This window comes from Candoia aspera, chromosome 2 (genome assembly GCF_035149785.1).
Source record: "Candoia aspera isolate rCanAsp1 chromosome 2, rCanAsp1.hap2, whole genome shotgun sequence".
Lineage (NCBI taxonomy): Eukaryota > Metazoa > Chordata > Lepidosauria > Squamata > Boidae > Candoia > Candoia aspera.
The window spans coordinates 252,861,179-252,982,553 of record NC_086154.1 but is presented as its reverse complement, the minus strand read 5'-3'; the positions used below and the strand labels follow the sequence as shown (position 1 = coordinate 252,982,553).

Here is a 121,375-nt window from a genome sequence, read left to right as displayed (position 1 = left end):
TTTTGTTGCAAAATATATCATTTTCTACAGGTAGGCTTCAACTTACGACCATTTGTTTAGTGACCGTTTGAAATTACAACAGCACTGAAAAAAGGGACTTATGACCAGTCCTCACACTTACCACCATCGCAGTGTCCCCCCAGTGACATGACCAAAATTCAAGCACCTGGCAACAGGCATGTATTTACAGCAGTTGTAGCATTCTGGGGTCACGTGATTGCCATTTGTGACCTTCCCAGCCAGCTTCCGACAAGCAAAGTCAATGGGGAAAGCCAGATTCGCTTAAAGACCACATGATTCGCTTAACAACTGCTGCAAAAAGTCATGAAATCAGGCATGACTCACTTAATGACCGCCTCACTAACGTTGGAAGTTCCAGTCCCAACTGTGGTCGTAAGTCAGGGACTACCTGTATATGATGGCTATCCATTTTCTCTACATGTTTGCTATTAGCCATTATTAATAAGTAATATAATGTTTTTCAATAATTTTCATTTTAATGTTTTTAAAACTCATTTTTCTCTTTTTAAAGGATACCTGATCATGCAAGTAGGCAAGGATCTTTAAAAAGTAGTGATGCACTTGCCAACAGAACCAGCTAAGTCAGGTAAGGAAGCCATAAAATTAGGCCCAGGTAAGTAACCTGATGCATGGAACAACTCCTACCATTGCAGGCATGCTTTCCTCAGCATGCAGGGTGCTTTGCTGCTTGATCGATTTTATCTGTGAGCATGTCTCTTCTAGTTCAGATATATTTTATTTTAAATTTTAATCTGGGTGGAGGAGGGAGAGAGATGAAGTAGGAGGATCAGAAATCCTTCAGAATGAAATACTGACTTTCCAGCCACCTACCATTTTAATTCCCTGAATGGCTCCAAGAACAGGGGCTTAGGACAAAAGTTGTTGCCTGAATTAAAATGCTAAAAGTAAAATTGAAATGATTGTCCTACAGTTGTTGCCCAAAATGGGGGGAAGTTTAGAAAGATGGGACGGTGGCATGAGAGAGAATTAGGGTGCACCGAGGGAAGGGGAAAAGAAATAGAGAAATCAGTGCAGACCAGGAGTCAGTAAGATGGGAGAAGGAAGAACTGACACCAACTTGGTCAAGCAACAGGAAACAGTAGCAGAAGGTGGGTAGATTGTAAGAAGGTGGGAGCAAGGGATTGGGAAAGTGAGTGTATGTAAACAGGGCCGCAACTGGGGGCGGCAAGCGGGGCATGTGCCCCGGGTGCCACGCTGGGGAGGTGCCAAAATGAGCCCTGGGGGGGCACCAAAATGGGCGTGGAATCCATGTTTGCCCAGGGTGACACAGACCCGAGCTGCAGGGCTGCTTGTGATTTATTAATGAGTTAGGGGAGGACTATCCTAAACAAGGTGGAGAACTGAGTAATCCTATCTTAATTGGAACAAAAATAGAACTGATGTGCCTGGTAGGCACTGAGACCGAGAGCTTACCCACACTGGCCAGTTTCCCCCTTTGCCAGAACAGTTCAGTTACCATTTTTGGTAGCAGGGACAGGCAACACTGCCCTGTATTCATCGCCCTTCCACTGTAAATGAGCCCTCCAGGTCCATTTTTTTGGCTGTGGTTTTGAAGTATTCTACCCCTCTTCTGTCGCCTCAAAGCTCCTGTATGGTTCAACTGGTCTGCTTTACTTTGTTACAGGTTAACCCAAGTACTTCATCAGGAGCTTAACAGAGGAAGAAATGCTCCCTCTGCTGAGTCAATACTGTATTTACCATGGTTTCTAATATCTTCCAGAACTACCTTTACAAGTCATGCTATAAAAACACAATGGTAGTAACACATGTGTAATAAATAAGAAGTTGCTGGTTCAAAACACAGTAGAAACTTAAAAAAAAAAAAATTCCCCCTCCAAATTAGGTGTTTTTCCCTGGGCTTTTTTTTTTTTTCAATAAGTCCAGCACTGCACTGTTTTACCATGTTTCCAGTCACTTAAGGAAAAGAATTTCACTGTCAGCTCCCAAATAGTTCCTGGGTAATTTGAGAAAGAGATTCATATTGCCCTAAATAGGAAAGAGAGCTTGTTGGGGGGCTGAGAATCAACCTCTGCCTCTCACTCAGTATTCAGTGTTTCAGGTAAGATTATAGTTTAGGCATGGTTTTAATCCCAGCAGCAACTCCATCCCCCTGTCCCTGAACCTATAAACATACTGTTGATCAGGGTTTTAAAACATCTTAAAGTACATGATTAAGAATTCTTGAAAACCCACAGCTTTTTCAAGCAACTTGGAATTGTTGAAAATTAACATATATGCTAATTTGTTGCATCCAATTTGGGCTATGATTTACAGTATAAATTAGGATCTGCCTGTCAAGAGACTTTAAGGTCTCCCAGGAGATAAAAAAGCTTGGGGAGATCACAACTTTCCTATCTGTGACAACACTGCTTTGGGACAGGACCAGCCTTATCATTAACTAATGCAGCAACTTTAGGGAACATTCCAGGAATAATGCCAGCCCAAATCCACTGTCCTTCTTGCCCACTAACCAGATTAAACACTTTAATGCAACTACTGGAAAGCAACTGGAATGCTTCTACTGCTTAGCTTCAGTGTCTTGCTTTGGGGAAAGTCCTAAAGCCAGCATGCACTCTGCAAACTCTCCTTGTTGACCTCTTCTTGAGTCATGCATGGCCAAGGACGGTGGAAGTTGTAGCATAACCAATCTAAAGAATATCAAGAGAGAGAACATCCTCTCTATTCTACACTGGTCAGAATACACCTAAAATATTGTGTCCTGCTCTGGACACCACATTTTAGGAAGGGGGTTGAGAAACTGGAGTAGGTCCAGAGAAAAACAACAAAGAGGATCAGTGGCCTAGAAGGAAAAACTTATGAAAAATGCTTGGAGATGTTGGGTATCTTTAATTTGGAGGAGAGAAGACTATGGGGAGACATGAAAGTGTCTTCAAATATCTGAAAGGCTGTTGTGCAGAATACAGGCTAGAATTGTTCAAAGTTGCTCCAGAGGCAAGAAACAATGAGTTTATATCATGAGGAAGTAGATTTCACTTGGACATCAGAAAATATCTCCTAATGATAAGAGCTGTTTAACAATGGAACAGATGTGTGGTGGATTTCAGCGCTGCCGCAGATTCTCAGGAAGGAGGGAGCGCATTCCAAGGAGATAAGAGGACTCACAGTCCAGACAGCATTGGTTGGAAAGTGAAGAAGTTCAGGGTGGCCCTGCCCTAGAGTCTGTCCAGTTATTTCCCCTGAGGTTAGTTAGGGTAGCTTTAATCTGGCAAGATTCTGTCTGTATGGTGAGAGCAATAAAGAGCTGGAGTTAGAATGCACTGACTCACCGTTGTTCTTGGGCTGGGCCTGACAAGATGATCTCAGAAGGTGGACTCTCCTTCACCTGAAGAGTTTAAAAAGAGGTGGGATGGCTATCTGTTGGAGATGCTATGGTAGCATATTCCTACAGTGGGGCAGGGGTTAGATTGGATTATCTCCAAGATCCCTTCCATTCTGTAATTTAATTAACACTGAATTGTGGAAAGCTGATCAAAGGCTCTATAACTAAATGGAAGATTTTCTGTCTTTGACTACCTCCAGACCAAATTAGGTAAGCCTTCCCCTGTGGTCTTTTTTGTAACTTTCTTGAGCATTTCACTGTACAGCAATAATCCCTTGATATAATAAATTCAATCTACTGTGCCTTCCTGTAAGTAATTTCCAGGGCCCCAGAGGATAACAAGATTAAAACAAATGATCTCCTCTTTTGAATTCTGCATTCTGGAATGACTCATATCATCTTTCCATCAAGCTGTTCCACTTAGTACAATTAAGAAGAAATACATCACAGGGCAACAAATGATCTAACTGCCTTTATGTTCACCTCTCTTTGAGAAACTTACCCTCTTTTCATTATTCACTTTGACATTTTGGAATCAATGCTTCTGAATTAATTCAGTCTTCCTACACCAAGCCTGTTTCTCAATAGTAGGCTGTTTCCTTTTATGATTCTTATGGCTGCATTATCCCCACCATCACCCTTTTCCTTCTCATGATTTAACTTATAATTTTTGTAATTTCTCACAGATGTAGGAAAAATGCATACATTATTCACTGATTACTCTAGTCTCTCCAATGAATTCAGTAAATGGACTTGGAACTTCATCTCTGACCTCAACAAAGTTTAGCAGAAAAAAGGAAGTCTGTTAAGGAAGTTAAAACAGAATATCTGCAAGCTATGCTCTTTATATTATAACCAAAAGCCAACCCAGCGCTACCAACCGTTATAGCTTAGCTTGCCTGAGCAATTACAGTAATTGGTGAGTTATCCTGTCCAAGAAAGATGCTCCAGTAAATCTCAGATTAGCACTTGATTTTTAAGCTCTTTGGTAGACCATCTCAGACTGAAATACATTTTCAAACGAAATGGGTGAAAATGACAACAATGCTGACACGGGGTATGGAAGCACCTTCAAGACTAACCAACACTATAGAGTCATAAACTTGTGTGACATTTCAACCAAGATTCTCACAGGGAATGTTAGGTTGTTTTATTACCTTGTGGTGTATTATGTTGTTATATTATCTATTGTTATCTATTGTCATATATAAACATATATATACATCTGCACAGTGTATGGGCTAGACCCTCCCAAGTCCAGATGGGAGATTCCACAGAGGGTTGTGGAGAGTGACAGGGCTAAGATCCTGTGGGACTTCCAGATCCAGACAGACAGGCAGGTACTGGCCAATCAACCAGACATCATGATAGTAGACAAGGACCAGAAGACCATGGTGGTGATAGATGTAGCGGTGCCAAGTGATGTAGCGGTGCCAACATCAGGAAGAAGGAGTATAAGAAGCTGGAGAAGTACCAGGGCCTGAAAGAGGAACTCGAGAGGATGTGGAAAGTGAAGGCCAAAGGGGTCCCAGTGTTGGTAGGGGCCCTGGGGCTGTGACTCCTAAGCTGGGAGAGTGGCTCCAGCAGATCCCAGGAACATCATCAGAGCTCTCTGTCCAAAAGAATGCAGTGCTAGGAACAGCTAAGATCCTGCACAGAACCCTCAAACTCCCAGGCCTCTGGTAGAGGACCCCAGGTTGAGGAAGACACATACCACCCATAGCAGCGAGAAAGGAATATGAAGTTGTTATTTGAAGTCATTATTTGAAGTCCACACAGCTTGAAGTTGCCAAGGTTGAGAAACAGTGGTCTAGATGGTGACCACTATGGTGTAATTATACATTAGGTGGAGTTTCAATAGCACTGTTGTGACCGCCATATTGACTTTTTTTACCATACACTGTTGACACCCCTGGACCAAAGTCAAGAACCTTTATTTTCAAACCCTGCTTACTATTTCAGACACTCCTTCCTTCCTTCCTTCCTTCCTTCCTTCCTTCCTTCCTTCCTTCCTTCCTTCCTTCCTCCCTGAATAGAAACTTTATTTCCCAAATCATATTGTTGCCTTATGCCTAAACAAAAATAATAATAATAAAAAAAAGAAACAGAAAATTTCTCATTTCCTGTATAGGTAAGGGAGTTATAAAGCTATCCAGAAACATGTCTGCCTTTTGTGAAATACGTGTCTGTGATGTCTCAATAACCCACACTGGGGGATTCATAATCTAAAGGGGCATTTGGTTATTGTCAAGCAGAGGACGAATGTAGGAAGTTAAAATACTTTGAAATCCTCCTGAGGGCAAGTAAACTCCTGGTGGAAGTCGGGCTACTCAATGAAATGCAGAGCAGCTAAAACAGAATTATTATTTTTTTTACTACAGCATAATTTGGGGTGAATGACATTTTGGTAGGCAAGTATTCAGTTCATCCTCAGTTAATATTTCTTGGTTTGGTTTAAGAGAAAGGCTGTGCCTACAGTGGCAACAGTTTCATCCCCAGGATTTCTTATTCTGTAAGATCTATCCCTTTAGGACCAGAGAAAGTCAATGTGTGTGTGGAAGTGCTTGAAGGTGACAAATATTAATACATTTATTTAAATTTTGTGTGATGTGTTATGAGCAGGGCATCGGATACACCTCTTCCCTATCTCTTATCCTCTCTATACGGGCCAGAATGGTGATGGTGAAAAGGTTTAATGTAGTATATTGCGAGATCTTCCTAGGCAGGGCTTCTAAAAAGGTTTTATATTTAGCAAAGGCACTGTTTCCTTACCCCTAAAGCATTGTGTTGTGAAAGATTTAAGCCTCATGTTTGCTGTGATGTTAAGCAAGAAAGAGATCAGACAAGGGAGGGAACAGGAAAGAGAAATGAATGAGGCAGTTCCTCCTTTTCTTTGAGAGATGTAAACATCCCTATCTATGCTCTACCTTTCAACCTGAAAATTGTAGGAAGAAATTGATTCATTTTAGCTTGTTACATATTGTACCTGCACAGCTCCTGCACCAGTTTTAGCATGAGAATTGTCTGCAATGGCTCCGTTTCCTAATCCAGCTCGTACAAATTTCCTTTTAGCTATGCAACAGCTGAGATTGCACTTTTAGGATCCTACCTGCGATATAGTTAATCAGAAATTACTTTTAAAATGCATGAGAAATCTGCACATTTGGAAGGACGGACATCCTATGAATCTACTCAACAGAGATGTAGGATCAGGTGCAAGTCACCAATGTGTATCCACTCCCTGGAAGCTTAGTTTCCTGTTTTCCTTGACATGGGATTTTTTTTTGGCTGAGATGTAATGAAAAACTGTGTGTATCCCATTATACACTGCTGCTTGATACAAGGTGATCCCATAATACACTGCTGCATGATTCATTCATTCATTCATTCATTCATTCATTCATTCATTCATTCATTCATGCAATCTCAATAAGTTATTCATTATTTGTATTTGTTCATTAAATTTCTACCCCAACCTTCCTCCAGGTGATGTACATAGGACTCCTTCCTCCAATTTTTCTCCGCAACAACCATCCTTTGTGGGGGGGTGAAAGATAATGATTGGCTCCAATTCACTCACTGAACTTCCACGGTTGAGGTCCCTAATTCAAGTCCTATCCTTTAACCTCTACACCACTCTGTTGACTCTGTTGCTCTCAGGGTAAAGATTAACAAGGGGAAGTCCATAGTGACCTGTGGATCTCTGTATGCACCATATGATCAGAAGAGGCAAAATATAGAGAGTTGTCTAAAGAAATTCATGTTAGCAGATTGCTCTAATGCAGCAGAAGTAAATAAGAATGAGAGACCAAGCATTTCTTTATAAAAGATTGTATTAAATAAAAACCATTACTTAGAAGTAAAACAATAAACAGATTAACCAGCGAGCTGACTAACAACCAAGACTTAGGGAGGCTGGCCAGGGACTACATCATTAATATATTCTGTCCTATGTACATCAACCAATCTTAACCTTATAAGGATATACCTTTAGTTCCTGAGAGTAAGACCCAGACAGCCAGGCACCAAAGGTCCACTCAGAAAAGCAGCCCTCACTTTTTTCCTGTGAGGTATCTTCTAAAAACTCAAGCCTCTGTAATTCTTCTATGATTAAAAAATATTCAGCAATTCACACTTTGAGGACCTCCAGATTAGAATACTGTACAGTGCTTTCCATGGGTCTGTCTTTGAAGAATCATAGAATCATAGGGTTGAAAACAACCTTGGAGGTCATCTAGTCCAACCCCCTGCCTGGTACAGGAATCCTCATACCATTTTGGACAAATGGCTGTTCTGTCTTTTTTTGAAAGCCAGCGATGGAGCACCCATAGCTTCAGAAAGCATGCTGTTCCATTGCTTAATAGCTTTCACAGTCAGGAAATCTTCCTTATTTTGAGTTTGAATCTCACTGTAAAGAATCCTCCCATTGGTTCTGGACATACCCTCAGGTGGTAAAGCAGCCTTTCTCAACCTTTTGACCCTGGAGGAACCCCTGAAATATTTTTCAGGCCTCAGGGAACCCCTGTGCATTCAGGCTCAAATACAGGCCGGAAGTTACAAAATTATGATATTCGTTTCATGGGTAGGCTTGCATATATGCATTAACAGCATTCTTAAACTCAAAGTAGAAAATGAAACTAACCTTTTTAATGTGAAGTTGCCCAAATTTGAAGTAATTTTTTAAATAAATCAAGATCTCCCGGGGAACTCCTAGTGACCTCTCATGGAACCCTGGTTGAGAAACCCTGTGCTAGAGAGATGTCTAAAGGTAGATTCCTAAATGAATTAGTAGAGCTTACATCAGTTACCAAATTGTTTATGGACCTATTTTCAGATATTATATTTAATACCCTATATTCAAATATCTTCTCCTATATATATTTTTCACTAGAGCTTATTATCTGCTAACAAAACTCAATTCCATCAATCTCTTCCTCTTGATCACTCTCTTTAGGAAGTTACTGTTGCCAGCTATTAGAAAGAAGGGCCTTCTTCCATAATGGTTCCAGGCCAGATCCATGACACAATTTCTCCAAAGAACTTCATGCATCTACTACTCCTTTCCCTTGAATGGATTGATTATGTGCCATCACCACACAGACAGATTTTCTCCAAGATGGTCTGTCCCTAACCTGTTTCAGGTCTTCCAATGGTGCACTCATTGCCACTGTAACTGAGTACACCCACCTTACTGTCCACCTTGCACTGTAACTGAATCTATCCACCATCTTCTTTTTCTTCTTTCCTTCTTCCTTTCCCAGCATCAGAGCCTTCTCCAGAGAGCTGGGTCTTCACATAATGTGTCTTAAGTTTGATAATTTGAGCCTAGTCATTTGTGCCTCAAGTGAGAACTCTGGGTTGAATTGTTGAACGATCCATTTATTTGTTTTCTTGGCTGTCCATAGCATTCTTATGGCTACCTTCATCCCATCACCTTTAGGAAATTAACACTGTTTATTGTAACTGAAGTTTTGCTCTGTTTCCTTCATTTTTTTTTCTTTTTGATATGGATTCATATTAATAGTCATAATTCTAAATTATGGTAAAATTGTCATGAGAACACTTTGTTGTTATTAAAAGTTGGCCTATAAATACTTTATGAAAAATAAAGCAATGGTGCCAAACCAGCTGCAATTTGCAAATGCATAGAATGTAGATCAAATTGATAATATCAGTTGTAGAAACTGGCTTTTTTTGCCAATGAATTTGGATTTCTTTGGGGCAGTATTGCAAAGCTGACTGTCCTGATCATCGTGAATGAGTGACTGGGACTTGACGAAAGAATGGTAATGGTTCTTAATGAATCTGGATGTCTCCTGATTGGATAATTTTCCTGCCAGAGATCAGTGTTTGGCAGAAGAGTTAATGGGAAACAGCAGTTTTGCATCTGAAACCGGCAGAAGAGAGGAAGACTTTTTATTGGAAAGTAGGTGAAACAGAGAATGCTTCATTTGCTCATTAGTAAATCTGCAAGCTGTTGCAGGAATGCCAATTTTGCTTGTATTTATGCTCTGATAATCAGAATTTAACTGTGTTTAGCAAAAATTTAAATGTTTCCATAGGTTTTCAGTGCTTTGTCTTCAAAGTGAAAATAATTCTGGAATACTTGCTTTGGGAGCTGACTACGGGAACATATCTCTGTTTTATCCTGGGCAAAATTATGGAAATAGTTTTCTACAATCTTCTTCTGGGGTGTTTTTTCAACTCCTAGTTTAGGGTACAGCCCTGGAATTTCCCATCCAAGCACTAACCAGATCAGATTCTACTTAGTATAAAACAAAATCAACTAAGGTCCAGTACCTGCTGTCACCTGAACCGGACTGGTTTTACAAATGGCTTTGATAAAGATTCTTGAACAAACTTAGTAGTTGAGGGACAGGAGAAGAGGACCTCCAGTGGACTGGAAGGTGGTTATAAGTGGTTCCAACCTTCTGTCGGAAAGATTAAAAAGGACGAAAAATAATTAGCAGGGAGATTTGACTGCTTAGGACTGTTCCTTTTATTATCAGCTGCTGCACTTAATTTTCCATCCCAGGCATTTCAGCTGCACTCAGAAAAAGAAAGGAAGTCTCTTCATAAAGAAAGGGCTAGTTGGCTGAATGGTGATATTTCTGGGAAAAGACTGGGATCCAGAATTCCTTTGCTAAACATTTTCAGTGATCAAACCAATAATCTAGAGGGGCAAGGACTTAATTGGGAGGGAAGGCAGGATCACAATCACAGGAAGAAGATGGGCAAGGGAATCTCCATTAAATCTCCACATGCCCCAAATCAGCCAAGTTCTTTAACTTACTAAGTTTGGTGCATTAAAAGGCCCTGCAATTTATGATCTGGAAGCTTGCAACTTGTGGTACCTAGTGCATTATAAATACCCACACTTAGAAAAATAGATTTGCCTGGATAGGTAGCATCGTAATTATAAAATATTGAAAACGTTACATAAATAACTGGAGAATTAGCCTGCAATGCTACACTCAGCATAGTCTATTTGAGAGCTTAAATCCCTTGGGACTCACACAGCATGCTAAGTGGCTAGGCTGTAGTATATATGATTGCCCTAGAACTGAACATTAAATTAAATTTCTTCTGACACTATTCCAGAGCAGGGTTTATGTTCCAAGTTCAGGCAACCTTGTCTTGCCAATCTGCCAATTCCAACTTTTGCAAAATGTCTGGAAAAGAGATAACAGCTTGGTCTTCTAGAGCAGGGGTTTTCAAACTTTTTCAGATTGCAGAAAGAAATTCAGTTTTCTTTCAGGCCCTCCCCCAGGCTAGACCCCACAAGTATATTAAATATAAACTTTTTTAAAAATTTAAAAATTAACACTAAATAGCAACAAGCAATATAAGCAAATTGTTTACTCTTAATTGTTGTTCTTGTTGTTAGTTGCCGTCGAGTCGTTTAACTAGGGCAATAGAAAAAAATAGAAATAGAAAAAAATGCAAAATTTCAACACTTTTTCATGCATTTTTTTAAATAAAATTGCAAACGCAAATACAAAAATGTATTGAGAACTAAAGTCAAGTGTGGCAATGAAAGAGTTAAGGGCATGATAGCTGGGGGTGTTAATCCAAGACTGGATAGTCCTATAAGGAAGAACCAGGATCAGAAGTTATCAATTAACAAATTATCACTTGGTTATCAGACAAAACAGATACACAAGTCAACTTCTCAATCTTCCCCACTATGGGTCCACCTCTGGACTTTCTGTTGAAATTATAGTACTTATGTGGATCTGTTTATATAAATCAGCATAGAACATTTTCTGCAACCCATATCCTCTGATTCTCCATTGATTGGTTGTTCTTGGATTTTGGTGATGCAGAAGTGGCAGCAGTTTCCTGAGACGTTTGAGCAGATGTCTCCAACCTGGTGACCTCCAGACAGGCTGGATTACAGTTTCCCAAATTCCCAGCCTGTGGGCTTTAGAGTGCTGCTACCAGTCAACATGGCCATTGATGTTACCACATTTTGTAATTTATCTCCTGTTTGCTTTAAAAAAAATACAGAACCTGAAACTGAACAAGCCAACTGAATCAGATATTCATTATACAAACTGGGAGATGAGGGAGCGAGAAGTAACCATTGTTTTGAAAGGTTGCATATCATTTGATTTCTGAAGGCCGAAAAGATATGGACCAGCCTACTGCCTGAAGACTTAGAAAAATGGAGACTGCCAGAAGGAAGCCTCACATATTTCCTGAAAAAAAAAATCAGGTTGCATATAATCCAATAAATTTATGGAAAGCAAGATGAAAAACAAAGACATGCAGATTTGTCTATATTGACTTGCCTGATTTATTCTGAGTGAAATCTCTTGTGCACATCATCTTCACTTCAATGGTTTTTTCTCTATCTAAATGCAGTGTTTTACCAAACCCCATGGTATACATATTCACTTTGCCAGTTTATAAAGAAATAAAGATTGTTCAAAGCAGCCATGTTAGACAAATAGGCATGCAATTACCATAACTCTATATTCATTTGCATAATGTGACTTTATTAACAGATTCAGGTGCAGTATGATTTTTTTCTTCATCTTCTTTCTTGGTGCAGACCTCGGTATTTTCCTCCAAAAAAAGATTACCACCTTCCTAGTCAACAGTATGCAGGAGACAGTATGCAAAGCCAGCCGTGTGTGAAGGCAGAAAAAGCTAATAAAAAGGATTTCTGGTTTCCACAATGTTAAGCTTTTTAAATTCACACTAAGCCCACAAGAACTCAAAACTCACTCCCCAAACTTCTTCAGGATAGCAAGTTGAGAATTCTGGAGGCTCCCTCAGATGAATCAATAGAAACAAAAGGTAGAGCCAGTTGTTGAAATCACAGGTTGGACCATTGCAACATGCTCTGCATGGGGCTGCCCTTGAAGAGCATTCGGAAGCTTCAGCTGGTACAGAATGCAGCTGCCCAGGTTGTAAACAGTGTCGGCTACTCGGCACATGTAACACCACTACTTCAGGAGCTGCATGGGTTGCCGGTGTGGTTTCAGGTGCAATTCAAGGTGCTGGTTGTCACCTTTAAAGCCCTCCATGGCTTGGGACCAGGCTACCTAAGGAACTGTCTTTTCCCAGCTGTTTCTACCCATCCAATCTGGTCCGGCAGGATAGGCATACTCCAGGTCCCATCTGCCAAGCAATGTCAGCTGTCAGGGACCAGGAGACATGCCTTTTCTGCCATGGTGCCTGTCCTCGGGATCACCCTCCCTCCTGAGATTAGAAGGCCCTGAGCCTTTTGGCTTTTCAGAAGGCCTTGAATACCTGGCTTTGTGCCCAGGCCTGGTTTCACGGTTGTGCTGACACCAATGGTTTTTAAGATCTCTTGGCTGTATTTATATTTAATTTTCTGTATTAATTGTTTGATTTTTATTACTGTTAGCCACCCAGAGTTACTGGTCTGAGATGGGCAGCTGTATGAATTGAATAAATAAATAGATATATAAATAAGCCAAATCTATGGATGATTTCATGTGGATATTTAAAAACATAACAGAAGAAGAGAGCCTTTTGATCATTTCCTGAAGCTGATCTTCCAGGAAGAACTAGAAATCATTTTAATACCTGCCTTCCAAGTCCAGTATAGACTCTACAGTTGATAGTGCCAAATATGTCTTTAACTAGTAATGATGCACTGAACTAGTCATCTACAGTAGTCAGAAACCATGAAGTCTAGATGACAATAGTTTTCCATTCACTGAACACTTGGTGGACCTTCTCTTCACAGTCAACCCTTTGTTGTTGTTTATTCGTTTAGTCGCTTCCGACTCTTCGTGACTTCATGGACCAGCCCACGCCAGAGCTTCCTGTCGGTCGTCAACACCCCCAGCTCCCCCAGGGACGAGTCCGTTACCTCTAGAATATCATCCATCCATCTTGCCCTTGGTCGACCCCTCTTCCTTTTGCCTTCCACTCTCCCTAGCATCAGCATCTTCTCCAGGGTGTCCTGTCTTCTCATTATGTGGCCAAAGTATTTCAGTTTTGCCTTTAATATCATTCCCTCAAGTGAGCAGTCTGGCTTTATTTCCTGGAGGATGGACTGGTTGGATCTTCTTGCAGTCCAAGGCACTCTCAGAATTTTCCTCCAACACCACAGTTCAAAAGCATCGATCTTCCTTCGCTCAGCCTTCCTTATGGTCCAGCTCTCGCAGCCATATGTTACTACAGGGAACACCATTGCTTTAACTATGCGGGCCTTTGTTGTCAGTGTGATGTCTCTGCTCTTAACTATTTTATCGAGATTTGTCATTGCTCTTCTCCCAAGGATTAAGCGTCTTCTGATTTCCTGACTGCAGTCAGCATCTGCAGTAATCTTTGCACCTAGGAATACAAAGTCTTTCACTGCTTCTACATTTTCTCCCTCTATGTGCCAGTTATCAATCAAGCTGGTTGCCATAATCTTGGTTTTTTTGAGGTTTAGCTGCAAACCAGCTTTTGCACTTTCTTCTTTCACCTTCATCATAAGGCTCCTCAGTTCCTCTTCACTTTCAGCCATCAAAGTGGTATCATCTGCATATCTGAGATTGCTAATGTTTCTTCCAGAGATTTTAACTCCAGCCTTGGATTCCTCAAGGCCAGCTTGTCGCATGATGTGTTCTGCATACAAGTTGAATAGGTAGGGTGAGAGTATACAGCCCTGCCGTACTCCTTTCCCAATCTTAAACCAGTCTGTTGTTCCATGGTCTGTTCTTACTGTTGCTACTTGGTCGTTATACAGATTCTTCAGGAGGCATACAAGATGACTTGGTATCCCCATACCACTAAGAACTTGCCACAATTTGTTATGGTCCACACAGTCAAAGGCTTTAGAATAGTCAATAAAACAGAAATAGATGTTTTTCTGAAACTCCCTGGCTTTTTCCATTATCCAGCGGATATTGGCAATTTGGTCTCTAGTTCCTCTGCCTTTTCTAAACCCAGCTTGTACATCTGGCAATTCTCGCTCCATGAACTGCTGAAGTCTACCTTGCAGGATCTTGAGCATTACCTTACTGGCATGTGAAATGAGTGCCACTGTTCGATAGTTTGAACATTCTTTAGTGTTCCCCTTTTTTGGTATGGGGATATAAGTTGATTTTTTCCAGTCTGATGGCCATTCTTGTGTTTTCCAAATTTGCTGGCATATAGCATGCATTACCTTGACAGCATCATCTTGCAAGATTTTGAACAGTTCAGCTGGGATGCCGTCGTCTCCTGTTGCCTTGTTATTAGCAATGCTTCTTAAGGCCCACTCAACCTCACTCTTCAGGATGTCTGGCTCTAGCTCACCGACCACACCGTCAAAGCTATCCCCGATATTGTTATCCTTCCTATACAGGTTTTCTGTATATTCTTGCCACCTTTTCTTGATCTCTTCTTCTTCTGTTAGGTCCTTGCCATCTTTGTTTTTGATCATACCCATTTTTGCCTGGAATTTACCTCCAATGTTTCTAATTTTCTGGAAGAGGTCTCTTGTCCTTCCTATTCTATTGTCTTCTTCCACTTCCGCGCATTGCTTGTTTAAAAATAATTCCTTATCTCTTCTGGCTAACCTCTGGAATTTTGCATTTAATTGGGCATATCTCCCCCTATCACTGTTGCCTTTTGCTTTCCTTCTTTCTTGGGCTACTTCTAGTGTCTCAGCAGACAGCCATTTTGCCTTCTTGGTTTTCTCTTTCTTTGGGATGTATTTTGTTGCCGCCTCCTGAACAATGCTGCCAACTTCTGTCCAGAGTTCTTCCGGGACCCTATCTACTAAGTCCAGTCCCTTAAATCGATTCTTCACCTCCACTGCATATTCCTTAGGAATATTAGTGAGCTCATATCTAGCTGATCTGTGGGTCTTCCCTAATCTCTTTAGTCTGATCCTAAATTGTGCAAGAAGAAGTTCGTGATCTGAACTACAGTCAGCTCCAGGCCTTGTTTTTACCGACTGTACAGATGTCCGCCACCTTTGGCTGCAAAGGATGTAATCAATCTGATTTCGGTGTTGTCCATCTGGTGAAGTCCATGTATAAAGCCGTCTCTTAGGTTGTTGGAAGAGAGTGTTTGTTATGCAGAGTGAATTGTCTTGGCAAAATTCTATCAGCCTGTGTCCTGCTTCGTTTTGTTCTCCCAGGCCATACTTACCTGTAGTTCGAGGTGTCATTTGACTGCCCACCTTAGCATTCCAGTCTCCTGTGATGAAGATAACATCTCTTTTAGGCGTGTTGTCCAGTAGGTGCTGCAGATCCTCATAGAACTGCTCTACTTCAGCTTCTTCAGCATTTGTGGTTGGGGCGTATATTTGGATCACTGTGATGTTAGATGGCTTGCCCTGAATTCGAATTGAGATCATTCTGTCGTTTTTTGGGTTGTATCCAAGCACTGCTTTAGCCACTTTACTATTAATTATGAAGGCTACTCCATTTCTTCTGTGGTCCTCTTGTCCGCAGTAGTAGATCTGGTGGTCATTTGATGTGAAGTGGCCCATTCCAGTCCATTTCAGTTCACTGACGCCCAGAATGTCTATCTTTAATCTTGACATCTCACCAATAACCACATCCAATTTGCCCTGGCTCATAGATCTTACATTCCAGGTTCCGATGGTGTGTTGATGCTTAGAACATCGGATTCGCCGTTCACCACCAGCACCGTCGGCCGCTAGCCGTCCTTTCGGCTTTGAGCTAGCTGCGTCATCACGTCTGGGGCTAGTTGAGCTCATCCTCTGTTCCTCCCCAGTAGCATTTTGACCATCTTCCGACCTGGGGGTCTCATCTTCCGATGGTATACCGACATATCTCTGGTTGTACTGATCCATTTAGTTTTCACGGCAAGAATACTGAGGTGGGTTGCCATTACCTTCCCCAGGGATCGCATTTAGTCTGACCTCTCTGTCATGACCTTCCCGTCTTGGGTGGCCCTTCACGGTTTAGCTCATGGCATCATTGAGGTGCTCAAGCTCCAGCACCACGACAAGGTAACGATCCTTTGCTGAAGGACCTTCTCTTCACAGTCAACCCTTTAGAAAGATATAATTGTGGTTGCCCTCTGTTGTCTTTGCAAGTGTATTATTATTGTAGCCCTAACTCTTGTTTTACTGGTAAAATATATATTCAAACATTTCTAAAAACTTTGGGGACAATCATCAGATTGGACATATGCTTTTCAAAGGGTACTAACTGTTGCTTACAGCCAATGTGGCTAACCGGTTAAGATATTGGACTGACAGAAGAGAATCAGATGTGTTTCCAGCTATAGGCCTCATAAAACCAATCTACTTTTGTTGTATTGTGTTGATAAAATGCTGGAGGGAATATCCTCACAGGTGCCACTTTTAGCTCCTTAAGGAAAGGTAGTATAGAAATGAAAAAAAAAAAAGAACAAAGATGAGCCTGTCCAGTGTGGTTTAACAAGTTCAAGATGTCTCAGAGTACTATATCTAGTACTCTGTACTCTAGTACTAGTAATACTCTAATACTCTAGTACTGGTACTGCTCTAGTACTCGAGATGTCTCAGAGTACTGTGTCTAGTACTCTGTACTCTAGTACTTGTGCTACTCTGGTACTCTAGTACCAGTACTACTCTAGTACTCTAGTACACATTATATTGAACAATGTTCACTGTTCAGAAATAAAGTAAAACAAAATGGATGGGTATAACTAAAGCTGATTTCTAGATCCCAGCCACTGATTCACCCTAAACTGAAATTTATGGCTCTCACATCTTAAGCTTCACGATTCTTTCAAGTTAAAGCATATCACAATGAAGTGCTGATTTATTTTTAGACCCACTGTAGAATGTGTGTGGTTCAGTCTCAAGCACGTTGATTTTTAAAAATTCCATGAATCTTTCTCCTTAACAAGAATGTTTATGGTATCATCTATGAATGTACCTTTATTTGACTGGAGGTGATTGTGATTGCTCATGTGCCATCAAGTCATTTTTGACTCCTAGAGACCACACAGATAGATATTCTCCATGATGATCTATCCCTAACCTGGTCTTTCAAGACTCCCAATGGTGCTCTCATCGCCACTGTAACTGAGTCCATCCACCTGGCTGCTGGTTGTCCTCTTCTCTTTCCTTCCATCTTCCTTCCACCCTATCTCCTTGATAGGAGTTAGGCTCCATTTAGTTCAAAGGGACTTCCTGTCAGGATCTCATGACCAGGACTTGGCAGTAAATCACAGACATCAACAGCTTAACTTAGTTCCTAAAATAGAACTTAGCAGAAGTGTCAGAAATACAGTTCAGCTAGATGAGAGTCTTTATTACAAACAAGAATGAAACCCAGTGACTGTTTACCACCAAAATGAGACTGCAATCTCCTCCTTCTATCCATGACAGTTTCAACCAGTTGCTTGGAGACTTTCAGCAGCGGGTGCAGGTGGCAGCCATAGATAGAGTAGATCTGTGACTGGAACTGAATTCCTTTGCCATGAGGAAAAAATCTGACCAATTGTCTTGCTGGTAGTTTACATAGCAGTGAAGTTTTTGCTGTAGTTTATTTTCTCCGTTTCTCCGAGCATGGATAAAGGGCGAAGGACTTGCCTCTCATACTTATTTCCTAGTAAACATGTGTGGGATCATGCCCATAGCAAAACCAGTTTTCTTCTTAAACCAAAATTCACCCACAGAGGAAAACTTCCTCTATGTGTGCTTCAACTTCTTATGCATTGCTAACAACTTTCTGGAAAAGCTCTTTCACTCTTAAAACTCATAATTTTGTAAATTTATAAGCTTCCTTCATTCTTTACCTAGGTGATAAAATAAGTCCTCTGTAGAAAATGACTTCACTTGAATAATTCTATAGTTAATAATAAGTATGCTTTCTACTATGAATCTGAAGTATACAATAAAAGGAGGGGGTGCTTCATGATCTGATTAATAAAAATGAGCTGAATTCAGTTGATTTGAAGCTAGGTCATATCCTGGCTAGCTAGATTCAAGAGGTATATATTCAATAGGCTAGAGTATCATCTTCATTCCTGACATTCTCAAAGGATTAACAATTATATATGAATTTGCATCATTATTGTAATGTCCTTATCAGTCCCTTGGTATGAAATTCAACAAGACAACTGCAGAAAAATCACTATTGATTTAGACAACTGAATATAAAATGGTGCCTTTTTAACTTGGGAGTGGTGATTTATTTTTTTATTTGTATTTAGACAAAATCACTAACTGAACCACTACAGTAATATTGCATGAATGGGGCAACTGTCAGCCTCTACGGTCATGCCCAACTCAAATTCCAAGGAATCTGACACCAAAGAGCCTGCTTCAGACGTGCCAGATGAATGATAGCTTCAGGAATTGGCAAGCAGTCAAGCACCTGAGGCTGACTTTGCTGACAGTGGTTTGGAGCAGCTGAGTAAGCAATCAGGTTGTGTAATAGTCTGTGAGAATCTCCTTGAGAGACAGGAAGAGGAGCAGAAGAGCAGGCAATGGTCGGATGAGAGGCAGCTGAGCTCGCAGAAGGAATGGGGGCATGGCAAATATCTCAGAAGGGACCCTCCCTGGTTTCTTGGATTGTAAAGGTGAAAAGGAAGAGATGCACTTTCAGACTTGCAAGATTCTCTTAATGCAACCTTACAAAAAGGTAGTATCAGTACTCATGGTTGGAACTTCTTGTCTGGACTAAGGCTGACATCAATCTTGCAAATCTGAAAGTATGGCTCTTGCCCCTTGCCTTTACAGTCCAAGAAACCAGGGAGGGTCCCTTCTGAGATGTTTGCCACGCCCCCATTCCTTCTGCAGGCTCAGCTGCCTCTCATCCGACCGTTGCCTGCTCTGCTGCTGCTCCTCCTGTCCCTCAAGGGCATTCTCACAGACCATTACAGATTGTGAGAATTCCAATCCTGGGTAACCACCTAGCCCCAGGATATGCTTCTCACTTTGGAGAGAACAGTGATGCTTGGCAAGAGCAGCGTAATTTCTCATTGATTCCTGCCCAAGAGTTGCCAGCTGGGCTGCCACATCTCCATTGGGAACAGACAATCCAACCCAAACTCTGTGTGCTTGTGCCTCAGGACTCTTGAATCCAGAATCTTTGCTCCTTGGACTGGCCAGCAGTCTTCCCGTGAACCCCTTGGACCATGACCTGATGATGCTACTGCTTACTTACTGGGATTTATTTGCTGGTGGATTTGCTAACTAGGTGCATGCAGTTGTAGACATGGCCTCGCTGACGGCTGCTGCCTGTAAATCTTTGCTCTCCCAGAGTAAATTGCTGCAACCTAATTTCTTTTGCATGCCTGGCCTGGAATAGGATATTTATGTGCCTTTGGACCCTTCCATAGTTATCCCATGTGCAAAAAACAAGAGACACAGATCACATAATTTGTATTATTTGGATGATGTCCTCATGATGCATATGAGGTCCCTTTCCCTCTCTTCCCAGGATGCCCATTAAGGTTCCTGATTTGCTTTAAAAGAAAAACCAGGTTATGATTTCTTTTTTAATGGGAAGTGGGTGGTTACAATCCTCCAATATTACATTTATTTTCTTAGTAGCCTCTGGGTCCCAGGGGAGTCCCAAGATATTTTTTTTCCATACTATCATCAGAGCCAGTCCAAGATGATATTCCTTTCCTGGTCCACATACCAGAACTGAACTGCAGAAATCAAGATGGCCAGTAGATGGCAGCAAAGAGACCAGAAAACTCAAACTTTTGCTACCATCTAGTAGCCCTACATATACCTAAACTGACTGGCCCCCAGTGGAACTTTCCTTTGACATTGGTAAACAGAACAACATCTTTCACTAGAACTGAATGAATAGATTATGTGGGTTATATAGCTCTATCCTGCAGTAGAGTACAATTAGAGACCTTCATCCGCTCCTACCACTGATTCTTTCTATTAGTCACCTAAAGCAGTTTGTTTACTGTGCCTAATGGGAGGACCACATCCGGTTATCAGTGAGACATGGAAAAAAACCTGAAGGAAATAGATGGTGATGGACTTCAGTATTTGGTCTGTGCAGGTCCTCATCAGTCTGTCTTGACAAGATCCCTTTCCCATGGAAAGCACTGTTCTACCACAAGGTGGTGAGGCAGCTGGTCCACATCACACTAAGGTACAGTCAATTTCCTGATTCACTTTGACGGAAGTAGGTTCTGTGCAACAGCCACAAGTGCACAGGAGCGACCTTCAACAAGCAAAGCACCACAGCCACTCTGCTTCATCTGCCAGAACTTGGGTGCTACAGCACTTCTCCAAAATAAACCCTTCCTCTGAAGAACTGCACAGCCCTTATAAATATATCTATTCACACATTTCATATGTAAATGTGTAAAAAGACATATTCTTACACTTACACCAGGAGCTTGCATGGATTCTCTTCTCATGAGGCCACAACATAATAAGGCTGTGCAAGGCATTTGAAAGGAGTGTTTCACAAAGTGCCTTGCACAGCTGTTTTTATGATTACTGTTATGCACCATTGTTATTGTCAGCACATGTTCAGCATATGTCTATTAACCTGGGACCTTAGCAGGGAGCTATTCAATCAAGTTGTGTAAAGCATATGAAAAGGGTTTGCTGTCAAGTGCAATGGTGTGAATGGAGCACCCCTCCTCAAAGCATTAAAGCAGCTGCATCCTCTGGAAGGCTCAGGGCAGCTGCTTCAAATACTTTCTCCACTTGTTGATCTGTGTGCATGCACAGCTTCTTCATTCTCCTGTCTGTCCTAGCTGAAAAGACGCCTGTGCACGCTCATACGAGTGTGTGTGTGTGTGTGTGTATTCATTTCTTCATCTATCCTTCCTTTGCTTTACAAAATAAAACATAATTGCTTTGTGAAACTGTCATGAGAATGAAAAGGGTTAGGGTAGACTGATGTCACAGTCATTGACCAAGAAGCCCCTACAGACATCTTTTCCCACCTCCTCTCTCTCTCCCTCCCTGTTTCAAATTAGAGTTTAGGGTCTAGAAACAGGAAGGAGTGTTTTATTCAGAGCTCAGACCTAATGCAGCTATTTGTAACGAATTAAGTGGTGATGTTTTCAGAAAAAGCCACCAACTTTTCTCAGAAGGTTATACCTGTCCTCACACTTAAGCTATGAATTTTTTTTACTCAGGCCAGATTTTGGAACATATTGACCCTAGAAAGCCATATAAGAAAGGTCATCCTTAAAAATAAAAGTTAACGACCTACTTTTTAGACCAAAGCAGTTATCCTGAGATTCAAATCTATCACTACAGTACAACTCAAGTGCAAATCTGTCCTGTCTCCCCCTGAAATCAATACTTTTCCTTTAAGTCTCACTCCAAAGGGGTGACTGCAGTTATTAAAAGGAATCCGTAAAAAATGAGATATTAGACTTTAACATTTGTCAGTGGGCTGACTGGCAAAGCAATTCATAAATACGTTTTTTTTTTCTTTTTTCTCTGACATCTCATACAAAGATATGGGGGAGACAATTGCTTCATTATCCTGATATTAAAGAAAAGGCATTTCTCATTTTCTCTTGATAAAAATATGGAAAGGCACAAAAACAAAATCCCCTGATGTGTTCTGAGGAAAAATAAGACATAACTTATGAAATGTTTTCCTTCTCTTCATTCCAAAGAACAGATTGGGAGTGGGGATTCTAGCAAGGTTTTATGAACATGTCACCAATTCTCTCATTCCACTCCCACACAAACAGGCTTCCGTTTGCATATTCTGACATGTACCTGCCATGTTACGGCGTATTTCTTTCATCCTAATGCCTATTTTATTTTTTCATGGCTATTTCATGAATACTATTTCTTTACATTTTGCCCAACTCTTCCTCCTGCAGTCACTGAGAAGCATAGCCTACAATCATAGTCTACAGCTTTGTGTGGTAGACCAAACAGAGAGATAATGGCTGAACTGTGATTGCCAAAAATGAATATTATGGTAAGCAAGAATGTGAATATTGATCTCTTTCATCGAAGACCCTTCACTCTAGGAAAGTATTCTACAACCTGGTCTCTTTTAGATATGCTGAGCTATCACTACCAGAATTTCTAGCTATTGTGGACATTGGCCATGCTAAGGAACAATATATCTAGATGGCAACTATAAATTCATTAAGTAGTCTTCCTTATTTCCTTTGATTGCAGGACTAAGTAAAGTATTGACCTAGGGCAAAGTTGGCCCATCAGTTTTACCATAACTTTGCCTCTGAGCCATGCCTGGTACCTACCATGAGCATGGCTGATGCCATCTTAACTTCCTCAAATGGGGATGTCAATTTTTTGGGGGGCAGGGTCTTTTTGTGCAGGAATGCTTTGGTCTTTCAGAAATTTAAGGCACCCATTTCTTAACCCTGCTTCCCCAGTAGCAGGGCAGGGGAAGAAATCAGGTGAATCTTTTAGAGTTTTGAGAAATTCTAACTTCTGCAAGGTTTAAGGCACACATTTTGTTGTTTAAAACACTGAGCACAAAAATGTGGCAAAATTATTGGCCCACTCCACCATGGAAACATTGAGGACCACCTATACCTCTGGACTATATATTGCCTACTCTTGATTTAGTGCCAGAAAAGGTGCAAATGATTAGGTAGCCATGGCAACTTGAGTGTGAAGAAAGACTGCACATTTAGGGATTTTATGTTTATAGTGGAAACAGGTAAGGACATAATACAGGTATATAAAAATATAATACAAGTATTTAAAAACAGGTATATAGGGTGGAAAATATGAAGATTTTTCCTCTCTCTGCCACAGTATTAGAATTTGAGGTTCTCCACTGAAAGTAAACATGGGGACATTCAGGAGAGTAACTTGGCAAACTTCTTAACGCATAGTTAAAACAATGGAATTCACTGCCATTGATCTGGTGATGGCCATCCATTGAGTCAGTTGTAAAGTCAAACTAGACAAACCCATGGAGGAGGAGTAAGCTTTCCAAAGGCTTGAATGCAGAATGCTATACTAAACATCTAGATGAATTCAACCTCAGAAAACTTCTGATGTTCTTACCTTATAGGTCAGTACCATTCATCCATTAACTCATCACATGTGAACCCACCTGAACAATGTGGTGCTGCAGAAACATTGAAGTGAATTGTATCCAGGTGTGCCAGTGGGGCCACATTCACCTTCCCTCTTGAGGTAGAACAGGTGAGCCATCTTAAATTAGTTATCCAAGTGTCCAAACCCTTTTTATTTACTCAGTGCTCCTAATTTAAAGCCAGCAACGCCATAAGAGGGATTGAATTCTTGGGCATAGTTTAAACTCAATAACCAATGGATGTGTATAGATTGGAAGAATAATAACTTCTGTGAAGAGAAGACATAAATGAGAAGAGCATCTGATTGGGCTGGGTTTCACCCATTATATGCCAGATCTGCTTTAGACCTTGACAAAAATCCTTGGAGACTGATATTCAGTTCATACATTGGGCTAACTTACCAGGAGATTTGTTTGGCTTTGGCTAAGCATGTATGAACATAGCAGACTGTGATTCATTCAACAAGTCATGATTAAGCAATCTGGCTTTGTGCGATATGCAAACCCAGCCAAAATCTACTTGGGCATCAAATGGAAAATGAAGTGGTCAACTTTTATCCTGAGAGATTGCGCCATGATTTTGCCAACCACCAAGGCAAATATACATTCATTTCTGAAGTGGTATCGACATATAATATAAAGTACAGGCAGAGCAATCAAGGTTCATCAATCATGTGTCATTTTTATTAGACCTTCGGAATATAAATAATCTGAATTTTATACTATCAGTCCATGGACTTGAATCATAATTATATATTCTAATTCCCATTTAGCCGTATTAATGAAAAAGTTAAGATAATTATTAAGATACATTTATCATTGCTGTCTTTGCTCTCTCATGGTTTGTATTTTTAACAAGATACATTAAGGAGGTCAAAAATCTCTAGCCGTGATCTTGGGGGAAATGGTTTTTTCCAAATCTGAAGGTGGGGGCCATGATCATGCTCAGTTTACCTGAACATGAAAGACACAGCTATTTATTTATTTATTAATCAATCAAATTTATCACCTCCCATCTCCCAAAAGGGACTGGGTGGTTTACAATAAAACATAAATAAGAAAATATAAAACTGTAAAATACTATAATACATGATAAAATAAATACGATAAAAACCCCAATGGCTGGAAGTTCTCTATAATTTGCAAGCAGAGCAGGGTCCTTCTAAGAAACTAACCATCCACTGGAATGACTATTCTCTCTCCTGCCCCAGGCATGATGACAGAGCCAGGTCTTTAGTTGTTTCCTAAAGTCCAGGAGGGAGGAAGCCAATCTCACCTCTGGGGGAAGGATATTCCAAAGGGCAGGAGCTGCTGCAGAGAAGGCCTGCCTCCTGGACCCCGCCAGATGGAGTTCTCTTACAGACGGGATCTGTAGCATGCCCTCTCTGCATGACTGGGAGGGAAAGGTTGATATGATGGGGAGGAGATGGTCCCTTAGGTAACCTGGACCCGTGCCATGTAGGGCTTTAAAGGTAGTAACCAACACCTTGAATTGAACCCGGAAGCATACTGGCAACCAATGTAGCTCACAGAGCAAAGGGGTGACATGTGCTGATCTTGGGAAACCCAAGATCACCCATGCAACTGCATTTTGGACCAGCTGAAGCTTCCGGATACTCTTCAAGGGTAGCCCCATGTACAGCGCATTGCAGTAGTCTATATGGGAGATAACCAGGGCATGAGTGACCAAAGGGCCTCTCGCTCCAGGAAGGGGCATAAATGGCACACAACACAAAGTTGTACAAAGGCCCTCCTAGCCATGGCTGCCACCTGCTCTTTGAACAGGAGCCATGAATCCAGGAGGACCCCCAAGTTATGCACCGGGTCTGTCTGGGGCAGTGCAACCCCATCCAGAACAAAAGTTGGCAAATTCCTAGGAGCCGAGGGGCTGTTAATCCACAGTCACTCCATCTTACCAGAGTTCAGCTGAAGCCTGTTCTTCCCCATCCAGACCCCAACAGCCCTCAGGCACCTGGAAAGGGCAGTCACAGGATCACTTACTTCCCCCGGGATGGAGATGTATAGATGAGTATCATCTGCATATTGATGATACCTCACCCCATAGTGACAGATGATCTCACCCAGTGGTTTCATGTAGATGTTAAAAAGGAGCGGAGAGAGTATTGAACCCTGCGGCACCCCACAAAGTAGGGGCTGTGGGCTGGATCTCTCACTGCCTATCAACACTGACTGGGAGCGACCCTGGAGGAAGGAGGTGAACCAGGGCAGAACCACGCCGCCCACCCCCAACTCCCTAAGTCGGTCCAGAAGGATACCATGGTCGATGGTATCAAAAGCCGCTGAAAGGTCAAGAAGAGCAAGGATGGATGCACTGCCTCCATCCCACTCCCACCAGAGGTCATCCATAAGTGCGACCAATGCTGTTTCCATCCCATAACCGGGTCTGAAACCTGACTGAAAGGGGTCTAGATAATCCATTTCATCCAGAATCCTCTGGAGCTGCAAAGCCATGACTGTCTCAACCATCTTCCCCAAAAAGGGGAGGTGGGAAACTGGGCGAAAATTGTCCAGGATAGTAGGGTCCAGTGATGGTTTCTTGAGGAGGGAGTGCACCAGCACTTCCTTAAAGGCTGATGGGAATACCCCCTCTCTCAAGGATGTATTTACCATCTCCTGGACCCAGCCACATGTCACCTCCCGAGCTGCTTTCACCAGCCAGGAGGGGCATGGTTCTAGTTGGCAAGTGGTAGCATTTACAGTCTGGAGGATTCTGTCCACTTCCTCAGGTTCAACAGGATCAAACTGGTCCCAGATAACCTGGTAAGTACGTTCCCCGGGTATCTCCTCCAACTCTGTCTCATGCTCGGAGTCCAACTCAGTCCGGATCCAAGTGATTTTATCCTGCAGGTGCCCCGAAAATTCCTCCGCACGGCCTTGTAGATGGATTTCTGACTCCCCTTTCCCCAAAAGGGATCGGGTAATCTTAAACAGGGCCACCGAGCAGCATTCTGCGGATGCAATAAGAGCGGAGAAGTACTGGCACTTCGCCGCTCTAATCGCCACAAGGTAGGCCTTAATCGCAGCTCTAGCTTGTGTTCAGTCGGGTTCGGTTTTTGTCTTCCTCCAGTGGCACTCTGTCTCTTAACCCTCTTCAAAACCCTCAGCTCCTCCATAAACCATGAGGAGTGCCGGGTTTGGGTGGGCAAGAGAGGCTGCACAGGCACAATCCTGTCCAAGGCTCCGGCCGCCTCCCTATTCCAGGCAGCAGCCAGGGCCTCCACTGGACCGTGCAGGAGAGATTCGGGTATAACCCCAGCTCCCTCTGAAACCCAGCCGGGTCCATCAGTCGTCGGGGTCGGACCAATCAAATGGGTCCAGCCTCCCTGCGGAGGGGGGCAGCACGAGAGAATCTCAAGGCCACCAGGGCATGATCTGACCATGACAAAGGGGAAAGATGTAATTCTCCCCTCAGATCACGTTGCCACTGCTCTGACAAGAAAACTAGGTCCGGGGTGAGGCCACTGTCTTGAGTCCAGTCCTGAATAATCTGGAACAGGCCCATGGCTGCCATGGTAGCCATGAACTCCTGGGCTGCTTCTGAGGCCCGCCCCAGGGATGGCAGATTGAAGTCCCCCAGGACCATAAGCCTGGGGAACTCCACTGCCAAACCTGAGACGGCCTCCAGCAGCTCAGGCAGGGAGGTTGCTACGCAGCAGGGAGGCTGGTACAGCAGCAACACTCCCAACTGTTCTCGGGAACCCAGCTTGAAGAATAGGGTCTCACACCTAGCCACTTGTGGAGCAGGACCCCTGATGGCCACTAGGGATTCTCAGATGACAACAGCCACCCCTCCTCCCATGCCCTGAGGTTTGGCTGATGCCAGACTCGAAACCCAGCTGGGCATATCTCCGAAAGAGCAACACCTCCTTCCACACCCAGCCAGGCTTCAGTAATACACGGCAGGTCTGCCCCCTCTTCTGTGATCAAGTCACATATGAGGGGGGCCTTGTTGTTTATTGACCTGGTGTTACAAAGCAGCAGCCAAAAGTCAGGACAACCACAAGTCTGCTGTCCAGGACCCGGGTTCGAGCACAGCAGGCCGGAACACGCCACAGGTAACAAACACTGGGGGCGTCTTCCTCTGTGATGACCCTCTCTCTGGCTCCCCTCATATTGTTCCCTACCCTTCACCACTTTTATTTATGGTGTATAGATTTCACAGAATGATTCCAAGTTCATAGGGCACAATAATTTTTTTAACAAAAAGACTTTCACTTAGATAGGGAACTACTTAGTTAGACACATTTCAGGAGGAAAATTAGCCTCGGTAAATCTAGTCACTTTTCTAATGCCCTACTTCTTGTAGGTCCCAGTTTTGCCTCTGGAGCCAATCTATTCAGGGAGATACGGTTGATTAAATTGCAGTCAATGCCTAAACATCATGCATTAACACACACATACACACAAACACACATTTTCCTGGGTGGCACAGTTGTTTGGACAGGATGATATCACTCTAAACCTGAATCTGGAAGTCCTTCTCTGACAGTTTCAGCCATGATAGCCCAGCAAGAAAGTTGCATACATACATCCTTCTGAGTGGTGCAGATGCAGTGGTGTTTGTGAAGCCTTCAGTATGGAGTGTCCGTGGCAAAGAGAAGGGGGATGGTCAAAAAAGTCAAGACGGCAATCGCTATCGTATAATCCAAGCCCCACTCCTTTTACATGTGATGCGTGTTAAAAAGGGGTGGGGCTTTGATCACACAGTCATAGCCATCAACTTGATTATTTTGAGTCCCACCCCCGAAACAGATGCCCCTGCCTGCAGCACAGAAATAAGTCTTTACATACTAAGGAAAGTATAAAGTAAGTGCAGCTGTAAGCAAAACATAAGGGCCAGTTTCGTCTAGTGGTTAAGGCTCCAGGCTAGAAACCAGGAGTCTGTGAGTTCTAGTCCCGCCTTAGGCCTGAAAGCCGGCTGGGTGATCTTGGGCCAGTCCCTCTCTCTCAGCCCAACCCACCTCACAGGGTTGTTGTTGTGGGGAAAATAGGAGGAGGAAGGAGCATTAGGTATGTTCGCCGCCTTGAGTTATCTATAAAAATAATAAAGGCGAGATAAAAATAAAAATAAATTAAACATAAATATAAACATAACATAAATACAGGAAGCCCAGGATGTTGGAAGACGGCATTGGACCAGTTACTTGAGAGAACACCTCTCCCCAGTTACATCTACGCATCCCATCATGTATGGCAAGAGGGGCATGTTGTGGGTCCCATCAGCCAAGGAGTGTTGTCCCCCTGGAGATCAGATTGGCTCCGACCCTGCTGACCTTTCACAAGGCCCTGAAGACATGGTTTTGCCAACAGGCATGGAGACCCAGGAGTGTGGTAGAGCTGGGGCAGTGGCCGCACTGATTATTTTGATGAATGGGATTACCTTGGCTGTGAGTTTTGTGGATTTGATGATTGTTTTATATGGCTTTATATTGTTTTTCCTTATTATTAAATTAATGTATTGTTCTTTGTGTTGTTGTTGTTTTATGTTTGTTTTAATTGTTTGTAAGCCACCCAGACTCCTATATATGAGATGGGTGGATACATAAATTTGAAAAATAAATAAATAAGCAAGCTCCACAAACAACACAAAATATTTGTTCTGGGGAGAAAGACAAAATGGTGAAGCTGAACACAGTCTTGAGGGAGTGGGAAGTACGGTGAGAAAAGCTTCATTATTTCAATCATTCCTAAGTATAGTGTTAATTGGCCTGTGTTGTCTCTGATATTTGTGCACTGTAATTCACTACTGTATATTTATGTTCATCAGTTGAGTAATATGAATTCTTCCCTCCTTCTTTTGTTAGACCTATGATCACAGCATGCCCAACCTGATCAACCATTAACCCAGCACCAAGTCACTGTCAGAGGATAGGAGAAAGGGCAGGAACAGACATACTTTTCTTCTCTAAATTATAGTGACAGTCAGTGTTACAACACTTTCCAAGTAAATAATTGATGCTGATTTCTAATATACACAGTGGCCTGAACTTAACAAATTATATGTACATGTCTGTGCAGAGCTTTTTACAATGTCTTACCCCTTTCTCCTTGGTTCACACGGGTGTCTGTTATCAATCCTCTGTTAGGCAGCATCATTACTTTCATTGCTTGCTTTCAACTAGTACAGTGTTTCTCAACCTTGGAAACTTTAAGATGTGTGCCAGACTCCTCAACCAAATGTCAATCTAACATCTGATCAAACTCGCTGCCATTTTGAAGATATCCAGAAACCCGTGTCAGCAGACTGCGAGTCGCCAGCAGGAAGGGGGACTGAGATTGGAGTGTGAAATATATTGTTTGGGTTAGATGCCCCTTGACCAAGGTCAACAGGCAGTAACCGTTCAAGCCATCTGCTGGTACCAGAGAGGGGTGCATACCTAGGCGGGGAGTGGGGAGGGGAAAATAGAGGCTTGTGATTTTAAAGTGCAGAGTGCGAGGGGAAAGGGGATTCACAACTTTTTCCTTGTATCAGAACACTTCGCTTCACTAAACAGTTAACTGAGCACAAGTCTCTAGACTGTCACTGAGTGAATGCTTGAGCAGGCTGATCATTACAATGTGTGGACTTCAGCTCCCAGAATTCGCCAGCCAGCCATGCTGGCTGGAGAATTCTGGGAGTCGGTCCACACATCTTAAAGTTCCCAAGGTTGAGAAACACTGGCCTAGAGAGAAGACAGAAGGATGGGGGGGAAATAACGCCTTCTGAGCTTCATGGAATTCCAGCAACTTTATCAAGCTATCATCTCTAACATCTCACTGGTCCTTTCCAAGCACAGCAGCCTTTGCCGCCAGCCAGTATCCTCTGGAGATCTCATTTTTGGATCCTGCTTCCAGCTCAGCAGCTGAGGCCTCCCTCAACTGTTCCTTGGTAACACAGTATTTCCAATCCATTCTGTACAAATATAACCCCAGCAACCTCCAACCACCAGCAACTACCACCTCCTGCCCTTTATATATTTTCTAGGTCTCCACATAATCCTTTACATGGTTTTGATAAACAAATACATTTTTTATATAAAAAAAGAACTTCAGAGACCATTTTACAACTCTGTCCCAATCAGGCCTTCTCATCCTGCCACAGTCATATTATCCGGCTCAAAAGTTGCCATTTGGGTTAGACAGGGTCCCTACCCACTTTCTCCATGAGAGAGCACTGGAAAGTCTTGAAATCATTAGTCACAAAATCACTGACCCTCCCACATTGCCTAGGCTGGCAGCAGTAGGCATGGCTCGCAGCTGATCAGTGGCCAGGAAATGCCTTCTATGCTTCTAAGCACTGAGTCCTATAGTAAAGAAGGTTTGATTGTTCAGCCAGTTTTTCTCTCCAGCTTTTTTCTTGGAAGATAGGCACACAAAATAGATCAGTTGGCTGGGTTTAGGGGTTCCCATGATAAAATGTCAGCCTTGTGAGGTAGTCCAGACAAGAAGCACACCCAGAAGTACTAGCTGTAACTTTACTGGAAGGTTATATTAACAGAATCTTGCAAGTCTGAAAGTCCATCTCTCCCACCTCACCTTTACAGTCCAAGAAACTAGGGAGGGTCCCTTCTGAGATGTTTGCCACACCCCCATTCCTTCAGTTTATTTATTTATTTATTCATTCATTATTTAAATTTATATCACCACCCATCTCCCCCAAACGGTTGCCTCTCATCTGACTGTTGTCTAGTCTGTGGCTATTCCTCTTGTCTCCCGAGATCATACCATTACTTACAACTGACTGGTGGAGTTTTATTTATTTATTTGTTTGTTTGTTTGTTCTTCAAATTTCTATCATCACCCATCTCTCCCAAAAAGGGGAGTTAATTGAACCCTGTGTCTGGCTGGGTTTGTTTGGTTTGACTGGGGTTAAATTTCACCCCCTGAGATTAGTTCACTTATGCAATATGAGCATTTAAGTATGCTTAATTGGCTAGCTAGCATCATCTTGTAATAATGTTTAGTGTATAATCCCTGTTTGGCTATGCCTAAGAAATACCACTGATGGGCTGGGATTGTATAGGGAGAAAATGAAATGGGACAATGGATATTACAGTTTCAGCCCAGTGGAGAATCAGCATTTATCAATAGTTTGAAGCATCCATAATAAGGATGCCATTAAAAATTCCTATTCCTCAAATAACTGCATTTGAAGAGAAAAAGTGCCTGATGACCATTCACTTTAGCAGTAATGTATGTTTTCCAGAAAATAGACAATCTTGGTACCAAATAAAATTGGAGTAAGGGGGAAGAAAATATGTGTGGTTATCTTTTGAGTTATGGAAGCCAAAAGGACTGATCACATGCAAGAATGTGTGATGTAAGCTGTCCAAGCAGAAAAAGATAGAAGAATCATGTTTAGACGCTCATCTCTAAAAACTGCTTAATCGGAAATCAGGGTAACTTTTGATTCCAAATGTTTGAAATTAATGGAAGATGTTTTCCTAAAGAGAAGATGTAAAATGATTTTATCACAAGGGAATTCTAAGGAAATGTGCTACATTTTATTAGGAAAAAAGAAGTAATTCATAATGGAAATGTTGAACAGATCTTGAATTTCAAATACTGTCTATCAATTAAGTTATAGTGACCTCTAGAGGCATCCCCAGGATTTCAGAGTTAAAGTATTATGATATCTAATTTACAAAATGTGTTCACCCCATCCTTTTTCAAATAAGCTTGATGATTCATGTGTCCCTCTACTGTCTCTCAAAATAAATAGTTCTTGCTGACTGGACTAATTTAATTGGCAAGTTGACTTTAAAGTGAGCCTAGATTGGGAGCAGATCCACCAGAGCCTGCTACATCATGCATTCTTGAAGAATCTGTCCCTGATGCCTAAGAGTTGGTTCAGGTTGAATCAACTTGGACAGACTGTTCAATCAGCAGCTAACAGATAATAGTAATGCATAGAAAGCAGCATGATAGCACATGTGTGAGCCTTACCACCAGTCTCTGCGTTGTTGCTCTCCGTCCTAACTCTGGTCCTTCTACACTGAGCAGGAAAAAAAAACCCGAATGCTGCTTCCATACACAAGTAAAATGTAACAGCTACAGATTTTCAGTATTTACGTGTGGGTATGCTGGATCTGTCCTTCAGATACAGCTTTTAGAGATCAGGTAACTGAAACTATAAAGAACTTCCATCTATTTGCATATAAGCTTATTTATCAGGAAGCAATCTCCCAGAAGTGGGAGGGTGGATAAAAAACTAACATTGGTTTTATTTAACATGCAAATGGCTAAGATTGGTCCCAAATTATTTAATCATTTCCCTTTTTGTTGTATGAAAAATGATGATTTGGTGTTATGAAAGGTAACCGGGAGTTTGGACTGCATGTGGTGTCTTGGAGTCAACTAACAATGTGACAGGGGACAATTGTCTAAATTGCCATAAAATCCAATTTACCTAGGAACACATTTGGGTAGGATGAATTGTTGCTTGACTCAGCAGGATTGGTATCAAGATGTGATGGATTTCGAAGCTGCCACTGGTTCTCAGGAAGGAAGGAACGCATTCCAAGGAGATAAGAGGACATGCAGTCTGGAAAGTCTTGGCAGGGGGTCAAAGAGAGTCCGGGTGGCCCCACCCTAGAGTCTCCTAGGTTATTTCCCCTTAGGTTAGTCGGGTAGCTTTAGTCTGGCAAGATTCTGTCTGTACAGTGAGAGCAATAAAGAGCTGGAGTTTTGAATGCACTGACTCTTCATCGTTGTTCTTGGGCTGGGCCTGACATCAAACAAGGTTTCTGTGAAAACTTTGTGAAGGGCAGCCATTAGTGGTCTACTCTCACTGAGTATATAGATGTTAAAAAATGCTAGCCGTATTTTCTATTTCATCATTTTAAAGGAACTTTTTAAAATCATTTATAATAGAATGATTCCCTGTAAAGTATTTGCATGGAGGACAGCAGACAATTTTGGCCTGGTCAATTATAAGACTTCCAATTCCGTATTTAAGGAGGATAAATAAATGGTCCATTTTTAAAAGAAAAAAGGAAGTTTTCCAGCAGCAGTAAATATCCAGTAGGCTACTCAACAAAGTCCAAGTATGGACCACTTCATATAGTCCTTCCCAATGGGCAATAGTTCTCTTTCTTTCCCATAGGCACACTGTTTCATGCCCACAACTGCATGCACCACTGCCTTCTGGACCAGTTGTAGCTTCCAGATGGTCTTCAAGGGCAGCTCCATGTACTGGAGACACACTGTAATAGTCCAATCAAAAGATGACCCAAGGCATGAATGACTGGGAGTAGGTCAGTCTCATCTGGGAGCAGGCACAATTGGCACCCAGATGAATTTGTTCAAAGGGCCTCCTGGCCACACTGCCACATATTTTTCCAGCAGGAGCTGAGAGTTCAACAGGACCCTCAAATTGTGCATCAGTTCTGTCTGGGGGAATACAACCCCATCCAGAACTAAAGATCAACGATATCTGGATACAATGTGCCCCCAAACCTACAGACACTTGGTCTTGCATCAAAGTATTTCCTCCCCATCCAGATACTCGGAAATAACCTTGGTGGCATTCCCAGACCATGTCTCAGTCAACTCCACAGGACCTGCATAGCCAATGACCAGCTCAGATCAGATCCAATCAACTTTATCTGACAGATGCCTTGAATATCTTCACAGTGGTCCTGCAGATGTTCCTCCAAGTACTCTCTACCTAGGAGGGACCAGGTCACCTAAACAGGGCTGCCAGTCGGCTGTCTGGGAATGTGGTAAGAGCAGAAAATAATTTTGTTTTGTCATTCATCATTATGAGGTGATCTTTAATCAAGGATTTTACCTATGCCCAATTGGATTCACTCTTTTGATAGTAATTCAGGGTACAGTTGATTTTCCTGACAAGAACATGGTGCTCACTTTTCTCTAGCATAGCGTGATGGAGAAATAAGGGGAGTGGATGACAATTGTGGACAGGGTTAGGTAGACAAATCAAAAGGAACAACAGCATTTCATTTAGGGCCCATTTTAGGTGGGTTTTCATTATGAATATGGGCCTTCCAAGAGCAAAATGTTCCCATGTCCATCCTCACATCTGCCCAAAACCTGGAGAGACAGACCAAACTCAAGATACCAAAAATCTGTCATTTTACAATGCAGTTTTGGAGAGCAGGTGAGGCTACCAATGGGCTGCTGGAGGCCGTGGGTTGCCCAACCTGGTTTACTGAATAAATCAGAATTGGCTGCATTCACACGACACACTGAACAACAAGTCATGGTTTACAAAGCAGAGTAGCTGGGTTTACAAAACATGCCAAGCTACAAACAAGCAAAATCGCCTTGGGAACTTGGCTATCAAGATTTTGGTAAAAAGCTGAATTCTACCACCAGCAGATGCTCTGTGTATTTTCTAAGAAAGGGGCCCAAATTGTTCCCTTCTTTGATTCTGTGGCATCACTGATTTGGATTCACATTTCCTGGGAGAATGTGAGACTCCCTTCCTTTGAGAATGGGAGATTATTAAAGGGTTTTTGTATTGAATTCAGAGTTGTCATTCACACTTAATATGTTTGAGCCAGAAAATACTTTTGCAAATACTTTTGTACTGCTAAGGCATAGTAAATACAACTGCCATTCAGAGTGCAGAATGTGTCACACTGACATAATTTCCACGTAACAATTCCACCCGGAGGTTTGTAACATTTGCAGTTGCCTACCCCATCATTTAGTCTCATCCCACAGAGAGACTCCTTGCCTGTTACAGCTTCTACTTAAACAAGCATAACTTACATTGCTTTTACAAAGAAGCTGCAGAAGAGATTTGCTTGTTGATGCTGGGATTTTCTACTGGAATGAAAATACTTGTCTGGGATTCAAGGTATCCATATATATTATTGGACAAATCTCATTGTACATAAACTCTCCCAGTATCAGCATGCATGATGACAGAACTGGATTGATCTCAACGAACATGTCAAGTCTTAGCTACCAGCAATGCGTAGAGACACCCCAATAGTGTGTTCAAAGCATGCCATACCCCCTTCCCATGTACACAATCATATTCACATTCCATTTGTCCTTACATGGAATGCAATTAGGCTATAAATTAATCTCCACTGATAACAAGCAGGTAATGTTAAAACCAGATTAGTTAGGAGTGTGATTTTTCAAGGGAGATTGCAACACTGAAGGGATGAAGATTAGCTCTTTCCAACCAAAATCACCACATGCCCGTCAGAAATATCCCTGCTGGACAATAAGCCTTAAAATGGTTTCCACTGAGAACAATGGAGGAGATTTTAAAGTCTTGCAAGTTGTGCAAAAAGCCTGAACCTTGAGCAGCTGCCAACTAGTGACATATCAAGCCATGGTTTAACTGTAGTTTGAATAGTAGTCAGGTAGTTCACAGGAAAAAAGTCATAAATTGTAAGTTATCATGGCCATGTTATCTCCATTGCCCATCCTTATCCTGCAATTGCTAGGATAAGCAACCCTAGACACTAGGCTTTGAGAACCTGCATGGATGGGGTGTGGGTGAAGATGTTGGACTAGGACCAGAGAGACCTGGCTTCAAGTCTCCTCTCAGCTAGGGAAGATCACTGGTTGACTTGGGGCACCAGTTTTTTCCCAGCCTACCCTATCTTACAAGGTTTTGTTGTGGGGGGAAATTACAGGACACAGTGATATATTTGATGCTTGAGCTCCTGGAAGAATGGCAGGAGGTGAGTCTAATCATCAATCATTAATAAAGTTACACATGTTGAGGCTGCCCTTGGATGATGTTGGAATGAGGATATAAGAGAGAGCCTTTATGGTGTAACGGTGAAGGTACTGGACTAGAAACTGCATGAATGCTAATCCTCCCTTAGGCATGGAAGCCATTAAGGTGACTTTGGACCAATCACTCTGTCTCTGCCCACTCTGGGGAAAACAGAAGGTGGAGCATCACATTCTTGCATTGTACAAAATAAAGGTGGGTCATACATCTAATAATAAAAGGAGGCAATATGACTTTATAACATTGGTATCGCTAAGGATGACTTAAGGCTCTGTGGGGCACAACTGACCCATGGAGAGGCACAAGTAGGAAAGATCATAGGCAGAACTTGATTAAGTGCTCAGTCTGGACAGGCAGGATAGAAGTTGAGTAAATAAATAGTAAGTAGTTCAATGCACATTATAAAGCCACTAAAATTCATTTACCGGAGTGTCTTACAGGCCGATTTTATGAAAAATAATCATGCCCTGAGTGTATCTTCTCTGTAACTAAGCTCTGAAAGGCTCATCAGGTTCCAAGTCTACTAGATGAATGGATTTTGCTGGACGCTGCTCCCAAATCAGCTTTTCCACCCAATTTAGCTACCAACAAGCCTGATAATTGGTAGAGATCCCCAAAGCAGGCATTATTTACTGAGGGAAAATGGTACAAAGCCAGCAACAGAAGACAGGCAGCACAGCAGGGAATTCAGCATCTCTACCCTTAAAGCAGGAGGGGGAAAGTGTTCTATCACTTTCACACACATTCAACTTAAAGCCATTCTGTCTCATTTCCCTAGTAATATGCAATTTTTAAAAAATAAAAAAAACATTTGCTTCTTTTTCTCCAAATCTGCATTTTCAAATTCATTTTTGTCCCCAAATATGCATCTTTAAATGAAGGTTGTAATTTTATTTAAAACCAAGAAATGGAAAACTTAATGCAAAATTGCACTTTGATCCAACAGGAAACCTAGGAACTTAGGGCCAATTCAGGTCCCCTTTGTGTTTGTAAAAGGTTAATTTCTCAAACGTTCTCCCTTCAAAGACTAGGCTAGCCTTCTCCAAGCCGAGGTCTCTATGAGCTGGAATTCTGCGGTTCTCAGAATTTCCAGCCAACATAGTCAACAATTTGCCTACTCTGTGATTAATTAGCTCTCCCCAAGGACTAAACTACGCAGTTGCCTGCAATAAGCTTTTACGGTGGTGAGAAATTCAGACCAAAACCAACATGGTCACAGCCCTTCTAAATTGGCCAGCCAACATGTGAAGATAAAGCCAAAGTGTTTTGCAGCTCCCAATCCAATTTCACATGCAAAAGACCAGCTAACTCTTCCACGTCTGAAACTGAGCATTGTCCTTGACCATGTCTGAAGAAACAGGCTAGTTTAGGAGGCCAAGGGCATGTTCAGCAGAGCATAGCTTTGTTCTCCACCAGGAGGCCCCTGACACCCAATGTTATTCATCAGAAGCAAATACCTTAGTCTTGCCTAATGATAGGGATGGTCCTGCAAAGTTCATCTTGCAATGAAACAGGCACACACATTTATTTCAGACATGCTCAACATGGGGCCCCCATAAGTGTTCTTAAAATTCCCAGAATTCCTAGTTCATGGCCAAGTTGGTTGAGAATTTAAGGGGTTATAGCTTAAACTGCTGGAGGACACCAAGTGGCGGATGGCTGACCTACTTAGTCTTATCTAGACACTTCACTCCTTTATCTAGATTTACCTTGTTGCACAATGGATATAATAAAGAGTATCTATCTATCTATCTATCTATCATCTAATCATCTATCATCCTTTAACTGAAAACTGAATACACTGTTTTTCCCCACAATGAACAAATACCCCAAGCTGCAGGACTATCCTACAAGTAATCTTACTATCATACAAGTAATAGTTATTGTTCATCTTTTGTGTATCCATTCCTATTTATTTGGGTAAACCATTTCATTGAAAAAGTACTTTCCAATCTTTATTAAGCTCATCCTCACAACAACCCTGTGAGGTAGGTCACAATTTCCCCATTTTACAAAAGGAGGACGGGGGCTCCAAATCAGATGTGGGAAAATTGCACACCCGTTGATGTGCTTCCATAATCATGTCAGAGTGCAAATAAGTTCCCAATAAACTTAACAGAGGCTGTAGCAGCCTGGCATTCTGGATTCACTACTCTCACTGAACAATATTATCTCTGCCTAATGCTCAATAATAGCGATAAGAGCCTTGCCTTAAATTATAGCACATTACTCTAAAAATTGTAATTACTCTGAATAAAAGTATTTATTTCTCTTTAGAGAATGATGATGGGTCAATTTACAGATTTTTCCATTCAGTTCCAGTATAAAAATCTTTTATATAATATATGTACAAGAAATCATGTCACAATTTCTTTTCTTTTAAAAAAAAAAAACTGGGAAACAATCTGTTTTCCTGATCTATTCTTGCAAAAACACACATATAAAAGGCGGACAGGTGGGAAATGCTAATTATTTAGTGCTTGCCAGGTTGTTGCCCCAGGATTGCAACTTGGCATTGAAAGCTCAGCTTCAGTCTTAAGGAATTGTTTGACATCACCAAACAAATAAAATAAAAATAAAGTAAAAATGAGACTTTTGAAGTCGTAAGACACAAAATAAAAGCTAGGGGTCTTTTCCTTTTTTTCCCCCCTTTTCCTCTTTTCTTTCTTTTTTTAACAAGATATGTACATCAAAAATAACAATAATAATAATTATAAGAGCCAAAAAAAAGGCATTGGTTTTTAATGCTATTAAAAAGCTATATAAATGTGCAGAGGTCCTCTTCTTCTATCACGAAAGACCAACGGAAAATATAAAAGCCCATCCCAACTTCCAGGAATTTTTCTCTGGGAATCTCTCTCTCTCTCTCTCTCTTTTTTAAGTACCTGTAAAAAAAAGCATGGAGGATAATTTTTAAAATGATACATAATTGTTCTTCTGAGGCAAAATCTACACCCCAGCCTACCCAAGAAAGCCTAACGCAAGTTTCCATATACTCCGAAGTCTTAAGATGGCTGTCGTAGTTTAACTGAATCTGCCAAGAGCCTTAATTTTCTGCAGAAATGCTCTCATCGTATTTTTCTCATGCAGCTAGAAATTAGTCCAACTGAACCCAATGGATGCATGCAGAAAGATTGAGCTGTCAGTGGCTTAAGTTCCTGTTATTTCTTACGGAAATTGGAAGGAGGAAGAAAAAATGGAAGGGGTCCCATCTGCTTTTTCTCTGGTGCAAGAAATGAGGCACTTCCTGCAGATAAATAAGAGGATGAGCAGATAGGCTGCGCTGGGAAAGAGCTCAAAGGAAATTCTTCAGAATTGGTAGCAATCATTAACAGCAACAGCATCTGCAAACACTGGAGGCTTCTGACTAAATAGGAGCTTAGTCAAGGAGTCCATCATATACCATAATGGGATTTTTCTCCATCCTCTCACGGCACGACGGTAAAGCATTCCCAGGGACCTATCTCATTTTTAAACCGATATACACAATACACTTTGAAAATAACTTTTGAAGAAGGGGAGAGAAGAACAGAGGCCTTTTTCTGTTCAGGGTTCAGTTTAAAATGCATTATAAAGAGGAACTTTTCTAGCCCAGTTTGCTGAGCTACAGAAATATGGTTTAACTCCCTGTCCTTCCCCACAGTGTGAAATTCAAGATTTGGGGGAAAGATTTGTTGTGCCCCGTGCAGCGCCACTTGTTCGTGAGATGGGTGGCCACAAAAATGCAATGCATAAATAAATAAATACAAGTAAAATCAGGGAGTATACCTGCAGCTACAACAAGTACTCTAACTAGACAATAGCACAGAGGAAAGCTACTTTGCCCTGCTTACTGGGAAGTTGTTCCTAGATCATACAGATGGTAGCTGCTGTTCAGAGGTACAATATTCCTGCAAAATTAGGTATATACTTGGCTAACGATGACATCCATTTGCTTTTTTTTTTTCAATTAAATAAGAAAAATAGCACAATCTGAAGATTTTTGGAGGCATAAGGACCAGGGACAGGTTGGCCACCCTTCCATTTCCTTCCCAACATTCAGAAGCATTGCCTTCAACTCCTTCTCTGCTGAGGAGATGGGCCAGATTCCCAAGGAATGCATCTCTGAAGGACACACAACATGAAGTGAGTATCTCAGATGTGGCACTGCTGTCCAAGGGACAGGACACAGGGAGGATCTGCATTTGATGTTCCTGTGCAGCATCAACTCATCTGGTGCTGCTTACAACAGATGAAGCTGGAAGAAGATGCTTCTACCACCGTTTCATGGTGGCAGGGCTGGGTTGTCCATTAAAAGCAGCCAGGGCCTAGGAAGAATAGATTTGGCTGACCTTGGAAACTAAACAGTGTCAGCCCTGGTTTGTACCTAGATACGGAACTGCCTGGGGATCCTAGGATGATAAACTAGAATAGGCATCCAGGAAGAAGGAATGGCAAACACCTTTTGTAATATTATCAAGAAAACTGCATGGGTACAGAAACACATATTATAGAGATTTAGGATTGTAATGTGGGACCTTCCCACCATGTACAATGCAATTATTCACATCAAGGTCTGTACTGGGAGACCATGATGAATAGCATACCGAAGTCCTGTGAAGGCATTAATCCAGATCTACTTGACTGAACTTATTTTTTATCCCCATGTCTCCCTCTGGAAGCCCTGATACAGGGGAAGGTCCTTCCTTCAACAGGGGCGGTTTACAAGTCATCACCCTGCCAAAATTCAACAGCAAACCTCCCCATGAAATAAGACAAAAATGGGGGGGGGGTGACTTTTATGCACCCCACTAATCCAAAAAATAACTCTTCCCAGCTTTCTGAAGGAAGACAACGCAGCCAAAAATCCCAGCCCTGCCCCCTCCAGCGACAGGATCCAGGACCGCATTGCATTCAGTGCCTCTTGGCACCCAAAAATGAAGAACGCAATTCCAGATTCCAAAAGTCCACCTGTTTGTGACTTAAACCAGCTGCTAGCATTTCCTGTGTAATAAAATCCTGAGAGCAAAGAAGGAGAGAGGGAAAAGATAAATAAATAAATAAAAGGAGGTGATCTTCCTACCACCCTTTTTTTCACAAGCTTGGACTGTACCTGACTATTTAATTCTTATGCCTCTTCTCCATTGTCCATTTCAACCTCGTCCAAGTCTGCTGCGTCCGTAGTCCGGGACAAGATGTCTGCCATCAGTGCCTCCTCCAGTTTTTTCCGTACCTGTTGCACTCGCTCCTCTTGCTTCCTGTTGAATGATCCAAGAATCCGTAAGAGAAACGTTTTTGGTTCAATCCGAACATGGAATGCAGAAACGGTCAGCCAGCCAGCCAAAGGGGGGCCTCAAAATGCTGCTGTGGAAGTGCTGCGTGCTAAAACACATATCCTTCTTACTTGGTAAATCACATTTAAAGCAACGCTTCATATCACTCCCTGCAGACACATTCAGGTAACAGCATCAGACATTCCCAACATCAAACAAAATGCCTCTGGTTGAAACACCAGTGGGAAAACCATCCCCATGAAGTTTTCCTTATTTGAAATTAAAATCCACTCTCCCTACCAAAGCAGTTAGAAAGGAAAAAAAAAAAAGCAAGGAAATTGAGTGTAATAGATGCACTAGCCTCATCTTTTCAAAGAACAATTTTTTCCCTCTTCCCCAGGAAAACACTATTGACATCATCCCATTTTTTTTTTAAGAAACTGAAAATCTCATTTGCGCTCAGCTCCCATTTTTAAGCCTGAGAATCCCCAATGCACCTGTTCTAATATCATCTGCAACCTTGGGAAGGTTTAGCACAGCTTCAAGCAAACCACTTTGAAGTGGTGCTACCGCTGATGAAGATGGATACCTACAGACAGGTAATAATTGAAGTGCAAAACCCAAAACCACTTTACGATTTCAGCATAGTCCTACCACATTTACTGCAATCACATGTGGTCCTCAGCCTTTGTTTGTTATTAACCCTACTTTGAGGAACAAACCAGAGTGAGTGGGTTCCTACAATGCTAAATTGTGGTTTATCAACACACTGGTTGAGATACATATAGTGCTAAGCCCAAATCACGCATACCCCATTAGTGCAAACACCCCACTATGTAGGAATTGGTGAAATTGACAAAACTTGCTGAGATGGATAAATTAACTTCTTTGATTAGAGAAAAGACATTATTTACATTTATTGGTGACTGGAAACCTCTTACGGACTTCTTGCATAAAAATTAAAAAATGAACTTGTGATTTATGGCTTTGATGATTAGACAGGATAGATTATAGAAAGGGTATTATGATGTAACTTTAGAGAGAAAGGTTAAAATATAGTTGTACTTATAACTGCTGTGAAGAATATCAGAAGCCACTTGTCTTTGATTTCTTTTTTTCTTTCTTACTTTATATTAGTTTGTATTAGTTTTTATTGTATCTTCTGTTTTAAAAGTTTCAATAAAGAACATATTTAAAAAAAGAGCTTAGTACAAACACCCAGTTAACCTCAACAGCACTTCTAAATAACCTTAAGTTTAGATTCTTATTATATAACTATATAACTATCCACAGTAAGTCTTGGTGGCTTAGATCCATAAACCTGAAAAAAAATTCCTCAAATCTTTAGCACCATCATCTGGCTCTACACTTTGGATGGATTGTACTCTTTATGTTTTTGAACATTTTGAACATTGATTCTGGGCCTTTATACATGACTTTATAGCTACTTCTCTGAAAGTACCTATCAATAGTCCTTATATTAAGCTAATTAAAAATAGAATGAAACAGCCATACTATTAAAAAATAAAGCCTCTTTGAATTATACACCTGGTGACTTCACTGACAGGCAGTGAAATGGATTGGATTTAGATTATCACAGATCCCTATGGAAACAAGAGGAAAGAAAACGGCAAACTATAACCAAGTTACATCTTTCCTGGTGTTTTATGTCACCAATCATAAAAAGTTTAACTGACCAGTCAAATGCTAGATAATGTAATCCTCCCTACCCCAATTGCATTACAGCTTAAAAGAACAGAATGCCTTTAAAACGCTAACACTTTCATCATGGATAGGAAGTTACTAAGGTTTTTTTTTTCTTGGTTTATTCAAAAACAACAACTTGGATTATGTTCATGCCAAGACTGTAAATGTACTCAGTAAAACAAATAAACAAAAAAAAAGTTAATAAATAATAGAAGTGCTATACATTGCTGTTTACAGAATTTTTATTTTTATCTTTCCATATGGTATGTTACACTGAGCCATACTTTAGTAGTGTTTGGGGAGAGGATGTCAGAGCGGATGAATGAGATTTATTTTTAAGCAACGTTCAGGTAATGCAAAGATATTTCTATAAACTATAAGGCTGAGGATCTGAACAAAAAGATATTTAGTGCATAATGTAAAAGTGGGCAGAACAAAGCAAAGGTGTCTAATTTTGGAGTAAGGGGTGTGTTAGAAGTCAGTAAGGAAAGCTAAAGAAAGAATATAAATAAGCACTACTAGATCACCCTCTGAGATGCATGGCCCAACTTCAAGTCAATGAATGCAAACCTGGCACAGCTGTTTATGGAACACATGAGCCCAAGGTGTGAGTTATGAATGAGCAACCCTGCAGAAGGAAAATCCAATGCAGCCTAAATAGAAACTGCCATTGTTAGGTCAGTTATCTTCTCCTTCAAACCCATCCTTCTTCTCTGCCAGAGTCCACCAACAGCTGTTGCTCATCCCCTGCTACCTGACTCTGATCTTAGGGACCAAACCCACCCTTTTCTGTAAGTATATACCTAGGATTCCTACCAAGTATGGTCCATTAGAATCCTTCTGCAGCTGAACATCTAGCAGGATCTTCAGACCAGGAGAACATTGTCTTTTTCCACAGCTTCTGGGTCAAGCTGGCTTGATTCCACTGCTTCTTCTCTCTCCCAGTTCTTCCCCATCAATTTCTTCCCTCCAGCCTTTTCCTTGCCCTAACATTTCTTGGGAAAACACACCCCTTTCTTCTGGACCTCTAAGCAGCTAGAACTTCCAGGTTCTCCTCAAGCTTCCACCTTCTCCTTTTCTAGTGTAGCCATTACCCCTTTTTCTGGAAAGGCAGGGAGCAGACAAATGGCTGCAAGTATCACTAGGCAAACACAGGATACACCCAGGAGGAGGAAGAGAGATATGCCCCTTTAACCTCCCACAGACAGAGCTCTGAAATATCAGTCTATCCAACTATTAGTAAAGGTAAAGGTTTCCCTTGACGTAAAGTCCAGTCGAATCCGACTCTAGGGGGCGGTGCTCATCTCCGTTTCTAAGCCTTGGAGCCGGCGTTGTCATAGACACTTCCGGGTCATGTGGTCGTCATGACGACTCGGAACACCGTTACCTTCCCGCCAAAGCGGTACCTATTGATCTACTCACATTTGCATGTTTTCGAACTGCTAGGTGAGCAGGAGCTGGGACTAGCAACGGGAGCTCACCCCGCCGCGCGGTTTCGAACCGCCGACCTTCCGATCGACAGCTCAGCGGTTTAACCCGCAGCGCCAGGTATATTTCCAGCTAACCAGATAAGCCCTCTTGGCAGTAGAGAATTATCCAGAGGTTTGGTCCTTTGCTGTCCAAAGTCTGTAATAAAGTCAGCTTTATTGAAGATATTGAGGGAATCCTTTTCCTTACTAAGTTTATCTCCATGTCTTCCCAGCTGGTTTTCTTTTCTGAGGGAATGACTCAGCTCTCAGTCAAGAGAATGGAGCTATCTCAAGGCCCAGCTGCTTGGGAGGGACAGAGATGTTATATAGGCCTGGATTGAGATTGCCTCCAGCAAAGTTTCTTCTAGGTTTGCTTTCAGCCATGGACAGTACCTGCTTTCTCTCTCTTGTTCATGACCCCTCCATTGGTTTTTTATGTTTTTAGGCACTGAGTATTACCTGTTGAGGAGACTCTCTTAAGGAACCTGGTCTTTTCCTTTTACCACATCTAGAACTGGGTCCCCTTCTCCTTCTCCTCCTCCTTCCAACCATCCTCCTTCTCCCTCTCCTTCTCCTTCTCCCAGAGGGTCTTCTGGTCTTGTTCCTTTCTAGATGGAAGCCATTCTTTTCAACACCCTCCAGAGACATCATTTCAAATAAAAGAGTTTTTCGTAAAGACAGTTTTAGCTTCAGATTTTAGGAGCTGTGGCAAAATGTGCTTTATAGAAGCATAATGCGCCATTTAGGCCATTAAATCCCCTGCTTTGTGCAAGAATCTATAAAGTAAAAAATCTCCAACAAATGCAGCTTTTGCCAGATCATACCAGAAAAGGAGATCCCATCACTTCTTTGGGTTTTAATGTCCGCCTGCTTTTACTATAAAAATTATTTGTTCTCAGTCAACCAACCAGAATTCTCCTTCCTGTAACATGAAACCATTATTATGTATCCTGCTTTTTAGGATTTTGATTGCCATCTCTGAGAGCAGTTATTTTAATTATTTTTAGATCTTATTGTACTTACTGTTTTATTTATACACACACACACACACACACACACACATATATCCATTCAATCGTGTCCGATTCTCAGAGACTGCCCGAACAAGTCCCTGCAGTTTTCTTGGCAAGGTTTTTCAGAAGTGGTTTGCCATTGCCTTCTTCCTAGGGCTGAGAGAAAGTGACTGGCCCAAGATCACCCAGCTGGCTTTTGCCTAAGGCGGGACTAGAATTCAGGCCTCCTGGTTTCTAGCCTGATGCCTTAACCACTACACCAAACTGGCTTGTCTGTCTGCTGTCTATCTAGCTATCTACGTAGGTATTTTCATTGTACCTGGCCTTAGGGCTGTAATAAACTTGATGATGACGACTGCCATCTCTGAGATACCCTTCCAGTCATCTCTTCTCAAGGCTAAGCATTCTCAACTCCTTCAATCTCTATTCACCCTGCTTGGTTTCCAGCATGCTGATCATCCTTGTTGCCCCTCTTTACATCCACTTCAGTTTGCCTGAATCCTTCTTAAAATGTGACATCCAGAACTAAAGATAGCACTTAAGACAGGGTCTGCAATGTATGGGATGGAGAAGAAAGGATCACAAATCCAAAGGTTTTGTAACACATTGGTTTCCTCTGAGTAAGAACAGAAATGCAGGTCCTTTGAGGAAGCATCAGATAAGGTTTCCCACAGCAGTGGCCAAGCTATTCTCGTCTCTTACGGATTTTACCAAAGCCAGGGATTCAACTTTAAAAAACCCAGACAGCAGCCATCTTCCACTCAACAAATTACTGCCATGTGAAAAAGCATCATTACAAGTTAAATAAGAGTTCTATGCCTGAAGCAAATGATTTCTCCATTAAAGTGTTCAGCTTGATTTCCAGTCCTAATTTGCAGAAGCAGAATGTGGGGGGAAAAATCTCCTCAACGCAATTGAATCAACAGTGGTTCATGCCAACATATTTCTTTTTTAAAAAGGTGAGTACAGTAGTGGGGGGGGGGGCTATGACATCTAAAGCAGGCAAGCCTTGGGAACCAGAACTAAAAAGGTGGATGAAACAATATTTCTAATATGGTTTAAGAGTGCCCTCTGCTGGTGGATTTGGGATATGTGACATGCTTTTTAAGAGCCTTTAGAGACTTGATTTTATGAGTTAACAGTCTTCCGCTGGAGGCAGAAATAATAATGGGGAAAAACCCATGCTGTGTTAACTATTACACTTATATTACATTGCTCAGGACATGGTGAAGCTCCAAAAATGCTTAGTCCACAGTAAGTGGGAAAAATTAAAAAAAAGTAGGAGGGAGGTAGAATATAGGAGATTGTGCAGCTGCGTCCTTTTCTTGAGTTCAAACATTTCCAAAAGCACTCAGTATTTAACCAGCTTTTTCGGCTATCTCACTGAGGTCCATTTAACTCATTGTTTTTCAAACTTGGCAACAAAAGGTGTGAAACATTATCATACTATCACTATGATTATTCCATAGAGCACTGAAAAACTGAAACCACCACCTCCAGTCCAGAAACATAATCTGATACTGTTTGTGGAAGCATCTATTTATCTCCCAAAACTTTATATCACATGTACAAAGATAAGAAGAGGTCCGAATCTAGAATGTCTCACCAGCTTCCAGAGACCGGAAAACAGTATCTCCCATAAAGAAACACTTAATGATATCACACCTTGGTGTGGATTTGAATTATCAGCTACCACGGGCATCAATCTTGGCTGAAAAGCAGAGGTTGCTGGAGGAGGAATACATTAAAAGCCAAATAATTGTGGAGCCAGAAAACCAATTAACAAACAAAGTGCTAACTGTCCCTGGCAGGTCAATTTTTTTTGGCACTGCATCTCTCCAACATAAGATTCTTGGTGCTTGGTCCCCTTCAAATGCTGATGATCCCCCACTTTAACAAGAGAAATGCAGTGTTGCAAGAAATAAATTATATGGCACCACTAGCAAGTTCATGCTCCTAGCACGCCGTCAGTTTTCTCAGAAGATTCTGTATTTGTGTGTTTGGCTAGGATTCTGTTTCCACAAGACTCCTGGTGGCCTCCAATCCACACTTTTGATTCTTGGATGAATGGGGCCATCTGCTTGCTTCCAAAATCATTTTTTTTCCTGAAGCTGTCCTCTTTCCATATCAGTTTGCAATTATTTTTGGTAGGAAATCTGAGTGAAAATTCCTATTCCTTTCCTTTTTTGACATGCAACGTTCCTCATTCAGCATTTGGGAGGTGGGGGCTTTATTGAACAGCTTTTGCCTAATATACATTGTGGTTGTTTACCCAAAGCCCAGCATCTCACAATTTGGAAACACCAAAGGCAGGTGTTTAGAATAATCTGATTTCAAATTAGTCAGACCCAGGATTAATAAATATCCAAAGCCTGGGAATCAATATTTTGAAAATAGATAAAATGGAGCTATAGAGCCTAACCAAATCATGAGCAAATTTCTTGCAGCAATTACCACCAGATCAGCAGGAAATCAATCACATATAGCGATAATAAAAGATGATCTGTGTCTTAAAGCTAGGGGTAAATGGAGCATTTAAAAAGAAAAATGCAAGCATAATCAAGCCGGACTTGGTGGTGCAAGATTGGGAATATGCCCTCTCATACCTCCTACAGCACGCTCAGTTGATTTACTTCTTTGTTTATGAGCCATCACGAGTGAATGTTATGTCAGCAGAAAGTGGTGCGGAAGGAAGGAAGGCAGGAAGGAAAGCAGGCAGGCAGGCAGGAATCCTTTCTTCTCTTTTAAAAGAGATACCCACAGAAAGCAGAGTGCACTTTGCTCAGACTTTACAAAGGCACCATCCGGACATGCTGTGATGCAACTCCCAGGATTTCTAGCCAAAGACATCTGGAGCGACACAGACTGGGGAGACTCCTACCCAAGACCCAGAAACAAAGGAACAGGTTGAGATGACATTTGGATTCCAGGTAGCAGTAAGTCAGATCCTGTCCCGGCAGCAAGTAGGGCTCCAAACACAGAGATGGAAGTACTAGCTGAATCAAGGTTGATCGTAACAAAAGTTGTCAGGGTGCCGAACTCAAAGATGGTCAAGCAAAATCCCTCTGGAATTCTCAGTGAAAAAACTTTCTGAACTAGACTGATCCAAGGATCCATTTATCCCAGTCATTTCCCCACTCCCAACACACACAAGGCCTGCTCATCCCCACCCAACCCCACCCCGAAGCAATGCATGAGATGAGAACTGACCAAGTGGCCGAAGCCAGGAATCTACTTTTTAAAGCAGGGATGGACAACTTAGCAGGGGCCACACTGATTTCCAGCTACCAAGGGGTCTAGAAGGATGTGTGCCAATGCAGATCCCTAAAACCTTGAGTATGACCTCCTTACCCAGTTGTAACACTTTGGGTAATAGAGGCAGAGATTGTTCAGCATGTGGCCAGAGAGCAATCAAAATATATTTAATTTCAATTGAATATATGTAAATTGAAATAAACATTTGCTCTCTTTCCTCACCCTCCAGTTTCTACGATGTGGCTCCCAGCCGAGCAGATTTTCAACCTAGAAAAGAAAGCCAACTCCAGATTCTCCCAAACGGTATTCCAAGGGTTTGTAACAATCACCCATAAGAGGACTAGAGTTGGTCCATGGTACAGGCATCAGATAAGAAAATTTATTTTTGAACAGCTGAAGTCTCGGGAATTTGCCAAATCTTTCAAAATCTCAGCATCCCTAATGAAAATCTTGCTGCAGACTTGCCCCTTTCAGGCAGGAAACATCCCAAACCTGCTAGATTTAACAGCCTTTCAATTATTTTAATGAGAACAGAAACAACAACAACAACAATAATAAGGAAAGAGTGGGTCACAGTGTCTGCAGCCAATTTATGGGGTGTTCTCAGTGATGATGCAGCCATCCACCTAATGGAAAAAATGGGAACCCTTTGTTTGGTGAACAGACTACAACTTGCTAGCGTTCCCACAAGCTCAGAACCTGGCAAGTCCCAAAGTAGCTCAGCATGATGCAGGAACCTGGTCTGTGAAGGACTTACCTAATGTCTTCATCTGTAACAATGAAGGCTTTGCAGAGAGGCTGCGATGTGTTCAACCACACGGCTGGGTTCTTCTCCACGGCAGCAGACAGCTGTCCTGTGATGGGAGCAGAACTCATGTGCAATGCACTGGCTACAGCCGACAAGAGAGTGTCATCATTGTTCCCCGGGCCCACTCCTAGAAGGTGAATGCAAAGTCGGCTTATTAAAACTCAGCATATTCAAAGGGGTGGATTTGATATGTAGAAGGTCAAGTTAAGACCTCTATCCCCAAGAAAAGACTTAGCATAAGCTAAGTTTCTCAGCAACCTGGCTGATGCAATACAGGTAGTCCTCGACTTACGACCATTCATTTAGCAGCTGTTCAAAGTTATGACATCGCTGAAGGAGGTAACTTGTGAGCGGTCCTCACACTTACAACCATCACAGCATCCCCACGGTCACACGATCAAAATTCAGGTGCTTGGTAAACAGCTCAGTTGGAGCGTTTTGGGTCATATGATTGCCATTTGCAACCTTCCCAGTCAGCTTCCGACAAGCAAAGTCAATGGGGGAAGCTGCATTTGCTTAACAACCATGGTGATTTGCTTAATGACTGTGGCAAAAAAGACCGTAAAATCAGGTGTGACTCACTTAAATGCCTCACTTAGCGACGGAACTTCCAGTCCCAATTGTGATCATAAGTCGAGGACTGCCTGGTATTCTATTAGAATAGTTTTTCATACTTGGCAGCTTTAAGACATGTGGACTTTAATTCCCAGAATTCCCCAGCCAGCATGCTGGCTGGGGAATTCTGGGATTGAAGTCCACACGTCTTAAAGTTGCCAAGTTTGAAAAACTCGGTATTAGCCGTATATGCAGATAAGATTCACTATGTGATTTCTTCTCTCTATTAAAACCAGCATTCTTTTCCTGGTTTTTGACCTTTGTTTTTTACATGCTTCTTTCCTCCATATAACTGCCTGCAAAAATTTGCAGCCAGCCCTACCCAGACCTGATTCCCTTTGGATGAGTTGGGATTGCAGTTTCCAGAATTCCCCTTCCAGAGCTCATGTTGGCTTGAAATTCTGGGAAATCCTGCAGTCTCAACAGAGCTGGGGAAGTTGGGGAAGGCCACTTTAGGACACAAGAAGAGCCAGGGTACCTTAATTAATACCATATGCTTAGCTTTGTTTTGTAACAAGTAAACATTGAACCAAATAGGCCTTTAACAGGGCAATTTTTCTTTTGCTATGGAGGTAGAAAAAAAAGTTTGGCTCCTAGGGACTTCATTTATCCAAGCAGGTTTTTGGCAACAGTATGGAAATGGTTTGCCATTGCCTTCTGGAATTTTTTTTATGTCCCAGTCTAGAATACTAAGATTTCCTTGTGGTCTACCATCCAATTTTTAAGTAAGCTGAATCCTAATTAGCTTTTCAAGATCAGCCAAGGATTGCCTAGCTATTGCTATCTAGCTGGGCAGATCCAAATAAACCACATCCCCAAATATTCAGCTCCCAACACAAATCAGAAGAAACTACCCCTAACTCTAAAGACCAGCTTCACTGTCTAATAAACAAACCAGATCACATAATAGACAGGATGACAAAACTCTCCAGACCTCTCCTAGTAGCTGATAATCATAAAAGAACATCCCTGTTCAGAAAAAAGACCACGCAAAGAGAGAGGTGACAGACACATGCTTTTCCGAAGATCTTGTTTACACAAAGGTCTTGCAAGCTTCTGAGCAGGCAAGCTGCAGGAGCAACATACTTGGGTGAACAGCCCCTCTTCATGAATTACCGATTTATCGGGATCCACCAAAAACCTCACTGAGTCAAAGAGTTACCTTGAAGGCCTTTAGGAAGCTCCATGGATTTTATGATCTGCTCACTGACATCTGATGCACTTAAGCCCTGAAGCCTCTTCTCCCAGAAAAGCTAAAAGATGGAAAAGCCTGATTAATGGATATAGTAATTATATATTACTACACACACACACAAACACACAAAATTCAGTGGTTGGGGAAAAAACGGTTTGATTTGGACTGATTTAGAAGCCACCTGATTAGATCTGGGTCCAAAGCCAAATCTTGCTTTGCAGATTTGTTCCTTCCAATGATTCCAGAAACCAGCCATGCTTAAAACTTTTATGGGGATTTGTTTTCTTAACAGCACTGGATGCCTGTTGCAGATGCAGATGCCTTTCTTGAGCTGCTAAAGCTCACCAAATTTCAGAACAGTAGCAGCACTGGGGTTACACAAGAATAAAGTTTTTAATTGGGAATTTCCACAGAGGAATTCATTTCATTCCTCTCACAGAGTTTCTTTTGGTTAAACTACATGAAAACATAGCAGAGACATCACACTGACAACAAAGGTCTGCATAGTTAAAGCAATGGTGTTCCCCGTAGTAACATATGGCTGCGAGAGCTGGACCATAAGGGAGGCTGAGAGAAGGAAGATCAATGCTGTGGAACTGTGGTGATGGAGGAAAATTCTGAGAGTGCCTTGGACTGCAAGAAGATCCAACCAGTCCATCCTCCAGGAAATAAAGCCAGACTGCTCACTTGAGGGAATGATATTAAAGGCAAAACTGAAATACTTTGGCCACATAATGAGAAGACAGGACACCCTGGAGAAGATGCTGATGCTAGGGAGAGTGGAAGGCAAAAGGAAGAGGGGCCGACCAAGGGCAAGATGGATAGATGATATTCTAGAGGTGACGGACTCATCCTTGGGGGAGCTGGGGGTGTTGACGACTGAAAGGAAGCTCTGGCGTGGGCTGGTCCATGAAGTCATGAAGAGTCGGAAGCGACTGAATGAATAAACAATAAAAACATGAAAACATACCAAGGAAGGGCTCCTAGGGAAGAAATCTGCAACATTTCAGAGTGAAAAAGTTAGGGTAACATCTGAGGCACCTTTACAGTTGATGGAAGTGGGGAGGAGAATGAAGAATCTCTTCCCTTCACCCTGTGGTCTAATGGGCAATTTAAATATTGCAACTCTACTTTTAATAAAGTTGTAGGGAAATTGCCAAGGAACATTTATAAGATAGGAACTTTCAAGAGAACATGGGGAGGGGGGAAGCCTTTCCAAGGTTTGAGGGCCATCCATATGGAAATGAATTACATCATGCAAATATACTAAGAAGGAAATCTGCCAAACTCCATTAAGCTTATTAGTAATGATGTTAAGTGGCTTCTTACGGTCTATTCAGTTGGTAGAGCACAAAAAATGCACTGCAAAGCTTTTAAAAGAAGAGCTTTTAATAGCAGGTGGGCAAAGGAAAATAGACTTCACACTCACAGTCTTTAAATATGTGAGTCCTCACATTGGTGGCTTGATTTTGGCTTAGAATATAGCTGATCATAGCCATCGTAGCTGACAAAAGATGCTTCAGTACTGGGTCACTCAGGATATTATGGCTTCAACAAACCTTGCTTAAAAGAGACCAAACCATGGTTCAGGGTTATGTATAACCCTAGTAATAGTCACCAAAACAGAGAAAAGTGGTAAATACAAATGCTCCCAGTTCATATATAGTGGCTTGCCCTGCCAGTGTTGGTGGGGGTGTGGCTCTCCCCTTGGTAGTTCCTTGATTAGGGTATTGTTTTCTGCTTGATTGTTTATCTCCCTGGTAGTTCCTTCACTAGGATATTTTGTCTGCTTGATTGTTTGTCTCCTTGGTAGTCCCTTGATTAGGGTAGGCGCTACCAAGGGGAGAGCCACACCCGCACCAACACTGGCAGGGCATGCTACTGTATGCAAACAGGGAGCAAACCCCACACTCACCAGCATTGATGATGTTACCTAGTCGGGTAATGAAACGCCTGCAAGCAAACAACCAAGCTCAGAGAGCACCAAGGACTCCACAGTATTAAAACTAATCAACATCATCTGCCAACCAAGAAAAGCTAAAAAAGTAAGAATATTACAAAAAAAATGCAAGGGTTTCAGGAAAGGGTTTACGAAAAAAAGCTCAGCTATAAAGCATCAAGGAATGATGGGAGATTTATTAGCATTTCCTTTACTGCCCCAGAGGGCGTGATTCCAGAACTTTGTAAAAATCATTTACCAGAAGCAAAACCAGCCAGTCACAAACTGCATTTCTTCCTTGCTGCCCTTTTAATTCAAACTTTCAATCATTCTAATTCAAATCAACCCAATTCTTTTCGACACCTTCCAATTCCTCCTGTTCTCTCTCTTCGGACTAACTTTGACTAGATGCAGTTGAAATCAGAGTTTATCTAATTTCTACATCTCGGGGTGGAATTTTTTTTTCCAGGTCAAGTCAGTATCTCAAAGTATTCCCAAGAACACTAAAGCAAACTTCAATTTTAAAGAAGTTAATTACTAAGGCAGATTCTTCCTGGGACTTTATTCACACAGTACGTGTCTGTTGTTTTTATAGTTATGTGTTTTATGATGTATTTTACTGCAGTCAGCTGCCCAGAGTCATGAATTTGAGATGGGCAGCCATAAAAGTTGAATAAAGACTAGACCAGAAAAATGAATGTTCACAGTTTCCTCCTATTTATCTGAATGGATTCATGTAGGATAGATTTTCATCTCATGGCTCTTCTGCAGCCATTAGAACAGCAGCTCCTTTTGTTTGTTTTATGCATATATAAAAATACCACAGGTTGCTGTCTCATGCACACGCTGAAGGGAGACCTCTACAAATACCACTAGAACTTCTAAAACGTTCCCATTTTTTGAACAAAGGCAGCACCTCTCCATTATTCATTAAAATAGCTTCCTCTTTCAGCTAACCACATAAGCCTGAAAAAAATCCGTGGTTGTATTAAGGAGCTGATTCCACAACTCTTGAAACAGCTACAGGTAGTCCTCTCTTAATAACCACTCATTTAGTGATGGTTTGGACTTACGACGGTGCTGAAAAAAACGACTTGTGATCGGTCTTCACGCTTACGAGCATTGCAGCATCCCTACAGTCATATGATCACAATTTGGGCACTTGGCAACCAGTTCATATTTATGGCCATCACAGCATCCCACACTCATGCGATCCCCATTTTCAACCTTCCCAGCCAACTTCTGGCAAACAAAATCAATGGGGAACTGCATAATTTGCTTAACAACCACATGGTTTGCTTAATGACTGCAGTGATTTGCTTAATGATTGCCACAAACAAGGGTGTAAAATCGGGTTGGATTCACTTAATGACCACTTCACTTAGCAATTGAAATCAGTTCCAATTGTGGTTGCTAAGTGAGGACTACCTCAGAAGCCAGCAAAAAGACAGGCAAACTTTAAGGAATAGCCAAAGCTCTACACTCCCGCAAAATCAGAAGCACTTCTTCCAAATTGTTTTGAACTATATACAAGCCTGGTAATTATGCAGCCTACATTAATTGCTCATTAGGAAAAGGACAATACATTTTTAATCCCATTGCACTTAGCTTAAACAGGAACACAAGTGATACTAGTATTTCCATTTGCATGATTACTAGAAGGACCTTATAAAATGCTCTCATTTGTTAGTTTTAAATCAATTTAGGATACAATTATGTCAAATGTTGTGTGATCCCCGAAGGGTATGCCTGGATTGATAATGTGATGGATGAGATTTGTATGTTAATGTAATTGCTTGGCTGCAGTGCTCCCTGTGCAAATCATTAATACTTCATTGTCCAATTAACATCAATTTTAAGTCAATCATGATAGAAACCGCTTGGGTCAAGCAGTTTCATTCACTATTTACACATTTAGGACAACTTAATTATTTCATGGCTGCTTTCCTTTGTCTTAAGGATCAATTGTTTGCCATTTAAGGAAAAAAAATAAAAATAGTACCAGATGGAAGTTGGAAAAACCGATCAATGTTTTGATGCAAAAGTTAACTTTGCAGCAGGATCTTTCGCTTGGTGGGAATGCCTGAAGTGGCCTTATTTCAGGTCCAATGATTTGTCCACCCAGGACAAATTATAGTAAAGGAGATTCTGGCTGAATGTTGAAGAAAATGTCCTTCCACTAGTCATTCAGAAATAAAAACAATAATTGAGGGTGCTGGGGCTCTCCTTCATTAGGAAAAGCTAGGTAGGCGTTTACAAAAGATGTTTTTATTTGGATTCCAGCCCTGGGAGCAAACGGGATGGGCCTGATGTCCTAAACTGACCTTCCCAACTCTGAGAGTTCATCTTGACTGCCACAAGTAGAGAGTCACCTGCTCCCTTGGCGTTCCCCAACCTGGCTCCTGCCAAGTCTGCTGGACGTCCATTCCTATCCCTAGCCAACATGGCTGTTGAATAAACATATGAGATTGGAAGTCCTGCACATCTGGAGGACACTAGGTTGAGCAAAAATGTCCCACATGATCTCTTCTGTTTTGCCTTTGGTGAAAATACTGTCTGCTGTGGAAAGGGACTCCTACACTTTCAGTAGGCAAAGCATGTGGTCTGCAAAGGAACCATTTAAACAAACTCTCACAGAAATGATGGGAGCTGGAAAACTCAATGATGCTGCAAGGAGGGAATGTTCGAAGCATATGCCCAGAATCAGGACTGAACAGAAGGCCAGTGAACATGTTTTTCATCCCAGAGGCAAAGAAACCCTGGCCACACATTTGCTCTTCAAAAGCAGAGAATACAGATAGTCCTCAACTTACGACCATTCATTTAGTGACCTTTGGAGTTACAGCGGTGCTGAAAAAAGTGACTTGTGACCTGTCCTCACACTTATGGCTGTCACAGCATCCCTGTGGTCACGTGATCAAAATTCAAATGCTTGGCAACCAGCATGGATTTACCGCAGTTGCGGCATCCCGGAGTAATGTGATCGCCATTTGCGACCTTCTCAGCTGGCTTCCAACAAGCAAAATCAATGGGGGAAGCCGGATTCACTTAACGACCATGTGATTCACTTAATGGCCACAGTGATTCATTCAACAACCACGGCAATAAAGGTCGTAAAATTGGGCGTGACTCACTTAACAACCACCTCGTTTAGAGACAGAAATTCCGGTCCCACTTGTGATCGTAAATCGAGGACTACCTGTATAGAGCCCTTGGGGAACTGGGGGACTTTAGCAAGCCCTATCCTTAGCTGCAGCGTTCCCTACCTTCACGTTCTTCTCCACCTCTGAACCACCACACTCATGTACATGGGGCCACAAACGTATCCTGCCATCTGGCCATCCTTAGAAACACCACCCCTCCCAGCTCTTAGATTATAGCCTCTCCGCTAATTGGCTTCTAGCAATTCCCTTTTTCCCCTGCAATTGCTCAGCAGAGAAACTTTAGTAAATCCAGGTCTGAAAAGAAATCACTGCCACATCGAGCCATAGAAGCATCTGTTCTTCCTTCACATCTGCTTAAGCTTGCAAGGAAGGTGGCGAGGTGGGGCGGGAAAAGGGGGCTCGTCTTTAAATCTGGGCCAGCCAGGCCCTCCTTGTGCCTCTTTTTCCTGGTTGGAACAGGAAGAGTAAGGTTGTGAAGCCCAACATAAGGAGGCAACTGAACTAGGCCTTCCTCCCTGCCCCGGCTGCGATCTTCCCTCCCTGGAATGGACTTGGCTCAGAAAAGGCCTTCTCTCCACCCGCCCTCCCATCTTTCTGCACAGACATGCAAAAGAAGCCAACAGCGAAAGTTTATTTCATTTTTCTGCCTTTAAAAGGCTAAATGCCAAGGGGAAGGTTAGTCAGCCCTATATTCACCCCCCACACTTAACAGGGTTGAATAAAAGCTCAAGAGATGCATTTGCAAAACACGCTGATCTTAATGCTGACTTTAGTTCAGATCTGCACAAAAATCCAGGCCATCTGATAAACTTACGCCGGAACCCAGCAACGGGTTAATTCAGTTAAGGGTGCTGAGTAACTACAGCCAGTGTCATCCAACTTTCTTCACCCCTGATTTCTTGTAAGGCAGCTTTTCCCAACCTGAGTACGCTCCAGATGTGTGGAATGCAACTCTCGAAATCCTCAACAACTGCTCTGCTAGATAAGAAATCCTGGAGCTGAAGTTCCGTGATGGGAAGATACCTCTGGCATGTTTCAAGGGGGGTTCTCTGCCATTCCTCCACTATCTCACCTCATCTTTTCCCCTGCTGAGGCAGGCCAGCCTCTTTTCCATTTGCAGCATCACACATCCCTCTCCTTAAAGGCTACCCTAAAAGGGGGGGGGGTTCTTTCCCACCACCCCATTTTCACCAGCTCTGCCCTATTACCTCAATATTGCAGTCTTGCCTTCAACAACATCAGAACATTTGGTCTCCTTTGCTAGCGATCCAATATCAAAAGAACACACTGTAAAACTATGATCTGCTTGATAACACCTCCGGCTGCTCCTCTGAAGAGGAGATGCTATAGTTAAAAATGAAGACCTGACATTCAGCTGCCTTCTCTTGATTACAGAATTCTTGTTTATGCCGCTATTTTCAAGCTGTATTTAAAAGTAATCATTTTCTCTCTGTAGTTTTAAATACAGGCTTCCCCAAGTGGGCTGAAGTGCTTGCAGCTTCAAGAAGATAAACAGACTAGTTCTAAAGATGTTTTGCATCCTCTCCTGCTGGCTACCCTCAAAAGGAGAAGGAAATAAGGATTTTTCAAATGCCCAGCATGTGTGAGTGCAGGGATATCCTTTCATCCTGGCAACAGATCACTGAGTAATATAATTCTGGATTACCAGGAATCAGCTGAAAATCAAATAACCTCATAGCTACTGTTGGTGGGAAAAATAACGTCCATGCCTCAAAGATGTCTAGAAATAGTATCATCTGATTTGGAAGCCCTTCTGCCTAACGCTGAGGTGCACTAGGTCCTCAACACTTTCAAAGTAGACTTCAAAGCACCCCCAGAAACTGCCACCAAATTGTAATTCTGAGTGTGTGAAGAAGAGGGGGAATGTTAAATTCACTGGCAAGTATTAGGCGAAGATAAAATCTCACTTGAGTCAGGCTCAAGGCCTACACCTGCACGGCAGGTCCATGCCACAATATGGAAGTGGTTGGCCATTGTTTTCTCCTGAAATGTTTCATTATTTTTTGACTGGGGTAAAAGTAGTCCTCGTTTAGTGACTGCAATTGGGACCAGCAACTCAGTCATTAAGCCAAGTGGTTGGTAAGTGAAACCCAACAGTGCTTATGATCTTACTTCAGCTTTCCTTAGCTTTACAAACCTGCAAAGGCTGTAAATGTGAGGATTGGTCATAAAGTTACTTTTTCATCACCTTCATAACTGCGAATGGACGCTAAACGCAGCAGTCGCTAAGTGAGGTCTACCTGTACTTCCTACTGATCTCCCATTCAAATACTAACCAGGTCCAACTTTGTGTAACTTTTCAAGTTCATGTAGGCTTAATTAACTCAATTTCAGCTGCTAATTAAATACAAACTAGCTTTTTTCTCCAAGCCCCATCATTTGTTTAAATATTCCAAGGCAGACTAGTGCAATCAAATACCAACTGCAGTTTCTGGCCCCAAGAAGGTTTACGGTCCCTGCCCAGTGGATGAATGTCCTGGTTAGAAAGACTGTTACTTCTTTTTTTTAAAAAAAAAGTCTTAAGCACGTCTGCTCACAAATCCCATTTCCTTTAATCCCAATAAGGAGATTACTGAATTGCATCCTAAATGGCTTGCAGCTACAGAAAACCCAGGGGTAAATTATATCACTCACTTCCTGCCTGTATTAGCCGTAGATCAGCACTTTTTATCTAAGACCTCTGTAACCATAAATGAAGGCTCAGGATTCTGTTAGCCCTGTGCCGGTGGGTGCTAAATCTAGAGGATGCGTTAATCTGAGTGGTATCTTCGTTTAGGAAAATAAATTAAATTTGATGACCCCTTTCAAGAAATGGTTTGGGGATTTGTAAATTAAAATGGAATTAAAAGATATGTGAAGCAGGATCCAGGATGGCCAGATGCAAAGAAAGGAAAAGGCTCCTGCTGGTTTCACTGCCATGGGCACATCCATCAAAAATGCGGTAGCTCCTGTCCTCTTTCTCACCCGCCAATCCCAGATGGGAATAAATGAAGAGGAACCAAACTGCATCTAAGTGTGTGTGGGATGTCAATTAACTGGAATCATTTGGATACAATCTGGATGGGAAATTAATTGCCTTACCCTTCTGTACAATGTACATTCCAATAAATATTTCTAAGTTTGCATTACCATATGCAAAAGTTATGCAGACCAAGAGGGAGGCATATGGTCTATGTCTTTTAAGTACTTAGCAAAGCCTCTCAGAAGACATTTTCATGCTGAGCAAAGCTGCCTATCTCCAAAAAAGTGTAATTTGTATAATATTGAATATCCAGCTCTCAAGGCTTAGTTCAGGCTTAGCTCTGCTGTGGAAGAACATCAGGGGAGAAATGGATATTTGAACCAGGCCCTTTCATCATTCAGAATGTTCTTATAATCCAAAGGACAGTTGCTTAACCTGAAACCTAAATGATGCTTCCATCTGAGCATTTTAGTCTGATCCGTGGCTCCCAGTTCAGTATTCTCTTCATAAACTGGCCTGAAAAGCTGGGACATGCTTCCCAAATGCATTGGCAGCTGTGGCTACAGTAATAATGCCTTTATAATTCTAGAACACATAAGAAATCCATCCTGAGGCCTTGTGCAGAGCAATACTTGTACGTAAGGAGAAGGGTGGATATTTCCTAGCATGGAATGACTTCCAGAGAGTCTACTTCATTTTTTGGCTGCTAAATTGATTTATCCTCTTTATAGAGTTGATAAAGAACAAGCACTGCTTGATTTGGAGGTTTATGCCAAATGATATTCTTTTGTGCACTGAATAGCCTTCAACGCATCTTTATGAATATATTGCGATATGCCTTGTATTTAAGGGCATCAGTAGGCCATCCCAACATTGTCTAGTTGGCTGCAGTGACTGTAAGAGCTCTTTTCCAGACCAATATGATTTTTTTTCAAATGGAAATCACAGATACTCAGTCTAACATCCAGCACTAGGGGATCCAAGGTTGAGAAGCACAGCTTGAATGCTTCTTCTCTTCTGGTTGGATTTCAACTCAATCCCACATCTGGTTGGCCTCATAACCCCAGCAACTTGAATCCCGTGGTCTCTATCAACCAACTGGATCATTCTCACAGGTCAAATTTGCACTTCATCGTATTAAATTGAAATGGGTTGGAAGAAACGGAATGCTTATTTCAGCAAAATCGCCAACAAGAAGGGAAAAAAAAGAATAGTTATTAAACAAGCCATAATTCAATTCTATAAGGATACACACACTACTCTGCCTAGTAAGATGAATCATTGAAGCCCCAGGCTGCATCCTTTATTGCAACCACAGTACATTCTTGACAAGAATATAAAAGATGAGCTGAATCCAAAAGAGAAGTAATTGCATAGGTATCTCCTTGGGATTACTCCCTATGTATTAGACCAGCATTTTCAATCTGGGAGCCTTCAGCAGAACTACCTCCTTCATTCTTTCCAGACAGCATGAGAAACACCCTCTTGGGAAAGACTATATGAGATTATATCTTCTGATGGGAAACAATTCTAAGAACTTCTGGAAGAAAATGCTGGAACAGCCAAAGGCAATTTCAAGGAAAAGTAAATGTATTTTATGATGGCCCAGTTATCCAAAAAATTCAAGCAACCACTTCAGATACTACTGGGTTGAGGGGAAGAAATAATCACCTAAGGAAAGTAATTGGTTGTTCTCCCCAATCCTAACAAATAAAAAAAACGGAATGTTATTAGTCTAAAAATGTGTTATTTTTACTTGATCTGCTCCTGAAGATAATTCTAATTTGGAAGCAATGCAGGCTGAGAAATCTGGAAGGTGCAGTCTCTCATTGAAACAATACCACCTTGGGGAAAGCAGGCTCAGTAGGTACATTTTAAACATTATTTTTCTAGACCATATCAACAAAGGGAACTCTATCACCACCCAACACACATTACCTGTCTGGGCTGTTCAATCACTCGCTGTGGATCAGACTTCACTTTGTTGTTAGGATGGTTGGTAACTTTGGTTACAGGCTGTTTAAAAATAGAAGCTGTTTGTCTGATTGGCAGCGTTGTATTTAAATCTGGTTTACCCTGTTTGGGGGGCGGGCGGAGAGAGACAGAAAAAAATAATATATTAGCTTAGGGTTGAGATACCAGCCAAGTAGATATGAAAAGTCAATACATGATAAAAATGGTAAGACATTTTTCCTCCTAATATTTTTTGCCCTGAACAAGAAATGTCTCTTAAGTTAGTTCAACAAAAGTTTGCATTTTATGGACTGGTTTATATTTGTATGTACAATATATAAGGTCTCAAAGCCTGTGGTCTCTGCTTATGACATCAAGTGATTAAAAACTTGTCCTGATCTTCAAAACAAATTATTATAAACTGCCAAGAGGTTTTGGGAACTGATGGTATGCCAAATAAAAAAAAAGAATAACAAAAGAGCTATTTTAAGCTATTTTAGTCTTTGTCAGGCTTCTAGTAATCTCCACAGCAGGGAAACTTTCTGTGCAAAGGAAAGTTGCATCATGGGGGAATTCTGACACAGGGATACTTTTGATCCAAAGCTGAACAAAAAGGAAGGATAGCTTCCTTGAATGCTTTGAGAAAAAATAATCCACCCTTCCTGTTCTGAGAGGTTATTTTCAAGGAATGTCTATAAAGAGGAGAAATGTGTTGATAAAACCAATGTCAAATGAGGTCAGTCAAGGATGGAGAAGACAAAAGACTCATGTGGTTAGTCACAAAGCTAAATTCACTGACCTCCGAGCAATTGACATCTGTAAGCAAGATTAGAGTAATGGACCGGAGCAACATCTGAACAGGAAGAGTAGAGTGGGGAAAATAATGGCTCTATGCCCTACTCCTTAGCAATTAGAATTTCAACCCGACATACGCATGTTATCATCAAAAAATTCTGTACAGCAGCATTTCTTAAACTATGTTTTACAGACCACCCCACTTTGAAGATGTTCCATAAGTTGTTGTGGATTTTGCATATGTTCATACCCCCTCAGTGAGTGAAGAGGAAACGCTGGCAGAACCTCACTAGAAAGCTTTTACATGAAATTCCAGAAAATAAGAGCTTTAAAGTGAAAAGGCGTCAAAGGTCACCCTTTCCTTTTGTGGAAGCAGATTTGCAGTGCTCGCTACAATGAAGACCAAATGTTTTTAAAGGCTCAGTTCTAACACTATTTAACAAATCCCACTCCAGATATTGAAGAAATATGCCATATGGAAGGTCACACATTATGATAATGAAAATATCAAATGTAAGATGAAATAAAAAGTAACATTTAAAGCATGGTACTTTTTATTTCAGTATTTCTTTATTTCCTTTTTTTTAAGGTAGCCATCATAGATGTTCCTCACCATCACCCCCACCAAAAAAAAAAAAGTTTCATGTTTTGGAAAGATTTGACAAACAGGGGCACAGGTTCACCAGAAATAAAAATCCCATCATGAGATGCTCTAAATTGACATGCAAGCTTCCTCAAATTTATTTTCTCCTAATTCTAGGGAGAAAATGAGAATTAGACTGAAGCTGCACCTCAATTATTGGATATCCTTTCAACCTCCATCAGGTGTATCTGCAGGGAGTGGGGCTCAAAAACAGTCAAGATGGCAGCTGAAACCCTGTGTTCAAAGCCCCATCCCTTTTGTGTGTCACGATGCATGAAAAAAGGGGTGGCTTCATTCATGCAGCCACCATGTTGACCTTTATGACCTCCCCTCCGTGGATGGCTGACTCCCACAGTACTATCTCCTGCCTTGTTTCCTTCTAGAGAAAGTTTTGCTCTGATCATTAGCACCAAACACCAGTTCCCGCACAATCCTTCTAATCGGTGTCATTACCTAATGCAGAATGGTCAGTTTTATAAAAAAAGAAGTTTGAAGACTATCCTGTCCTGTAAGAGACAGAAAGCAAACTCCATAGAAGAACCAAACTCCCCCACAAAGTACAGAAGGACACATGTGGCAGGAGAACAAAACCAGAAGTCATAGCTTGTTAGAGCAGTGGACACGAGGAAAAAGCAGGTCTCAAAAGGAAAAAAAAAGATCAGCTAGAAACTAGAAGATCTTCAAGGAAAGACTGGGCCCAAAGTGAAAGCAACCTTTCTTGTTTTCTTTCTTCTAGATGATATAACAAAGACAGAAACATAACACTGCCAAAAATTAGCTTGTCTGTCCCCCTTAGAAGACAACCACCTTCTGTTTTCCATCACAGAGAGGAATAGAAACCTAGGTAGCACCACAGATTCTCTCTTAAGTCCTACTTCCTTGGTGAAAGGTACTTAAGACACTGGGTGTCTTAAAATGGGCTACAAAGTGGGGTAGAACAAAAATATAAGTGATTGTGCTTTTTTTTTTTTTTAGTTTTAAGAGGTTTTAAAGGGAAATTAGGAATCTCAAATCACCTAACCCTTTCACCACTTAAACCTCTTCCTGGCATCTTGACCATGCCCATTTTTGGAGTGCAGACCAATGTGCTATGCCAAAAGCTGATAAAAGCTATCCTCTCCTGTCTGGTCTGGATCTGGTGAACTTTATTTGAGTTTGGTAGCTTTTCATGACCTCTGGAATCTTGGTGGTTGTCTCATGTAGCACCACCGAACTGTTCCTCACATCTGTTGAAGGAGCTATTACCAAGCTCCGCATTGATCGTTTTTACTCAGATATGTTCCTGGATCTTCATGGAGAGAAAAGTCAATGAGATTATTAATTCTTCCTATGAAGGCATACTTCACATTTCCTACATTCTCTACAATTCAGGTAGTTTTTGGCTTCTCTAGTTTACCCTTTGGTGAAAATCTTTCTGATACCCATTACTATCTTTGCCCTTAACGCTTGAATGGTAACAACCTTGACTCATCTTTTTTTCCAGATAGTTTCTTCTCAACCACTTCACTGCCTGCTTATCCCCAAAGTAGACTTCAAGTTCTCCACAAGCACCTGGACCTTCTGAACCGTATTCCATCGGCTGAAGTCTGACTTAAAACTTTTCTCCAGATCAGTGTCCAAATGGTGGGTCAAGTCATGAAAGTATTTTTAAAAAAAAAAAACTTCCCCAATCTGCTACTATCCAGATGTGCTGAGATTGTAACTCCCTGAGTTCTCAAGTAGCATGGCCAAATGCATCTGGAGAGGGCCAAATCTGGGAATGGTCCAATATATACGAAATGTTCTTCTGAAGATCAGCTGTACTAGCTGTCTGGTGAGAGACTGTCTCCCCCCAAGTTACTAATTGTCATAGGTACAAAAATGACAATGTTTTGAAAACACACAGGGTAACCTGCTGGTGTCATCTGTCACAGCAAAATGTTACCAAAAGCGTTTTGTCTGTTCCTTCTCGCTGCTCTTCAATAGACTTGCTTTATGGCACCTGTATTTTCAATTATGAACATCTACCAGTTTTCTAATTATTTCAGGCTTAACCCTACTTATTTTACCACTCTCAAATATTGCTTTAAAATCTGCACACTCCTACCATTGATCAAGGTATATGCAAAGTTATCAAGGGGGTTATTAGAAATGGTGAACAGATGTTTCCTTCCCTTTTTTGATTTCAGAGTTTTTGCAACTGACATATCTATAAAGCGTGTTTGCAAGCAAACCTTATTTTGACTGAGTGAATCATTCCTTAATCTCTGTTTGTTCTTCTGCAATTTACTTGGCATCATCTTCCCTGTCCTGAAGTCGAAACTGCTGAGGTCAACCGTGTTCCCCAAGTATCTGGCCAACTGGGGCTTGCTTCGGAACTTCTTCCCACTTGGACTGCAAATTTATAGAAGAAAACAAGAAAATGCTTTATTATGCATTCATCATTCAAGGCAATGAGTCCTTTTCAGACCACTAAATAAATGGGGGTAGGTAACAGTCCCAAAAAGTTACAAGCTGCTTTCTAGATTCTATTCAGGCATTGACACAGATAGCTTGGAGTTAGAATCTTATAACTCCCAATTACAACCAGATCATATACTGAATTTACTTGGGAATATCTGAAGAGGTACACCTTAATTTGGTTACAGGTTCTCACCTTTCCAATGACCATATCACCAGTAGGTAACTAGTATCTTCCAGATGTTTAACTGTTAATTCCACAATCCTTTACCATACAGGCTGAGGTATGATGGGAATGTACGTTCAAAATATCTGGATCTATTCATGGTCAGTAGGGACAACCAGTGGCCCATATCTTGCCTCCAATCAACTTCCATAGCAATACATACACACATGCATGCTTTGCTCATAGAAACTCAGGAGCAATGAGAACCACTCTAGAAGTTTTGGTCATTCTTCAATCTTCTCTTAGGCCTGCCAATAATTGAGTCCACATATCACACTATGCCATGAAGAGGTTTCATTGGGGTTGGCTTAGTGCACTGTGAGAAGCCACCCATTATGGCTTAGCATTAACTACAAACCAAACATTTACAATTTGTTCAATAAACTGTGTTCTTTAAACAATTATGTCTTAGCAGTGTGTGCCAAAGCAACCAATGAGGTGACATTGTAAACACACGGGCATACCCTCACACTCCAGATCTGTGAAGCCGTCAATGCTTGCCTGACTATGGCTCGACAAAAGGCAACTGGTATGCTCCAGATGTTCGGGACTGCAACTTCCACCCGCATTGCAAATAGTCAGATCATGAGAGTGATAGTCCAAAACTTCTGGAATGCACCAAGTCACTTATCCTGCTACAGTATAACCAGCCATAAAGAGGTTCTGTTTCACAGGTCTCTAGCTTACTCCCAAGACCAGTGTTTCTCAACCTTGGCAGCTTTAAGCTGTATGGACGTCACCTCCCAGAATTCCCCAGCCAGCGCAGACAACTTAAAGCTGCCAAGGTTGAGAAACACTGCCCAAGACCATGCCAAACCCTGCCTTGATGCATTGTCCTTTCCAAGGTATCTTTGGACTTGGGTTCCTTCTACTGTCTAGGTCCAAGCACAACAGGAAATGGGTAATCCATGCATCAGTAATCTTTTGCCATATATTCTTTCTGGAAGATAGAGTAGGACCTCCCAGTTGCTTGGAAATTGAGCCTTGATATATGGGGAAGTCTTATATGGATTGGCTTTCCTCCAGCAGACACCTGTATAGGACAGGTACAGAGTGCAACCTTAACAGAAAGCCTGTTTTCCAGCTATGTAAGTATCCCATGCTTTTGCCAAGTTGCTTGCCAGGACAGATGTCTTGTATATTCGACAAGGTCTCCTTTACTCATGCTTCTATATCACTCAGTTTCTTTCTTTTCACTCCGTTATGGTGCACTTAAAAGTGGAAACTTCAAGTAGGAACTGATACTTCAAGGAAATGAATTGGTGCGAAGACACCCAAGAATACCTCTGTGACATGACACCCATGACAATTTATTCTGACATCCCTCCTCAAACCTCTGCACCAAGTATAAAGCACTTACTTACTTATTTATTAAACAGATTGATATGGTCGCCCATCTACATTTGGTAAATAAACACACACACTTTATGACAGAGTCATGCATGCATGGAGCAGCCTGTGAAAACTTTCAAATGCTTTGGATACAAATAAATACATTAATTCAGAAGATTTTAAAGATTAATGTACGACTGAAACCAGAAAATTTTCTTTTGGGATTAATGGACAGACAGCTAGAAAAAATCCATAGAACTTTGTTTTTATATATGACAACTGCAACAAGATCACTATATGCTCAAAAGCGGAAAGGTTCGGCAATATCCACAATAGAGGAATGGTTGGTGAAGATGACAGAACTTGCAGAGATGGCTAAACCTTGATTAGAGAACCTTCCTTGATTAGAGAAAAGACAATCTCTACATTTATGGCTTATTGACTTTTTGCATGAAACAGAAAAAAAATGCAAAGATTGTCCAGAAAGCAGGCTGATGGTTTATTCTCTTTGCACTGTGGCCCCAAAGCTCTATAAAGTTATAGATCTAAGGCTGGGGGATGAAGCTCACGCATTGCTACATGTGGTGAATCCAAGGGTCACAAAATACAGTCAGAATGAAACTAGCTAGATCTCAGAATAGACATTTCAAAACTAAACTGCACCAGCAAGTTTCGAACCCACATCTATTTAAATCTAAAACTAACTGTACACTTTTCCAGCCTTCTGACTAAAGCATGATTGTTTTAACAGGTTTCCTGTGGGGTTGTTTTTTTTGTTTTTTGTTTTTCTTAAAGCACAGGAAAAAAAAGGAACACTTTCCTTGAGTCACACTTGACTACTGATGACTTCATGGGCAGAGCCTTGAAGTTTTCTTGGCAACCATACAGAAGAAGTTTTCCATCCACCTCTTCCGCAATTTTTTTTCAACTTCCTTTTCTTGTTTACAGTCCTTAGATTTCCTTAGTCTCCCATCTAAGCATTAATCAGGTACAACCCTGTTTAGCTTTTTTAGGATCAGCCAGAATTAGATAAGCGAATCCACCTGCTGAGCTGAAGCATAGAAAAAGGAATGCAGGGCTCTGTTATAGAGAATACCCAAAGTTTTGAACTCTCCACGCCATTCAACGCGGGGTGGTATTTTTTTTACTTTGAACTGCAGGATTTCCTGCCATGGAAAATTATAATTACATTCTCATTTCTTTCTTCAATTTCTTCTTACATCAGCTTCTCCCACCTGCTTCTTCCAGACTGAAATTCCCAGAATTCCCTGGCCTTCAGCCATGTTGACCAGGAATTCTGCAAATTGCAAAATTATTGTGATAAAAGTGGCAGAAAAAAAGTAACTAATTTGGACAGGCCCACCAAAAAAAGCTTCTTGGCTGAGCTGGGATTTCTTCCTGGATCTTGTAACTTTTTCAAGAGTCTAGCCATTACAACTCCCAGTAATTTTAGTTCCCAAAGAGCTTTTGCCATACATTTTAGGCTTGGAGAACATAAGGACAATTTGCTGTTTGAGGATGTAAAAGTCCCAGCAGGCATATGAACTAGACTCCATACTTTATTGTTAGCTAACAATATTTTTCAACCGGTCATATGTACGAACGATGTGAGCTAACTATCAGAGTCCTGAATATCTGAATAAAGCAAGGGTAGAAATTGCTTTATAACACAAAAGCCCCCTCAGTTTAAAAAGGAAAGACGTGTTTCTATGCTACAGATTTGCTATGGCACCGAATCCCAGATTTATAGGTGCCAAGGTGACCATGTCCCTCTAAAGCTGGGATCATGCTTCCTTGAAGCTCCAGGGCCTTGTCTTGTCACACCCATCTGAGGTTGCCTTAATATAGAGATCACTTTAACTCATGGGCTATCTGAAGTCTCCAAACCTCATTTTTGCAATTCCCAGAGCCCCCCAAGATAATCCTGATGAAATTTGGTGGCAATTTCCCAATGACTTTAAATGGAAATCAAATAAAATATGTTTAACCCAGTCTATTGTTTAAAAATACTCACTATATCATAAGAGAGGAAGAAAGTAAGGCTACCAGATTTGGGCTCCTATCATCTTCAGAACTAGCAATCCTAGGAAGGGCCGAAAATTTGGGCCCTAACCTCTCTGGTTATATCATTACATTGCTGCCACGCATCTACAGTCCTTGGACATCAAAAATGAAAATTATGTTCCCTGTCCATAAAAAGGATTCTAAGCTATGACTTAATGCTTGTCGTGGTATAACAAAATATAGACCTCTATTTTAAGATCTGGAAAAACATCAGATCCAGACACCATTCTCCCCTTGCAAGGCAATACATCTAAGAGCAGACTCATCCAGACGTTGGTTGCTCTTACCCCTTTGGGTGAAACTGCTGTAGCTTTAAGACTTTATAACTGTATAAGCATTATTTTCATTGTGATTGTAAACATGTTGTGATGTATATTGTTTTTATTACTGCTGTGTAATTTTGATTGCTGTTGAGTTCTTACTTGTTAAATGTGCATGTTTGCCTTCCAGAAGCTGGAGAAGACTCCAGGTAGTCCTTGCTTACAGACCATTCATTCAGCGACCATTTGAAGTTATGATGGTGCTGAACAAAACAACTTGACGGCCCATTCACAACCTTTGCAGCATCCCTCAGTCACGTGATTGCCATTACAGTCAGTATGCATTGCCCTGTGCCTGACTTGTGGTTTTTTCCTTCCTCCCCCTTGCAGAGCAGAGAGATTGGAGAGAAAGGGATTGCAAGGAAGTAAGCTGTTTACTCTTCTGTACATCGAAAGCAATACGATTGCATTGGCAACCCAGGCTTGGAGCCGCGAGCGCGCTACGCAAACAGCTTACAATACTCTCTTGAAATCTCTTCCTCTGCAATCTCTCTGCTTTGCAAGGGGAGTGGGGAGAAAAAAAGCAAGCAATTTCTCCTTTGCCTGACCCTTCCCACCCCCCTGCAGAGCAGAGAGATAGGAGAGGGATAACAAGAGCATAAGCTGTTAGCTCTTCTACACATTGAGAGCATTGCGATCACACTGGCAGTGGGAAAGGGTCAGGCAAAGGAGAGATTGCCTACAGAAATCGCTTGCTTTTTCTCTCCCCAATCCCTCCCCAAGAGGGATTTCAAGAGAGTAAGCTGTTTGAGTAGCATGCCCCTGGCTTCAGCCCAGGGCTGCAGCGTGATCACATTGCTATCGATGTGTACACGTCAGTAAACAGAAACTAGAGCCTACAAAAAGGCGGGGGAGCGGTTAGGAGGCAAACAAAAGCCAAAGGTGTGAAACTGACTAGTCTTGTCTCTTTCCAGCCAGAAAGCAGTCACGATGTCCCACTTAGAGACTGCTTCCAATTGCCAGTTCCAATTAGGGTGTTAAGCAAGGACTGTATAAGGCAGATCTTGTTGTGAATTCCAAGGCAAACACCTTGTAAATGTAATACTGTAAAAGAGTAAGCTTCTTGATAAGTTTAGGTAGTTACAGTATGTCTGATAAGTGTTAGTACATAAAGTCTACATTTTCTGTTTTAAACAGCGTCTGTTCATTTCCGACTCATCTCTGCTCGATAGATCTAATAACTGAACCGAACTGGGAACTGGGGTTGATTTAATCTTTTGCCCCAGCCTAGGAGTGGCCTTCACCCCGTGCCAGATTGCTGGGTGTAGATGCTTACTTAGTTTTTAAGGAAAGAAAGCGGAAAATCTGGAAATGGAGTCTATTCTTCTCTAGAAGGGCAGCCCTTAGGCCTGAATTCTCGTGCTTTTCAGACTAAGATTTAATCTGAAATTAACTGTTGTAAATTACATGTGTGATGGCAGTGTATCTGCCTTTGAAGTGTATAACACAGAGGTCTGGCAGGCACTTGCCCTGTTTGCACATTGGAGATGAAGACCACCACCACCACCACCACCTCCTTCACTGCCCAACTATCAGCCTTCCCAGGTAGACTAGACAGGATACACGACCAGATGAGCTAATTCTACTTTATTGTAAGGCTAGATTAACATAACCTAGCAAGTCTGAAAGTACAGATCTCCTGCCCTCTTTTACAGCCTGATGAGTTAGGGAAGTTCCTTTCTTCTCACTCCCTAGGCAGCATCTCTCCTCCCTGCCCTTTGTCTCCCAAGGTCCTTCCCACATACCATTACACCACCATAGCACCAGAAATCTCTTCTGTACTTCAAAAACTAAAACTCCTACAGCAGTGTTTCTCAACCCCAACAACTTGAAGATGGGTGGACTTCAGCTCCCAGAATTCCCCAGCCAGCATGCTTCCTGGGGAATTCTGGGAGTTGAAGTCCTCATGTCTTAAAGTTGCCAAGGTTGAGAAACACTGGTCGAATCTCACTCACATTAGGAAGAGACACTTTGCAAACTAATTATCATTTTATCTCCAGGCTTCAAGAAAGGTTAAGTATGTTGTTTCCAAGATGCATTGGCGAGGTCATCCAAGTCACACAGCTACCTTTTGTGACTTCACAACTCAAGCATGAACAAACTTGCCACGTTTATTCCAGTGTTTATAATGTAGATATTCTGAAACCCATCCAGCTTCCATAGAGCTCAGGGCAAGAATCTAAGCTTCTTCTCCTATTTTTTTTTAATCTGCCCTTAAAAGGGCCTTTAGATGGTGACCTCCAATGTACAGGAACTTTCTCAGATTTTGTCTCTTATTCCCTGAAATGCTATAATGAACAGCACTGTGTAATGCTATCTTTGTAAAGGGCTCAGAAGCATCAATCAGCTCAAAATGCACCTCCCGGAAGAAAAGGTACAAGGCAGATTACTCCAACATTGTTCCACATTCTCAGGTCACTCACATTTGTTTCTAGCCCAGTTTTAAGGTGCTGAGCAACTTGAGAGTAAGCAATCCAAGGGCCATCAAATGCTTTGGACTTCATCTCCCACTATCCCCACTGGTCACTGAGCGGCCAGTGACAAGGAACTGTGGGCATTGTAGCCCCACCCCCCAACATTAAATTAATTTATGAGTTAAAATAAATGTATGCTTTTTGGAACTGCTTTAACTATAAACCACTCTGAGGTTTGGTTTGGTTTTTTAATGGGAAGTGGCATAAAAAAAGCTACAACTAAATAAATATGCATGTATCAGTCAGCCTCTAGGCCAGTGTTTCTCAGCCTTGGCAGCTTGAAGATGTAGGGACTTTAACTCCCAGAATTCCCCAGCCACCATGGCTGGCTGGGGAATTCTGGGAGTTGAAGTCCCCACATCTTCAAGCTACCAAGGTTGAGAAACACTGCTTTAGACTCTTCCCTAGGGGCCAACTGTGCTGTTTGCCCCTCCTTAAATAAACGACCATTTTAATTAAGCAAAATAAAATAAACCACCATATTGCAGAGCAGGAGGCTAGTCTTAGCATCATATTTATTTGGAAGAATATGCTGGGGTCTAATAAAAGTCCCACTACAGCAGCCAAGAGGAGGTTCAGGTATTTTCTAGCAAATGGGAATTCTGCAACGGGCCAGGCCCACAATGGGGAACAGGCAGCACCCCCACAGCAGCCATGTAATAATAATAAGAAGAAGAATTTAATAAATGTATATGCTGCCCAACTTCCCGTGATTCTGGGCAGTTATGAGGGTGCTCCCCACAAGGTTTCAGAATATGCCCCAACCCCCAAATACTGCCTACCCCAGTCTTAAATTATGCCTTTGCAATCCCTTTCAATGAGTTTATGTAGTACATTGGAAAAGAGATGCCAAAAAAAAAAAGACAAACAAGAACGAGAATGGAACTCCCCCCCCCTTTTTTTCTATCCCGCTTTTATTATTTTTATAAATAACTCATGGCAGCAAACATACCTACTACTCCTTCCTCTTCCTCTTTTCCCCACAACAACAACCCTGTGAGGTGGGTTGGGCTGAGAGAGAGTGACTACCCCAAAGCCACCCAGCCGGCTTTCAGGCCTAAGGCAGGACTAGAACTTACAGTCTCCTGGCTTTTAGCCTGCTGCCTTAACCACTAGACCAATCTGGCTCTCCTCTAGCCTTTAACTCCTGAATTCCTTGGCAGCCTCTCATCCTGGTTTTAAGCAGACCAGCCTCTGTTTAGCTTCAGAGCCCTTCAATCCCACTGCTTTCAGATGGCACCTCTGTAACTTGAAAAGTGCAATTTGGTACCCCAGAACAAAGGATTTGTTCACTCAGAAGGAACCACGCTTGAAAGTATCAGCCTTCCCAGGTAGACCAGACAGGAAACATGACCAGATGAGCTAATTCTACTTTATTGTAAGGCTACATTAACAGAATCTTGCAAGTCTGAAAGTACACATCTCCCACCATCTCTTTTTACAGCCTGATTAGGGAGGTCCCTTTCTGAGTGCCTTTCTCTTCCTATTAGGCAGCTGTGGGCTATGTCCCCTCTTATCTGATTGTTCCTTAGTCAGCATCTCTTCCCCCCCACATCTCTCAAGGTCATTCCCACATACGTTACAGAAAGAGACAGTTTGTCAAGAAGAAGGGGGCTCCAACCTCCATTTTGTCACTGCCAAGCCCCGTTAGCAGACAATCAAAACACACACTCATTGTCATGTAAACCTCTCAGATTACTTTCCCATGCAAAGGAACACATATCACACTCAGCCAGAAACAACAGAGGGTTGGCTCAAAATGTTTTAAGAACGGCAAAGGCAATATTGTAAGCCTCTGCTGGGTCTCAGGAGCTATGAGTTCTGCCATGTGCCAAGCCAGAGCGGCACCAGTGGGTTTCTCAAAAAAAAAAAAAAAAAACACACACATACACACAGAGTGACCCATTCTGAAGAGGATGCGCACATCCCACAGAAAGTGGGAAATCCAAACAAACAGAGCAGTGTTTCTCAACCTCAGCAACTCTAAGATGCGTGGACTTCAACTCCCAGAATTCCCCAGCCAACCATGCTGGCTGGGGAATTCTGGGAGTTGAAGTCCACCCATCTTAAAGTTGCTGAGGTTGAGAAACACTGAAATAGAGCTTCTACGAAGGCTTGAGCATAACAAGTGCATCCATTGCAACAAGGCAACCTCCACCTGAAGGCTTTGCCCCAACTTGCCACCTCTGTTTGAGAGAAAAAAATTCTGCCTGTGCAGAGAACCTGCTTTTCTTGAGCAAAGGAGAGCAATGCAGCCCACCTTCCTTAGAAGATGGGGCTACTCCTCTCCATAAAGATATTTTGATGGAAACTTAATGAAAGCTAAGTGACCCTCTGAAGCCCTGCATTACAACCTAGTTCTAACATGGGTAAAAGTCCATGTCTGAACTCCATCTTTCATTTCATCTCACTTCTTGAGACATGAGAGATGGGGTCAGGGGTGGAAGAGACTGAAGAAAAAAAAGATACGATGGTCTCATCTAATGGCTTCACAATTTAGCACCAAATCAAGATCCACCATCAAGCAACCATAAAAGCCAGTGTGGTGTAGTGGTTTAGGTCCACGGGTGACTTTGAATCAGTCCCTCTCTCACATCCCAACCTACCTCACAGAGCTGTTGCTGAAGGAGAGAGCCTTATATATACCACCTTGAGCTCCTAAAGGAAATACCAGGTATAAATCTAACAAACTCATGGGTTGGGTTCACTCAACACACAGAACCCCAGTGTGATCTCTCTGGGTTTGGCTTAGCATGTCATTCAAAATCAATGTTACCTTATTCAACAAACCATGGCTTAATGCAACATATGAATCCAGCCACTAGGTGGTTTCTTGGCCTCACTACCATTGTAGGACATTGTTAAGGATTACAACTTGATAAGGCACATGAAACCTTTGGGATACTTCCAAGCATTCAACAAGTACTATGCTGACGATATTACACATGATTGAACAAGAAAAACCATGATAGAAGTCAACACTTATTCATTAAAAATTAAGTGAGATTCTTTGCAGATATAAATGACTGGCACCTATAAGAGGAATTAGAAAATAAAACAAAAGCAAAAAAGAAAATTTACACTTTTAATTGTTACAGTTTTCCTCAGCATTGCTCTTTCCAGATGGCTGAGATGCAACTCCCAAGAATTTCCGGCCAGAATTCTTCCTTGCTCTCCGTTATCGTTTTTGGGTAGGTTCAAACACCACCCAAACTCATAACTTGCTTTCTCTGGTTTTGGCTTAATGATTTCCATGAACCCATCATTCATGACTGTTCAATAAACCAGGATTAAGCAAACCAGGATTTAGCACAATGTGTGTGTTAATCCCAGTCTCTGTATATTTGATAGATGCCTAATTTTTAAGAGGACTTTTGACTGTAAAGAAAATCCATTAAAATAGGTTTCATATTGTGAATTAAAAATAGCTTCCAGGTCTGAAGTAGGATAGCTCTATTTCGTCTTTATGGGCCTCTATTTCAAGAGCTATTCACTCCAAGTGCAAGTTAAGGAAGAGGATAGAAATTGCCCACCAATACTTGGTATCATTTAGAACAAAGTTTGAAGAGTACCAGGACATTGTCTTCCCTTAATGAGACAAATCGTTATTTCTATTTAAGCTACAGTAATTCTAAGTTTGCATCTACATGCAAATGTCCCAGCATAGTGTATCTGTTCCTTGATGATGAGTTTCTGCTTTTCTCCAATGTACAAATATCTACCCCAACTTGAAAAAGAAGGAAAGGGGTTCACACATTGCGATAAACTTTGTTTATAAACTATAATCACAATGGGTTGGATTCACATAACAGGGTAAGCCATAAACTATGGTTTACAAGTTATAACAGCTGAGATCACCCTACAGAGCCTCTTGTATAAGTCAGTGTTTCCCAACCTCAGCCACTTTAAGAAGTGTGGATTTCAGTTCCCAGAACTTCCTAGCATGCTGGCTGGGGAATTCTGGGAATTGAAGTCCACACATCTTAAAGTTGCAGAGGCTGGAAAAAACTGGTATAACTAATGTACTCTCCAATGGGAATCCTGATGATATGCATTCCTTAGGTGGAGATCTCCTGGTTAAAACAGTTCTGTGCTTTTTTCCCTGTCTCTCCACCAGTTGGCCAACAAACAGCATTACAAGATATACAGAGATGTTTTGCAAGATCAAGAAATACTCACATCTGTAGAAAAACACATCAAACAAGCCTCAAACTGCCTAGCAGGCACTTCATGTCAAGTTTTTTGGCAGAAGACTAACATCATTGCTTAGGGCTCTGAACTGAACATACTCTGAAATTTTTTTCCCACAGGGAATTCCAGTATCAGAAGTCATCCTTGCTACACCTTAAAATACATATTAAGAACTGATTATATTAAAAAAAAGTTACCTTCAGTTCAAATGTTCTTTCTACCTAGTTTTTTTTCCTCCCAACCAACACCTTTTAGCTTTTTAAGGCATGAAACACTGAAATCCTAAAATCACTGACCTGATTTAACACCGTTTTCTTAACCCTGTTTTGCTGAATAAGCCCCAACTAGCTGAGTTAACTCTATCTTGAGTCATAAATCATTGGTTACGAAGTATAATGGCCAGTCCCTACAACCACACACCAAACCAACTTATAGCTTATATTTACAGCCTTAATATTCAAAAAACCAAAAACAGCCTTGCTGGATCATTTCCCAGTTGGGCAGCCAGGTGTCTCACTTCTTTTCACTGCTCTTCCCCTGCATTGGAAATCTGAAGCGCACCAAAGAGTGTGGAAATAAATACATTACACTTTTTTTGGCATGTTCAGGCTTTAGGAAGTGTGGGGAGCAAAACAGGTGTGTTAAGTCTTGCAAACGCCTAAGACACCCACCTCACCCCTTCACATTCCCAACTCACTCCCCAGGCAGACCCTGGCCCAGCTGATTTCTGGAAAGTGGCTCTCATCACACCACCCAAACCCAGGTGCACCCTTGAGAATTGTGCAATACCTCCCTAAGCAATCCTGCTTCAAACCACCATGGTTTGCAAGTTCACAGACCTTGCAATGTGTGTTTGGGGGGGGGGTGTAAGAAGATCCACAGCACCCCAGTTATCAAACTACAGTACAGGTAGTCCTCGCTTAACAGCCACAATCGGGACTGGAAGTGAAGAGGTTATTAAGCGAATCCAACCCAATTTTATGACCTTTCTTGTGCCAGTCATTAAGTGAATCACCAGTCATAAAGTGAACCATGTGGTCATTAAGCAAATCACACAGTCGCCATTGATTTTGCTTCCCGGAAGCCAGCTGAGAAGGACAAATATGGCGATCAAGTGACAGTGGGTCACTGCAACAGTCATTAATGCAAACTGGTTGCCAAGTGCCCAAACTGTGATTATGTGACCACGGGAGCACTGCAATGGTCATAAGTGTGAGGACCGGTTGCAAGTTGGATTTTTTTCAGGACTGTTGTAAGTCTGGACCATCACTAAATGAATCATCATTAAGTGAGGACTACCTGTAATGGCCACTCAGTAGGGGGAAGTGATTGATGCTAAGGGCCAAGGACTAACCAGATACATGCTGAACAGTGCATTAACATTATGCCCAGTGCAGCTTTTATCAAAAAAAATACCATTATTATTTCTTAGTTATTTACACAAACAGCATTTTGCACAAAATAAGTGTCTCTTGATTTGCAGCCCTACTTTTCCCCAGAGCAATAAATCAACTAAAGCCTGAGTTGACCGCTCTGGTTGTTGTTTTCAACACTGGGATTATATTTTTCTACTACCAATGTCTAAACCAGATAGCGTTGCCTAGCAGTATTCCAAGCCCATGCTTTAACCATTTGGAACACTGTCACTGATAAGCTGAATTATTTGAATTCATAATATCAATCGATATTTTATATCTGAAGGCTGGGAAATTCTATTCCCCCTGTGTTGCCTTGCTTTATGGCTCCGTATACAGCCAAACCAATTATATTCATCCAGGTCAGGGAATCAGGCATATTTTTAATAGTAAAACTAAGTAGTACAATCCTGAAAAAAAGTTCAAAATGTAAGTGAAGAGATTGCACCATAAAAATTTGGAAAGTCTGCCTTTATTATATACTGTATTTACATCAGGTCTCTCTCCTAACTGAAAGATTTATGAAACCTCTTCATTTCCTTTGCTTTATCTCCAAGGCTTCTGAAAATGTCACACCCTCAGGATCTAAAACATGGGCTTCAGGCCCAAACATGCCCTTTTCTGTGTTTTTGTGGCCTGAACTCTGGGCACCTACAACAGTTGTAATTTTTTTCTTTAGCCCCTAACAAATCAGTTTATTTCAGCCTCATTCTGAAATGAAAATAATAGCAACCGGTTACCCAAAGTTGTTGCAAGTGTAAACGATGTCTGTGTTTATGCTTCATTCTTAACAAAATGTTACTCAATACACCATAGGGAACTGAGTTCACAGAACACACTAAAACCAGAGTAATATAATACAATTGCTGAGGTTATAGTAAGATAAAGGTCTGGTTCATACAGCTTGCTAAGATAATGGCTGGGTTCCTACAACACGCTGAACTACAGACTATCTCCCCTCATTTCAGTCTATTGAATATCCTTTGAGAACCCAGATTCTGAATCTTAAAGCTTGGTTTGCAAGGTACAATGACTGGGTTTGCACAAAACACTAAGCCAAAATCAAACAAACTATATTATAAAATAGAAGGTTTTGCATGGACTGGAGATGGAGTCAAAAGTTTCTAAACTGATAAATTTTGTTCGTCCATCATTATAATCTGGTAGGCTGTGTGAACCAGGCCTGTATCAGCAGCATTAGAAATAGAAAAAAAAAATAATTTACACTGAGTCTGAGTCCCCTTTCCTACCACATTTCAACACACTTTTTAAACATTACAAACTAAAGATACCCACAAGCTGAGCTCAATTCCTGGTGATAACTCAAGCAGGCACATATAATTTGGGGGGGCCGCAGTCCTGGTATGATGTGCCTTTGCCTTTTTCTGAGGTTCTGCTGACTCTATAGCTGTCGGAATTCCTGGTGGTCTCCTATCCAAGTACTAGCCCTGCTTAGCTTTTCCAAGATAGCCAGTGTTGGCTGGGTGCTACCACCTACCTGAGTTTTCAAGCATTGCCCTTATTCTGTATCAGCCACAATAAAGCTGAGTACTACCACAAAATCAGGGTCACTCCTCACATCAAAAACTTGCACATGCATACATGGGCCCAGGTAAGTAGCTTTCAGACTGACAGCATAACCTGATAAGACACAAGTTCAAGGAATGTGATTAAGAAACACATTCTCATGTGTATCTGAATGACTTTTCTTGGGGGCGGGATGCGCAGGAAAGGTCTGAATTGCTTTAATGATGCCAGGAGGGTGCACTGGATCTGAGGGAGGGAGGGAGGGAGGGAGGGAGGGAGACAGTCGATGAAGGTTGTCAGTCGTGCAGGTGGAATTGCCTGTAGGTTGAGTCATGGCAACTGGATTTCCTTCTTTTTGGTTGAAACGTTTCGCTGCTTGTCCAAGCAGCTTCTTCAGTCTGGGCAAAGGTTGGTGAGGGGACCCCATGTATGTCTTCCAGGGTGGCTGCATTGTCCCTACACCTGAATGGCTGTTCATTGTGCCATGGAGGTGTGGATTGCCTTTGGGATGTCAGAGGAGCAATGTAGTATATGCAATCCAGGGCAGTGAGGAGTGTTCTGAGCTCTACACTGGGGAAACAAAACAGCCTTTACACAAGAGGATGGCCCAACACAGGAGGAGCAACACCACAGGACCAGAATCAGCAGTTTACCTTATCTAAAAGAAAAAGGACACTCATCTGAGGACAATAATGTTCACACTTTGGACAGAGAAGATAGGTGGTTTGAGAGAGGGGTTAAGAAATCCATTCATGCCAAAGTGGAAAATCCTTCCCTCAATAGAGGCGGAGGCCCCAGACACAACTTGTTCCCCATTATTCATGCTGCTCTTTCGTCAGACCCCAGGAAGATTAAGACCACTTCACAAGTTCACCAGGAAGGCCACACTTAACCATCCACTTGGGGATGAGCGAGGGATTTATGAGTAAGACATCCCAGAGACAATCCACACCTCCATGGCACAATGAACAGCCATTCAGGCGTAGGGACAATGCAGCCACCCTGGAAGACATATATGGGGTCCCCTCACCAACCTTTGCCCAGACTGAAGAAGCTGCTTGGACAAGCAGCGAAACGTTTCAACCAAAAAGAAAGAAATCCAGTTGCCATGACTCAACCTACAGAGAGGCAGACAGGCAGCACCATGCCATTGAGGAGCTGTGCTGTGACGTTGGCTGCACCCCATTCTCAAAAACCCTTTTCCCAGAACCTGTGAAACTCTTTTTTTGGGGGGGTGAAGTTCAAGAGTAAGCACTGAAATCAAGGACAGGGAAGGACAGAGCGTGAGCAGGAGCACACACATGCACCCAATCTCCAAATCAGCAGTCCTCCAAATGCCAGGCTACCTACACCTGTCATCCCCAGCCAATCACAACAGAACCCATCCTGAACACTCCCACCGAGGAGAAGCTGGCCCGTGGGCTTATTTCAGAAGAAGCAGGGCAAAACTCTAGGGCACTCCCATCCCACCATCCCCTCCTTCGTCTCACAACGCCCTTCTGACAACGCTGTACTCCCTTCGCCCCCCCCCCCCCCGCAAAGGGTTGGCCTTTCCACACAGTCAGGTTTCCAAGCTGACTGCATCGCAAGGCCACGGTGGCCAGCTGGTGCCCAACGCTGGCCAATGGCAGGCTGACTCATTTGCATACGGCTGGGGACACTGGAGGAGGGGGACACGATGCAAGACAAAGGCAAAAGTAACCTTGGGAGGGGGAAATAAAAGAGGAAGGTGGGGAGGGCCGGACAGGTTTGGGAGACCAACGCAGAGCTTTCACCCGCTTTCCAAAGAGACGCCCAGCTCCCTGCCAGCAATTCCTTGACGGGAGGCCAGGACGCACAGGCATCTTTTTAAACAACTTGATGGTTGACAGAGCAAAAAATGGACACAAACATTTCTTTTCCTAGGAGAGCGGGGGGGGGGGTACAAGGAGCTTGTTCGACACTGCCAACGGTTGGTGCTAAACAATAGCAAGCAGAGGCTTTGCTGGCTGCAGCTGCTTGTGAACGGGTACAAAAGAAGCTGAGCATTAAAATTAAAGATGCAGAACTGAGACTAAAATGCCCAAGGCCTTCAAGGGACTATGGTTCTGAATCACAATCCAGGGCAAAGTTAAAGTTGCTGTGCACTCGGGAGGGTCTGAACCATGCTGTGAAGAGGGATATTTTTACAGCTGGGAAGGGCAGGGATAAAAAAACATCAATAATGTAATTGAATGAGGACTGTCCATTAGAACTGTCAAACTGCCCCCACAGTAGGTCTACAGCCTGTTCCCAACACCAATTTCTCCGTGCAATACATGTCACCAGCTTTCTTGAAAGGCAAACAATATTGCCCACTTACCCACCCACCCATGCTAAGTGTAAGTTATATGGTTTGGTTTTTTTTAATCCATTCAGTTGTGTCCAATTCTCAGAGACTGCCTGGACAAATCCCTGCAGTTTTCTTGGCAAGGTTTTTCAGAAGTGGTTTGCCATTGCCTCCTTCCTAGGGCTGAGAGAAAGTGGCCGGCCCAAGGTCACCTAGCTGGCTTTGTGCCCAAGGCGGGACTAGAACTCACAGTATCGCAATGTCTAGCCTGGTGCCTTAACCCAGTGTTAAGTGCATGCTGGCTGTGTTAAGTGCATGCTGGCTGGGGAATTCTGGGAGTTGAAGTCCACACAGCTTAAAGTTGCCACGGCTGAGAAATGCTGCCTTAAGCACTACACCAAACTGGCTCTCAAGTTATGTTACTTTGACTTACAAAGTGGCAATGTCATCCAATTCACAAAAACAAATTGGGGCCATCGCTCAACTTCCCCCTCCCAAAGTTCTGCTTTTCTGTCTCATTCTTTAAATGATGTGTTTGAACTTTACTGCTACAAATAGTGGGATGTGTTCCTTTTTTCCTGCTTTCTCCCTCACTCTCCCTATTTTTCTGCAGCCTCCCTCAGTGCCCCATGTTCTAGTCCAGTGTTTCTCAACCTCAGCAACATTAAGATGTGTGGACTTCAACTCCCAGAATTCCCCAAGCTGCCTGGGGAATTCTGGGAGTTGAAGTCGACGCATCTTAGAGTTGCTGAGGTTGAGAAAGAGTGTTTTAGTCTGAAAAAGTCCGAATGGAGATTTTTCTGTGTTATGTTTCCTCCTGGAACTTAACCAATACATAGAAAGCAAAGAGGTTGAAAACTTCTGGAGAGAAGCTTGCGCAGTGACAAACAAGATGCTCCCCCACTGTCTTTAGCCACCTTGAATTTCAGCTCAAAGCAAGAATATCATACCCCCCCATGAGAATTTCATTCTTCAATTTGGGGTGTGTGTGAAAAAAAGTTATCTCATTGAACAAGAAGGGTGAAAATTAAAACTGAAGAAAATCCCAGCACTGTCCTATGAGAAACCATGCTTCATGCCTTCATATTTGTTGAAATATACATTTTAAAAATGGAAACGTGAGGGGAAGACCAGGCTAATATTACAGATACCTGGCCCACACAAGAATATTCCATATCTTCCACATTTAAGTTTTTACAAACATCTCTCTGGCCATCTTGGAATCAGGGTGGAACATCAGCTGCAGGTAACACCCCTCACAATTGGTCAGGAAGAGAAATAAGTTTATCTTCTGGCTGGTGTTAACCAAATGGAGGGATTATGATCCCACACTGTGTGACTGATGCTGAATGGGATATATGGGATGTGCTAAATGCCTAGAAACAGCATTTCCCATACAGTAGCTTCTCTACACTTTCCACCCAGGGCCTGCCAGAGGGAAAATACATGCATTTTCTAGTTAGTGAACATGTCTGTCATGAACTACCCTCACAACAGACTCACAGACCAGAAGGAGACTTGGCCACTGGGAGTGAGAGTCAAAGAGGGGCGACTGGCAAAAATGACATGCATCAAGTATGGGAAATGCCGCTGGGCAGCCCTAAGTGTTCAAGCGGGTGGTTGCTACGATTACAGCTGTGCCTGGTGAAGCAATAGATTGAAAAGGGGGTTATAATTCTTCAAAAGAAAGAACATAATAATAGCCTAACCTTCAGCTTAAAGCAGGCAATCCAAAGTGGCAGGCTTCCCAAGAAATGACTGCCCCACCAAAGAATGAAGACTTCCAGGAGGAGCAATTTAACCTGGGAACCAATTAATCTGTTGTTGTTTTTTCAAGTGAAATTTGTCTTGTCTTTGGGGACAGTGAGCAAGTACACCTTTGTTCTCTATATTTGGGGAGTAATGTTCCATCACACTGAGTCTGAACTTCTCTAGGCTAAGCCAATTTCTCTGCTGTCACATCCAAGGATTTCTCCCCATTTTTGCTGCCCTCCCCTGAGCATATTCCAATACCCTTCTTAAATAGCAGCATCCAGAAATACCTATTTGGAAGGTTCCCTCCCCACTTATTTATTTTCAGCCATTATATCGATGTGGGTATAACAACAGTCTTAGCACTTATCCATTCCTGCTGTCTCAGCAAACAGGAGCACTTGACAGGTTTTGTCTGAGCTCAGAAACTAAGCAGACTTGGACCTGATCAGGAGTTGGACGGGAGGTCACCAGAGAATTCCAGGGCTGGAAAGTCAACTGGAATGTTGAAAACCATCCCAGAAGGAAGCCGTGACAAACAGCACTTCTTCAGTTGCCAAGAAAACTCCATGATTGAGTTCACGTAGAGCCCAGGAGTCCAGCTCAACCCAAGGACCTCTTTGCCTTTACTTCTTGTTAGCAGTGGAATCCTGGCAACAATCCAGTCTAGGTTCAGAATCCAATCACATTGTTGGAGGACAGGAAAAAGAAAGCTGACTCAGAGAGACTGCCTTGCCCAAGGCCACCTAGTGAGTTTGTAGCAGAAGGAAGACTTGAACTCAATCCTTTCTGATTCATAATTACTAAGAAAGGCCCAAACATGCCTACTCAAAATAATGTTCCATACATCTGTAGATACATCTCTAGGGTTGTCCTGCCACCACAGCAATGAGGCCATCATACCAGCAGCCCCAGTGGGAGCTTTCCAGAGTGGCTACATAGAGAAGACCCAATCTATGGCCTTGACTATCAGAACACTAGAAGAAGATGGTAGCAAAGTTGACTTGTTTGATTAAGGAAAAGTGATTGGAAACCCTCTATGGACTTTTTGCTGAAAATGAGAAAAAAAATTAACTTGTGATTTATGGGTTTGATTATTAGAAAGGGTAGAATGTGGAAAGAAGGGAGCCATGATGTAACTTAGAGCAGTGTTTCTCAACCTTGGCAACTTTAAGTCATGTGGACTTCAACTTCCACAATTCCCCAGCCAGCATGTCTTAAAGTTGCCAAGGTTGAGAAAACCTGCCTTAGAGAGAGGGGATAAAACATGAATGCATTTATAATGGCTATAAAGAAGACTGGAAGCCACTTCTTTATATCTTTTTTTTTCTTTCTTGTCTTTTTTCTTTCATTTCTTTGCTATTTACTTATCACTGTTCTTTTACTTTTCTTTCTTTTTTCTTTAAATTTGTATTGCTTTTACTTTGCAAAAAACTTCTTTAATAAAAATTAATTTAAAAGAAGAATACTAGAAGAAGGTAGCTTCACAGAGCAGGTAGGCTGGTCTGAGGACCTGTGATTCTTGGAATCGTCAACAATAGACAAAGGTGGCTGTCCATATGGTGTTGGACTACAGCTCCCAACATTCCTCACTCTTAGCCTTATCAGCTGGAAGCTGTACTTCAGCAACATCTGGAGGGTCATAAACTCCATGCTCAAAATCATGTTCCTGAAACGGCAGGAACAAAGAAGACACCAAGCCTAATGCTATACCTCTGGAGTCCCCAGTATGGAGGGTGGTTATAGATATGAATGGGTCCAAGATCTCTCCTTTGGTCCCCTCCATGCTTTATAGCCTCATGACTTTTGGGTTTTATGTCCAGCCATAAAAACATGGCAGGCAAAATCCACTCTAAAAGTCTACCACGTGCTCTCAAAAGTCCAAATAAATGTGCCCACTGGCTAAAAAATTGAGGATTTCTGCTGTAAGCTTGAAACAGAGAGGTAAAAAATTAACGTTTTAAAATACAGGCCAGGAATCAAACAACAACTGCACCCTATATGAGTTATAGACCATTCAGGTCCTACAGTACTGTGTGTTTCATACAGTAGCATCGATAGCAGCTCTGTCCAAAGTAGCATAGCATTCTGTATTAAAATAAAAATAAAAATGGTCCTTGCTTTGAACCCTAATTCTCAAAGACTAGATTTAAACACCCTTTAATCATAGTTGACTGAACCATAGATTATTGAATAAACCACTCATCTAGGTTTGCCCAACAACAAAACAATGTTAAACAGGGTCAAACCATGACGATAGATCGTATAGTCCACTAATAATTAAAGGGCTAGCTTTACTTTTGATGGTCCCAAATGGATAAGATGGGGTCACTTGTAGAAATGCTGCATCTCTGTGCACCTTCTTAAACATTAGATACGTTTCCAGAGACCACACTTTCCGCCCTGCAAAATGAAGTCAAGCTGAGCAATTCTCAGCGCATTCTTGATCCTGGTGCTTCAGCTGTAGACCTCTGGCTCTAAGAGTTTCATCTATCTCTTGACTCAAGAATTTTAAATAAATCTCTCGTCTGACTCTCCCAGTTTTAAAAAAGCTGCCTTTCATTATAGGGATGAAATGGGTTAAACCCTTACCCTATTTCACTTCCTTTTTGGGTACTTTCTTCTACATTCCATCTAACATGTTTCAGGTTGTCATAAAGGCCTGGCAGGATTTCATTTGTAGAATGGTAGGCAAGTGCCACGAATCCAGTCAGACTTAGAAATAAACAGATCAATACATGAAATTGATAATAAATAGTAGTAAGTTGTTGACTGATGCAAGGTGGACTATTAACAGCAGAGGCAGACAAATTTTGGGCATCTGGCTGCAGCATGTAATGGTTTTGGAAGGCCCAAAGTGATGATGCATGGATGATGCTCCATGACACACTCACGAGCAGGCCAGAAATTCTGTGCACAGCATGCACCTTTCCTTTTTAACCATGCTGAGCCACTTTTAAGGCTTGCAATTTCTATGTTTCCTACTTTAAAATGCAATCTAAAATTCAGTGCCATGCTGGGCAGATTTGAGATGACAAACAGAGGTTACGAAGCCACGTGGCCCTTTGGTACTACAAATTGCCCACCTCTGGTTAATAAGAACTCTGCTGGTTTCTTAAAAGAGAAGGACAGAATATTTTGCTGGAATAAGTTAACATCTGTACAGCTACTGTGAAGGTCTGGCTTCCCAGGTGCTGAAACTGGGGGGTGCATGGCTTGCCAGGGACAGGAAAGGCAGCTGCTACAACATCAGCAGCATGCATGCAAACTAAGATTACAGATGAAGAAGGCTGTGGCTGTCACCTGCCTCCCTGACTTCCTCCAAACAACCAGTTACAGTTTTGTAAGTGTATCCTTAGCAGAGTTTGATGTTTCTTTCTCCCCCCCCCCCATATTTACAAAGAGGAAAGGACAGCTCACACAGGTGCAAAATCCACATCCCATCAACGAACAGCTTAGTATGCTAAGAAACATGCTAAACGGCATACCTCAAGCTAACATATAGAGTTTACAAAGAACACCCCCCCAACCTATAGAAATAAGAAGGGTAATAAATAAAAAGAGCTGCATGTTTTCTGCTTGAAGCTCTCCAGAAATGCAACATTGGAAGCCAATTCACAGAGACAGCCCTCCTTTTCCTAAAGAACCAGAGGATATAACAAGAAAACCAAACAGACTTGAATTAACGTATATCACACCTTTGCCACTAATTTACTATGTGACCTCAGATACGGAACTTTCTTCCTGTGTTTTTACTTTATATAAACACACACCCAAATACACACAGACACATATAAAGAGAAAGAACAAGGAGCTCTAGGTTGCAGGTAGAGAAGAAAAGCTGTTTAGCTATTTCTTTACCAGCTATTCCCTCAGTAAATATTACTCATGAGGAACTTCCAACGTGATGCATGGATGAAAAGAAAGTTGTTGGGGTTTTGGGGGGAGGGGGTAAAATAAGGTTTAAGTATCCCTCCCTTCTAACTGGTTTTTTGTACCCAGCTGAGCACCCAGTTCCTTTTTATTTATTTGATGTTGCTGAATATTGGGAGAGCACTGTGTCAATCTGTGATAGCAAAAAGGGAAAAGTCTGGTAGCACCTTTTGCAGCTGACACATTTTACTAAAAGGCTTCAGCTCACAAAAGCTTATGCCTTTTAATAAAATCTGTTGGTTGGAAAAGATGCTACCAGACCCCTTCAGAAAATTATGTGAGACTTCCAAGTGATTCGCCTCTCAATGGTAAAGGATTTGTAACAACCTCACTAACAGTTTACAAGCTATAAGGTTTACACCAGTGTTTGTCAACCTTGGCAACTTGAAGATGCGTGGACTTCAATTCTTCAATTCAGTGCTGGCTGGGGAATTCTGGGAGTTGAAGTCCACACATCTTCAAGTTGCTAAGAATGAGAAACACTGGTTTATACAGTACAGTAGGTGAAATTAGTAGAGGCAGGATGACTGCAATGCTGCTAGTCTCAGCCAAAGTAATAGGTGAGCATGGAGCTGTTTTCAGCTGGAAAAGGGAAGGAGAAAAGATGAAGCTGAAGATCAAAGTTGAAGGCCCATGGAAGATAAGAAGTCAGGGTGCTTTTCTGCAGTGCTGTCCTGATAGCTAATAAAAATGGAGGAACACCCAGCCCTGGATTCCAGCCCACATGAGCAAGGAATGGAATCATGGGAATATTATGCAGGATTCCCTTCAAGCAGAAACAAGAATGCCAAGTTGCTTTGATTAGACAGACCTGCAGTGACAATTTTCTCAAGTACAGCGTACCACCCAAAAGTGGGGAGTGTCAGTTCAGACCTCGGGAATGGCATACCAGGTTGATGGAGGAAAGGAACCGTGTATTACTGCCTTGGGCTGAACAAGACTAAGCAGTGCTGCCTTTGAGTTTAAAGCTGGGGTTCTAACAAGATGCTTTCCTCACTTACTGAAGCAATCCACCAAACAGGCTGAGTTTGCACAGCTTGCTAAACCACCAACCCCTGCCAACCACAGTTAAATTAACCAAGCATGGTAAGCTGTTAGGTTTTAACTGACTTGGTTAAGCATGAGGGTGGGCGCAGAGTTTTCACAAGCATCGCCAAGCACTCATCAAGGCTTATGCCTTGTAAAACCTCCCACCATCCTCCAGTGCACAAGCCCTGCACCTTGTTCTTTCCTCAAGCACATCACCTGGAAAGAGGCAGAGTGCATGGACAGAAGCAAGCAAGGGGCCAGCTGAGGCCTCCTTCCTAGCCCAACCTAGAAGAGCCACATGTCCTGGACTTCACTCCACAAACATTGCCAAGTTCACCTTATCAGGCACAAACAGCTCTGTTTTTCATAGGGAAAGGTCACTGTTTTTCACATCATGATCTAAGAGCTATAAATGGATTCATACAAATAAACAGAGCCCTTTTCTGAGTAGCCAGGCCGAAACCTTAACTCAGGAGGTGCGGAACACATGGCCTCAGACATAATGTACAAAACTGAAAGAAAAATGGAATTGAAAGCAGTCTTCTTCCTTGCCATTTCCCTGTGCCAGATTAAAATCTTCAAAATGTGCAGCTCACCCAACCAGCCAAGTGGGTTGGCAAATCGAATCTAACACATCTGGAGGGCACCAAGTTGAGGAAGGCTGTCTTCATCCTTGCCCCACCCAGAGCTTTTAACAGCCAGGTTCCTACACTGGGCAAGCAGAACTGCAGCCAAAAAGTTTTATCATGCCTCCGCAGGATTGCCATGAAGCTACCAGGCCGCTCAGAGTTTCAGGAGGAAGGCTGGGCTATCAAGAGTAAGAAGTTTAAAAACTGAAGAGGCCACCTGTGATCTGGTATAACGCAGGGCCCAACTAGATCTGTCAGTTGACCATTGCAGCCAAAGGCTCAGGGTCTATTTTCACAAGACAGGGAGATGAAACTGTAAGGAAGAATTGGGGGTGAAGGAAAAGAATGGAAGGGAGTGGTACCCGAGGGGAGTGATGCAGGGAAATGCAAAACCATGCCAAGGGGGTGGAAAGGAGAAACTGCCCTACTTTACCCTTTGCACAAGACCCAGGGACTAGACCCCTCTCCCAGCGATAAAAGTTGAACTCCTCCTTCCGTTCTAAAATTAGGAATTTCAAATTGCCAGCTTTCCTGAAAGTTACAACTCTAAGCTTTAGTTCCTAATCCCCACGTGTCTGAAATGCCAAGTTCTCCAGAACTGGGATGAATCGCGACTGCACACGTTCAGAGGCACCGTCTCCAAAGTTGGAGCTCCCCGGGAGCCGGCCCCCTTCTAGACATGCTCAGAGGCACAGCCGCTTCTGCTCTGGCAAGCGAGAACCCGAGCATTACGAAACAGCCTCCGGGGTTACGCCCTGATTCAACCCTGGCAGCTCGCACTTCCTACGCAGACTGGAGGCCAGGTCCCGGGGGAGGCAGGCTCCGGCTATCCCCAGCCGGCGGCCCCTTCTTCGGCCCCGGACACCCCGCAGTTCCCCGCCGGCTTACCTGAAATAGTAGACATCACTCTTCCCGGCGCTCAGCCCCGATTTGCGGATGACCTCTTCCTTCTTCCAGCCGGGGGGCAACGCCGGACAGTCCACCCTCTTGCCCCGCTTCTCCATCCGGGGGCCTCGGCGGTGGCCCTCGGCCAGAGCCGGAGCGGGGGAAAGTGGGGCGCTCCCGGGCCGAGGCCTGCCGGCCAGCTCACCGGCCCCTTTGGCAGGGGCGGAGGGGAGAGGGCGGAGGGGCGCGCTGCCGGGCACACGCGAGGAGCGGCGCTGGCACTCTCTCGCCCGGGCGCGTCGGGGCGGCTGTCCAGCAGCGGCGGCAGAAGCAGCGGCGGCCGCGGCGTTAGAGGTGCCCACCCCGGCCGCCCCCTTCCCCGCCTCCGCTGCTGCCGCCGTCGAGCCCCCTCGGCCAGCGCTGGGGGAAAGAGTCGGGGCCGCGCGCGCAGGGCTTTCCTTCGGCCAGGCGGCGAGGGCGACGGCGGCGGCGGCGGCGGAGGAGGAGAAGGAGGCGGCGGCGGCGGCGGCGGCGGCGGCGGCGGCGGCTGCTGCTGCTGCGGCTGCTTCCGTAACTGAGCCTCGGAATCCGTGTCATCGGCGCTCGGAACCTCGGGGTCATAGAGCCCGCGCGGCACAGCCAAGGGAGGGAGGAGAGTGGGAAGGATGACGGCGCGCCAGCCAGCCAGCCAGCGAGCCTCCGCGCCCGCGCCCGCCCCAGCCCCAGCCGGGCAAGCATTCCCGGCTTCCCAGGCCCGCCCCCTTCCTCAAGCCTGCCCCGCTTCGGACTGGAGCGGCGCCGCGCAGCGCTGCCCGGGTGCTTCGAATCCGACGCCTCCCTTGCGCCAAGCCTCGGAGGATGGCCGCGCCCGGCTGCGCGCCTGGGGTCGGAAGTAAGTCGCGCCTTAACGCGCCCGTGGTGGCGGCTGGTCGGAAATCCTGGAGGCTCTTCCGCCGGGATCAAGGCTTAAGGCTTGCAGTACGAGACGCGGGCGTGTCTAGAACCATATGCAGAGTTCTTTTCCCCCTAGATCCCGGGGCGCTCAAGAGTCCACGTTTTTGGGACCGAGCGAAGGAGGACAATGATGAAGTTGTAACTTTTAGGCCGGACCTCTGAGCGTGTCCAGAGTAGCTTTTTTTTTCATTGCCACTAAGACCGACCGATTTCAGACATCTAAACGGGAATGAAACTTTCCATTCGGGCAGTGCTTCTGAGCATAAACGGAGTGGTATTTTCCCCGGGCTACGCATCTGGGGCTAGGAATCGGGGGGCGAGGACAGAGTTGCGATTTTCAAGATGATCTCTGACCAGCTGCAGAGTGACTCTTCCCTGAGCAACCCCATAACACGCCGAATCGGATCTAGTGGATGCAACAGTGCGTCCTGGTGAGCAGTAATTTTCAGCAGCCCAGATTTCTAATATTAGACACGAAACACCGCGTGGATGGGCAGAACTTCAGTCGGGAGTTGCTATGCCGGACCTCGAAGGCGCGAGGAGCCGACGAGAGGCTTCAAGCGTTACGTGTTTCCCATTCGGAAAGTCTCTGGGCATGAAAATTGCTCTGGGCAGTGAAAGATGCCAAGGTCGCGGTGGCATAGTGAGCTCCTTTGCTGGTCGCGGAACAGACGCGGCCTCCCTTCTCCGCACCTCCACTCCTCTCCCGGATTAAAAAAAAACAACCGGATAAAAGCCTGTGGAAATTAAAGAAGTTCGTCTCTTTGCAACGGACTGTCATTTGAGTTTTCTAAGTGGGTCAAAATGAGCTTTAAAGAAGGTGAAGAGGAGAAGGAAGGCCACTAAAAGTAGCAACGTGACAGGAGAGGGATTCGGTGAATTTAAGGTGGAATTTTTAGAAAGAGGCTTGCGGGCCACTTTTTCCTAACTCAGCGTCCTCTGATGCATATTGGCTCGGGGAGGGAGTGAAAGTCAAACCCTGCACCTGCCCGGAGAAGTTAACTCCACAGGCTTGCTGTCACACAGTAGCTTAACCCCGGGGGTAAAGACCGATCTGCTACTTTTCACTTGCTAAATCTGGCTTTATGAAGCTGTTGTATGAATCCAGTTTCTTGGGTAACTTTATGATTTGGAGTATTGTGCAATCCAGAAAATGGGTTAATTCAGTAACCAGATAAAGTGGGTTGTGAGAACACTGTCACACATATTAGTTAGCCAGATTTCAGCCTAGCGCAGCGTTTCTCAACCTCGACAACTTTAAGATGTGTGGATTTCGACTCCCAGAATTCCCCAGCCAGATTGTGCAATCCAGAAAATGGGTTAATTCAGTAAATCCATCAGTGGAACGGGCGATGTTCCCTTAATAGGCTAACCCATGATTTAACACGAATAAGCCACATTGGCTGGATACACACCACACACTTAGCCCGAACAATCAAACTACGTTTTGGGTTGGTGTATGGTGTGAACCCAGAGACTGAATTTCCCACGCAATTTCGTTTGTAAAAGGCTGTGCCTTTGTTTTCTGATAAAAAGGATACAATTTGGATCTTCTTTTCCATTCCCTGGAAGAAAGTTTGTAAGTAACTTCTGCAGCTACAGTTCAACTTTCTTTTTCGTTGCGGAGCAGATACTTCCAAATGTTACAAAGGACGTTGGATTCTCCCTCCTTCGGGGAATTAATAGGTTTATTCACCGCAGTACTTCTCTACCTTCTTTTAGCACACACACCAACGAACCACTAAGGACCCCTGCCCCTCCCAGATGGGCTTTTCAAACACGGCTGTCATTCGTTAAGAGATGACTTGATCGCTTTCACTTTCTTAGAACGCGAACTTGACAAGCGGGTCAACGAGAGTGGCTGAAGGCGTTGATTTCGCGCTCAACCCTTGCAAGGAAGGATATGGCTTGTTCCCAGGACACACTGAACCCCGAGCTAACCCCAGGGGCTGAGTTTGCACAACCCGCTGGGCTAGGCTAAAATGATGCGGACTAGTTACTGGATCGGATCGAGGCAACCTCCACATTCTGCCCAGAGAAAGACGTTCGAGGGTCTAAACCAGGCCGGCCAGCCGGCCGACCCGACGCATGGCCAGCCCCGGACTCTCATTGGTGCGCGCAAAGAGAACGGAAGGACGATTGGACGGCTGCTCCTTAGCTCCTCCTTCCAGGCCAGGCATCTGAGTTCAGCGACCGGCTGTAGCTCAGGACGGAGGTGGGGCGTGTTCGCTGCTCCGGCGGCGCCACCGCTGCTGCGCGAACGCCGCGCGAAATGGAGGACTCGGGAGGCGAGCGGGAGGCGACCGAGGTCGAGTGGCTGTTCCCGGATCCCAACAGCGGACTCCGGCGGGATTCACCTGCTGCTGTAGAAGGAGTCTCGTGTAAAGTCCTCGGAAATCTTCCGCCTGGGTCCCGCGGACTAGGAGCAGGGCGGCGCCTACTCCAAGAGAAAGCACGGCAGCTAAGACGGGGGGGCGGGGGAGGCTACGATCCGGTGCTTTAAAAAAAAACACTATTTGGAAACGCTGTCCCGTGTTCACACGGCACACCGCACCCTAATCTTGCCACATTTTCACCTGGTGTGTTATGTGAGTCCAGCCCAAGTAGTTTATGGTGCAATGTGAGGTGGGAATTCAGAATAAATAGGAGAAGGCAATCTTGGGCCTGGTGTCTCCCAACTTTGTAGTCGATGTGGGCTGTGCATCAGAGCTGGTGGAAGAGCTTCCCTTCTGCCAAAGAGAAGGATCTGCAGGAAGCGCATTCAAGGCGGGGGTTAGGAAGAGGACGTTGACCGTTTCTTGCTTGCCCAAAAGGGAAACAAGCCAGGATGCTTTGCAAAAAGGGATTAATCTTGGCTCAGTTAGGGAGACCATCTTTACTGCTTAAAGAGCCTTTGCTCCCTAGAATTTTGCCCTCTACTTCTGGGAGAGAGTAGGGTTGTGAATGTTACTGTGATTACCATTTCAGCAGATTTCTGCATTCACTCAACACTTTGAAGCAGAAACTAATGGCAGGAGCTGGGTTTGCATAGCACTCCTGGCCAAAGTGTGCTTGGCTTAATTGTAATTCCTTGTGCTGTGCAAATACAGAGATTGAGAATTATTCTACGGGCTGCAGCTTGCAGCTCCATGGAAAGGGGTAATATGTGTCTCCAGATGCAGCAGTGGTCATCTGCTTGCATTCACACAGCATGCTAACTAGCCCATGGTTTACTAAAGTAACCCATTTGCCTGGGAACAGTTCACACTGAACAATAAACTAACCTAATAAACTATTAATAAATAAATAATAAACTAATAAGCTAACAGCTGGGTTCACACAACAACTGGGCCACAAACCAGCCAACCCTATTTTGGCCCAATCTGCAGGCTTGCCTGTGAGATAAGATCCTTAGGATGCTTGATGCTAGACAGGCCCACAACTAGGGTCTCTTTCACCCAGAGCAAACATGGATTCTGCACCCATTCTGGAGCCCCCCCAGCACGGTGCCCTGGGCACATGCCCTGCTTGCCCCCCCAAGTGCGGCCCTGGTGCTAGATGGGAAGAAAATGACATATTTACTGAGTGAATTTTTAAACTGAAAGTTCTGATTGATAGCCTTTTAGCCAATGTAGGATTTTATTTACAAAATTGATTGATTGATTTAATTTTTATCCAGCCTTATTTATTTATTTTCTATCCGGCCTTTATTATTTTTATAAATAACTCAAGGCGGGGAACATGCCTAATATTCCTTCCTCCTCCTATTTTCCCCACAACAACAACCCTGTGAGGTGAGTTGGGCTGAGAGAGGGGGACTGGCCCAAGGTCACCCAGCCGGCTTTTGTGCCTAAGGCGGGACTAGAACTCAAAGTTTCCTGGTTTCTAACCTGGGGCCATAACCGCTAGACCAAACTATATTACTGTTAGAAAATCACAGATAATTAAAGCAGTCTAAACTTCAGCATCATGGTGTGAAAGAAGCAGAGCCTGGTCCGAAGAAGTGGCTGTGACTATGCTGAGTGGTGAGTTAGGCTGGATACTACAAAGGTAATGGGAAACAGATTTTTCTGAACTTTAATCTTTGTTGCAGTTTATCATGCCCAAGCTGTGCCAACTGGAAATGCCTGGAACCGAATCATTGTGCATCTGGACTTGGACTGTTTTTATGCCCAGGTAGAAATGAACTGCAATCCTGAATTTAGAAGCAAACCCTTAGGTAATCTTAGAATTTTGATGGTGAATACTGTTCCATGGGATATATTAAAAGGGTGGCTCTGCCTGTACTCTCTTCTTTTTCAAAGGAAACAAGCAATACATATTTTGTTTTCCATCATAATCAAGATAGTAAGGAAACTGCTTGCTCTTGTGGTGGTTTAGCAATTCTCATTGGCTGAGTTAACCATTGGGACAGGGTTTACACAGGATGCTAATCCATAATGTGGTTTATTTGGGTCTTGGCTTCATATGTTGTATGACCCCTGTCAACAGTTTAAGATTTAGTGTGCTCTGTGAATCTAGTCAATTGTTGTTTGTTTACTAAAATTCTGGCCAACATAATGTAATACCTTGTGTGAATTAAGTGTGCAGATTGGCTGTGATCCAACTCATTTACTTGATTCGGAATGCCAGGTTGATTCAGAAAGTCAAGTCAACCCAAACATGCTTCAACTCACTTTGGAAAAAGAAGGGCTGAGTTTTCAGTCTGATTCAGAAAAGGGATTCGGTTCAGAGATTCAGTCAAACTGCAGCTGCGTGTTTTCAATTTCAGTCATATTATTGACAGCTATCAGAGCTGGCGGTGGCGCTGCGGGTTAAACCGCTGAGCTGCCGATCGGAAGGTCGGCGGTTCGAAACCGCGCGGCGGGGTGAGCTCCCGTTGTTAATCCCAGCTCCTGCTCACCTAGCAGTTCAAAAACATGCAAATGTGAGTAGATCAATAGGTACCGCTTCGGCGGGAAGGTAACGGCGTTCCGAGTCGTCATGACGACCACATGACCCGGAAGTGTCTATGACAACGCCGGCTCCAAGGCTTAGAAACGGAGATGAGCAGCGCCCCCTAGAGTCAGACTCGACTGGACTTTACGTCAAGGGAAACCTTTACCTTTACCTATCAGAGCTGGATTGCCCATTTCAGCATTGGGCTGCTTCTGAACACCGAGAATAGTCTGTTCCCCTACCTCCAGCAAATTTTAAGCGCTGCCCCATCCACCAAAAAACCAAAGGTCGAGTTCCACAGCTCAACTTGAGAAGATGAGAAGTTTGTGCAAAATACTCCAAAAGTCTGAGTCTTGTTTTTAATTTTCAGTAGCTCCAAATGCAGTCCTTGGCGATATAATGTGATTCGGGGCTTATTGCAATGTATGAAGCCAGGCATGGCATATAGCAGGAAACGTGGCTTATTCAATAAGCCACAGTTAAAATAAATCAGGGCTTAGTGTGATGCATGAAGCCAACTACCCTGAGAGTGCTAATACTTCAGCATTGAATGCATCAAGAAGCCATCTCCATTGAACGGATGGAATTGCAGCTGAGAGTAAATTTACATAAAGTTGCTTTTCTGGCAACTTTGGCAATAATAGAAGCTATATTGTGAAAATTATTGAAAGGCATTTGGCATGTAGCCACTGCCATATGGAGTCTTACTGCTAAGTCTGTACTTACTTTCAGTTGTGCGGCAGAAACACCTGGTAGTCGCCTGCAATTATGAAGCCAGGAATGTTGGTGTGCAAAGACTCATGAATGTGAAAGAAGCAAAAGAAAAATGTCCAGATATGGTGCTGGTTAATGGAGAGGATCTGACAAAATATAGGGAAATCTCTTGCAGAGTGACAGGTATTGCTTTGATAATCTTATCCTTGTAGCACTGGAAAATGTTGAGCTTATTTTCTTGGGTTTGGTATTTTGAGAGTATTCCTACATCATAGGAATCCATCCTTACTTTAATCCATCCTTACCTTAATCATGGCTTGTTGAATTGACCAGAAGCCTGGCTTCATACACAGTGCTAAGTCATAAAGCATGATTTATAAGCCACAATGGCTGAGTTGACATCTTACATTAATTCCAAACCAAAAAAAATGTGCTATGATGCAATATGATATGTAAACCTGGCCATTGAGGTTGTAAACCATGATATAGACCTTAACAGGTTATGTGAACCCAGCCAGGAATAGCTTATTCAAAGCATGGTTTGGCAAACTATGGATCAGCATATGTGAATCCGGTCTGTGTTAACTGAATCTTGTGATGTTGCTCCTTCAAATACTTTTTGTCAAATTTCTGTGAAGATCGATGTTGCCATTCATGAAAGGATTATCAGAAAACAAATGGATGAGGGAAGATTCCAGGAATTACTCTCTCCATTCCCACTTTTGTTACACAATGTGTAATCAAGCCAGGAGACAGTATTTGAGGATCTTCTTGAGCAATTTACTCTGTAGGAATGATGTCACAGGACCGTGTTCTGATGTATTGTCTGTTAGGTGCAGATAGATTTCTCAGCCAGAAGCCATTCTGCTCAGAGTAAGTTCTACAGATGGCCAAGTTAGCAGGCATATTTCCTATCTTGTTTTTGTTCATTTCAGCAGTAGCTTGTTCCTTTTAACCCGAGGATGGAAGCCCAGTATCAGATTTGCTTAAACAAGAAGTCATGTTCCATTTTGGGATCCTGTCTAAAATGATTTTCTCAGGAGGGTGCCCAAGAGATGTAGACTGAAGAAATAGTCATAGGGTCATCTCACAATGGCAGTGGGAATCAAAAGAATCAGCCTCTTCCAAAGCCATCTCAACAATGTTGGGTGTTATTCCAGTGTGTGTGTGCGTGTGCGTGCACATGTGTGTGTGGAGAGAGAGAGCTGAAAATTGTATCTCTGCCTTTCCAAAGTAAAAATGAAACTTAGGATGACTCAACAAGAGGTTAAACATTACTGAATCATAAAACATGGTAACCCTGTACAGTCATGGACCTTACAGGGCTTATCAAATGCTTGCTGGAACACATTGTTAAAGTAAAATAGGGAGGTTTGAAAAAAGAGGTTTCTAAAGCAGACCTCTGTAGGTGAAAAGTTCCGTAATCACAATTAGACGGGAAATGGAATAAAACTCAAGAGGCTAGCACACACCATGACTGCATTTGCATAGCTGGCTCACCCATGACTAACTTATCCATAGCTTGTTCAACTCAGTTTTCTGGATTTGCACAATATGCTGAAGCATAAACTAACCACTCAGGCTCAAAAAAAGAAGCTAGATTAAAATGTGTCTTGATAGATTGTGGTCCAGTTTGTGTGTGTGTGTGTGGGGTGATTATGGACATTTTTTAATAGAGAAAATATATGCGGTCACATATGTGCGGTTGATAGCAACTTGATGGCATATAATCAATGTTTTGTGAACCAAGCCATTGTGTTAAGCTGTAAACCAGGTTTTTCAACCCACAAGAGCTAGATTCACACATCAGGCTAACTCACAAACCAACCACTGATTTGAACATAGTACCTGCATAGAGTCTTTTTAGATAGAAGTGGTCTATACATTGTATAAATTAATCAAGTTATATACTACAAAGTCTTCTGAATGATGGCAAAACTCTAGTGTGGATCCCCTAAAACTCTTCCAAAACAAGACTGCAGTCTCCAGAAAGCATCTTTTTAGCTATAAACCAAGATGTCCCCTATGAAGCTGGTCTGTATCTCCTGTGATTGGATCTATAGACTTTGACCTCCCAGGCACTAAGATTCATTTATATGATAATATCTTTATGTGTGAACCATGTTAATGTTCATGAACTACTGTTGAGCCTAATGCAATTAAGTTTTCAGTGACGTAGTGATGAACATCAATGCTGAGCAATAATCCCTGCATCACCTTTTCCTTAGGCCTTGGCAAGGTGGCTTGCTTTGCCTCAGTGAGATGCTAGACCACCTAGATGGGGCCAGTTCTTAAAGGAGCAACATCTCCAGTGTTTCCAGTAGATGCCTCTAGCAAGCGTCTTTTGGCTCCTGAATTGGACAAGGCCTTAAAGCATAGCATAGCAAAGCAAAGCAATGTAATGGATTTGCATTAAAATAAAACCGTGGAAGGGAAGTGTTGGATTGCAAAGTTCCTTTCCAGCCACTGTTGTAGCAAAACACCCCTTCAAGCTTTGTGTGATATAAAAGTATGCCAAGATGATCCTGTAGTTTATATATGATGCATTTAGTTAATCATGTCTCCTATATGTGTGTGTGGATTGGTATGTTAGAGACCACATGGTAGCTTATTACACTTTGTACAACACTAAAGCAGCATATGGTTTGCTTGGAGGAGGGCTGGGCGTTTGTGTGAATTCAGCTACTTCGGTTTGTAACCTGTAGCGTGTTGTGTGGACTCAGCCAGTTGTGGCCCTTAATATCCCTAGCTTATTAAGATGTGTGGGTTTTTATGTATTTAATAACTTCGTTGCTGCGATTATTTATTACTTGAGAGAATAATATGGATTTTTTTATATTTAAAAGGTTTACAGTGTATTTGCCCTCTTCACCCTGTACCACATATTAACTTGATTACATTCTTTTTTTTTTTTTAAACACTTACAGCATTGTTAAAAACATTTACTCCACTGGTAGAAAGGTTTGGAATTGATGAAAATTTTGTGGACATCACTGAATTAGTGAAAAAGAGACTGATACAGTGGGAAAAAACAGCTTTTCCTAAAATTTCTGTTTGTGGTCATGTATATAATAATCAAAGTAAGTATTATTTTTTTTTTACTACAAGGTCAGATGTACAGTCCAGATCCTATAATAATGCGATGTTGCATAAAACAAAGGGCATTTGCAGTACAGAACGACTGCTATTTATGTTGGTTCTTCTTTGTTTTATTCATGACCTTGCTTGGTTTTATTTTTTTGTCTCGTTAACACAGCAGACTGAGTTACCTCGTAAACATGTTTAGATTTCTTACCACAGGGACCTTTACTCGTAAGTGTCATATAGTTTGAAAAACATCTTGAATTGTAGTTTACTAAAACTGCAGCTATGCCAAAATGACTTTGTGCTGGCTCAGTTTCGGTATAATGCCAAATAAAATAAGATTCACATTTATATATTCATAAAACAATTTCTGTCCCACCTTTTGGTCATGAAAACAATCCCAGGATAATGACAGTTCTTTAAAAGGTAAAGTTTTCTTTGAGTCAAAGCTCAGCTTCTGGCAACTTCACAGACACGTCCATGTAATTTTCTTGGCAACAGTTCAGAAGTGGGTGTTTTTCCAACTTCCTAGTCTAACCCAGAGTCCTGGGATTTTCTGTTGGCCTCCAATCCAAGAATTAACCAGGTTTGACCCTGTTTGGAGGTTCAGTGGCAAATGGCTTCCTTACTGTTGCCAGAAAACCCCTGTGGAGACTAGTCTGCAAAGCAATCGAAAGGTGAGCTTGACTTGAAAAAAACTTTAACTTTCCTTGAGGCTCTGTATCTCAAATAAATAAATGGGAAAATTTCAGCCTTGCTTTTAGCAGCCTTTGAAAATCACACCTATTTTAAAAAGCATGGTCCCCAGCCACAAATAGAACACCTATTCATTTCAATTTCATATTGCATTTGGATAACCCACAATTAGTCTTTGAAGGCATGTAACTTGTACTGCCCATTTCCCAGAGTTGGTATCCTGGCAGAGTGAAAGTTTTCCTTTAACATGCAGTGTCTTGTGGGCTCCGTAAGAGGGATGGCTCTGTCAGGTGGCCTCCTCAGATTTTTTTTTTCTGTTGGCTTCACAGCTGTCAATTTGCACGACCCAATGCACGTAAAACTAGCTGTGGGATCTCAGATTGCAGAGGAGATGAGAGATGCCATGTGCAGCAGGCTAGGGCTCACAAGCTGTGCAGGTGTGGCCACCAATAAATACCTCTCCAAGCTGGTCTCTGGGACCTTTAAACCAAATCAGCAAACAATTCTTCTGCCTGAGAGCCGGCAGAACCTGATGGCCAGCCTTGACCACATAAGGAAACTACCAGGTAAGATGGGAAAAAACACCCTTGTTTTTGCTTTTCTTCCGTGCATGCAGCTGAAAGGAGAGCGCAGGCATCTTGCGGCCTCTGTGGGAACTTCATTTTAGCCCCCATGAGAGTGATTTGCCTGGCAAGCTGCTGTTCAAAAAGCTGGGGGGGCAGGTGGAGAGAGAAGTAAAAATTAGAGAGGGTTAAAAAAAGGATATCTGCTAGAGCTATGCAAATCTGCCAAGGGCAGTTTAAGGCCCTCACACAGCAGCTGCATTGCTTACAGACCCGGGAAACAGCCTTTGAGGAGTCTGCGTGCAGATGCCTCTTTTGATTTTTGCCATGGAGGTGGAGTAAGAGGCAATGAACAGCCTGTGAGATGGTGCAAAACTTTCAGCCAGAGCAATTAAACTTGCCTTGCACAGGTCTAATGCTGGAAGGGGAAAATCAAGGTGTCAGAAAAGGGGGGACTTCAGGCCCTTTGGTCTTCAGCTGCCCACCACTTAGCTCATAGCCCCCCATTTATGTTGTTACTAAAATGCCCCATTGCTGTGAGGAAAGGGGCAATGAGAGATGGAAAGGGAAGTACGGTATTCCCATTTCCTCTGTTGTTTCTCAGGAGGTGACCTCATCCAGCCTCAGAAGCTAAGCAGGGTCAGCCCTACTTAATGCTTGGATGGGAGATCTTCAGGGAATTCCAAGGCTTTAGGCTAGACTGGGAATTTGGGGGACGGGGAAATTCCCACACTCCTAAGAAAGCAGTAGCAAACCAATTCTGTGGCATTGCCAAGAATGCTCTATGGGAATGTCCATGAGTGTTTTGGAGTTAGGCGTGACTTGAAGACTTGACTTTGGTGTTCTGTCTGTATATTGATTGGTTTCATACACATTTTCCAGTTCAAGTCCTGTCTTCTGTCTCACTAGAAGACTTGGATTCCTCAGCGTACCTCAAGTGCTACGTATATAGCCAATTATCTTTCTTATGCAGGGATTGGCTTTAGAACAGCAAAGCACCTCCTAAATCTTGGGCTTTGCACGGTGCAGGATCTCCAGGCCTGTTCAGCTGAGATCCTGGAAAAAGAACTGGGAACTCCAGGTGCACATCTCATCCAGAAGCTCAGCTGGGGCGAAGACCACTCTCCAGTCATCCCATCAGGAGCTCCTCAGGTAGAACTGAAAGCAGCATCCGAAGACAAGAATTGCCCTGTCCCTTATTTCTAAGAATTCTGTGCGGTCCCCAGGCATCTTTCTCCAGTGTGGACTCTCCAGATGTGAAGACTACAGCTTCTTGATTTCCCACTCAGCAAAGACCAGGGTTGTCTAAATCGGACTTCTAGAGTTTGTGGTCCCAATGCATCTGGAGAACTACCTTGAGAACTTTTCTCCCATATAATTGAATGAGTAACTGCATTTTTCAGAAAGAGATCCTACGTGTCCACACATTGGATTAAACAATTCTGGTTTTGTTAGTTCTGGCTTAGTGGTTGCATGAACTCAGCTATTGTGGTTTGCAAGCCATAGTTTATGACAATGCAGGAGGGCTTAGGCATTTATTAAAATTTAATTGAAAGTTCCATTGATGTTTTAAAGACTGGCAGATGTGCCCTGATCCAGGGCCTAGTATGTTGGGCAGGCAGTTATAGTTTACTCAATAAACCATAATTAAACCATAGCTTAGCATCATAAAAACAGAACAATTTTTTGAAATATGTAGATTTTTCTACTACACCTCCCCCTTGTTATAACAGTGAGAATCTTATCTGTATTTTAGTAAGAAACAGAGGATTAATCAGAAATGTTTGGCCAATCCAATTCACTATTTGAAATAATATAATTTTACGGCATAATATTCTGAATTCTTGAAAAGGAAACTTTTGGGGCAGAAAAATCAACTGAATTTGCAAATACCTCATTTTCTGTTTTGTATATTACTTGTGCATTTATTGGTCAAATTATAATAACATTCATTGTTTTATTTTTAAATACTATTTTGCAGTCTCTCAGTGACGAGGACTCCTTTAAAAAGTGCTCTTCTGAAGCAGAAGTTAAAAAGAAAATTGAAGAATTGCTCACTAACCTTTTAGACAGGTGATGTTAACTTAAGCAGTTACAGAGTATTTTGGGGCTGAGCAAGATTTTGGGAACTGGGGACTGCAGTGTGTTTGTGTGAATGTATAAAGTGGGTAGAGCAGTAGCATTATGAGATCACAAGTAAATGTTCAGTCCCTTTTTTTAGTTATTTGTATTTTAAACACTTCAGCTTGAGATTTAACACTTTCTTCACCACAGGGTCCATTCAGTGGGGTAGTAGCTGTCCTTGACCTACATTGGCATGGCAGGAACATAAGAAAGCATCACTTGCAGACCCTCAAAGCAACGTAAACTTCTTGGGCTGTTCCTGGGGGTCTCCATATGTCTTGAGCTACAGCACAAGCTGTGCTGGCAGGAAACTATAGCCCAGTGATCTGAAGTGTACCAGCTTGAGGAACACAGAATTAAGCAGTCACCTCTCCTCAACCTACCATCTTGTTTGCTGCTTTCTTTTTTCTACAAATTGCTGATGATCCTCCAAGAGATTATACCTGTTGGTTAATTGACAGTTTACATAAATGCTTGACATGGATTACCCTTCTAGATGGGAATACCACTGTTTCTTGGGCCAGGCCAGACTGAAATGTGGAAATGGTCACGTTGATTGCTGATGGCTTTATGTTTTCAACAGGTTGTACAAGGATGGCAGAAAACCGCATACCGTCAGATTAACCATCCGTCGGCTTTCTGCTACCGATAATTGGTTTCATCGGGAGAGCCGTCAGTGTCCTATTCCATCTCACTTGGCCCAGAAGGTTGGAACAGGTAATTGTGCCTCATGGGGTCTTAATTTGCTCCTTTGACTTGATGCTGTAGAGAGTTCATCAATATATTGCCTCTTTCTCACTCCTCTTCCTCATTTACCCGGTAACATGCAGCACTGGACTAAGTATATCAATTTTTCTAACATGCTCCCTCCACATTTCTTGGGATTGCAGTGGGGGTTGCAAGATCCTACTGTCTTGGAATTCTGGGAGTTGTAGTTCCACCATATTTGATGGGTAGTAGATTGCCCACTGCACAAGTCTCCATTTCAAGCAGATCTCCATGATGCTCATTTGTGCATCACCCCAGATCCTCAGGTCTACAGCTGGTGCTCAAAGACAGAATGAGATACTGCCTCAGGAACTCTGTTCCATGATTTTATGAAGTCATGTCCCAAATCCTCAATGCTGTCCTTGCCTCTGTCAGTCAGCCTTTGTCCTCAAGTTCACTGTCTCTTTGTACATGGGCATCCTTCAGCTGCTTCCCAAGCTTTTCAATCCCAGCCAATCTGATAGTTTTCTTTCACAGAAACCATCACCATGCTTGCTGGGAAATGTCTATTCTTAAGCTCCTTAAAAGGTGGGTTGGCTCAAGGCTTAAGCTTGGAGGACTCTCACTTCTCAACAAGAATTCAATTTGACAGGTGCCAGCAGTTCTGTCATTTTGAGCTTGGCATTAATCAGTACCCAAACACATTCATTGTTAGTCATTAGCTCATCCATTCACCATCTTCCCAGAGCTATTCTTGCAGGTTGGACTGTTGCACTGATTGCACAGTGTTGATGTCTCACCTATTTCTTGCTTTTTAATTTCACCAATGCCTTGTTCAATAAAATACCCAATTTCTGCATCTTTCCATTCCTTTGTTATCCAAGGTTGGGTGTTTTTAGGTGGTTGTTGTTTTTTTACATTTAGCTTTCTCCTTAATTAAGAGTCTGCTTAAATGCTTTTTTTCTCCATAATTTATTTCCAGGTGACCCCAGTGTAAAGGCTCACCTCTTTTCCGTTCTTATGAAACTGTTTCGAAAAATGATAAATGTTGAGATTCCATTTCATCTGACCTTACTGAGCATCCGGTTTTCCAACCTTAAGGCCCCACCAGCTTCTTCTAAGGAGTCTATTCAATTTTATTTGAGTCAGTCATCTCCTTCCTTAAGCTGCAACAAAGTTATCCATGTAAGTTTTTCACTTTTTAATATTTATTTATTTATTTATTCACATTTCTATCACTGCCCATCTCCCCCTAAAAGGGGGAGTATGGGCGGTTTACAATAAAATAACACTAAAAACAACCACCTAAAATTACCATTAAAATATACATAAAAACAAATGTAAAATTCAAGTGGAGATGGAACACAATCACATCATATATGGTACAGAGCCTGCCCTCTGGAATGAGGTTGCCTTGAGATTGAAATGGCCCCACCCTGTTGCAGAGGGTCTTGGAGACCTGGCTCTTTGCCCAGGCCTTTGGCAAGAGTGATTGAAGCCCCCTTCTGGGTGGAGTGGGCATTTTTCTTGTGTTGCCTAGTTCTTACCATCTCTTGTTCCTTGTTTTTACTACTGTATTGGTTTTTTCTGTGTTTTTTTTTTATTTGTGAACCGCCCAGAGTCACTGTGTGTCAGGTGGTGTACAATTTTAAAATAATAATAATAATAAATGTACACTCAGGTCTCTCTAAAAAGGCCAAGATGTCAGCAGAACCGCATTTTTTATTAGAAGTGTTGAGAAAAAGAAAGTCATAAGAATAGCTGAGATCTGTACCTCACCCTAAGTTACAACTTTTTAGGAATTGTTGGTTGAGTAAATGTTAATTGGTAGGGCTTTTACAGTAGACAAAAATATAAACCGTAATTTAGAAACTACAGTGGGTAGATTTTCAAATCTAAATCATTATGTGGTTTGGCTTAATGCTCATTGACTTTGTTCTGCACACAGCATGCTGCATTTTCAGTGTGGGTTTTTTTTAATCTTTAAGATTGCCTCTTGATAGCTCTTTGCCTATTTAGTATGCTATCTCCATTTTCTTTCAACAATTACTAGGGTATAAAATAAATATTTATTAGTGCAGCAATGTATCCTAAACTAGCTAATTTCTTAATAACTGGATAAACTATGTTAAGAAGGTCTGATATCAGTTTTGTGTGTCCACCTGTCTCCACCCCAGGATTAACTGAAGTGGATAGATTGGTTCATTCCCAGTCCATGCCACTTTCACAGCTGTTCTATCTCACTTTTGCATTAATGTGAATTATAAAAATACTACTGTATTTGAATAGATACATCTGAACATACATATAGTATGTGAGGGGTCCACAATTTATCATGCATGTAACATGCTTACAGAAGGATGATCATTCTCTTTTGTATACAGTCTAAAAAACTTCTCATTTGCTACACAGACAACTGAGGACAGAAACACAGAATATACAAGTTCAGAACGTCGAGGAGAGTTCAGTGATGTTTTACCAGGAGAAAGAAACACAAGATGTGTAAATTCTCAGCTGCACAGTCCTTGTCTGCCAAAAGCAAGTGATCGTGAGTGCCCAAGTCACCTGCTTCCTGCTGGAGTAGATTACGATGTGTTCAACCAGCTTCCAAGTGACATTAAGGAGGAAATAATCTCTAGCCAAAAGAAGGACAGAGATTCCACAGTGACTTTGTGGAGCCACGGAGTATCTGAACTGAGGGAAGAATTACCATGCCACACAAAAGCCAAAGGAAGCCCTGTTTCCCTGAATTCTGGAGACCTCTGTCCACATACTAGGGCTCTGGCATTTCTTGGCATTGCACCCACAAATGAAGAACCGCCATTAGAAAAGCAAAATCCCCATGGAGAAAACTCTTCCCAGAATGATTGGCGAGAAGGCTCAAAAGTGGCTCTTCCTCCTTCTGTTGATCCCAAAACATTTTCTGAGCTGCCTGCTGAGATGCAGAAAGAACTGCTGGCAGAATGGAAGAGTCAAGAATCTGTTTCCAAAATGCACGTCAGCAAAGATGTGGCCCTCAAAGGGACAAAGAAAAGGCAGAGTTCATCTCCAGGGTCAAATAGTTTACTGCGCTATTTCAAACCAAGATGATTCCAGTGCATGTTTGGTGTAGTGACTATGGAGTAGATGGAATGTAGATCCGGAGATGGAGGCCTATCTTCAGTCAAATCATATGGCTACTTTCTAGGATGGTACTGTTTAAGGAAGTAAGTGGGGAAGACTTTTTTTTTAATGCATCCGTACAACATACTCTCCAGATACTGTATTTTCAAAGAATACCTATCCAGGATAACTTAAAGCCATGCTAGCTGGGAATTTTGGGAACCGTCACCCCAAATACATCCAGAAGGTAGCAGGCTGGGAAGGCCAAGTTTGTATGTGTACGTATTTGCAAATAGAACATAGACACTCCACACACAATTTTGATATTTTATGTACATGAGCCTGAAAATGGTTTCCCATCTCTCTAAAATCAGTGTCTCAAAATCTGGGGAGTGGGTAGAAGCAAGGGAAAGGATGTTGAAATAAAAAGCAGTCCCAGTAATTTTTTCTCCCTTCATTTCTTTAGTCACAGATGCTCGAGGGGTAGGGTATACCAACCTGGTCAACTTTGAGATGTGTAGACTTCCAACTCCTAGAATTCTTAGCAATGGCCATGCTGGATGGAGCATTCTGGGAGTTGAAGTCCAGACATCTTAAAGTTGCCCAGGTTGAGAAATACTGCTATAGGGTTACACATTCTCACCAATGGAAGAACAAGCAGAACAAGGCCAAGGGGATAGACACAAGAATATATCCCTCCAGATCAGAAGGGCCACACTTAGCAAAGCCCTTTTTGGTCTTGGTTCCCCCTCCCAAAATGTTCCTGCCTCTTCTACCAGAGAAAAAGAAAACGTCAGGCTGAAAAGAAGTCAATTGTGGGTATTTGGCAGAGGCGGGGGGAACCATAGAAGACAGATCAGTCTTCAGAATGCCTAGATCAGTGTTTCTCAACCTTTGCAACTTGAAGATGTGTGGACTCCAACTCCCCGAATTCCCCAGCCAGCTTCAACTTCAACTCTGGGAGTTGAAGTCCACACATCTTCAAGCTGCCAGGATTGAGAAACACTGGCCTAGATGTTGTCATCCATGGTTTAGTTGATCAGCATATCTGCTTCCAGCTGTATTCCAGGTTCCCCTCCAGCAGCCAGGGAAGGACACACTGGCTAGAAATACAAGCACATTAGAGAGAATCTGGATGAATAAGAAAAGGTGAAGGGACAGTCCCTGGCCACTGCCAACATAGAGCTCTTGATCACTTCCCCAGCTTAAAACATAGCTTTAGATAAGAAAAAAGCCTCCTTGTTCTGATGTAAGCGGGAATTTGGATCAAGGAGAGTGGTTTTTTTTTTGTCCTGGGTACTTGGAAGAGTAGGAAATTGCAGGAAATCTGTGTTTATGAAGAAGTATCCTTCCGGTTCTAGTGTAGAGTGAGCCTATCAGGTCCTCACCCTCAATTAATTTATGCTCTTTAGGTAACCTTGAAGCAAGGAGAAATTTTAGTTGCACCTGCTTCCATCTGAGATTTTTGGCTATCTGATCGGAAGGTCGGCGGTTCGAAACCGCGCGGCGGGGTGAGCTCCCGTTGCTAGTCCCAGCTCCTGCTCACCTAGCAGTTCGAAAACATGCAAATGTGAGTAGATCAATAGGTACCGCTTCGGCGGGAAGGTAACGGCGTTCCGAGTCGTCATGACGACCACATGACCCGGAAGTGTTTACAGACAACGCCGGCTCCAAGGCTTAGAAACGGAGATGAGCACCGCCCCCTAGAGTCGGACACGACTGGACTTTACGTCAAGGGAAACCTTTACCTTTACCTTATGGTATCAGACCTCAATTTGTAGTCATTATTCTATATGGTTAAACCCCTCTTCTCTGAATGATTCCAAAGCTACCTTTGTGTTTTTTAACTTGTTTCTGTTACTCTTGGAAGCCTCGCAAATTGAAAACACCTTTCACTTGATGGTAATACAGAGGAGAGGGCAAGAAGTCACATAGGTCTACCTCTGTTTTATCCCTGATGATGGTAAAATTGCTGTCTGGCGCTAGATCAGTAGCTGTACTCCCACCATCAGGAAAGGTTGCCAATCTCCTGCAGTGTTACAGATAAATATCCACATGTTTTGAAAATCACTCAAAATCTCAGAATCCAAATGAGATTTTGATGATCTCATTTTTGAGATCTTGTATGAGAATGCCTGCAAGCTTGTCAGATTTCTGATTTACAAAAAAAAAAACCCTTGCTTCAGAATCTGTTGTCTCACAAAGTTTGGCAGTCTTAACAATATTACAGTCATTTTGCTATAATGTTAATTCACTTTTATTTAAAGTGGGTTCCTGAATGCCATTTTACAGGAAGCCTGTTGACAACATGGGTCAAATTACTGACCTTGGTGCCAGATAAAACCTTCATGGGGTAGCAGCAGCTGAAATGCAGTTTGCTTTGTGAGTCTGAAAGGGTCATACTCTGCAGCATTTCATGTTCAAAGGGAAAAAGGTGTTCTAGAGCATTACATGGATGCACACCAAATGCATCTTTTCCTGTGCCTATACTACAGCTGCGAAGGGTAGCCAAGATCCTGGGAAAAGACACAGCTGCTTTAAAGAGGTAGTGACAGCTGCTGCACACTCAAAAACACCCTTTTCCCATTGAAGCACTGCAAAGCCCTGTTAAAGGATCATATCAGAGTGTTTTAGAAGAGAGAGTTGTGAGTCTCCCAGGCACATTTGTAATAAAGATTTGGGCACTGGGAAGATACTCAATTTCCATTTTGTTAGCTTCTTTGCCAAGAGTCAGTCTGGTGTTGTGGTGAAGGTGCTGGCCTAGAAACTGGGAGACTGTGAATTCCAGTCCTCCCTTAGGGGCTGGCTGTGTGACTCTGAGCCAGTCGCTCTTTCTCAGCCCAATCTACTTCACAGGTTAGTTGTTGTGGGTGGCGGTTGTGGGGAATATAGGAAGACAGAGCATTATGTATGCATTTGAGTTGCACAAAGTTGAGATATACATCTGGTAAATACAATGGTGCTTAAAAATATGTGAAGCCTTTTGGATTTTCATTATTTCTGCATAAATATGACCTAAAACATCTGCTCTCCACACAGCCAGTTTGGTTTAGTGGTTAAGGTGGTGAGCTAGAAACCAGGAGACTGAGTTCTAGTCCTGCCTTAGGCACAAAAGCCGGCTGGTGACCTTGCGCCAGTCACACACACTCAGCCCGAGAGCCAATCAGGCGTGGTATAAGAGTTCTAGTCCCGCCTTGGGCATGAAAGCCGGCTGGGTGACCTTGGGCCGGTCCCCCTCTCTCAGCCCAACCCACCTCACAGGGCTGCTGTTGTGGGGAAAATAGGAGGAGGAAGGAGAATTAGGTATGCTCACCGCCTTGAGTTATTTATTAAAAAATAAGGCAGGATAGAAAATAAATAAATAAATAAAATCTGTATCACGAAGAATACAAAAAATCCCCCAAAACCTTCCACTACCACCAGAGGGTAATTGGAATGCCCATCATCAATGTGTGTTAAGTTTGCAAATTAGAAATGAACATTCAGAATTTCTTCAGAATTAAGGCATAAGAAATCTCTAGTTTGTGATACTGTTAGCCTTGCAAGATAGACAGCCAATTTGGTCTAGTGGTTAAGGCTCCAGGTTAGAAACCAGGAGATTAAGAGTTCTAGTCCTGCCGTAGGCATGAAAGCCGTCTGGGTGACTTTGGGCCAGTCCCTCTCTTGCAGCCCAAGAGCCAATCAGGCGTAGTAGGAGAGTTCTAGTCCCGCCTTAGGCCTGAAAGCCAGCTGGGTGACTTTGGGCCAGTCCCTCTCTCTCAGCCCAACTCACCTCACAGGGTTGTTGTTGTGGGGAAAAGAGAAGGAAGGAGTATTAGGTATGTTCGCTGCCTTGAGTTTTTTATAAAAATAATAAAGGCAGGATTAAAAAATCTAAAAACTAGATAAAGAGAACCCAATTAAATGAGTCGCAAACATTATATTGTATACTATATACAGATCATGTTTTAGCTCATCTTTATGCAGAAATACTGAAAATTCCAAAGGCTTCATAAACTTTAAAGCACCACTGTAAATAAAAATATTCACCCTGGCGGTTTGGGACATAGAATAGTTGGGCTGGAATTTTAGTCTTGCCCATTTGGGCAATGCTTACCTAGTCCATGATGGGTCCACTGAACACAGTGCCTTTAACCCTTCATGTCAGGGATGGGCAACCTGAGGAAATTGCATGAAGCGCCCACCCTCTTTTTCTGGCCTGTTCTGACCACAACTGCTGAAAACCAGCTGCGTGGCTCCCCACCATCGTGAGACGGGAAACGCACACAAACTGACATGAAACCATCCAACAGGCTTCATGCAGCTAAGAAGACAATATCCTTTCCTGTAAACGTGGAGGGGAAGGGAAGGGGGAAAGAAAATTCTGACCTCACCTGGGCTTCTCTATTTTGCATCACTATCATCACTATCCTGCCCATATTGTCTCCACCCCCGCACCGAAAAAAAACATTGAGTGAAGTTCTCAACTGCAAAAAGCTTGCCCATCTCTTCTTGACATTAGACCAAATGCAGGGGTCTGTTGTGTATTGCAGACAAGCTTTCTTGTATCCTCTGGCAGGTTTTTACCTCTCTCTTTCCTTTAGCATTTTAAATCCAGCTTTGCAATCTGTCACGAAGTTTATGAGGCTCAAGGGCATAACGGAATCGATCACCGAACGCTTTAGCAGGCCTCCCATGTCCACCTGGATGATCACGGTAAATTTGCTTTGCTGTGGATTCCTGAAAGAGAAGAATGGAATTTTATCAGTAAGAGTCCTGAGTAAACCCACCATCCTGGCTTGCAGCACTTGGGCCAACAATGGATTTGCAAGTCTCTGCTTTCTTCAAAACCTCCAACTAAATCTTTAAAGATGACTGTAGAAAGATGGGAATAAGATGCACACATTCAGGTACAGATAGTCCTTGCTTAACCACCATTCATTTAGTGACAGTTCAGACTTACGACGGTGCTGAAAAAACTACTTGTGACCAGTCCTCACACTTACAACCATTGCGGCGTCTCTGTGGTCACATGATCACAGTTTGGGCACTTGGCAACCAGTTCACATTTATGACCATTGCAGCAACCCGTGGTCACGCGATCACCATTTTTTACCTTCCCGGCCAGCGTCTGGCAAGCAAAATCAATGGGGAACTGTGTGATTCACTTAACAACCATGTGGTTTGCTTAACACCCATGGTGATTCGCTTAACGGCCACTGCAGAAAAGGTGGTAACATCGAGTTGGACTCACTTAGCAACCAAAATTCTGGTCCCAGTTGTGGTCATAAGCAAGGACTGCCTCTAATATCAAACCATCATTTGGCACTGTAGGAGAATCAACAGTCAAGTTCATATAGAGTGCTTTCAGGTTAAATGTTTTCCCAGTAATAAATGTTTCTGCAATTGAGGCTCTCAAAATGCTTACTCTGGTAGTGGAAGACAGGCATAGCCAGAAGAGAAAGTAGTGCCCCGAACATAAGCTGGAGTTGGAGGGAAATCTGGATGATTCACACTGATACCTATAAGAAAGAACAAAGGGAATTTTAAAATCTGTTCAAATAGGCTGTATGAATCTGAAAGCCATCCAGATATGAAATCAGATTTCTCTAAACCATAGACCATGCAGGTCATTGCAGCAGAAGGAAGGGGTGTTTGGATCTTTATATAACCCATCTTTGAGTTTAGGACAGCTTTTTCACAACCTGATGCCATCAAGAAGTACAGGACCTTTAATTCCTAGCAAGCTTATTAAGATGAGTATTGTTGGCCAACACAGCACACCTGACAGTCCCTCAGATAAACTCGGACATAGAAGATAGGGTGGTGACGTGGTCTAGATGAATTCTTGTACCCCTCCTGAGGTTCTCAGAACAACCCCCCCCCAATAAATGGGACAGTTTAAGAGGTGAAATTGATTTCTTAAGACATTTCCCCCTTTAGAACAGTGTTTCTCAACCTCAGCAACTTTAAGATGTGTGGACTTCGATTCCCAGAATCCCCCAGGCTGGGGAATTCTGGGAATCAAAGTCCACACATCTTAAAGTTGCTGAGGTTGAGAAACACTGCTTTAGAACCTTGAAAGACTGGAGAAATGGGGCTGTTCTGTAAGGCTTAAGGTACCCACTTTACCACTTAAAACACTATCAATCCTACCAAAGCAATTTTAAAAAACAGCAAAATTTGGGGACCAGCCACTCAAATGACACCACTGACTCTCAGCTGCAGTCCACAGACTGGGCCCTCTGTTTGCCTTGTTCTCTCAGAGCGAGTAGAGTTTATATGCACTCAACACATTCTTATCTCTAATGGTTTTACCCAAGCTTCTTTCCAAGGTTTACTTCGCACACGTCTAATTCAGGGTTATCTGAATTGTGGCTTACTGAATTAACCCAATTGCCAGGTTCAAATAATACACTGTATCCTAAATGAACCCACCATATCTCCAGCCAGTTGAAGATTATAAAGTAGTTTGTAGGGACATTGTTTTACCGAGGCAAAGAGGAATTAGTTGTTAAATTAATTGTATAGATTTCTCTTTCCTGCATATTTGTGTATGCACACACACACACACAGTTTTTATCTTCTCCCAGTAAACAATTACTTACTGTTCGTTGTCATTAATTTTCCATCATATTTCTTTACATGCAACATGTAGACAAAATCTCTTGGTGAAATCAGTCCAAAGCCGTAACTGTGGGTTATACTGTGATAAATGAAAGTGTCCTATGGTTTAATGATAAAAAAATCCCCAAATGAAAATGTTGCCTAGCAAATTAAAACAGGTAGGTTGTCAGCTTAGAGAGAGAAAAGTGTAAATCAAACTATCAAATATTATGGCCTGAAACATCATTGCCCATCAATGGACCTTGCTTAAACAATTAGGCTTGTATGAAGGAACTACCAGTAAGTGACTTGAACACTATTTATTGCAATTCTTCACTGAATAAATTAAGGCACTACATATAATTGACTTAAAAACAATTCATTGCAACTCTTAATTGAATAAATCCTTTCCATTAACAAGCTGCTGAATAAGTGGTCTCGGGGGCGGTGGGGGGTGAACTTTGCCTATAGAGAATATGCCCTGCCATTAATTTATGGAGAACTTTGCATTCCTACACCCTGTTTGCTACTAATCACCCATTCTACAAATCTGTTTTGCAGAAGAAAAATGTTGCTTCGTGTTTCCAAACATTAGATGGCCCTAAAGCAGATCATGTGATCCCACCAGACTTTGTTTTTAGATAAGGTTGGTTCATTTAGCATTCCATGATTTGTCCCAAAAACAATTCTTGCACTTTCAGAAACTAATTTTTGTCTTTGGACCAAACTCATTGGCTATGTTCACACATGCCTAACTTGGTTATTGAATCAATATTTACATGGGTATTTACCTTAAAGACTGAAACATAAACTAACGAATGGGCTAGGTTTACACAACACACTACACTGAAGTTTTTCAACCTTGGCACCTAGAAGATGTGTGACTTCAACTCCCAGAGTTCCCCAGCTGGGGACTTCTGGGAATTGAAGTCCACACATCTTCAAGTTGCCAAGGTTGAAAACACTTCACTACACTACCCAAAAAGGAGAAGAGGCTTTCAGATCATAATGGTAGGTCTACGCAGCTGTTCGGTCTAAACAGATTGTGCATGTTGTGTGAACTTGGGCAAATTGAGTTTTTTTCATGCAACTTGATAATGTATAGGTGATTTTTATGAAACAGACAGCCAATTATGCACTGCAATCACAAGTGGAAAAAATAAGACGGGGGACCCACATCATGCTAAGCCACATTTTTTAAAACTGTGGTTTGATAAATAGAGTCTAGCTAGATGGAACCACAGAGCATGTTAAGCCAAAACCAAACACATCATGCTTTTGCATGATGTTTAAATGAAGCTTTGGTTTTCCACTTTGTCCTAGAGTGCATAATTTCTTGCACAGCTGAAAGCTGTTGGCACATGTAATTTTATGGAAGCTGTAATGATCTGTGGGAATGACCTTGGGAGACAGGAGGAAGAGCTGCAGACTAGACTATGGTCATGCAAAAGTTATCTCAGCCCACAGAAGGAAAAGAGGAGTGAGAAGTGTTTCAGAAGGGACCCTCCATAATTTTCTGGAGAGTAAAAGGAAAGGAGGGTAGAAATACTTTCAGTCTTGCAAGATTCTGTTACTGTAAAGGTAAAGGTAAAGGTTTCCTTGACATAAAGTCCAGTCGTGTCCGACTCTAGGGGGTGGTGCTCATCTTCGTTTCTAAGCCTTAGAGCCGGCGTTGTCCGTAGACATTTCCGGGTCATGTGGCCAGCATGACGACACGAACGCCGTTACCTTCCCGCCGAAGCGGTACCTATTGATCTCTTAAATTTCAGTTCCCGTAGAAACTTCTAAAGCCATTTTGGTGTGGTAGGTAAGGCACCAGGTGAGAAAACCAGGAGACCAGGAGTTCTAGTCTCACCTTGGGCACAAAGCCTGCTGGGTGACCTTGGGCCAGTCCCTCTCTGTCAGCCCTAGGAAGGAGGCAATGGCAAACCACTTCTGAAAAACCTTGCCAAGAAAACTGCAGGACTAGTCCAGGCAGCCTCCAAGAATCGGACACGGCTGAACCGATTAAAAATGAGAAAAAGGAAAGAAAGAAACATCTATCCTGTGAAAAAGACATCGACCTAAATTGCAACATATGGATGCTCTCCCCTATCTCACTGAATCACCTGGTCAATTGTTCTTACAAGTTTGTATGACTGTAACGATTTGTCCCACTTGCTGCGATACTCAGGCAGGTAAACAAAAGGGAATAATTTGTCAGACGAGATGTCCATTAACACTTCAGTCCGGTATCTGGAAAGAAGTATTTCAGTGTTAATTGATATACTGATGATGATTGCAATGCACCTCTCAGGAAAAAATCCTACCAAATCCTATATGGATAAATTGTAGTGGGGAAGAAAGTGTTGTTGGGGTTTTTTTTTTATGCCCTTTCTGTTAGAGTGAGAGTTGCTGGGAGTTGGGAGGCATATAAATATTATTATTATTATTATTATTATTATTATTATTATTATTATTATTATTAAGTAATCTTCAATTAGATTCACAGTCTAAGACTGGTGGTGCTTAATAATTCAAGTCCTAACCAGGACCTAAGCATTATTAAGGTAGTGTCTAAGAATATAGGCAGTTCCAAGCAGGATGTTTTTTGTAAAATTAGGGTGTTCAGGTCCAATACATTTCCAATTATCAAGGGAGTCCTTTAGGTATTGCTCCAAGGACTCCAATTACGATTGGTATAATAGAGGATTTCTTTTTCCATAGGCATTCTAACTTCAATCTACAAGTCCTGGTATTTTGTAATTTTTTCCAATTGTTTTTCCTCAATCCTAGCATCACCCGGTATAGCAACATCAGTGAACCAGACTTTCTTTCTTTTCAATGACTGTTATATCAGGCATGTTATGAGCAAGATGCCTGTCTGTTTGGATCTTGAAGTCCCATAAGATCTTAACCCACTCATTTTCCAAAACCTTCTCAACTTGATGGTCCCAGTGCTTCTGGCTACAATCAGATCTAATCCTCTGGCAAAGTTTCCAGTGAATAATTTTGGCAATTCAGTCATGACGCTGCTTGTAGTCAATTTATGAAATTTCGCTGCAGCCACTGATCAAATGATTAATCATTTCATCATTATTATTTTATTTCCACTCCTTGCCAAATATCATTGCATTTTGTCAAAACAACCTTAACAATCACCACTCAATGTATTACCAAGGAGCAAGCACAAGAAAAAAAAATTATAGGGGTGGAATGAAAGAACAACACTTTACTAAGTCCAAACAGGGTAAATGATGGAAAGGGGCATTGTTAATTTTTTCTTCCCACAACCAATCTTTTCTTCCCTGGACACCAAAAAGAGGGAAGCTAAATATATCAGCTCCAAAAATAGTAACCTTATTTTGTATGTGTTGGGAGAATTAGGAATGTATGGTGGATTCCACCCTGGGGGATCAAAAAAGGATGGATGGATGGATGGATGGATGGATGGATGGAGAGAGAGAGATACAGTAGATAGATGCTATCTATCTATCTATCTATCTATCTATCTATCCATCCATCCATCCATCCATCCATCCATCCATCCATCCATCCATCTATCTATCTATCTATCTATCTATCTATCTATCAAATTCATTCCCTGCCCATCTCACTCAGAGAGCAATACATGTAAAAAGGGGTGAACTTCAATCCTGGGTTCACAACCACCATCCTGACTTTTGACGCCCACCTCCCCATGGATGCCCCTGGATTCTCTTCACATGCTCCCAACACAACTACGAAGCACCCAGGATGCTGTCTTGCTACCTTAAGACCAAGGAGAGAGGTACCCATTGGAATCCATTGTTCTGCAAAGCCTGCACGCTGAAAAGTCCACAGTTAAAGAAATAATTTATACAGTTTAATACAGGAAGCTGCTGCATCCTGATTTATCAAGTCAGTCCTTTTGATCAAAGGTCATGAGCAACACTGGCAGGAAGAGTTTCAGGCCAGAATTATTCTGTGCCAGGAACTGAACCTGCAGCTTCTGAATCAAAGCAGGCCCTCTGTCCCTCTTCCCAGTTACCTAACAATATTAGATAAGGTTGCTGGAAATGTCAATCATTAACTGAACAGCTCTCTCTCTCTGGCTTTTATCCTAGGAAACCAAGTCAGTCAACATTTAAGAAAGAAATATTGTCAATAAAAAGAAAGTAATGGCCACCTTATTTGTTTTTTTAAGATAATTTTAAAGGCAATTGTACTAGATATTAGGGTGCTGAGGTTGTCCCAAGTGATTCAGAGTGAGGCATGTCACACTTTAAAGAAGTTACATTTTTTCCTAGGCTCACATGCAATTCACACGCAGATAAAAACAATTGATTTAAGGAGGTGTCAATAGATCATCCACACGTATCCACAATCACCTTTTGACCATGGATCACTGCACAGCCTTACTAAGTATATGGAAATCAGTCCATTAGATGCAGTTGTCTTCTTCAATTGCTTGGATACAATCAAAAAATGATAGAATGATCTCAATTTGAATTCAGGGCAAGCCATCTAACATCACAGTGATCCAAATATATGCCCCAACCACAGATGCTGAAGAAGCTGAAGTAGAGCAGTTCTATGAGGATCTGCAGCACCTACTGGACAACACGCCTAAAAGAGATGTTATTTTCATCACAGGAGACTGGAATGCTAAGGTGGGCAGTCAAATGACACCTGGAACTAGAGGTAAGCATGGCCTGGAGAACAAAACGAAGCAGGACATAGGCTGATAGAATTTTGCCAAAACTACTCATTCTGCATAACAAACACTCTCTTCCAACAACCTAAGAGATGGCTTTATACATGGACGTCACCAGATGGACAACACTGAAATCAGATTGACTACATCCTTTGCAGCCAAAGGTGGCGGACATCTATACAGTTGTAAAAACAAGACCTGGAGCTGACTGTAGTTCAGATCACGAGCTGCTTCTTGCACAATTTAGGATCAGACTAAAGAGATTAGGGAAGACCCACAGATCAGCTAGATATGAGCTCACTAATATTCCTAAGGAATATGCAGTGGAGGTGAAGATAAAGGACTGGACTTAGTAGATAGAGTCCCGGAAGAACTCTGGACAGAAGTTCGCAACATTGTTCAGGAGGCGGCAACAAAATACATCCCAAAGAAAGAGAAAACCAAGAAGGCAAAACGGCTGTATGCTGAGACACTAGAAGTAGCCCAAGAAAGAAGGAAAGCAAAAGGCAACAGTGATAGGGGGAGATATGCCCAATTAAATGCAAAATTCCAGAGGTTAGCCAGAAGAGATAAGGAATTATTTTTAAACAAGCAATGCGCAGAAGTGGAAGAAGACAATAGAATAGGAAGGACAACAGACCTCTTCCAGAAAATTAGAAACATTCCAGGCCAAAATGGGTATGATCAAAAACAAAGATGGCAAGGACCTAACAGAAGAAGAAGAGATCAAGAAAAGGTGGCAAGAATATATGGAAGATTTGTATAGGAAGTATAACAATATTTGGGATAGCTTTGACGGTGTGGTCAGTGAGCTAGAGCCAGACATCCTGAAGAGTGAGGTTGAGTGGGCCTTAAGAAGCATTGCTAATAACAAGGCAGCAGGAGACGACGGCATCCCAGCTGGACTGTTCAAAATCTTGCAAGATGATGCTGTCAAGGTAATGCATGCTATATGCCAGCAAATTTGGAAAACACAAGAATGGCCATCAGACTGGAAAAAATCAACTTATATCCCCATACCAAAAAAGGGAAACACTAAAGAATGTTCAAACTATCGAACAGTGGCACTCATTTCACATGCCAGTAAGGTAATGCTCAAGATCCTGCAAGGTAGACTTCAGCAGTTCATGGAGCGAGAATTGCCAGATGTACAAGCTGGGTTTAGAAAAGGCAGAGGAACTAGAGACCAAATTGCCAATATCCGCTGGATAATGGAAAAAGCCAGGGAGTTTCAGAAAAACATCTATTTCTGTTTTATTGACTATTCTAAAGCCTTTGACTGTGTGGACCATAACAAATTGTGGCAAGTTCTTAGTGGTATGGGGATACCAAGTCATCTTGTATGCCTCCTGAAGAATCTCTATAACGACCAAGTAGCAACAGTAAGAACAGACCACGGAACAACGGACTGGTTTAAGATTGGGAAAGGAGTACGGCAGGGCTGTATCCTCTCACCCTACCTATTCAACTTGTACGCAGAACACATCATGCGACATGCTGGGCTTGAGGAATCCAAGGCTGGAGTTAAAATCGCTGGAGGAAACATTAACAATCTCAGATATGCAGATGATACCACTTGGATGGCTGAAAGCGAAGAGGAACTGAGGAGCCTTATGATGAAGGTGAAAGAAGAAAGTGCAAAAGCTGGCTTGCAGCTAAAGGTCAAAAAAACCAAGATTATGGCAACCAGCTTGATTGATAACTGCCAAATAGAGGGAGAAAATGTAGCAGCAGTGAAAGACTTTGTATTTCTAGTTGCGAAGATTACTGCAGATGCTGACTGCAGTCAGGAAATCAGAAGACGTTTAATCCTTGGGAGAAGAGCAATGACAAATCTCGATAAAATAGTTAAGAGCAGAGACATCACACTGACAACAAAGGTCCGCATAGTTAAAGCAATGGTGTTCCCCGTAGTAACATATGGCTGCGAGAGCTGGACCATAAGGAAGGCTGAGAGAAGGAAGATCGATGCTTTTGAACTGTGGTGTTGGAGGAAAATTCTGAGAGTGCCTTGGACTGCAAGAAGATCAAACCAGTCCATCCTCCAGGAAATAAAGCCAGACTGCTCACTTGAGGGAACGATATTAAAGGCAAAACTGAAATACTTTGGCCACATCATGAGAAGACAGGACACCCTGGAGAAGATGCTGATGCTAGGGAGAGTGGAGGGCAAAAGGAAGAGGGGCCGACCAAGGGCAAGGTGGGTGGATGATATTCTAGAGGTGGCGGACTTGTCCCTGGGGGAGCTGGGGGTGTTGACCAACAGGAAGCTCTGGCATGGGCTGGTCCATGAAGTGACGAAGAGTCGGAAGCGACTAAACAAATAAACAACAACATCTTCAATAATACAGAAGATTTTAAAGATTAATATATACAGTACAATTGAAACCAGAGACTTTTCTTTTGGGACTGATGGATAAACAGTTGGGAAAAAAAACCATGGAACTTTGGTTTGTATAAGACAACTGCAGTGAGATTATTATATACCCAAAGGTGGAAAGATTTGACTTTACCCACAATGGAGAAATGGACTTTACCCACAATGGAGAAATGGATGGAATGGATCGAACTTGCTGAGATGGCAAAATTGACAGCTTTAATTAGAGATGAGACATTGTCTAAGTTTAATGCTGTTTGGAAGCCCCTTACTGACTTTTTGCATGAAACAGAAAAAAATAAAATTATGATGTATGGTTTTGATGATCAGAAAAAAAAAAATAGGTTATAGAAAAAATGTAAGCAATGCTGTAACCATACAGTAAAAGTATAATTTACATTTATACTTTTAATAGTTGTAAAAGAACATTGGAAGTCATTTCTTTATAATCCTTTTCCTTTTTTTTCCTTTTTTCCTTTTAGCTTTGTTCTTTTCTTATTCCCTTCCTTTTTCTTCTCTTTCCATTCTACTTATTAGTTCCTGTTAGCTTTTAACTTCCTTTTTTAAATTTTAAGATAAATGGATCAATCGATAGATATAAAAGATGCAGCTATCTTCACAAGCACCATGGTGGCTGTCACGGAGAGAAAGCCTGCTTCTGTATGCGTTCAGATCAAGACCGGTTCATCTTCATCACAGCCAGAGGCCGGCCTAATAACTGTTATTGGACAGAATAAAACTCTTTGCTATGTGTATTGCCCACTGCTGGGCCATTAGGAGTGAGAGAAGTAGTTAGTGAGGGATTCTCCTTGTCTCCTTTCCTATGAAAACTGTGAGGTGTCTTCTCCACAGAACCTGATTGGAGAAATACATTCTTAGTACAGTGCCAGTGGAAGAAATACTAGTGAAGGAAGGTGCCAAACCAGGCCGCCTTCCTTTGGTTAATGCAAGTATTATCCTATCATTCTGTATCTGCACATGAACACAGCCTCCTTTAGCCATTCTTAGAAGGGAGAAGCCTCCCTCAGAGTATTTTGCCTGTTGATGCTGCTTATCACACGGAAAGCGAAAGGAATACTTACAAGATTCCTGGAAATTCTGTTGAAGGTTTGGCTAGCACATCCATGTGTTTCTCAGGTGGAAAAGAAAGGGAACAGGAATTAACTGTCTGTCTTTCCACAATATCCATATAATTTTTAACTGCAGAAAGTATTGTTTTATTCCCACTAGCAAAGCTATATATACCGCAAGGGGACTTATTCCTAAATGAACACAGATGCTGGATATAAGGAATCGGTGGCATTCCAGAAACTGGGAATTACAACTCCAGGCGCCTCTCGTTTCAATTGCCTGTTTGCAGGGCCACAACGAGGGTCTGTGTCACCCGGGGCAAACATGGATTCCCTGCCCATTTTGGCACCCCACCAGCGCTCATTTTGGCGCCCCACCAGCAAGGTGCCCGGGGCACATGCCCGGTTGCACCCCCCTGGTTGCGGCCCTGCC

At 42.5% G+C, this 121,375-nt stretch overlaps 4 protein-coding genes across 6 annotated transcripts; 2 read left to right on the top strand and 2 right to left on the bottom strand.

The window, feature by feature from the left end:
- Positions 1–38,000: 38,000 nt before the first annotated feature.
- Positions 38,001–89,877, bottom strand: MBD2 (methyl-CpG binding domain protein 2). 2 transcript variants are annotated; one of them, XM_063295819.1, is made up of 7 exons: positions 89,377–89,877; positions 65,063–65,222; positions 61,397–61,534; positions 51,340–51,430; positions 49,512–49,689; positions 41,151–41,295; positions 38,001–38,943 (listed from the first exon to the last, which is right to left on the bottom strand). In XM_063295819.1, exons 1-6 carry the CDS (start codon positions 89,490–89,492, stop codon positions 41,166–41,168), a joined length of 813 nt encoding a protein of 270 aa, XP_063151889.1. In that variant the 5' UTR covers positions 89,493–89,877; the 3' UTR covers positions 38,001–38,943; positions 41,151–41,165. The 2 variants fall into 2 exon arrangements, with proteins under 2 accessions (XP_063151889.1, XP_063151888.1); XM_063295818.1 differs by having other exon boundaries at positions 38,001–38,930; positions 89,377–89,875.
- Positions 89,878–90,004: 127 nt separating this feature from the next.
- LOC134491822 (nematocyst expressed protein 3-like) lies at positions 90,005–92,373 on the top strand. The gene is made up of 2 exons (XM_063295820.1): positions 90,005–90,265; positions 92,155–92,373. Exons 1-2 carry the CDS (start codon positions 90,039–90,041, stop codon positions 92,165–92,167), a joined length of 240 nt encoding a protein of 79 aa, XP_063151890.1. The 5' UTR covers positions 90,005–90,038; the 3' UTR covers positions 92,168–92,373.
- Positions 92,374–92,439: 66 nt separating this feature from the next.
- POLI (DNA polymerase iota) lies at positions 92,440–107,680 on the top strand. Of its 2 annotated transcripts, XM_063295816.1 has the most exons (10): positions 92,440–92,708; positions 94,400–94,525; positions 95,977–96,141; positions 98,886–99,038; positions 100,068–100,304; positions 101,275–101,453; positions 102,283–102,374; positions 103,009–103,142; positions 104,116–104,318; positions 105,546–107,680. In XM_063295816.1, exons 1-10 carry the CDS (start codon positions 92,600–92,602, stop codon positions 106,221–106,223), a joined length of 2,076 nt encoding a protein of 691 aa, XP_063151886.1. In that variant the 5' UTR covers positions 92,440–92,599; the 3' UTR covers positions 106,224–107,680. The 2 variants fall into 2 exon arrangements, with proteins under 2 accessions (XP_063151886.1, XP_063151887.1); XM_063295817.1 differs by lacking the exon at positions 100,068–100,304 and having other exon boundaries at positions 92,442–92,708.
- A 2,127-nt stretch (positions 107,681–109,807) lies between these two features.
- On the bottom strand, positions 109,808–115,048 carry STARD6 (StAR related lipid transfer domain containing 6). Its single transcript, XM_063291139.1, has 4 exons — positions 114,929–115,048; positions 112,823–112,940; positions 111,643–111,736; positions 109,808–110,954 (listed from the first exon to the last, which is right to left on the bottom strand). The coding sequence occupies exons 1-4, from the start codon at positions 115,034–115,036 to the stop codon at positions 110,798–110,800; spliced, it is 477 nt and encodes a 158-aa protein (XP_063147209.1). The 5' UTR covers positions 115,037–115,048; the 3' UTR covers positions 109,808–110,797.
- Between the last annotated feature and the right edge of the window lie 6,327 nt (positions 115,049–121,375).

What these genes read in the sequence shown, in the direction of transcription:
- MBD2 (XM_063295819.1), bottom strand. Translation starts at nt 89,492, where the DNA reads ATGGAGAAGCGGGGCAAGAGGGTGGACTGTCCGGCGTTGCCCCCCGGC. An exon ending in AGTGATGTCTACTATTTCAG is followed by an intron (nt 65,223 to 89,376) that starts GTAAGCCGGCGG and finishes ATAAATTTGCAG; the next exon opens with TCCAAGTGGGAAGAAGTTCC. An exon ending in GTTACAGATGAAGACATTAG is followed by an intron (nt 41,296 to 49,511) that starts GTAAGTCCTTCA and finishes ATCATTCAACAG; the next exon opens with GAAGCAAGAGGAGCGAGTGC.
- LOC134491822 (XM_063295820.1), top strand. Translation starts at nt 90,039, where the DNA reads ATGACGGCGCGCCAGCCAGCCAGCCAGCGAGCCTCCGCGCCCGCGCCC.
- POLI (XM_063295816.1), top strand. Translation starts at nt 92,600, where the DNA reads ATGGAGGACTCGGGAGGCGAGCGGGAGGCGACCGAGGTCGAGTGGCTG. An exon ending in ATTTAGAAGCAAACCCTTAG is followed by an intron (nt 94,526 to 95,976) that starts GTAATCTTAGAA and finishes ACTTACTTTCAG; the next exon opens with TTGTGCGGCAGAAACACCTG. An exon ending in CCACATAAGGAAACTACCAG is followed by an intron (nt 100,305 to 101,274) that starts GTAAGATGGGAA and finishes TTTCTTATGCAG; the next exon opens with GGATTGGCTTTAGAACAGCA.
- STARD6 (XM_063291139.1), bottom strand. Translation starts at nt 115,036, where the DNA reads ATGGACATCTCGTCTGACAAATTATTCCCTTTTGTTTACCTGCCTGAG. An exon ending in TTGTAAGAACAATTGACCAG is followed by an intron (nt 112,941 to 114,928) that starts GTGATTCAGTGA and finishes ATTAAACCATAG; the next exon opens with GACACTTTCATTTATCACAG. An exon ending in AAAATTAATGACAACGAACA is followed by an intron (nt 111,737 to 112,822) that starts GTAAGTAATTGT and finishes TCTTTCTTATAG; the next exon opens with GTATCAGTGTGAATCATCCA.